This window comes from Amphiura filiformis, chromosome 1 (genome assembly GCF_039555335.1).
Source record: "Amphiura filiformis chromosome 1, Afil_fr2py, whole genome shotgun sequence".
In the NCBI taxonomy this organism is placed as follows: domain Eukaryota; kingdom Metazoa; phylum Echinodermata; class Ophiuroidea; order Amphilepidida; family Amphiuridae; genus Amphiura; species Amphiura filiformis.
This window is the reverse complement of record NC_092628.1, coordinates 49,297,876-49,442,054: the sequence shown is the minus strand read 5'-3', so window position 1 is coordinate 49,442,054 and position 144,179 is coordinate 49,297,876. Positions and strand designations below refer to the sequence as shown.

General features: G+C 36.9%; 6 protein-coding genes and 1 long non-coding RNA gene across 8 annotated transcripts; 3 read left to right on the top strand and 4 right to left on the bottom strand.

The window, feature by feature from the left end:
• Positions 1–3,500: 3,500 nt before the first annotated feature.
• Positions 3,501–6,561, bottom strand: LOC140166441 (uncharacterized). The gene is made up of 3 exons (XR_011860862.1): positions 6,386–6,561; positions 5,904–6,038; positions 3,501–3,756 (listed from the first exon to the last, which is right to left on the bottom strand). It is a non-coding gene; the product is annotated as an uncharacterized lncRNA (long non-coding RNA).
• Positions 6,562–33,206: 26,645 nt separating this feature from the next.
• On the bottom strand, positions 33,207–46,153 carry LOC140148316 (succinyl-CoA:3-ketoacid coenzyme A transferase 1, mitochondrial-like). Its single transcript, XM_072170226.1, has 11 exons — positions 46,069–46,153; positions 44,898–45,033; positions 44,170–44,319; positions 42,432–42,599; positions 39,948–40,055; positions 37,385–37,496; positions 36,752–36,846; positions 35,527–35,648; positions 35,160–35,235; positions 34,223–34,393; positions 33,207–33,617 (listed from the first exon to the last, which is right to left on the bottom strand). Exons 2-11 carry the CDS (start codon positions 44,979–44,981, stop codon positions 33,477–33,479), a joined length of 1,227 nt encoding a protein of 408 aa, XP_072026327.1. The 5' UTR covers positions 44,982–45,033; positions 46,069–46,153; the 3' UTR covers positions 33,207–33,476.
• Positions 46,154–71,046: 24,893 nt separating this feature from the next.
• LOC140148303 (histone acetyltransferase KAT6B-like) lies at positions 71,047–84,582 on the top strand. 2 transcript variants are annotated; one of them, XM_072170206.1, is made up of 8 exons: positions 71,047–71,845; positions 77,273–77,426; positions 78,196–78,308; positions 80,824–80,905; positions 81,366–81,533; positions 81,939–82,014; positions 82,845–83,058; positions 83,247–84,582. In XM_072170206.1, exons 1-8 carry the CDS (start codon positions 71,279–71,281, stop codon positions 83,388–83,390), a joined length of 1,518 nt encoding a protein of 505 aa, XP_072026307.1. In that variant the 5' UTR covers positions 71,047–71,278; the 3' UTR covers positions 83,391–84,582. The 2 variants fall into 2 exon arrangements, with proteins under 2 accessions (XP_072026307.1, XP_072026315.1); XM_072170214.1 differs by having other exon boundaries at positions 71,055–71,845; positions 81,366–81,464.
• An 8,321-nt stretch (positions 84,583–92,903) lies between these two features.
• On the bottom strand, positions 92,904–105,782 carry LOC140161332 (phosphatidylinositol-glycan biosynthesis class W protein-like). The gene is made up of 9 exons (XM_072184817.1): positions 105,656–105,782; positions 104,421–104,652; positions 102,663–102,797; positions 101,633–101,926; positions 100,708–100,876; positions 99,819–100,069; positions 98,323–98,464; positions 96,717–96,822; positions 92,904–93,551 (listed from the first exon to the last, which is right to left on the bottom strand). Exons 2-9 carry the CDS (start codon positions 104,600–104,602, stop codon positions 93,316–93,318), a joined length of 1,515 nt encoding a protein of 504 aa, XP_072040918.1. The 5' UTR covers positions 104,603–104,652; positions 105,656–105,782; the 3' UTR covers positions 92,904–93,315.
• Positions 105,783–105,975: 193 nt separating this feature from the next.
• LOC140148295 (intraflagellar transport protein 25 homolog) lies at positions 105,976–108,836 on the top strand. Its single transcript, XM_072170196.1, has 4 exons — positions 105,976–106,180; positions 107,219–107,325; positions 107,837–107,949; positions 108,585–108,836. The coding sequence occupies exons 1-4, from the start codon at positions 106,089–106,091 to the stop codon at positions 108,690–108,692; spliced, it is 420 nt and encodes a 139-aa protein (XP_072026297.1). The 5' UTR covers positions 105,976–106,088; the 3' UTR covers positions 108,693–108,836.
• Positions 108,837–112,722: 3,886 nt separating this feature from the next.
• LOC140148284 (mitochondrial import inner membrane translocase subunit Tim29-like) lies at positions 112,723–119,630 on the bottom strand. The gene is made up of 2 exons (XM_072170184.1): positions 119,505–119,630; positions 112,723–113,404 (listed from the first exon to the last, which is right to left on the bottom strand). The coding sequence occupies exons 1-2, from the start codon at positions 119,602–119,604 to the stop codon at positions 112,902–112,904; spliced, it is 603 nt and encodes a 200-aa protein (XP_072026285.1). The 5' UTR covers positions 119,605–119,630; the 3' UTR covers positions 112,723–112,901.
• Positions 119,631–119,940: 310 nt separating this feature from the next.
• Positions 119,941–139,716, top strand: LOC140148274 (adenine DNA glycosylase-like). Its single transcript, XM_072170173.1, has 11 exons — positions 119,941–120,103; positions 121,383–121,510; positions 122,498–122,608; positions 122,961–123,002; positions 128,488–128,673; positions 130,481–130,578; positions 133,870–134,014; positions 135,975–136,071; positions 137,028–137,137; positions 137,656–138,069; positions 139,517–139,716. The coding sequence occupies exons 1-11, from the start codon at positions 120,037–120,039 to the stop codon at positions 139,613–139,615; spliced, it is 1,497 nt and encodes a 498-aa protein (XP_072026274.1). The 5' UTR covers positions 119,941–120,036; the 3' UTR covers positions 139,616–139,716.
• The last annotated feature ends 4,463 nt before the right edge of the window (positions 139,717–144,179 follow it).

The following is a 144,179-nucleotide window of genomic DNA, read 5'->3' as shown; positions in this document are numbered from 1 at the left end:
GTTTTGTTTTCTCTACATTAATGTGGCATGTTTGACTTTCCTTGCAAACGTTTTGCAGCAATGTACGGGTCATCTTTTATTTTCAGCAAGGAGCCACGTCGTCTGCATACCTCAGATCAGTAATTTCACTCCGCCAATGCTGATGCTCCCAGCAAACACAAAACGTTTTCGACATCATTCGCAAAAGGTTATAAAAGGTTGTCAGAAAACGTTTAAATGTCGGGTTATATAAAGGGTATATTAAGAGTATTAAACGTTTTCATAACCTTAAAAAACATTTTTTGATTATCTACTGCTCAGCAAAAATGTTTTACAGAAAATGTTTAAATGTCGGGTAAATAAAGGGTATAAAAACGTTTTAATAACATTCCAAACATTCTTGAAAACTTGATACAAAACATTCTGAACAGAATGTTATTTTGGAAGTTGAAAAAATATTTTGCGAAAAATGTTTGCCCAAAATATTTTCAATAACGTTTTAAAAACGTTTTCATGACCTTTATATAACCCGACATTTAAATGTTATTAAAAGGTTTTGAAAAAACATTTTAAGAACATTTCTGTGTTTGCTGGGTTCAAATATTTTAACATAATGTTATTTAAGTATTGACACAATATTTGGCAAAAATGTTTGCAAAAATAGTTTACAATAACATTTTTTGAAAACATTTAAAAATATTGTTATAGTGTGTTTTCATACAAAACGTTTTAAAACGTTATCATGACCTTTATATAACCCGACATTTTAATGTTATTAAAACGTTTTTACCTAAACCAAAACCCAAAATATAACTTATTTAAAATGTTTTTAAAACGTTTTTGTGTTTGCTGGGCTATTGTGTTGTTCAGTGATTACCTTTCTCATGATGATATCGAAGTAGATATTGAACAGGGCAAGTGTGACCGGATAAGTGAGACATCTCATATGCATATAAAACAGTAAACTGGTAGCTGGCAGAGTCGAAGGCCTTTGTAGTCAATTAAGGCAATGTAGACTGGTTTTTTTTACCCTATTGGAAGTTGTGTCACATTCTTGCTGTTTTATATTTACCCTTTGTTAGTGTGACACATTTGTATCCTTTTGGATCCATTAGAAGGAAAGCCGTGTTTCACAACGGTCCATAGAATGGTATATCAATATATATATGATATAGCACAATTGGGGACGAGGCTGTGTAACTAATTTATGAAAATACAAAAACCTGGTACCCTGTTAAGACCAATCGTCGATTATTGTGGTTCCATCATGTACGACACCTCAAAAGGACTGGCTCGTATCTCTTAGGTCCTTTGGTAGGTCAGACCCAACACCACGTAGTCAATTCAAAAGACCTAGCGGAGGTTCTAGCGGAGATTCTAGTTGATGAAGGAGAAGAGTTTATGTCTCACGATGTAGTATCTCTCTTCACCAACACCCGGTCAGCGACTCTTTAAAGATCATTTAGGAAGCGACTGGAAGATGATAACACGTTGAAAGAACGGACTAAGCTTTCTATCATTGAAGTCCTTGAGTTCGTACTCACCACCACTTACTTTTCCTTCCGGGCCAAATATATCAACAACGTTTTGGCACAGCCATGTGTTCGCCGGTCAGCCCGATTGTAGCAAACTTGTACATGAAGTGGGAAGCGCTCGTCACAGCCCCCCTTGAAATAAAACATAGGCTATGGAAACGTTATGTGGACGACGTGTTGTAAATTGTTAACAAAGGATCCGCAGAATCTAAATCAACAAAACCGGCAATAGTAAGTTCACTTATGAAACTGAAGAAAATAAGAAAATTCCTTTCTTGGATACACTAATACTAAGTCAAGAAACCCAACGGATTAATAGCGTTTTTAAATCGAAAAACCGGGTTTCATTTTAGCTCGTAATAATATTGTACACGTATGAGGGCATTCGAGCAGTGATTTTTAATTGTTATTGCCCTTAAATATTAAATAATAAACAACATACAGTACGCTGTCTTTATGCAATATTTTTTTATTCATCGACTTAAACCGACAGATAAAAAAAAACTAGAACAAAATGTTCCCCGATGTAGTTAGCTAAAGATCTAAGTTTAAGATATTATAATTTATAATCATGATGGTCCATTGCTCTTTGCAAATAAATTGTTATTTAAATCTTAAATGTTACCAGCGATGAACAATAGATATTTTCCAATGAATTTGACCGTTTCTTAGTATTTAATATTATCGATCCGATTTAAGCTAGATCGCTACGACCGTATAATATCAGTGTCGACACAGGAATTTAAACGGACATGCAGATATTTGCTCGATTTTGTTTCCATCGATGATATTAAAAATACAATTTGATATAACTTATACAGCTCTTTTCACTCACACTACCAAATTTTAATCCGAAAACAACATTATCGCGTTAAAATTGCAAATACAAGTTTAGAAAAGATTCTATTTTTGTTACTGGTGACAGGATAATAATTAGGCAGTCGAATTCGGAAACAAAAGTAAATTTGTTTGTAATATTTAGAGTTGGATAATTCCTGTTTTATAACTGAAATAGTTGAAATAGTCTCGTACATAATAGAAGAGTTTAACTTCAACACTACACTATTATTCGCTCATCTGGAACGTTTTCAAAAGTTCGACTAACGTCTTCAGTAGATGGTGATGCTGTGATGATATCTTGTCTACATTCGGGATATCCCTCACTGATCCTGTCAATCATATGACGTTATCAGTGATACCCGATTGTAGACAAGATATCATCACAGCATCACCATCTGCTGAAGACGCTAGTCGAACTTGTGATATCATTCCAGGTGAGCGAAAAATAGTGTAGTGTTGAAGTTAAACTCTTCTATTATTTTATTTACCACTACATGTTGTTTGTTTTTTCATGAATCGGTGAGACGTTGTATTTCTTTCATAGAATATTTCTGCTGCATGCCACTTTAAAGCAATCTGTATGCGAACGTTAAACAAAGAGAAGACCTCCAAACATTCAGTCACTCCTCGCTCCTTTTACATTCCAAAACTGGTTATAAAACAGAAACCCTTTCAAAGGAAAACAATATCGAAAAGGTTTCCATACACTTCAACGGCTTATGCGGCATAAATGTAGATATTTACATAAATCTGCAGGTCTTGCTATTAATTTATTCAATTTTAACAGCTCCATTACAGTTCGCGTAGCACAAATTTGCGCTCTCTATTAAGTCAACTATTGATAACTAAAAAAGGACATTTTGTACAAAATATTCTTCTAATTGAAAATAGCAACAATACTGGGAAAAGATGCATCAAGAGACGAAGACATTTAAATGATACAAGACGTATACTAACTGCTTAAACTTTATACACATTTCATAACTATCTACACTGTACAGATGTTATTCATTGTAAAGCGATGGTTTAATTTAATATAAAAGTTGAATTTATATATAACTAAGCGATTGACTTGCTTTACTCTTAAAGTTTGTATATGTATGTGGAGTTCCCCGGGTTTAGTTTTTCATACTCATTAATGTCCGATTGCACAAAATGAAGCTATAAAACCCTCCCCTGTCAGAATAAAGATGGATAACAAAATCTAGTTATCTTCAAATCATGTTTCTGGTTTGGTTGTGGTTTAATCTTAACCACAATATGATACAAAATACTTCCTAAAGCTTGACTGCCACATATCATCCCTAAATCCTGTACATGGATATTTCAAAAACAGACGAGCGTATCAGTCATCCGCTAGTTCTTCATGATAAGTCGCTTGCTGGAGTCACCAAGTACTAGTCTGAAATGTTGCGAGAGAACAAATAGCAATTTAAAAATGCATCGTTTAACAACTTTACACGGCACACTTACACAAATACGTAGTGTGTCTCTGAATGGACTCTACCATCGAAACCAACAAAACGTTTTTAACATCATTCGCAAAAGGTTAGACAATGTTGCCAGAAAATGTTTAAATGTCGGGTTATATAAAGGACAAATATAGGTTATAAAAGGTTTTATAACATTCAAAAACATTTGTTGAAAACCTACTGGAAATATTCTAGCATAATGTTATTTTACAATAACATTTAGAAAACACCGTTTCCATGACCTTTATATAAGCCGACATTTAATGTTATTAGAATGTTTTTATCTAAACCAAAACCCAAAGTTTATGTTTAAAACGTTTTGTGTTTGCTGGGAAACTGTTTTGGCATTTTATGATCGAATCAAACATGATGGAATCAAACATGCATAGGTACAGTAAAAAACTGTTTTTGCCCAAGTGGAAAAAACGCGGTTATTAAAAACTATGTTTTCCACCTGCGACAAAAACCTGCAAACCCTGTCCGAAACAAAGGTTTTCAGTGTGATACGTATAGGCTATGAACAAGTTGCCACTGGTGTAGCGTGAGTTATCCTATGGATGTTTGGGTGTGTGTGGGGGAGGGGGCTGTGCATGATTGGGGGCACCAGGCCTGATGGGTGTGGGGCACTGAGTACCCTGCAGGAATAACTGTATTATTAACAAGTATTACCCAAACTGGACAAATATAACCTGAAAGCACAGACCCGCCTTAACAAAATAAATGTTATTTTACTTCATATCTTTATTATCGTTCCACTACTTACATGCTTACTGTGCTCACCCTTACGAAAATGCAATCACCAAAAAAAGCTTGCGCAAGCCTGCAGCAAGCATGTACACGCTTGCTGTAAGCTTGCGCAAGTAACAGCGAAGCTTGCACAACCTTGCGCAAGCACTATGCACACTGCAAGCATTAAGCTTGCGGATACATGCAAGTGCTTGCGAAAGGTTGCGCAAGCACTTGCAAACTGCATACACTGCAAGCATTAAGCGTGCGAAACTATACTATGAGCAAGTATTCGATTTATTTTGGTATTATGTCCACTTTATCAGAAGACAGAAATGGGTTGATGTAAAATCAAGATAATCCTAAATCCGTTTTATGATGATAAGCATTCGATAACGAGATAGGATGCTGACATTTGAAATGCTCCCAAAATGGTAATGACAAACGACCGGAAAAAACTTTTAAAAAATCGACTTATTTAATACAATATTGAATAAAACAAAAGTAATAAATCAGAGGATTTCATATATGTTAAGACTTTATTACACTTGCATTTTGTGTTTCCTTTTTATGGACGAGGAAGCGAATGAATACATAAACGTCTTGTTAATTGTTGTAATTTTATTAATTTAATAGTGTCTGATTTTGATGTATGTAATTATGTATTTATTTGATATGGAAATAAATGATGAATGAATGAATGAATGAATGAATGAATGAATGAATGAAATACAACACTATCTTATTTGTTAATACATTTCATTATTTTTTTTATTATTTGTAAAGGCCTCATGAACTCATACTCCATTATCTTATTTGTAAAGTTGGAGTTAAGGCATAAAGGATTAATTCCAGAGAGATGAACCTGGAGACAAAATTATAAGATCTTTTTCTCACAATAATAATAGTAACCTGACGGATATTAGAAGGGAACTACGTGGGAGGAGAGATTACATCTCTAGACTTTGAATAAAATGTATATGATTATTACATGAAATCTTATTGTATTATTAGTTCTGTAATGAGAATATTTTTAAATAGAATAGATTAAGTAGATTATCTCTGTCGAGTCTGGGTATTAAAAGTATAGTTGTGTTCTAAGAAGGGCATTGAACGTTGTTGTCTAACCATGTATGCTTTAATAATCCCTGGTAATGTTTAATGTTTTAATTTGGGCGGTTACAAGTTTGTCGTAAGTTGTCGTTTTCGTTGTCTTAGACGAATACGTACCCGGGTTTGATTGGTTCATTTAACTACAGAAAGAGATATGAATATGAAGTACAATTATTGTTCAAAAGTCTGTTTGAAATATCAAACATTCCGCTGTTAAATGGGACCTACCTAGCTCTACCTGTAGAAGACTCCAGCCAGTAGACCGCCAATGAATGGTCCCGCCCAATAGATGTAATGATCCTCCCAAACATATGCAACACAGGCTGGTCCGAAACTACGAGCTGGATTGAATGAGGCGCCAGATGTGTGGTACCTGCAAACACGACAATTATTGTTACAGAGCTTAGATATACAGTCATGTATTATATAGGCTACATGTATTATACTTTGACATGTTATATCACTCACTCAGAACCGGGGCATTATCAAATGATCTTCAGATAACAACACGATGGATCGAGCCAGTCGGATTTAAATCCCTAAAATAACCTTTTCGGGCTGATTTGAACGGTAAGAGGATCCCGTTGTTTTAACAAAAGTTAAAACTTTTCTTTATATAAATTTATAATTTGGACCTTCCTGGGTACAGTATTAGATTTAGATGTGACGTGAACAAGATGATGTAAAATACATTATACATGTACATGGGGAAGTTCTCACGCTGTTAAAATTGCGACAACAACTGCAAAACCGTAAGCCAATGGTCCAGTGACCTGCTTGTTCTTCGGGTCCAGGTTGGATTGAAGGTATACCATGTAGATAAAGATAGACAACATGCATTCGATGATTATTGCTTGCACCTGTGGTTACATCAAGGGTGTGGTCACTGCAAGAGCTAAAGTAATGAATTCGAATAACAATATGTAGTTTTAATCTCGCTGTCAGAAATCTAATCTAACTATCTTTAACAACCTCAGGTGGCGTTACCTAAGGTGATGTCACTTAAGTATGCTGTATGTCAGCTAGGGGATGAGAGTCTATGAGGTATATGAACAAATATAGCAGATATGGTTTTTGATATTAAATTGTTTAAGGCAGAGAATATGTTTATGTATGACTAATAATTATGTTCCTTTGTTTTAAGCTGACAACTTTCCGCATTGCATTCTTAGACAAGCTATGCAAGTGTTTAGATTTTTATCACACTTCTTAAAATGTTTACTTCTACATTGTCACAGTGAATGTATTTTGCACTAAGCTAAACACCTAAACATAAGACTCTTCCTAAACATTAACTTAAACACCTACAAGACATATCATTCATACACATGTTTAATATATACTTGCATCAATATTTGGTGTTTAGTTTTAACAATTACTTTTATGTGTAAACGTTTAAAATATAATTCTCATTTTATTCATAGTATAGTAAATAATTAAGAGGTCATAACTTTACTTAATCGACGTCCTACATGGGTACCCAAACAGATAATTTTGCACCCGCGTACTAACCGGTGTCCTACATGGGTACCCATAGAATTTCGCCCGCGTATCACCAAATGACTCGTACTAATCTTAGGACCATCCCTTGAGCTCTTATTAGCGAGAAAAGAATTGTCCTACCACCTGATAGGTTGGTGAAGCCCACACTTATTCTTTCTCTTTATACATAAATAGTCGACGTGATGTGTTGATTGTTAGTGATTTTGTTTCATATTCATAGCCATATTTAAAATAAGATTTCAGTCAAATTTCCTTGCCAAAACTTTGGAAATAATATTAATAATAACTGACCAGAATGTTTTCTGGTAATTTTTAGCCGAAATAATGAGGCAAACTTATTTTAAAAGAAAAGCCACTTAACTGCGGAGATATATGAGATCTAATTTGTCGAATAAACCCCGCGATCCTATTAATTCTTACTGAAATTAAAGCACTTCCCGCTTAGTTTTTCACATGGTCTTTAAGTACACCATTTGGTATTACACTGGTGCAAAAAGTAGAAATTTAAGAAAAATTTAGGGCGTCGCTGTGGAGCAAATCACACATTATTGCTTAAACCAAAAAAAGCATTTTTATACATATAGCCAGGGTTTCTCAATTAGCAAGGCACAATTACATTATGATGTAATACAGTAGTAACGTCATATGTTGGTGCTTATGTTAGTATCACTGGAAAGAAGATACTCATAGCTATCTATTGGTAGCAGATAGAAAAGCATGGGGTTTAAATACATCCAGAAGGGGGTTGTACCGCCTAGCATGTAACCAAAAATTCCTCAGTAACACAAAGGATAACAGCGTGTGACACAACAAATCGTAACCATGGTAACAACCGAAATAATGCATCAATTTCAGAATGTAAGTGTTAATTTTCCTAAACATTTCAATTTAGACCGTAGAGGTCGTTAACTTACCTGTCATATTTATCGAATGGCACATTTCCTCGGAACATATTAGGCTGTTTACATGTATACATTTGAGAGATTGCGATTTTTACGCCAACGCTTACTTTTTAAAAATCACTCTTATTTACTGTAAATAATTTTCAATTCCAAATTAGATTACGTTTAGCGAATGTGTCTTCATTAAAAATCGGACAGGAGAATATAGCGTAAAAATCACAATCTCTCAATTATCCCACGAAAGTAGGCAAGATCCGCCACGATTACAGAATAAAATGCCGGTATATATACCATGCTATCCATTGATATACGTCTAACCCTGTTCTTTTGTTTCATTATCCATTGTATTTCTTTTGTTAAAGTCTGATCAACTGTCCATTATATCAAGTAATGTGGACAGGTCCAGATAATCTTGGTCAGGTCAAGGTAATCTTGGTCAGGTCAAGATAATCTTGGTCAGGTCCAGATAATCTTGGTCAGGTCCAGATAATCTTGGTCAGGTCAAGATAATCTTGGTCAGGTGAAGATAAAGATAATCTTGGTCAGGTCAAGATAACCTTGGTCAGATCAAGATAATCTTGGTCAGGTCAAGATAATCTTGGTCAGGTCAAGATAGTCTTGGTCAGGTCAAGATAATCTAGGGCAGGTCAAGATAATCTTGGTCAGGTCAAGATAATCTTGGACAGGTCCAGATAATCTTGGTCAGGTCAAGGTACTCTTGGTCAGGTCAAGATAATCTTGGGCAGGTCAAGATAATCTTGGTCAGGTCAAGATAATCTTGGTCAGGTCAAGATAATCTTGGTCAGGTCAAGATAATCTTGGTCAGGTCACAGTAATCTTGGTCAGGTCAAGACCAGTTAGTTATGTTCACCCCTTGTATATCCTAAACAACGGCATTTAAGACCTCGAATTTAAGACCTCATTCGTTGAAATTATTCAAGTAATAAAGACACGACGATCCAAAAACCAAGGAAGATACCAGTTTTTGCAGTTTGCTCCATTGCATGCCCAATTGATTTGTACACAAAGCGTTCGCGAACAATAGAACTACATGTAGCGCCGTGCTTCCATTGATTAGCACGTTAAAACTAGCGTCGTGTTTGCATTGATTTAACACAAAAGTGCAACTTTTGATAAATGAAAATGTGACGTGTCATGTCAAAAGGAGACACTTTTGGGCAGGTTATGAAATTTGAGGTTTTTACATATCTTAAATATAGAAATATTTTGCTCCACAACGCCGTTTTCCCTAATGAAATCGGACATTCCTTATCGAAGATATTGAGTTCGGAAGTTATGGTTTTATAAAATTGGAAATTGAGATATCGGCCTTTAAAAATATTATTGACAATGTTGAGAGTAGGAATTAACTCGAAAAATGTCTCAAAAAATATAAGATGCCAGTTATTTTCCGGTCTGAAACTCTCAGACAACATTTTTAACATTAATAACATCACAAATTCGCAACAAACCCAAATTGTAAAAAAATCACCCACCGGCAGATTTTTGGCTATTTCTCCTTTTACGATCCTGCCCAAAAGTGTCTCCTTTTGACATGACACGTCACAAATGTCTCCAAACGCTTTTGACGACACTTTAAGGTTGTTGTTTTTTATTTATATAACTGTACACAACTGATAATAAATACAAAGTTGGGTCATTTCGGCCTTGTTTTTGGTTTCCAAATTCCAAGGTACAGATAGATAAACGCATTCCCCCCAATATTGTTGGTATTTCTCAAAAATTTTGTTATGTGCATAAAATTATCGTATTTCGTTTTTCTATTTTTTTTCAGGCTCGTACTGGGGGATTCATCGAAACGACTCTTTATGAAAGATTAGTCTGGATTCACGTTAGAAATTGCGACACACTTTTTGTATTAGCCTTTAGTCTCTGTATAAAGTCTTTGTACCTTTTGGGTTATGAACGTGTCTCAAACTCAAAATATAGAATTTGTAATAGATACACTGAACTAACTAACTAGCACTTATTGAGCGCTAATAAGCGTTGGTATATGAATATTAGGTTTCCTTCTTAGTTTTGTAAATAAGTTTTTGAGAGGAACTGAGTACACAAGACATTGTCAGTGATTCATAAAACAGACATTTTTTTGTAAGAGGTATCTCAGCTTATCTCAATGTTGAAGGCTACCATCCGAATTGAATGCATGATTGGGCTATTCCAGAAAATAAGCGCACACCCCCTATAGAGGAGTTCGGATATCCGGACTTTTTCTATCCATCCAAGCTCCGGATATCCGGACTTTTCATATAGAGGAGTTCGGATATCCAGACTTTTTCTATCCATCCAAGCGCCGGAAATCCGGACTTTTCAAACATGTTCCCTACATAGTGCCGCGCTCGACCTATAGAGGAGTTCGGATATCCAGTCTTTTTTAATGCATACAAGCTCCGAAATCCGGACTTTTCAGACATTTTCCCTCATAGCCATACGCTTTCGACCTATAGAGGAGTTCGGATATCCAGACTTTTTCTATGCATACAAGCTCCGGAAGTCCGGACTTTTCAGACATAGCCATACGCTTGACCTATAGAGGAGTTCGGATATCCAGACTTTTTCTATTCATCCAAGCTCCGGAAATCCAGATTTTCATCTTTTGAGTCTGGACTCGGACTTTTTTTGTCGGATTCGGACTCCGACACAAACAGACTTGGCTATACTCACACTCGGACACAAGGGGGCAGTCATTTTCTTCGGAAAGGGGAGGGGGTCAGTTAAGGACCGTCGATGAATCGATAATAATCAAAAAATCGGCTATCCAATAATATCAATATCGCCGATATCACTTTCGGAAGAAAATCGATATATCGGAGTTGCCGATAATGAAAAAAAAAATCCAAAAATCGGGCGTAAGCAGCGTGTTAACCAACGCAATTTTGTCAATACAGACGTGTTTTGAAATGTAAAAACTTCTAGAATCAATAAGTGTTACTTTACCTCACCACTATTAAAAGTTTCTAATACATTTCCATATGTTCTATCATCCTAATTTCCCTCCGAAAATGTTGTAGAATTGATAAATATTGCTAACTTTTCTTACGACTGTCAAATTTTTGAAGCTTAGTGACTTGAATTTTCAGGTCATTAAAATTGGGAGGAAAATCGATTTATCGATTATTATCGATAATGAGTGACCAATATATCGATTTTTTAAAATCCTAACATCGATGGTCCTTAGGGTCAGTGGGTCACTGTTTTTTACTACCATCAAGAAGACAATTTTCAATCAATGTATATGTACAAAATAATACAGATACGGTATCTGGGTATTTGTGTCTGTGAATTGAAAGGGTCGTACAAATGTCTGGTATCTGCAGGGGGTGGGTGTCAAAACAGGGAAGATTATAAAAATAGTGGCCATGATCTTCTAGTGACCAGAAGATCATAAATATAATAATAAAAAAAGGGTTAGTATCCCTTTTTTTATGAAATAGGAGATGACCACCTCCCCTCCCCCACCACCACCCAAAAATATGACTCAAACTTGGAGCCGAGTCATTTGATCATTTGATCCTAAATTGGTTGGCTTCACTTATTTGCCAAGGGGTCTATATTTAGATTTATCTGTCACAATAGTTGAATCGTAATAATATTATCAATTAATAACAGAATATTTATTTATAATCATAATACATATTTTGCCTAGATATATCCCACTTCAACTTCTCACAAAGTTTAGGGACCGTTCATTATTTCTACTGGAGGGGGCTAGCAGACAGAAAGTCACTGCCGAAAACTATATGACCCCCTTCTCCGATAATAAAAACCATATGACCCCCCCCCCTCCGAGCTACATGAAAATCATATGACCCCCCCCACACACACATCAACGCCAACCAAACAAGAAAAGGCATTCCCGCAGAGGAGGGGGGGTGTAATTTTGATTACAGGGATGTGCCACGCATTTCTCTAAACCATTTTTCACTTTCTTCCCCAAATTTGGACCTTTTGACCAAAAAAGCGTTAAAAACCTGATTTTTTGCTCGCAGATTCTGAAATTTTGGGACTTTTTGTATACTTTTTGTATACCCCCCTGTGTACGGGCCTGCTGACACATCAGGCTGAAAAATTGTGCCTACTTCTTGCTGCTTTCGCCACTCGGCTATGAGTATTCCAAGTTTTCACAAAAAGCACCCAAATTTACCCTAATTTGGCACTTCCCCCAAATATTGGTCTCCACTGAATACCAAAATCGTTGAAAAGGACCCCAAAATCATGGCATATCCCCACATACCTTCAACCAGGTAGAACCCCACACGGGTATTTTACTTGTTTTAATACAATATTATTTGTTTCACATGCAGTGTACACAGATTTGGTTCAAACTGCCACCCTGTGCTCCAGCCCAGCAGCTCTGATGCTCCAGCTTTAGTATGTGTACTTCAATACCACAGGTCCCTGAACAAACCACATGTGATATTGATTAAAGTTACAATTTTTTGCATCAAGTTGGCAGGTTTGGAAACTTGGGGTGAAAATTATTAATTCAATTTTTTTAAATATCATTAGGCTAAAACGGCTGTAAATTGATTGACAATTTAGGGTTGGATGAAATGCTACTTTTAATGAATTTAAATCATTGAGTTCAAAATTTCTTTTGTAAAGAGGTTGTAATTTAAACAAATCATACAGAATATAAAAAATCAAATAAGTTTAATTTCTTCATTTATCAAGCTATCAAGCGGCTGATTTATTAATTTTCAGTCTCTTAAATTGTAAATATGCATCAACTTCTCAATATACCTGTTGATACTGGGTGAAGCACAGCCCGGCTACACAGTGAAGTTAGGCAAAAAAAAATTGTTGTGTTGAGTTTTTTTTTAATTCCCTCAAATATTAAATAATTCTTTTTTATTTAGGTGACATTTGTCAATTTTGACTTCTGGATACCTGTTAGACATCACGTAAAGACTAGTCTTTCAATAAAATATTAATTTTAAGTGAAAAACATTGATTTTTTGAACAAATCTGTAAAAATCATCATTCAAAAAAAAAAAAAAAATGCCGACCCTGATTTTTCAGGATTTAGGGTCGGGCGGTTTTGGTTTACACAACAATTTTTTTTTTTTGCCTTATGCCAGTCCTTTCTCAACATAATGTAGCTTGCATGTTGAATAGTGTAAAATGAATGAGTTGCGAAATCTACTTCTAAGTCCGGACTCAAGTCCACTTTTTGTTGGACTCGGCTCGGCTCAAACTTGGACACAAAATGTCCAATTAAATCCATGTAAAATGTGAAATGATTATCTAAAAATGTCAAAACAGATCTCAAATTTGATTCAAAATTGTTGACTTCACTTTTGCCCATTTTCCTAATTAATTGGGGCTGTCAAATCTGTGATCTGTCATAATATCCTACATATCCACCAAATTATTTAGATTTATCTGTCACTTCCCAGAATCAATACTGTTATCTTTAATGAAATAATTGATAATTATACAGAATTTAATAAACATTTTGACTGTATAAAAATATCTAAAACTTCTTTCATGGAGCTAAACTCTTGAAAGAGAGAAAACATGCACACACCCCTGTACACCCCATCCATAGGGCTAGTGTTTGTGTTCACTACAGCAGTCACTGAACATTTGTCTGGGATATTAAGAATTTTAAAAAAGATGTTTAGAATAATTGATGAATATCACACAAAACATATTTCTGAAACGGTGAATTTCTATAAGTATTAATATTATTATGAAGATGATGATGATGATGATGACAATGTATGCTGCACATGCAACCTAGTGACACTTCTCTAGTACCTGGCCACTTACATGTAGTGTGTGTCACACTAGAATACTTTGGTCACACACACAAATACCCCTGCAGCGGACTGTTGACATGTGATACATGTAGTTTTTACCTTCGGAGTTACCTAGGGTATGGAAATGACTGTGACACTTGTGTGGGGTGGGGTTTGACAGTGGGTGTGTATAGGGGAAGTGGTGTGGGGTGGTTTAGTTGTCTCATTGTAAAAGAACAGAGAAGAGTCTGACCACAGCATTACTGTGCAGCAGCTTGATTAATCTTAATTCTCTATTGTTTACAGTGACAGTGTAGGGTAGCTGCAGGTAATATGGGACAGCAGGTAATATGGGACACCTGTTTTCATTTTAACAAAAAGTAGCTTAGAGAAGGTAAACACTTTAAGTTGATTTGTTAAGTGTTTAGAGACATCAATTGTGCTAGAAATGCAGTTTTGGAGTCTGTGTATCAAACTCTTGGAAATCAATGCCAAAAAAGAGTGAAATTGCCCAAAAATTATGTTGTCACATTTTATGATTGTGTATCCAAAAACTCTGGTACTGAGGGGGCATTTGTCATTTTTTATGATCTTTAGGTGATGGGTTAAGCTTATCAGCAGGAAAAATTCCACTGTCAAGTGGCACTTTCCTTTTATAAATGATTATTTTCTCTGATTTTCAACTGAATGGGTGCAGGTAATATGGGACACATAGGAAATTGTGTGCATTGTCAATGCGAAAAGCAAAACTATTTAGAAAATTGAATTTTCTTGTAGAAATTTGCATTTAACATTCAAAATCATGTAACAAAAATGTTTTTAGAACAAAAGAGTGATTTTCTGAACTTTTTGATTTTCACCATAGAGATAACACAGTGTCCCATATTACCTGCACATGCAGGTAATATGGGACACTTGATTTGACGATGACGTCATTTTGACGTCATAGCGTCAAACAAACATAAAAAACAAGGTAACATTGCCTGTTTTATTAATCTTAAAGGACAGGTTGTTCATCATAACAATCTCTTGTGGGCATATCTTCTTTAGTTTTTATGCAAATAAGCTAAACGTCCTTAATGGTCCCATATTCCCTGCAGGTACCCTATTTATTTATGGAATTGGTTCAAAATTCTCTATTGGAATCTTTGCTATAAAATTATAACATTATAACTTAATATTCGACATGGATTTGGCAGGGGGCACTCAACTTTACAAGTGACAGGTAGGGAGACCGGGCGTGTCCGCCCTATTTTCTTCAATCTCGCCTAGAGAGGGCAATTCTCATGTTAGAAGGCTATAGTTTTTACATTTTAAGCTGTATACTATAGCTAAATACTACCACATTTGTAAGAACATTGAGCTTTCAGTAACGGCAGGAGAAGGGTAAATAAAAATCATGATGACAGGGCGGACTTGCCCCGTGCTGAGGCAAGTACGCCCCTATGGTGGGGTAAGTTCGCCTGATAAAAAGAAATAATATTGCAAAACAATTATAAATTTAATGCAAACGTTTAGTAAAGGGTATATTAGGCGCTCACTCTCTTCCAAAGAGTCTACTAAATTTAATGGAGGTGTATAATGTAAGCTAATAAATGTAGGGGACCAAAATGAAAAAACCTTTATTTACAACCCGACATATATGGTTTTAGAGCATAAACAGTGGTATGAGTAATACTGATACCACTTAACTTAAAAAAAATATGCTTGCATGTAGTTTTACCATTCTTAAAGGTATTATTATCAATATTTTGCATAATACGCCGATGAGACGAATCCGCCCCTGTAGTCCGTCTGGGGAAAACACAGGGTGGACTTGCCCCTTCACATACAGGGCAGACTTGCCCCAACGGTACTTTTTTTTCTTTACCTTGTGTTATGCCTACTAACATGACTAAACACAATATGTTGATCTTTTAATTGCATAATATGTTGGCAAAAGCGTTCACCTTCCAACTGAATTTAAGAACCAAAACCGTCTCTGTAAGGTCTTGAGATTATTGCAATATTACTAATTTTTCAAATGTAAACTTCCTCGACTCAAAAATGTTTTTTGACGATAATAATAATATTACTCTGGCGAAATGTGTCGGACTGTCTTGTTTTCTTGGGTACTTAGCTATGACGTGTGCCAGCTTATTACATCATCATTGTACTTTTCCAGCAGTCACGAGATCAGAAACATGGGGTGGGTGGACTTGCCCCGAGGGCAGACTTGCCCCGGTCTCCCCTACTATGAGTCTGTCACTATAGGCTCCATTTGAGCCGGGCATTTGAGGTTGGCTATCTTTCTATAATTTTCAAAATGCCATAAAATATAAAGAGGAAACTTTCAAATTCTCTTATTTCAGCAAAATCTAGAATTTTTCTCCATTGTTTGGAAATGTTTCTCACAAATGACCCATTTTTTCAAGATGTTATACCAAATTACTCCTTTTTCATTTTGTTTACCCTGTGACCCCTTTTTAGAGCATCATTTTATACAAATAGGCCCCTACTAAGCAATGCCAGTAGACAGATACCTGTCACATAAAGTTAAATGACTCCCAACACCAAACCCCGGCATGGACTCTGACTGAGTCCACGGACTCGGTCTTATTTTTGTTGGACTCGGACTTGGCTCGGACTCGGCACCCCGGATCGAGTTGGACTCGAGTCTAGACTCGGACACAAAAGGACTCGGCTCGGACTCGGACAAGCTGGACACAGCTTGGTCAAATTTTGTAATTGAATTTCAATAAGACCTACCGTATTCATTCCAATAAGCGTGGGCGCTTAACAAAGTCATTTTGGGTGGGCGCTTATTTTTTACCTAGTTTACATAATTTTTTCGTAAGGGGTGTTGAATAGAGACAAATTTACGTATGTTTTAAAAGAGTCCTGAGACGTTCTAGTAGCTTTTCTGATGTAGAAAATGTATTGCAAGTTTACACAGGACTTGTAGTCCTCCAGCCATGTCACCGTATCGACGTCTATTTGTCACTTCAACATTGATGGTACCCAATAGCAAATTGGAAATTTCCTGGGTGGGCGCTTATTAGGGCACGGGCGCTTATTGGAACGAATACGGTATATGTATTGGTAAAAATTGACATTATAATAATTAGTTACAATTACAGAATTTAGTCCCTTGGTGGTGCCAAGTGGGTGTAATTGTGAACTTAATAACACAGAAATGCATCCAAATCATGTAGTTTTGGTGCAAATGTATGTGAATTCACACCATGGCAGGTGAAAAACAAGCAGATTCCTCCAAGGCCAGACATAAGTCCTGACTAGGAGTGTCAGTGTTGGGTGGGGAGTAACACATGGATCCAGATAGAAAGCTATAGCAAGTGCCCTTAATAATTTTTATGGCCCTGAAAAAGATAAACCCAGCCCTGGCTCCACAAAATGATCATGAATGCTGCTACACTGTAACAGCCTGTGCACATTGCCACCCATATTCATGTAGGCCTATCATATGCTACATGTCTCATTCACACAATGACTGATCAATTAATACAGAAAAAAACCAGCAAAAAGATTTGTTCTTTTGTGGGGAATTTCAAGTTATCATGTTAAAATATCATTATTATATAGCTTTTATGTTTATTAATCATTTTGATATTCCCCATCCAAATACACTCCACTACTTGTATGCTGCACACATGTGGAACTACATGATAATGTGACTGGTGTGAGATTTTCTGCCAGCCACATCACATGTATTTTTGTGCCCAGGCTTGGACTAGTGCATCTGAGCACAGACCCTAGAAGGAGGGTCTGTGATCTGAGTCAATGAATACAGAGGTCCTTACCATATACAGAAATTTGGGATTAATAGGAGATTTATAGGGGGTTTTAAATACCGGTATTAATAAAACACGGATATAATAAACTGGATGTGCATAATTAATGATAATAATTATATGATTAAGCTAATGGATAATCTGGAGATGTGCATGTCAACTGCATGAATGATTCCACTTACTTGGAAAATTGTGGACAATTAATGTAATTCCAATTGATGTTTTGTGATAAATAATTTTTCCACATTGTACATGGATTGATTGGACTGGAATCGGACTCGGGGTCGACTTGAACCCAAGTACTTTTTGCAGAATCCGACCGAGTCCAGCAAAAGTGAACTTGAGTCCGAGTCCACACTCGAAAGCTACATCACCTGTACCCATGGCCCGTACCCTTACCCATATTGGGAGCCGTACCCATACTCAAGTCCCAATTTCTGTACCCATTACCCGCACTTGCGTACCACGGCTTCGGGCCCGCACCTGTACTCATGCCCTATTTTGACCTTGGACCCGTATCTGTACTCATGAACTGGGACCCATACCCGTACCCATGGCCTGGGACCCGTACCCGTACTCATGGTCCAAAACCCGTACCTGTACTTATGGCGAGTCCCAATACTATAAGTCTGTTTATATTCATTTAAATTTGCATTTTTTGCCCAAGTAATTCTCAGAACGTCTTGTGGCTTTAATTGCCATACACTAGACCTTTTTCGCAGTCCATGTTAAATTTTTGCATCTAAAATCCCAATAATACCGATGCTCACACTACTCCGGCTCCAGAAAAATACAATACTAATTTTTTGTAATAAAATAAATATTATCCTGTTTTGGCAAATAAAATATAGGCTTAGCTAAATCCTGGCCGTGACAATCAAGACCAGCCTTGTACTAAAACCAATTTCAGGTTATGGATTCTAATTTTCAGAAAACACAATTTCTAAATAAAAATTATATCTTTTATTCTCAATTTTCAAAATTAACATAAAATATTAAATTTATGAACAAACTCATAGCCTATACTCAAAATTTTGAATACATCGAATTGAGCTTTGAATATTGTGACTGCAATTGTAAGAAATCATGCAAAATTGCATGTTTTAGCTAATTTTCCCTCAAATTGCAAAACTATTGAAATTTGACTTTTATTGCCAGTTAAAACTAACTAAAGGATTAGGATTTAGCCGGGGGGACTCGAATATGAAAGTGACCTGTGCCTTACAACACTAGGGGTCTATGGCAGTTTTTGTCGAAAAAGAGGGCACCAAGAAAATTGGGTTCATTATGCACATGTGCAAAAATTGGCTGTCAGTGACCCTGAAAAATAACTTTAAGCTAAAAATATGAAAATAGTCCAAAATCTTGGCATAAAGCATGCAAAAATCACCTCAAAAGTGGGAGTGCCCCTCTCCCGAAATACCGGGGTAGACAATGGACCTTTTCTCTGTGGTCGGTTCATATTCAACTAATCAACTTTTAAAATAAAATGTTCATTTTATACCAGTCAGTACCGTATAAGGCCAAGTAAAAAAAAAACATGTTTCTCATCCCCTACCGCTTCCTTTTTTGAGGTAACTTCAATTTCAAAGTTTTTTGAAATTGAGTTATAACATTTTTGAAAGATGTCTAGGAAGTTGATATGCTTTATATAAGAAACACTTTTGGAAGGTTTTGTGATCATTAGAGGGGGCCTACCTACCACAAATGAACAATTTTTACTTGGCCTAAGGTTACAAAACTTAATCATCATCATCATCATTATTATTATTAATATTATTATTTTGGGTCATTTTGGACCTATTTCCATTATTGGTAAATAGTTGGACCCATTTCCATTACGTTCCATTTCGACTCATTACAAAATATTATTTTCAAACCCCCATTTCTGAACACTCCTTTGCATATGTGACCAGCTCCAACAAAACCCGGAACAAGTCGCCAGACATGTTTTTTGAGTTATAGGCCTTTAAAGATTACATTCCCATAAAGAAATTAAATTGTGGAATTCTTAATTTCATGGTATAAACCTGTGGGACTAAGTGGACTTTCAAATCATTGAAAGTACTTATTAAAAAGAGGTTTATTTAATCAATAAATAACAGTTGAAATATGATAATCCCTATTCAATAGGCAGAAAACTAATTAGCCCATTACTCAGAATTGCAATTTGGCAAAAATATCAAGGTATCATTTACAAAATTATCCATATCTTGAAAAGTATTGATGCTATGAAACTAATTGGCCCATTACTCAGAATAGCAATTTGACAAAAATATCAAGGTACCATTTACAAAATTATTCATCTTGAAAAGTATTGATGCTATTTATATAATTTTGGTATCATTTTAAAGCTTATTGAATATTGTCTTGTGTTTACATTTTTATTCAAATTATGAAATGTCAAAAATGCGACTTGTTCCTGGTTAATTTGTCAGTGCGGGTCACATATTGATATCATGATTCATGATAGACTGGTATTTACTGAATATGTACAATTTACTATAGGGTTGATTGTCACAGCATACAAACACACCCTATAAAACATGTTTTTGGTATATAGACCTATAACCAATAAAACATTAAATATGACTTTTCAGTATAATAGTTTGTGTTACTAGCAAGTTGGCAAAACAGGATAATATGATCCCAAATTCTGGAATTGGAAGTAGTCCTATGACTCCTATCCTTCAAGCAATGAACTTTCCTTGGGAACTTCCATAAACCCCTTTTTGCAAAAAAAAAACCTCCTCATGGAAATTGTTACAAACAAATTTGTGTATTTAATTATATGACATATTCAATAGGTGTAAATAAGTATATATATATGCAAAATGCCAAAAGCATAATGCCAATGCCATAGAAAGTACATGTACTAGTATACTTAGTATACATGCAATTTGTATGTCAGTGCAAATACTCCACCTTAAAAATCAAATTTCCCGCTACATACAGTATCAAAGAGCTAGAGGTTAAATAGTGGTTGGCTCAAGGTTAAAGATCAGATATACAACCCTGCTCTGCCTGTGTCTGTGATAAAGCATAGTCTAATACACGCATATCAGATTACTATCAGAAGTGTGATTCAAAAATCATGCAGTTGGTTTATAGGCCTATGTCTTGAAAAGAAAGGAATTTCAAAAGTTTTCAATAGTACTTTAGTAGCCCATTAACTTCAATAATAAACAACGTACACATTTGTACAGCTTATATTAAATTCACAATCATGTTTTTAAAAAAAAGACATTTATTTAATATGTAAAAATATAAAAGAGAATTTATAAGTACTAAACTTTTAAACCAGTAAAAAATTAACCATGTAGGCTGTGGCTAAAAAATACAAATACTGTATTCAAATTGTTCCCCCATACACTCACAGTCAAAAAATTTTAATTTTTTAATTTTTGTTGCTTTTATCATAATTAATGTCTATCACCTCAAAATATTTTTTTTTTCTAATAGACTATTGCTCAAATTGAATGCCACTCTTCTACAACCCTTGGAAATCTGAACATTTCCTACTTGTCGCTAAAAAATCAGGACATTTCATCGTATCTAAGGCCATCCATTATACTCCTTGGAAATCCGGAATTTTTGACATTTGTCATTAAAAATCGGACTTTTTCAACATATTTAATGTCATTCCTCTATACCCCTTGGAAATCCGGACTTTTTACATTTGCACTAAAAAATCCGGATTTTTTCAACATATTTGATGTCACTCCTCTATACCCCTTGGAAATCCGGATTTTTCAACATATTTGATGTCACTCCTCTATACCCCTTGGAAATCCGGACTTTTACCCACTTGTCACTAAAAAATCCGGATTTTTCCTCATATTTAATGCCACTCCTCTATACCCTTCTGTACAATATGAAGTTGAAATTCTGAACCTTCAACATGAAAGTGGTTAAAATTTCCGGGTTATTTTCACTTTTTAATGAAGAATATGGAAATCCGGGTTTTTTCTTTGATTATTTGTGACCGAAATCCAGACTTTTGTAGAGTGATAAGCTTGGAAATCCGAGTTTTTCTCTCATTTCAAATTCACTCCTCTATAGGGGGTGTGCACTTATTTTCTGGAATAGCCCATTGGAACTCGCAATTTTTAGCTATAGACGAATCCAACGAGCCAAGTCATGGTCAGGATTTGGTCGGCCATTATTGGGTCCCCGCAGCACCAAACTGGTGTTGTGACTGGCCAATTGGGTGGATTAAAGCCGCTTAAAATTTGATGTTAGATTCTTTTGTGTTGTAAACTGTCATCATTCTTTTGTCTACGTGTAACACGGGTGATAGAATGCAGTTTAAAATACCCTCCAAGGCCGCATCATTTCACATTTTAGGTGAGATAGAGCCGACGGGGACCCAAATATGGCTGCCATTGAGGTGTAGGAATGCGTGAAATTGGATTCGTCTATACACAATCATACTATTGACGTATCCTGAACTTTAAAGGTATTCCGTCAAATTTTAAATATTTGTACGTTTTCGTGTGGATCGCGGATAGTGCCTTTAACTTTAATTCAATTAATTTTTAACGTTAACTTATAAGTCTTTTTAATTTCTTCCTTTCCATTTTCTAACTTTTCTATCCTCTCTAAAAATCATCTACAGCTCGTTCTAACTGTATTATTTTATATTCAATCTCACACTTTGAACCTGTAAGTTGTAGATATTTGAACTTCTTTTTACAATGTTGTAAATTATTGTACGGTCAAGTTTTCATTTTTATCAGGAAACTTCCTTTGACTGATCAAATGACTTCTGATAAAGTATGGTCTTTTGAACATTAATTCCTGCCCCAGTATATCGTTTGTTCCTCATTAACATGATTAAGCAACTTGTTTTCAAAGTTTAAATATTAGTAAAATACCCTATAAAGTACAAATTTCTTTCCTGCAAGAAACAGGTAAGAATATGCGAACGCAGGGAGAGATTAAAAAACCCGGGAGAATTCGGCAAAAATAAGTTTGTTGAGTTACAGGAGAGAGCAAAGAAATGTCAATATTAAGTGTTTTCTTCTTCAAATAACTTGAGTGCCTCATCAGAGTTTTATTTTGGTATGTAAACAGCTCAGCATCCGGGCTCAGCATACACAAAACGTTTTGTTAACAATTTAAAAGGACGAACAACACGGAGAATAACCTGTCGACTTACATAAAAATTATAAAACAATTTAATAACTTTTCAAAAACATTTCTTAAAAGTTGTCAGCGTTCAAGTGTTGGTAAAAGATTTTAAACGTTTGCAAACAAATATTTGCCAATAACATTTGGACAGCATTTGGAGTTTTGTTAATAATAGAAATAGAGTGTTTTAAATCGTTTTCCAAATATTTTATTGCCTCGACATAAGTTATTTAAGGATTTGTAACGTTTTAAAACGGTTTACAAACGATATTTTGTGTTCAATAGCTGTGAGCTGTGAGGTCACACGATGTTCTTCCTTCAGTCACGTTGTTGCCACGATTGTTTGATGTGATCATTTATTAGTTTTTCAAACAAAACATCATGTACAACCTAATTTTAGGCTTAAACAGCTTAAATCGGTATCATGCTAATGTATACAGATGCTTTTGAGTCATTTTTGAACTTTAATTTCCCCTTTTTTACAACATTCACTTTCACAGCATTTTTAAAGCTATTTCGGATATAAAATGTGTCTATTTATGACAAGATTGGTGGCGCTATTTAGATACTGGAAATTACTCTTTCAGCCATCTAATACAAATAATTCCTTTTATTTTTTGATGAAATATGTTTATAAAATTTCTTTGTTGCTTGTTTCACCTATTGCACCTGTTTTAATGGCAGTATTAATTACCTACCTCTTGCAAATTAAGAAATATGATTTTTGATAAATAGCGCCACCTATAGTTTACATTTACTTAATAATGAAGCCAATTTACATAACCGTGATTGCGCTGGTTCATACCCAGTTGGGGGAATCTTAAAATAGTGTACTATCTGAAATCATGTAAACGTTTAATTAAGTAAACACTGTATTATGAAAAACACATAGAGACGGTGTTCAACATTTACACGAGAATGACGAGATGACAATACTGATTCCGTTTTATGTACTATTAGAATACTGACTGATCATCCGTCTTTTAAACCATCCCACAAGTTAAAAGACTGATTGCTGATCTGTTAAATTTTGAAACAGATACTAAAATAGTCAGCACGTCATTTGAAATGAGGCTAAGTATGTCAAATGAATGTACGAGGTCCTACTTTTCCGGGAAAATATCAATTCATCATTTTCTCCCACTCTAACAGTAACATCCCTATAAAAGCCATTAATGTACGATTTCCGTCAAATTTTAATTTTGTATTAATTTTAAAATTATGAAGGGGTGGGTGTAATAAAGTCCTAACCCACCTAAAACACACTGGTTTCCCGATAAGTTGTTTTTTGACCAAGTACATGAGAATTTCCATAAGTAAAGTATACAAGCATAAAGTATAGGATTTCTTGTTTTCTTCAACAGACTAACTGTTTTGTTGAAATCATTCGTACAATTTTTACACACAAACCGGTCACTTGTAAATTAGTGGGTTAGGACCTTTTTGCACCAAGAATTCCACACTAGTTTCTAGAACCACTTATGAGATGGATATTTCTTTGAAAAAATATTGAATCTAGTCGTTGTTGATGTAAGAAACACATTCTCAATGATTCCAGATCAAATTGTTGTTCATAGAAAATCTAGGAACCCAGGTTTTAAGCTGTAATCATGCCAATAAGTTCATATTGGTGCGACAATTACACGTTATTTTAATAAGTACAATCTATATGTTTTAACTGCAACTGATTTGAAACCAGTAACAAGTGCACCGAAAAAAGGGGGGAGGGTTAGGACTATATTACACCCACCCCTTTTATTCTTAACCCAAAATGCTGTAATAATATTAGTAATAACCGCTGCCGGGAAGGGTTTCTGTCCATTTTAAGATTAAATAACATGGTAAAGTGAAAGAAACCCCACTGGCTATTTTGGTCGTACAACATGGATTTCTATGGCGAACATTAAGTCATAATTATGACTTTATATCAAAATTGCTATGTTGACCTACAAACACAACAAATTGGGACATGTGTAAACATTACAAATATGCCAAAAAAAATCAGGTTTGAAAAAAAAATCACTAATTTCATATTAAAAATTGTACATTATGGTTGCTGCATTTTGAATTGTTGCTGCATATAAAGATGTGCAGTGCCCGCCCAGAATTGCATTAATTAAAAGGTATGTAACTTTATTCATGCTAGATATATAAATGTATACATTTTTGGAGATGACATTAAGGGATCTGGAATGAGCGTTTTGAGCGTTTCGATAGTATTTTTGTGGGACATGAGAGCACATCAGACATATCGAATTGCATTCTGAATCTGAAGAATGTCTTTCTGATATCAAATAATTTTCATTTTTGAAATTCACAATATAATGCAAATTTTATGACAAATTATAAAAATTTGATATTTTTCACATTTTTTATATATAACAGTCCTCGAAGTAAATTATATAAATCTAATGATATATTCTTAAAGTGTATGTAGCTGGGAGGAACAGCCGACGGTCAATTGAAAATTTTGACCTTTCATATTGAAGATATGGATTTTTTTCCCAAAAAGACCTAATTTTATTGGGTGTTTTTGGAAAAAAATCCATATATTCAATACGAAAGGTCAAAATTTTCAATTGATCGTCGGCTTTTCATCCCACCTACATATACTTTAAGTATAAATCATCAGATTTATAAAGTTTACTTCAAGTACTGTTAAATATCAAAAATATCAATTTTTAATGATTTGCCATAAAATGTGTATTAAATTGCTAATTTCAAAAATCAAAATTATTTGATATTAGAAGGACATTCTTCGTATTCAGAATGCAATTCGATATGTCTGATGTGCTCTAATGTCCCAAAATAAATACTGTCCAAACGTTCATACCCCGGCCAGCCCTTAATGAAGGGATCTAAATTATAAACAGATTTGGGGTAAAAATAATATTGCTAATACCTATTTCAATGCATCCAAAGGTCCAGGAAATTAAAAAGGTGTCACTGGAGCTGGAATATATAATAATTACAATTAATTACAAAATGTCATAATTCAACAAAATGCATTAGTATTGTATTAGTCAAATTGTGATTGACCCCAACACTGCTGCTACCCACACTTTTACAATCAATACATTTATAGTACAACCTGCTACCCCTCTTTATAAATCAACAGTCATTGAAAACAAGAATGATAGGAGCCAATTCATTGATGGAACACAATCTACATATAACTATAACTAACAGAGTGATGTGTAGTATCAATTAGACCAACCAGTAGCTCGATGGACCAACCAACTCAACTAGCCCATCTCCTGATCAAGGTGACGTATCACCTTTGTTTCACACCTGACATTTGAAAATTGAAAGGAAGGAGACCAGACTTGTGAACTATTGAATAATTCACATGTGTCTTTGAAAAACATAAATTTTTATGAAGTAATTTATATGTGTTTTTCTTCATTTGTGACACTTTACGTAAGTCTTTGGGGGAACGTGACCATAGATGATGTACAAGCTGCATTCATGAGGGCGCTGTAACATGTTTTCAGTCTGTTGTTTGTCTTATAGCTATTGAATGGTTAAATTATCTTTTTTTAAACAGAGGTAGCTTAGTTCACTAACCTGCTCTTTCCTCCATGCAGTAAATGCTCTGTATCTCCATTCTTAATAGAATGAGAGGGAATAGTTGAGAGATTGTTGAGTTTTTACGCCAACACTAATTTCTATGCGTACACCAATTGAATCAATCTAACTATCAATCTACAGGTGGCCGGTCGAGATACGGAATAAATGCTAACCTCATCGTGACATCATCCAAGCAGCAAAGTTCATTTCCCATTGAAAAAGCATTATCCGACGGATCTGCAGTCGACTATTCTGACAGTGACTGATATCTCTCAAATATCTATGTCATAACCCCAGTCAAAGTTAAGGAATATATTAGTTTATAATATATATTTATATATAGTTCATAAGAAATCATATGATAACCTTGAGATGAGTACACAGATTTGCACCCATGACAATAAAGAGACAAGATGGCGAAAGGCTGACTCTATGAGGAGGGTAAAAATTCAGAAGTATCAGATGTATGTGACTAATTTTTCTCAAAAATAACTACACACTGGTAACAAAAGTTATGTATATTATAGGGCAATGAATCCAATTACTTCACTGAAATTTCAGTGATTCAAGACAAGTGGTTCATCATATATGTTAAGAAATGAGGTATATTCTAGCGGTACCTCTTTTCTTATCATAAATAACGTACCGCTTGTCTTGAGTCACTGAAATTCCAGTGTAGTAACATGATTCCTTGCCCCTATAATATAACTTTTGTTACCAGTGTGTTATTAGTTTTATCACAAATTTATCAAGGGGTGTAGTATCTACTTGAATGGATCTGCATATTGAACACCAAAATAATAATCCTTGTTTCTCCTTAAAACAAAAATGCCACACAGGTTACGTATGTGCTTCAAGGCTTCCCATTCGTTATATAAGGACACAAGCAACCCTTCAGATAAATATAGAATGCTTTGAAAAACAATTTCCAGCCCTAAAATGAACCTTCAATAAGTCTGTAGAGATGTTTTCATAAGTCTGTTCAACATCCTGTTTGATGTGATCAATTCACAACGCGGTATAAATGGCTATTCCTGTTGAAATCTACACACCCTATGGAAGACATAACTTTAATCTCCCACACTGGGTGTGTAGATTGCAATCAGAATAATTATATCTTAATTTGAAAATTGGTAATATTTTAATTCCAATTTGAACAGGTTGATGAAACTTGAATACGACTGCAATTCATTAATTTTAATAGCTAGTATTCATAGGTGTTTAAATGATTAATCATTTGAACTTTTCATATTCCTAGCAACCTCATCATTATGGTGGTTTGTAAATATATATCAAATATTGAATTATTCACCATGCAATATCAAATAACATTGCAGGATATGGTTTTAGTGCTATATTTATTGGCAAGGTTACTGATTAGGGAAAACTCAGATAGCTAGGTTGTTAATTAAGGTTGTATCAATTTCACGAGACAAGAGGTAGTCTACATGACCTAACAAAGACAGAGAAACTTGTGGTATTACCATCAGAGATTGATACTGTGCAGCAATGATCATGATTGAAGAAAGTTTTGGCTGATCCAAACACAAATAATGCCATCGAAACACTAGTTTTGATGCGCAAAATCCTCCAATATCAGAGGTTTTGCGACCGCCGCAGAACCTCCGATTTTGGAGTTTTTGCGTATACTGAAAGGAATTAAGTTTCGCATGTTTAAATAAATATTATAACATTAGTTTTGATGCGCAAATCCTCGGAGGTTTTGCGACCGACGCAAAAACTGGAGTTTTTGCGTATACTAAAAGTAATTAAGTTTAGCATGTTTAAACAATTATTATAACATTCGTTTTGATGCGCAAATCCTCCAATATCGGAGGTTTTGCGACCGACGCAAAAACTCTGGATTTTGGAGTTTTTGCATGACCTTTATATAACCCGACATTTAAATGTTATTAAAATGTTTTGAAAAAAACATTTTAAGAACATTTCTGTGTTTGCTGGGTTCAAATATTTTAACATAATGTTATTTAAGTATTGACAAAATATTTAGTAAAAATGTTTGCAAAAATAGTTTACAATAACATTTTTTGAAAACATTAAAAAAATATTGTTGTGTGTTTTCATACAAAACGTTTAAAACCTTAAAACCTTTATATAACCCGACATTTTAATGTTATTAAAACGTTTTTACCTAAACCAAAAGCCAAAATATAACTTATCTAAAACGTTTTTGTGTTTGCTGGGTTGATGCGCAAATCCTCCAATATCAGAGTTTTTGCGACCGACGCAAAAACTCTGATTTTGGAGTTTTTGCGTATACTAAAAGTAATTAAGTTTAGCATGTTTCAAGAATTATTATAACATTAGTTTTGATGCGCAAAATCTCAGATTTTTGAGTTTTTGCGTATACTAAAAGGAATTAAAATTTATCATGTTTACACATTATTATAACATTCGTTTTGATGCGCAAATCCTCCAATATTCTTTTTATTTCCTAAGAAAGAATAAAGTTTAAAATGTTTTTATTCCAGGACAGAATAAAATGTATTCCACTATGGAATAAAGTTGGTATTAAGAGTGGAGTGTATAGTACCCTATCTATTTGTCCTACATCAGAAAATATTTCAACACGGAATAAATGCATTTTTGCAAATAAACTGTTTGCAAAAACTTACGGGAACTTACTACAAAAAGGGTACGTAAAAAAGGAAACTATTTGCATAAAGGGGAAAGTAAAAAAAGGGAAAACTATTTGGAAAAAGGGGAAAGTAAAAAAGGGGAAACTTTTTGCAAAAGGGGGAACTATTTGAAAAAGAGGAAAAGTAAAAACATGGGAATTATTTGCAAAAAAGGGAAACTATTCGAAAAAGGGGAAAGTAAAAAGGAACTATATTTGCAAAAGGGGAAACTATTTGAAAAGGGGGGAAAGTAAAAAATGGTGAAACTATTTGCAAAAGGGGGAAATAGTTTGAAAAGAGAGAAAGTCAAAAGGGTGGAACTATTTGCAAAAGGGGGAAAGTAGTTTGCAAAAAGGGTGGGGAATTAAACATTTTGGGAATGAATAATAAAAGGGGAATATGGCGGAGATCAGACACCATAGATATGTGAAGGTTGACTAGTACTTGCTCATTACACCTTTACATACAATTTAAATACCCGATGCTCTCACTCTCATGTTGCTGCTTTTATGGTGATTGGTATACAGTAAATACCATGGCTTTGGAATAGAATATCAAAAACTTCAGTAAGAACTCTATGAATCCTATATATCATTCGGAGAAATTTGCAATTAAGATGTCCAATAACCTAACCCTAAAACGTATGCCTTCCATAGTTCCATAACAAAACAGTCATTGTTTTCTTCTTGAACTTCTTTTTGCCTTCCAGGGCATCATCAGCCTTTCAGGAGTGCACAATCTCCACTCTCTGAGCTTTCCACTAATCCTGCAAATATATCTTGCTCCATTTGGAAAAGACATCAAAGCATTGGAAAAACTCTCACCAGCTACACTCATCTCAAATTGCAAATCGGAGAAAGTGCCAAAATTTATGATTGTCAGTGCTGAACACGATTATGATTTTTTCAAGAAAGATGCCACAGATTATGTTGAGAAACTAAAAACATTTGGTCACGTAGCAAAGTATGAAATAATTCCAAACTCCACACATTTATCACTACCATGGGTTTTTGCATCGGACAAAAGGACTAGGCTACCAGTGGCGTGCCGTGGCGCCCCAACCCCGGGGCTGAAGAAAATTCAATTTTGCCGCCCCTTCCTCAACAGCCCGAAAAGGTTGACCCAATTTTTTTTTCTCGGTCGTTTGAAAAAGTGAAGAGCAAAAAAAAAAAAAAAAAAAAGGGGGTTTCAGGCGCAAGCGCCCTAAAAGCAGCACATTATTGGGATGTATAGTACAATTTTTTCAAAATTTTTTCTGTTTTATCAAATTTTCCGCCCTTTTTTATTGACTTATTCTTTTTTGCCTTCTCTTTGTTTTTGCCGCCCTGTTCTTGCCGCCCTTCTTCTTCCGCCGCCTTCATTTTGGGTCCCCCTGCTTTTACCCGGGGCTGGCACCCCCAAAATACGCCCATGACTACAATATTGGAAGAGATTTGTTTCTGCTTTGTGAAAGGACTGTAATCATTGGCATATCCATGTTTTCAGAACAGGGGGGGCTTTACGGGGGTACTACACCCCTGGCCAATTTTGTGCCTATTTTTGCATTTTTCGCAAAAAATTATAGCACATTGGTGACAAGTAAGATATGTATATTATAGGGGCAAGGACTACAACTACTGTAAATGTAATTTTGGTTCAAAATTTGGTCTAAAATTGGGACAAAAAAAGAGAGTAAAATTTGGTCAATTTTGTCCTGACATTTTAAGCCAGAGGAGTACCTTGCCCCCTACTAGTTAAGCCAATGGAATCAAAATGTGAAAATATCAGTATAAGTATGGGCCAGAAAAGCATGAATACTGTACATGCAAATTGGTGTTAATCTTTAAGACATAGAATATAAACATCCCAAATTTGTAACACGTGATGCTGATCATACACATGTGATGGGATCAGGCAAAATCAGTTGGAAGTCGTAAATATTGATTTTGAGATATACAATGTAGCCAAACAAAGGAAGTATTTCCTTTTGTTTCCTATTGTTTTAGAAACTTTTAACTGCTCATATCTTTTGAACTGGTTGTCCATGGGGGTTTCTGCAAAGTGTAGCTTTGCAAATGTTGTACACAATATCCTATAAGAAACTAAAAATTGAATATGTCCAACTTCAGACTGATGTTGCTTGATCACACCACACACACATATATAATATACCTCAATATTCTTTTATATAATCATATTACAAGAAACAACAATATGCTAGCAAGTTGTTTACTCAGGTAAAATATATATAATCTTTATTTGTAAGTTCTTGTTGACATAATATATTTCAAAACATGACTTTGTAACTGCATCAACTGATTCACTGATAATATAGAAATTCACTTCAGTCCTTCATGCTAAAATTAGTGACCACATCAGTCAAGTTCCAATCCCACAAAATACTTATAGCTGTCAGCATGATTGATACTATAGGGTTCACAACTTATAAGTTCCCCCTTAAAGGAGTATTTCGTGATCCCAGCATCCTCTTTTTATGATATTTTTCAGTAGATATTCACAAAAAAAGCTTATTCCCAAAATTTCAGTTGATTCCGATTTTCCGCTTTGCGAGTTATGCATGATTATGTGTATTACACTGCTCCATAGACAATGTGTTGTAATTTCGTTCTGGTGCACCAGAACAAAATTTAAATTTCACAATATCTTTGCTAAACGAATTAATCTGCAAGAAATATTTTGTAAATAAACATTATGTAGCCCGAGGTTTCCAGTGATATAAAAATCTCAACTTTTTTTGAGAAAAGTGGGGGGATGATGCTGTGGATTAAATGCCCTTTTAAATACTTTTTAAAATAAATCAAAAAATATTTAACGAAAGGCAAACATGTAAAAAGGTATGGATAGCCTTATTTGTTTTACACATATGGACCAAATTATAGCGTCACATGTCATTGCATTCAGTCACAATGGTTCATTATGTAAAAAGAGACCGATTTAAACAGTGTTAAAAGTTGCATCTGAGTCCATAGGAGTCAACTCTCAACAATAAAGTCAGCCTGGTCTATTCATACGTTCGTTAAAGAAAACCTGACTGCTATGGACTCAGTGCAACTTTTAAAATGGCCTCTTTTCTTGCACAATTAGCCATTGTGACTGAAAGCAACGATGTGTGACGCTATAAACTGGTCCACATGTGCAAAACAAATAGGGCTATACATACCTTTTTACATTAACATTTCGTAAAATATTTTTCGACTTATTTTAAAAAGTATTAGGGGGAACTTATAAGTTGTGGACCCTATACATGCATAGGGTATGAAAAAATAAAACAGTGATACTGCTGATCCAACTTGATAACATTCAAATTAGACCTGTTTTTGAAAAGGTGAATTAACCACAAATTGAATTTGACCCACAGAATTAAAGACAGAGAATCAGGACTCGACCGCCATCTTGATACAGGCATGGAGCAAAAATTGGCGGTATTCTTTATAACAAAATACTGTGCTAAACAAACTGGAAACAAGTCTAGCACTTATGTTTACCGACCTTTATTTGACCCTGTAATAAATAAACTATATAGACAATTTAGGAATTCTGTAAGGCTGGTATGACAACATGTACACACGAATAAGTTAATAATACAGCCCCTCCCCTCCCGAGTTGGACCAACAGACCCTATGTCAATTCAAATTATGGAAAAACCTGGGTTAACCCACCACTAACTGCAACAAAGCCATTTAACATGCATCCATCTTAGAAAGAAAACAAACAAATGATCAACTATAAACAATAGTCTGAACGAAATTATACAGGGGGAAGTAAAAATGACAATACTTGTATAAAACATTGATGTTATATCTGACCCACTGGTTTTTTTTTTTACAGATGGGGAGGGGTCAGGTTTGTTATCAGACTAGGTGTTTATTGGCCTTTATTGGTTTGTTAACTTATTTACCTTTTGCTTTCCCAACACCCAGTCACATAAAACTATGTTTTAATCTAACTGCTTTGAAATCCTTCACCAGTTTCAAAAACATGTAAAATAAATATTTTAGAAAATGAAAACTGAAACCCAATTGACTTTTCCGCGTATTACAGATTGCGTGCATTTTATGCGCCCAGTTTACGCTGAATCGCTTTTATGCGCGTGCCTCGCCCATTACGCCAGCGTATCAAGCTTGCGTAAATACGCCTCACTGACTAGATATAAAGCATAAAATACGCACTCACTGACTAGATACGAAAATGTATCAGGTTAGCGGTGTTCTTTGATATTTCCCTTAGTGGTATGATAATACTATATATGGATATGGATTCATATCATCGTAATGTTACATGTTGTAACAATAAATAAACAAGCAACATTTTTGTTAGTTCTACATGTAATGATCTAACCATATGCATTTTCAGCCCAGATGCAAATCACTTGCGGTAATTCTCTGTCAGGTTGTCCTTGATGTTTAGTTGACATTCGGATTTAATACTTAGATCAAACCTGTATATATGCCACAAAGCTGTATTGCAGAACTTCCAATTCAATCTTCATTCATCAGCAGGTTGACATCCTAAACTTGACCCAAAGGCTTGATTTCATCTGCCATGTTGAACTCGCATGCTGTTTTCTCAACGATGTCCTCCACAGTCACACCATCCGCTAGCTCCATCAGAGTAAGACCACCGTTTTCTTTGTCAACATTGAATACACACTGACAATAAAAAGGAAATAAAACATGGTTCAATAAAAAACTGTGGGCTTAGCTTTCAAAAATACAGAATTTTTAGACACTAAGTAACAAAATATGCAATAAAAATATTGCATAAACCATACGCTTTTTCAACAACAACAAAATCAGAATTTTCTGTGATTGTCAGGGTCATTTAGCCTCTCCTAGAAAAACTAGAATGTTAAGGTTATAAACTTGCATGGTTCTTGAGCCGGCGGCAATGCCTCCACCCCGGGCCTCCCTCCACCTTGATGCACATCATCTTAACCAGGGCAATTTCCCTTCGAGCTGCAATTGATTATGCAAATGAGCTACCAAATTTATAGCATATTTTGAGACAAAACCTTCTAAAATTTGAAGACAACTTATTGCCACCCCTCCACCACGTTACATCACTATACGTCTTACCAGTTCCAAGAAATTGCACTTGCACGCTCATCCAGATGGATGGAATGACAACAGAATGACAGACAATCAGGAAACAAAATACTTCCAGTGGAAGCATAAAAAGCCCCAACCAACCCAACTTGCAAAGTCCGTTCACCAGTACAACAGTTTTTTATGGATTTTGTTGTCGCCTTACTTACCAATTCAGTAATAATGGTGTCTACACATCTCTTGCCAGTGAGTGGCAGTGAACAGCTGTCCAATATCTTGGGGTTGCCCTTTTTGTCTGTGTGTTCCATAGTGACTACCACTTTGGTCCGTGGACTGGAAACAAGGTCCATTGCACCACCCATACCTTTGACCATTTTACCCTGTATAAAAATGATAATTGAGGATGCTAGTTTTAAAAGGTGGTCAAGTTACATTGAGTGCAATTAAGGGGCTGTTCAATAATTATGTGTACCCCGGGTGATGAATTTGGTCTGCCAAAAATTGCTTGCCCCCCCCCTGGCCGTGCCACAAAACCTTTGCCCCCCCCCCTTTTGACGTGCCAAAAATTCTTTGCCCCCCTCCCCTTACACATGCGAGACTTTAGGGAACCAAAATTTAAAACCTTAAATTGTCTTATCATATAATGCAAGTGCAGTGAGCAGGAAATTTTGCATGTGTTCCTAGCGTTTTCCTACACCTTTTTAGGGCGTAATATAGAAATGGTGCCCAAAATATCTGTGCCCAAAATTGCCCCCCCCCCCTTTTGACCTGCCAAAAAATGCTTGCCCCCCCCCTATAATTCACCAGACTGGGGGTACACATAATTATTGCACCACCCCTAAGTGGCACAGAAGATTGTTATGTCCATGTACTTTCAATGCAAGGTGGTGGTTACATCTTCAGAGTACTTCAGAGTAGACTGACTGTAGAGACGTTGCCAATTAAATTCAGACTTTCTAGGTCACATGCAATGTGTTGTATTGGCAACGTGTGCTTAAAAGCATCTATGTTGTAATGTGTTGTATTGGCATTACACACAGATTGCAGTACAGGATACACTGAAAATCAAAGTTTGCTGAGTGCATGGTGGAATTCCATTCATCAGAGTTTGAGTTCTCCCAGTCTAATTCAATGGTTCTTACTTACCGGAATCATCCAGTTGGCAAGGTCGCCATCTTTCGACACTTCCATAGCACCTAATATGGTCAAATCAATATGGCCCCTGAAAAGAAGTAAATTAAAAACTTTACACTTTACACCATTTCTACACGATTCATGTTTCACACAGTAGAGATATACCATTTGAAACCAAACTGAATTGTTTGTAATAGCTACTCCCCTGTCTCGTAACACCCAAACAATTCTGTTTAATCTGTTTCTTTTGGATTTTACTGGTAATCATCAACAGCCTGCCTGTACCTAAAACAACTTGGATACACCAATTATATACAAATTTCCAATCAAGACAAGAACAAGCCAACCCCAAATATCCGACATTCAAATTACAACATACCCTCTGATCATAGCAAATGAATCATCGCTAGAAAAATAACTGGCTCCCGGTATGACGGTTACTGTCTGTTTGCCTGCATTGATAAGATCTGGATCTTGTTCACCCTTCCTTGGGAATGGACCCTGCAGAAAATAGACACATGTTGTATTCCAATATGTGATGCGATCAAGCAAAATGAGTCTAATGTCAATCAAAATCAAAATTCAATTTTCAATCCCATTATATGAGCCATTTTCAGAGCTTTATTTTGCTGAAAACCACATCATAATTAGACTTCCAGATTCCAGAGATATGGCCATTTTAGCTCAGAATAATCAAATACAAAGGAAGTTGAATACTGGTATTGATTATATCTCAAAATCATATTCCCGACATCCCGACTCATTTTGCTTGATTGCATCTCATATTATGCCTTGCGGTTCTTGAAACAGTTAAAACATTTTACAATTGAAATCCGCACACCACCTGTGGAATACACTACCTTAACCGTCCACACAGGGAGTGCAGATTTCAAATGCAGTCACCTGTTCAGGCAGCCCCATTTGAAATTCTAGTTCTAGTTCTACTGGATTTATGGTAGACAACTTACGTTGTATCGCGCCCATCTTGTCCTCTTGAGACCTAGAGGATTGACTGCAGATATCAGAACCGGGGATGGTCCCCCTTCTCTTTTCGAATAGCTCTGACACTTTAACGTGCACAGGGATGAATCCTCCTGAACACAGGACCAACGGCTTTACGTGATTTCCGAATCACGGACGTCGCACATACACTACCTATATCTGCACGTGCTAAGCAGTGTATGGGGGCGAGAAGAAATTCTACAATTAAATCAATTCTGTGATGAAACTGGACTTAATTGAAGGATTCCCGACCATATAGGAACTTTTTGGGAGGGAAGAGAATTTTCACCTAAGGCAAGCCCAAGGCTCGAACCCTCGCCGATCGTATCTCCCGGCTGACAGCGCAACGCCTTAACCGCTCAGCCATCTCGCCCTCTCCTGTGTGGAAGATTAAGTCTTGTCTTGCAAATGGAACAGCACAATTCATGGTTCATTCACAGTGACAAATTTCCGCATATCCCTCTAACCAGCACATACCTAATCCAACTATGACTAGAGTACAAGATTGTGCTGCACTACAATTTAACAGGTTTTGTGCACATCTGTACAAAATAATATTAGGTTTCCAATGCTGACATGCTTACAAATGTTCAATAACTCACCAATCCTAGAACACCATTTTCACTCTGTAGATGCACCTCCATGCCAGGTTTGATATAATTACTAGCAAGCATGGGCATGCCAATACCAAGATTAGCTGATATTAGAATAGTCAAGAAAAATCACAAGATTCCTATATAAAATATTCATTAATTTCACAGGAGAAATGTGATACGACGGATGCAGCAGTAACTTTATCGATATTGATAATTGCTAGCTTTCGACTATGTCTTCATCAGGCAACTCAACTACAAAGAAAATTGATAAATGAAAGTAAAAAGTAATATATATGTTCTTTAATTTAATTTGTTTTGTTTTATAAATTATATTCAGCTGGTCATATTTTAAAACCTTGCATGAGTTAGACTTCTAATCTACATCCTGGGTTGTGTTCCTTCCTTTTTTCTTTAAAAAAAAATCACTAAACAGTGATGTGATAGCAAAATCAGTTTTTTGCCGCAGGTGGAAAAAAACACGGTTTTTATTCAAAGGTGGATTTTTTAGGAGAATTTTTTGGAGGATTCCCCACCTCATGTGTATGGGCCTGAATATAATATCCAAAATTCACTTTTCTGTTGCATCAGCAGAGATATACACAGATATATTTTGTCAACCAACTTATATGTCAAGGATACCATACATTCCATCATGGAACTCTAATGCCGCCCTCATGATGATTCTTTGCCGCATTAAAGCTGCCTCGTTCATAGGAGCATCTTCTGTCTTGTCCTTTGTTAATGTTAGTCTCTGTATGAAAAACCAGTGGGATAATTCAGCAGTCAGATGGGAGTTAACAAAGTGTATGTAAACAGCACTCTCCACGGTTGTTTGATGTATATAGAGTTGGCTTCATTATTAACTAAATGCAAACTATAGATGGTGCTATTTATCCTAAATCATATTATATTAATTTGCAAGGTTAGGTGATCAATACTGCCTTTAAAACAGATGGAATATAGGTGAAACAAGCAGCAAAGAAAATTTATAAACTTATTTCATCAAAAAATAATAGAAATTGTTTGTATTAAAAGCTTGAAAGGGTAATTTTCAGTAACTAAATAGCGCCACAAATTTGGTCATAAATAGATACATTTTATATCCGGAAAGCTTTAAAAAATGCTGTAAAAGTGAATAATTTTGTAAAAGAGGGGAAATTTAAAGTTGAAAATGACTCAAAAGCATCTGTATACATTAGCATTGTATCGCTTTTAGCTGTCTAAAATTGGGTTGTACATGATCAGTCTCTCCCAGCACTTACAGCAGTAACACACTTTTGTTACTGCTACAAGTAACACACAACAGTCCATATCTAGGTGGCGCCCTTCAAATGAGGTCAATTTGAGGTCACATTTTACAATGTTACTGCATGCAGTAACATCTAAAACCATTAAAAAACATGGCTGCCAAGAGTGTAACCCTACCAAGTAACACTTGTAAAATATTGGCCATAACTTCCTCTTTTCAATTGACCGTCGCACCTACAGAAATCAGAGTCGCAAAGAAATTAACTATGTAAACAAGATCTTTAAGTATCAAGGTAACAGATTATCCAGATACAATTACAATCATTTGATTTCTAAATGATGTTATAGACCCCCAAAGAGGAGCATTATCACACCCAATTATGACTGATTTCAACACTTTACAAACCACAAGTCCATCTGACCTTGGTCAGTGTGCTATGTTTACTTGGGAAAATACCTATTCAGACCTATTCTCTTCATCCAGACACACAACAGTCACTTACTGATATGATACATATTGTTATTTAGCTCCAATAGGTGTGAATTGCAGAGACTGTTCAGATGTCACTGCTGCAGGTAACATCATCTAAACATGTCACTTCCACCAGTAACACATCCATGTGTCACTGCTGTGAGTGCCGGGAGAGACTGATGATGTTTTGTATGAAAAACTAATAAATGATCACATCAAACAGCCGTGTCTCAAGTTCTACACACAAATCATTTCTTGCATCACATACTCTTCTATTTGGCAAAATACTGAAACTGAGAAAATGGAAGATCTGTCGAAATTTATTACATGTTTTTGCTATGGTTCTACTAGTACTTTGGCAAGTAATAATATGTGGCACGATCAAGGGAAATGAGTCGGATGTCGCTAAGATTGATTTTGAGATATTAGCAAAGAAAGTGTTAACATTCTTTTGTTTTATATTGTTTTCAGCGATTGATCAATTGACGTAACTTCGCAAAGAAAAGTCGTATCAACTTGGGGTTTTCAGTTTCTTAAAGCTCTAAATGTCCTCTTTAGAAACATATGTAAAACTCATTTTCGACCAGGGTCGACATGTGACTCATTCCCCTTGATCATGTTACATACTGTTGGTGTGAACTATTGCAAATTAATAAGAAAACTATATCTTATTTTACATACAAGTAACCTCCTATTTCCTAATTCAAAAATTAATAACAAAGTTACACATCTCTATGTCACTTCGGGTGCGCTTTGAATTCACAGACCATCAGTGAATTCAAGTATTCTAACTAGATTCTTACTGCATTTTGTCACCAATGCACTATAATTTTTGAGAAAAAAAGCAAAAATAGGCACAAAATTGGACAGGGGTGTAGTACCCCCTTAAGGTGGTTACTTGCAGTTGTATAATATATTCTTGCGGTTTAAACATTTCCTATGTGCTACAACAACGTAATATCTTTAAAAAACAGTGAACAAGGTTATGCTGCAAGTTTTTCGGATATTTCTGCTTTATTGTGTCATTTTGTTTTGCTTAAAAATAAATTGCACCGATAGAATTTTAATTTGCACAGATGAATTTGAAGCAAAAAAGCTCATTAACTATCTAAAGTACCAATTAGACTGCCTATGTGTTTTACTTGCTGCCAAAATTAAAACAAGTGAATCGTCTGTGAATTTGAAGCGCCATCAAAGTGATGTAAAACAAATCCATTAAAAGTGCTATGTGATCCCCACAATAGATCACTGTTTGACACAATTTAACATGAGCCAAATAACAAAAATTTCAAAACAGCAGATAAGTTGCTTATTATTAATATTTTCATAAAACTCTATTCATTCCATAAAACACCAGCCACCTAGTGACTTTTCAACTTGCATAGCATAGAATGAAGCGTAACTGCCGGCTAAATAAATTCATTTCAAGCGTCATTGGTTGTTTATACATAAACATTATACCTAAATCATTTAAACACTCACCTCAATTCTCTTTTCATACTTTTGTCCTTTAATTATTCTTTGCACATATATGCTGGGTACATGAATACTGTCTGGATCAAATTCATCAATGTCCACTATTTCTTCCACCTAAAACAAATAAGCAAACACAAAATTGGGTATCACAATGTTAAGGCAGAGAAAAAATGGGTTGCCCTCCATGGCCTTCAGTAACATTACAAAGGTCACTTGGCATAAATTCAGGGGTATATAAACTTAAAAATTCTCCACTTTTTGATATGGAAAAATAAGCACTTTTGGAGATAATTGAGGAAAACAGCCCTCTTATATAATTGCAAAATATTTTAAGTCATAAAAATATAAAGTTAAAAAGTGAGCTGTTGTAAACTGCTTATCCACAAAAATAGCCTGTTAAGGTTACGGAGGGTGAAAATTCCACTCAACTTGTCTTTTGTTTTTTAATTTTTATTTATGAAGTATATGTTTATATTAAACATCTCAGAGATGTAGATTGAAAAAATTGTATCAACAAAGTATTTTTTAAATTATTTTTGTGTATCAATATTTGCTCTAGATATCCCACAGCACTAATTCTTTTTAAAGACAGTTCTTGTTTTAAGGGGACACTACACTAAATCCTTCCGCATTTGGTGTAACTCATGGAAGAAAGAGAAGGTGTGAGGGCTATCATTTTCTTTGGAAGGGGAATCCCAAATATACATGGGGGCCCGTGGGTTAGATTTTAAAAGGTATGCCAACATTTCCTGTCATCCTCCCTGGCCCTGCTCTCGCCAGCCTAACTTTGCCAATGTGGAAACTTTAAATGGCCTAGATATTATGATGCAGATTTGAATGTTTCTGTAGTGTTTCCTAAGCCTTATAAAGATGCACTGTAAATGTTTGCCAAAAACTGCTCCCCCCTCCCCCATTCTACCCTCCCCCAGGACTCATAATTATTATGCACCTAGTTACTTTATTGTATTTTCACATGTATTTCAATGGGACATTTATTTAGTGATGTGCCCCCTTATAGTGATTATTATTCCAGTGCATGAACTGGCAACCCTATCATTTTCATTTGATTGCTAAAATCACTGAAGCATATGCACAGTGGAGCATGAGTATTCAACCAGCACTATACTAGACAAAATCAATAAAATAAGTACTATCACCTTGGCCCTGGCAACACTAACTAGCATTGTAAACAAGTTAGCACATGGTTTGAACATGATAATAGATAGTGTGGAAGTTTTGGCAGAAATTTGTCAATTTCTGCAAGTTTTGTGAAAATCAATTGATACTTCCCATGCAGTAAGGATTATCAGTAGTAATACAGGAGCACTGCACCTGGAATATTATGGGATTGTGAATTGATACTGTGAAATAGCAGAAAATGTGAGTACTTGAAACTAAATGTGTGGATATCTCATAACTCCATTTTGGACCATTTGGCCTGATATGCTGAGATGAAATAAATTATTTTTAATGTTTCCCGTAGCTGATTCATAAAATTTTGATATGCATGTGTTAGCTGATACTTCAAAGAAATAATGTAGGGAATAATTGTGTCAATATATTGGCACACTAAATTAATATTGTTGTTGCAAAAAAGACGACATTTACCCCATCATTTTCATTGACATTCTGTGAACATGTAAGCTTACTGTTTTAAATCAGGAGGACCTATCGAAAGAATAAATAGGTACATTATTTCATTGGTTTGTTTGTAACACATATCTTAAATCGCAATAAAATCGGACCCTCTCCCCATATTTTCCTAAAAAAAAAAAAAAAAAACCTCATGCTCATGAAATTGAACACAAATTGAAACACTTACAAAGTACATTTGTGTATGAGCTATGACGTTAAAAGTATTACAATAATAATCATTAGAGTGTCAACTTTAAGATGAAGTATGATTTTTAGGCCTGCCATGTTTATTTTTTGAAAAACAAAATATTTTAGGTGGCTACGTGCAGCCAATTTGCCTACACAAAAGTTCAAAATCCTGTATAACCTTAAGTAAAATTTCAAAAGTTTTAGGGGCCTGAGCTTTTGATCCTAGCAGGATCTTTATCAAAGGTCCTGCTAGGATCAAAAGATCCTACCAAGATCCTGCTCGGTTCGAAAGCTTGCCCCTAAAAACTTTGAAATCATAAAAGTATTAACATCTCTTGAAAATTATGGTATTCACTTTTTGCATCGTCATCGAGGTAGAGCCTCGATCTGATAGCATGCATGAATGGGAATTGAAAGAATCATATAACATTGTGTAAAGTGATGTAATTCTTTCTTTCATGTATATTACCAGTTTGAGGCTCTACCCAATATGGCAAAACCATGCAAGGGGTGAATAATGGAAAAAACAAGCCCTTCTGTAAAAACATAACACTGATAATTTTATCCAATCATGTTACTAATTTCCAACTTTAAAGCAACACCCATGATTGATGATAGCTTGTATTGTAGTTACAGTTAGTAAACCTTTTACTAGTAATGACTTACTTCAGCTATTGTGATCCGTGCTGCCCTTGCCATAGGAGGGTTGAAATTACGTGCTGTTTTTCTGAATAAAAGGTTTCCAGCTTTGTCTGCTTTCCAGGCCTTAATCAAAGCAAAGTCACCAGTAATGGCCCTTTCCATTATGTAATTCTTGCCATTGAATAATCTATGCTGAAAAGTTAATGAAACAAGAGGCACAGAGAGTTTTAACAAACACTATCAAACATTTTGGTAAGATCTGTCTGAAACCATGATATTTCTTTTGATTTCACCCTTTTTCCAAGGCTTCTGACAAAATAGGTATAAAAAGAAACACAATACATTGTTGTGAGACTTTTAAGCTGGTTGAGTCAACACTGACTTCCAAAGTTCCCAACCAAATCTACACAGAAAGAAAGACCCATTGAATTTACATGTCCTATATGCAACTTACAATACTGCAAGAAATGGGATATACCATACTAGATGTAGCACTTAAAGCAGTCACGTTGATTGAGAGACAAATCGCTGATGATTGATCATTGGTAGTGATGGTGCAAATGCAACCACAAACTGTGCTTTATGTTGCTAAACCAACTGCCAGATCGCATCAAACTTGCTGGATCTTTGGATATATTCAAAAAACTTTTGAAACATCATCTTTTCACTATTGCTTACAACCAATGACATTTTTGCTTTTAATAATTAATGTTGTTGTAGTAGTATATTTTTGCTTGTATCACAAGGTATCATTGTATAATCATTGTTTATTCCTTGCTTTTTGTGCCTAGATTATATTGCCTTAGTGCAATTTCTTTTTGGTTTTTGGCGCTTTATAAATGTCAGTGATTGATTGATTGATTGATTGATTGCTACCACACATGGTAGAGGATGTTTCTATCCAATACATCATGTGTATTGCTTAGTCAAGTCTCTCAGTCCTGATAGAGCCACCAAAATATAGATCGAAAAATCATAGCCATAATGGAGATCTTAAATATTAAGGGATCTGGAATGAGCGTTTTGAGCGTTTCGACAGTATTTTTTGTTGGACATGAGAGCACATCAGACATATCAAATTGCGTTCTGAATACAAAGAAGAATGTCTTTCTGACATCAAATAATTTTCATTTTTTGAAATTCACCATATAAAACAAATTTTATGACAAATTATTAAAATTTGATATTTTTCACATTTTTGATATATAACAGTCCTCAAAGTAAATTTTATAAAGTGTATGTAGCTGGGAGGAAAAGCCGATGATCAATTGAAAATTTTGACCTTTCATATCGAAAATATGGATTTTTTTTCGCCAAAAGACCTAATTATTTTGGGTGTTTTGGGGAAAAAATCCATATCTTCAATACGAAAGGTCAAAATTTTCAATTGATCGTCGGCTTTTCATCCCACCTACAATGCACTTTAAGTATAAATCATCAGATTTATAAAGTTTACTTCGAGTACTGTTAAATATCAAAAATATCAATTTTTAATCATTTGCCATTGCCAATTTCAAAAAATCAAAATTATTTGATATCAGGACATTCTTCGTATTCAGAATGCAATTCGATGTCTGATGTGCTCAAATGTCCCACAATAAATGCTGTTCAAACATTTATACCCCATCCCTTCATCCCTTAAAACGATGATATTTATAAACATAAAAATTCAGCAACCTCATTACCCCATATTCATACTTAGGAATAAATAAAAGTCTGTAGGTGAAGTTGCAGCATAATTTCGCTTGATTTTGTTATTCACCTCTCTTGGTTCACTTGTAATTTCCACTGACCCATCTGTGCCATATTTGATTGGTGCGCCTCCTTCATGAACCAATGTACCAAAGGCAGTTGGTGTGAAGAATGCTGGGACACCTGCTCCTCCTGCTCTTATTCTCTCTGCTAATGTGCCCTAGATGGGGGAACAAAGAGAAAGTTATTTAAGAGGTGGAAACAATCATAATACTAATCATGGCGTGTCCGTCCGTCCGCATGCTATCGCGTTCGCGCGGTTCACGTTCGCTCGGTGCACTATCGCGTGCTCACGGTGTGCTCTGTTTCCTTTCAGTTTCATGTGGAGGGTGACGTACAAATCTATGTGTATGTAATGATTTACAATTATGCAAGACATATGGGAGATCAATCGATTCATCACTAATGTAGCTCATGCCATATCGTCCACTGAGTGATGGGCCAAGTGACCTTCCCATAATATACTGTGTCTCATCTCAAGTTGAGAGTAACGCCATGTAGGATTTTGTAGCGGCAGACTCGAATCAGTGCGTTTATGCGGTTGCGTCACTAGCATACGGAAAAATCACCCTTCACGCTTGTGTGTAGCGCCCTGTGGGATTTGAATCTGCCACTACAAAACCCAACATGGTGTTACTCTCAACTTGAGATGAGACACAGCATAGTAGCTACATGTACAAAATATAACCATGAAATTTGCCGATAAATATACTCTACAAATAATACTTCTTTGCATACCTGAGGTGTAAGTTCAACTTCAAGCTCCCCTGACAGGTATTGCCTCTCAAATTCTTTGTTTTCTCCTACATAGGATGAGATCATCCTCTTTATCTGGTTGGTCCTGAGTAAGAGACCCAGACCAAAGTCATCCACTCTGTAATAAAAAATATGTCATTTAAAAAAAGGTACTATTTATTAAGGGATGGGGTATGAACGTTTGGACAGTATTTATTGTGGGACATTAGAGCACATCAGACATATATCGAATTGCATTCTGAATACGTAGAATGTCCTTCTGATATCAAATAATTTAGATTTTTTTGAAATTTGTAATACACATTTTATGGCAAATGATTAAATATTTATATTTTTGATATTTAACAGTACTCGAAGTAAACTTTACAAATCTGATGATTTATATTTAAAGTGTATGTAGGTGGGATGAAAAGCAGACGATCAATTGAAAATTTTGACCTTTCGTATTGAAGATATGGATTTTTTACCCCAAAACACCAAACAAAATTAGGTCTTTTGGGAAAAAATCCATATCTTTAATATGAAAGGTCAAAATTTCAATTGATCGTCGGCTTTTCCTCCCAGCTACATACACTTTAAGAATATATCATTAGATTTATAAAATTTACTTCAAGGACTGTTATATATCAAAAACGTGAATTTCAAAAATGAAAATTATTTGATATCAGAAAGACTGTGGGATGAGCTTTTTGACAAGAATAGATAATTACCTTTCATCTCTCAAGGAATTTTCACTCTGGTCAAAATGAAGAATTTTATTGAGACAAGTTTACGACTTGGGCTATTTTCACTTGGGCTATTTTCACATCTGACGTCGTGGTGGATTTGGGGGGATAAACAGGGAAAAAATGACATTTACTCAATCCAGTGAGAATAATGTGCAAAAAGTGGCCAATTTTACTAATATGCACAGGGGGCTTTGAGACAAACTATTAAATTAAGATGGCCTATGTGATGCAATGTGATTCACAATTTGTGAAATTTATATGGGCAGAAATGGGAGCCAAAAAACAGTAAAATACAATCTTATACTCCAATCAGACCAATGGTGGCAATTGTGATATTTGAGCGATATCGGACAATGCGGAGCAAAAAAACACAATGATATACATCAATCTATTGCTCAGTCTCATTGAGTCGATGATTAACTTACCCAGCATTATTGCTAACAGCAGTAAGGCCTTTCACGCCAGATTTAAGAAGACCACCGATTAAGTTCTCTGGAATACCACACAGACCAAACCCTGCAAAAGATAATTTATAAAAATTGTACAAAATGTTCCAATAACCATGAAGCTAATTCTTTCTGTATAAAATACTGTACATGTATGTGCAGTTGAGCTTTATCATTAAACATGCATTTGTTTGTCTGTTACATTTAAAAAAATAATCCTTTGTTTTTACAAATTGTGAAAATCCGCTCAAATCTGGATAGCAATGTTACTACTACTACAAGTACTACAATTAATCATGTGACATTCGCTGACAATCATGCCGATCTTCAAACACTTTCAATGCTCACACCTGCCACCGAAGAGGAAGTTAGAAAGTTTATTGGCAAATCTCCTAGCAAAACTAGCAGACTTGACCCAATTCCAACGTGGTTTCTAAAAGAACTGTTGAGCAACGGACATCTTCTTACTCTGATCACTAACATTATAAACTCATCACTTTCAACCGGTACTTTTCCAAATGCAGCAAGACATGCTATAATCAAACCACTGTTGAAGAAGCCATCACTCAACAGGAATGTCCTTAAGAACTACCGACCTGTGGCCAATTTGACATTCATTGGCAAAATCATTGAAAAAATTGCATGTTCCCGACTAACCGATCATATGAACTTGTACAACCTTGCTGATCCCTTCCAATCAGCCTACAGATCACATTCTTGCACAGAATCTGCTTTAATTAAGGTAAAAATGACATTATGTTTTGCGTTGGATTCGAACCAAGTTGTGTTATTAGTGCTTCTCGATCTTTCTGCCGCCTTTGACACCATCGATCATGGAATATTACTTTCACGCCTTTCAAATCGCCTTGGTGTCAAAGGTGTTGCTCTCAAATGGTTTGAGTCCTACCTCACTGGATGGTCCATTCGCGTCGATGTAGCAGGAGAACTTTCACAACCAGTCACTGCAACATTTGGACTACCACAAGGTTCCATTGTTGGGCCTATTGGCTACACAATATACACACTACCTGTCGGTGATATTGCCCGTAAACACAAAGTGTCCTACCATGTCACGCTGATGACACCCAACTCTACGTCTCCTGTAACCCTAAGATACCTGGTGAATTAGATAATGCGATTGCAAAACTTCAAAACTGTATATATGAAATCAAAACTTGGATGATTCAAAACAAATTACAACTCAACAATGATAAAACTGAATTTTTCATTGCATCGTCTCCTCATAACACACGCTTTATCAACAATGTTGCACTCAAAATGGGAGATTCAACCATCTTGCCATCAGCGTCAGTTCGTAACCTTGGTTCATTTTTGATACAAATATGTCTATGACGACGCACATCACTAATTTATGCAAAACAACTACATTTCATCTACGTAATTTAACTAGAATACGGAAATATATTGATAAAGATACTTGTAATCATGCTGCTCGCTCACTTGTTTTGTCCCGTTTGGATTACTGTAATGGTCTCTTGTCTTCAATTCCACATAAACATGTCCTTCGTCTTCAACGTCTTCAAAACTGGGCAGCTCGACTTGTTTTTAATGTACTCGCAAGGACTAATCGCAACCATTGTTGTCTGCTCTTCATTGGCTACCTGTCCAACAGCGTATTATCTACAAACTGCTCCTCTACGTCTACAAGACTCTAAACCACTTAGCACCAGATAATCTGAATACTTGTCTTCATATTTATCATCCAACCCGTAATCTCAGATCCGTCAATGATTTCCTTCGTTTGGATTACCCCAAGGCTCACCTTAGAGCAGGAGACAGGACATTTACTTTATGTGCTTCACGGGAATGGAATAAACTTCCTATCACAATAAGAGAATCCTCTTCCATCATGAGTTTTAAAAAGTCAATTAAGACCTATCTTTTTCCATGATGTGTTTTACTTTGTTAATCATTATATTTAAGACTTGTATTATGTAAATTTAAGGTTTGTACTCTATAATGTTATTTATTTAAGGTTTTGCTTGTGTACCTTAAGATGTTTTTATTTTTACTTTGTAAGCGCTACGAGCTTGTCATAAGGAACAGCGCACCAAAAGTTTTCTGTTATAGTCATGTTTTTTATACTGGGTACCAATTGCGTGACATATGCATTTTTCAAGCAAATCGCATGCTTTTACAGGTTTGGTGCTATAACTCCATAAGTTTACACTAGAACCCAATAAAAGTATATATATTCTGAGAGCATATACTCAGATGATTTCAGAAACGATACAATGAGAGTCATTATACAGGGTGACTCATAATAATACAGGGTGTAACAAACAAAATTAGGTCAAAAATATTAATTCAGTTATGGGGGGTCACACCTGAACATACATTGATAATGTAAAGTTTTGACACATGTTTGATATATCTAACTTAATTGCCCACCCAGCCATATGGAACTTTAACCAGTCAAGTACTTTGATTATGTAGATACAGGGTGGTCAAAAGTCTATCAATATTTATATTAATTTCTTCAAAACACCCCTTATCTGGCATTGGAGATGCAAATTTTCATGATTGAGGTGTGTAACTAGATGTAAAATAAGCTCAACAATCCAATTTTTAAAGGTAAAAGAAAATTTGACAAAGCGTTTTCATAAAAAATGACTTTTCGGATCAAATTTTAGCGTGAGGGCGCTCTTTCAGATTTTTGTTGCAAACTTTCTACGTTTTAATAAATATTAGTTTACCAAAGTAACAAGGATCACAACCAAGGTCTGCTTACAAAATTTTAGGCTTTTATCATGTTTCGTTCAACCGTAGCACCCATTTCAATATTCCCTACATGAAATCCCTATTTAAATACACAGAGGTCAATGAACTTTATTCATGTAGCAACAAGTAATTAGTAATTTTCAATTGTCCAATTAACAAATTTTGAGGCAGTGAATGCTAAAAGTGGTATCACTTGGCTGATATCAAGTACAGAAACAAGTAGAACCCCATCAATAATGTTTATTGAGGCAATGTGTACTAAATCACCATTGTACAGCATTGTCCTGCTCCGCCACCTCCTGCTCCGCCACCTCAACCACCCCTGCCTAATTCCACTTAACGAGCTCTACTAATTAGTCTAAGTGAATTGTTTTAGTTTTCTCTTCTGATTCTTTTAGCCTACTAAATTGCTTACAAAATAAGACCAAAACCAGGTCTCTGTGATGTAGCACTAGAAAAATATCACCATCTTAAGTGAGAAATTTTGTCTTGCATGTCACAAAACCACCATATTTGGGGTCCCAACTTAAAAAACATGACCTTATGTTATGTTGTTATGTTACTGCTTATACATTATTATGCATTAAAATTACTTGCATTACACCGTAAAAGGCACAACATGCGAGTTGCTTTATTCTCAGTTGGCTCTTATCCATACAAACGTAACATAATTGGTGCAAAGCCTTCTCTTTTTTCAATCAGAATGGAACACTGAATTAGACCGTGATTAGGTGTGATGCTTACCTCCCACAAGCAGTGTCGAGTTATCTGGTATGTCTTTCACTGCCTCCTCTGCACTGTCGTAAAATTTAGCTGACCTTTGTTTTCTGGAAGAGAAACCACATGCTCCATGCCCATTCTGAAAACAAAGTTTGTGTAAACCATTAAAGCCTTAATGTACGATCTTTTTTAATTTTTAGATTTTTCTTTTTTTCTTCCAAAATGGTAATATGCAATCATTATGAAAGTTCTCAATACATTTTAACGCAAAAAACATTTGGAATTTGCAAAGAAACAACATCATTATTTGGATTAGGACGGCGAGTGCGGCCTCAGAGTTAGTCTTCTACGCAGCCAGTTTGGTTACGCTCCCTCCACATGTGGACCGGCGCAACCAAACTGGCTTCAGAGGAGGCTACGATTTGAGATCGTTCCACATATTATCATAATCTAAAAATTATGATATTATGTCGGACCAACAGAAAATCATCCTGTTTTACTAGTTACTACAAATAGGGCAAATTTGACAGTTTGCTCATACATGTAGATTTAAGTTGGAACATCAGAGACTGTCATTTTAAATTTGCAGAAGAGCATTAAATAGCTCTTCTGATGGGGCCATTAAAGAGAGCTGATAGAATGTAAGGAGAGAATGGTTCACTAACAAGAGCTAAAAATCACTCTCCTAGTCTCCTATATCAGCTTTAAGGAGAGCAGTAGGAGAGTGATAGCTCTAGCTCTCCTCAAAAGGCAGTCCCTGAACATGGTGTTACAAATATGCCAAAAATTCGGTTTTGAAAAAAATAAAGGTATATTCTGTAAAAAGATTGTAAAGGCTTTAATTATGACATAGCACCATGCTAACAGACTTTACTTTGCTTTTTAGTCAATTTAGTCATTGTGTTGACGGCACACTTCAGAAAAGGTCAGGTGAACAAACTTTGATTTGAAGATGCATTGATGGTGTTGTAAATATTGTACAAGAGCTCTGGTCACCAAAAAATGGAGGGGCCGTAACATTAAAATGCTTTCTTCACACTTCAAGTTTGGTTTATTCTAAATGTATAATACCTAACTACTGCTGTCAAAATCCCTCTAAAATTCCATGTGCGATTGTCTCATCACCAAAAAAAAATCATATATTATTTGGGTCTCGGTCAAGTGGCTAGTGAAGTATAAACAGCCCGGAGACAGTTCGTTATAAAAGTAATTAAAGTATGGAAGCCGCCATTACCCTGCCATCGCGTAGGCCTGGAACACTACCGCGATTTTCTACCGGCTATATCGCGTCCGTGCTCTGCGTTCAAGTCATGAAAAATCGCAGCTTGCTGCATCCACGGTTAGACTTTTTCAAGCCTGCTACAGTGCATTTTTTTCAAATGTTGAACAGGTTTTTGAATACTTTTAATTACATTTTTTAGCGCATCCATGAACTTAATTTATCAAATGCATTAAATCAACCAACAATCCCGCTATCCGGGCCAAGATTTATACAAGCAAAATACTGTTTCAATCATTTAAAATTAACCTAAATTTCGCGATACCGTAAGACTTAGCGATAGTCTATTCAGATATCGTTGTCAAGCTCGAGGTGATTGACCTCCAATGATTGACAGTTGGGAACGCGAACTGTGCGCGATGCTGAACGCGTAGTCAAGGTAGCCGGGTTCTAAAGTGGGTGCTAAAACCTCAAATGGCGACCTCCATGCGTGTGCCGGGGGTGCTAAAGTGGAACCAAAACAACAGCAGGAATCGTGTGTTAAATCTACATAGGAAAAAAAAGGAGGATCAGCGAAATTTACTGTCAGCCCTCTGGTATAAACAATATATGTAGGTTTCCTTGACCAATTGATCTGTTCTTTTAAATTTCTATGTAAATAAAATATGCATTGTGTTTGGGTCCCGGTTTAGGACAATTTGGCTGACTAGCAAATGTGGTTTGCCCTTGCCTCACATACCTAGACCTACTCCCTAGACTAGTGACTCAAGCATGTCAAGTGAGTCAATGCACTACAAATACAATCTACATGATGATGATCCTGTTACCTGTACATCTGGATACACTGCCATGACTACAGTGCATTATACGTCGAACAACTGCAATACAAGCACAACGTGTGGACCAATATATTTTTGTAAACATTTTAGGCCTATAACAAAATGTATATTTCGTACAAATTGTACAACTATAGTTTCTACCCTATGACCTATAAAAGTTACCTGTTATCAAAGTGTCCGCAAAAAACTGGTCATCGCAAGTATCTTTGGAGCTGAAAACTAAGGATATTCACGCCTATTCGCGCAGGGACAGGCCAAAAACCTTACCTCGATCGTAAAATCCAGCCGATGCATGTCATAAATAATTCATTATTCCATTGTGTAAAAGTAAATGTCAGTGATTGTGTCCATGTATTGTTATTGCACCTGCGATCTCGCGCGAGAGCAGTTGTCAAGTTGAATTTATACTCGATCGCTGGTTCACCACGTGAATTCGCCTCTCGAAAACCTCTACGAGGTTGTTAAGCATCGAGCACGCTGACTGGCTTAGCAATTATCAAAGTAGTTTTGTAAACCAATCAGGTTAGACGTGCTTTACTGGCGAGTCACATGGGGGTCACATTAATTAACACCGTAAAAGGCCGTCGCGTTCATTAATTGGCTTACGATTTTAAAGAATGACTTTTGCAACCAATCACAATACGGGTTATATGACGCCCGTCAGAAATTTTGCATGTATACGTCCATGATGACGTCATGCCCCAGTGCCACGAGGCTGGCTTTTCTGCGAAAGCGAGTGGTATAAAGTCAGTTTCACACCTGTGATTTAATGGAGCACGTCCACAGCGCATTTGACAGATAAAAATGAAATTGGCAATTCTAAGCAACGGGATTCCATGAAATGGACGATTATTATGCAAGTTATTCTGCAGGATCGGTAATAATTAACAGCTGGTCTGCTTTATTTGAAGTGCATATTGAAGTTTGTAAGTTTGTGACTTCGTATGTTATGTGCAATAGATATTATAGGAAGCATAAATTGGCATGCTGTCATGCAATTTATCCGTCTCTTCCGAACATATACATGTATATGGACGTTCAGGGCAAGTCATACTGAAGCCGAGAAAAATAGGTAGAGAAGCGACACTCTCTGCAAACTGCCTATACCATGCTATACGGCAGTTGAAGACATCTAATACAGCAGAGTGAGCAGACAGTACATGTACAATGTGATTCTCTCATTTATAATTAGGATTACGTCATTGCCAGAGCTTTGTTTTGTGAGCGATACAAAGCGTATAAGTCCCCCCACCGCTGACAATCATTCTAATGAACAAATAAACAAGCTCTGGCAATGACGTAATCCTAATTATAAATGAAAGAATCACATTGTACATGTACTGTCTGCTGTACTAGATGTCTTCCAACAAGTGCCGGAGTGTCGCGGTCCTGACTGAAGTATGACTTGCCCACACACATGCACAGGGTATATATAACCATGCATGCATGATAACAGTGCATCTCCATGATCTCCTTCTTCTTCTTCCTAAGTTCCGCCAGCAGGGTGGCTTTAAAAATATGCCACATTTCAATAACACTAGTGCTTAGGGTACTCGCGCGCAAAAAAAAAAGAAATAAAGAGGGGGGGGGGAAAATAATGGCAAAAGAAAGGCTGGTATCTTTCATCATCATGCATGCATGCATGTTCATCATGACTTCCAAATTTTGCAACTCGCTCGTGTCCCTCACTTTCACTATCAAAGAAATTGCTCAATTATACCTGTCACAAGACCAATTCTTCTTGATCGCAAAAGGAGAAATCAAAGATATAATTTACCTTCAAATAAAGTCCATGTTGACCAAAGAAAGGTGTTTTTAAGGTTTCCTGTCGCAGCAAGATTAAAACGAAAAAGCCCAGCCATGTTGACAACTTGACAAGTGAAGTGATTTGCTGGTTTCCACATTTTACCAATTGCGCGATAACTTTAGAAATAATAATCTGGGAACCAAACTATTCCCGAAACTAATTGAACACAAGGTTGACACCGGGGGTTGACACTCTGTATTTCCCATCCAGAAGAAAAATACGATGGTGTTGATCTAGACTGCTCTGCATTCCCTCTTTTGGGCGAAAAATGCGAAGCATTTTTAGGGCGAATTGCGATGGGTTTTGGCATACTTAATATTTCCTCACAGCGTTGCAGAATAAAAATAAAATAATCGTGCTGTCTATGTAATCAGGAAACTACAGAGGCGATAGTGTACATTTAAATTTGTCATTACTACTTCATGTTGAAATTCAAACAGTGCTATAAAAGTTGTCTTACCAAGGAATGTGTTTGTATTAAAAGAAATAATTGTTTTACAACTTGGATGAACTAGAATTACTTTATTATGCAAATCCGAAAATTGCAACAGATATTTTTCATTTCTTTAAGATTTAGCGGTATTGCCAGATTGTACGTACAGTTGGGCTACATTAATAGCCTCATTATAGTTTTATTGATACTGGCAAAATACTTGCCTGTATGTGCTTGTTGTTTTGTATAGCGAGAATCTGTTATTGATACTTTTAACATGTTTAACCACACAGTCAATTAATTTATGTCAACATGACCTTTTCACAAGGCTGTGTTTATATAACTGAATTAATTTATACAAACACACCCTTGAGTAAATTAGAGAGAGTACTTTTAAAAGGGATCTGGAATGGGCGTTTCGATATAAAACTTAAGTATTTTTTGTGGGACATGAGAGCACATCAGACATATGGAATTGCATTCCTAATACGAAGAATGTCTTTCTGATATCAAATAATTTTCATTTTTTGAAAATCACGATCTAAGGCCAAATAAAAAATAAACATGTTTCACGTCCCCTCCCGCTTCCTTTTTTGAGGTTTCCTCAAATATTTTTTTATTTTCTGAAATTCAGTTATAACTTTTCAAAAAACATGTCTAGGAAGTTGGGATGCTTTCTATAGCCTTGTTAAGATACAAGAAACATTTTAGGAAGGTTTTGTGATCATTAGAGGGGGTGTAACTCTCAGAACAACAAATAAAAAAGGGCCTCCTCCTTTTTCCAGGCATTATTGTACACGCTAAAACAGCTCAAAGTATGGGTATTTACACCAATTTTGCGATAAAAAATTGAAAATAAAAAGCCCCCTCCTCCTCCTTTTTTTCGAAAACCTGGACGTGAAACATGTTTTATTTTTTACTTGGCCTAATAGGCCTACAAATTTTATGACAAATTATTAAAATTTGATATTTTTCATATTTTTGATATATAGGCCTAACAGTCCTCGAAGTAAATTTTATAAATCTAATGACATATATTCTTAAAGTGTATGTAGCTGGGAGGAAAAGCCGTTCAATTGAAAAATTTTGACCTTTCATATTAAAAATATGGACTTTTTTCCCAAAATGACCTAATTTTTTTGTGTTTTGGGAAAAAGATCCATATCTTCAATACGAAAGGTCAAAATTTTCAATTGATCGTCGGCTTTTTCATCCCACCTACATACACTTGAAGTAAAAATCATCATTTGCGAATTTCAAAAAATCAAAATTATTTTATATCAAAAGGACATTCTTCGTATTCAGAATGCAATTCAACATGTCTGATGTGCGCTAATGTCCCACAATCAGGCCTTATATTAAGTATGCCTGGACCAGGAGCTAAAATGAGCTTCTGGTCCCAAAGATGGCTCCTGGTCCTATAGTTTGTAGTGTAAAATATTGGACACACCAGGAGCCAAAACTTGGCAACCATGGGGTAAAAAAAGCCTGGGTGCCTGGTTAATATAAGCCTTGCCCACAATAATACTGTCCAAACGTTCATACCCCATCCCTTAAATAAAGAGAAAATATATTTACTTTAGCACTTATGGACCCTGTCAATTGAGACTTAATGTCTGTTAAGTGAAGGCTGTTATTTGAACAGTTAGGCCTATGGGATTAGTTAATAATATTATTTTGATAAGTCTCAGGTGGTGGTCGCAGTGCATTCTCTAAATTCAGTAAATTTCCACCGTCAACCGTGTAATTGAATGGGATTATTTTGACATTTTAAAACGTTTGAAATATCACTAACAAATAGGCCTATGTTAATAAATAATTATAAATACAAGCTAAAACCGTTGGGGTTCGATACCCGGTTCGATAATGATCGAAGCGAATTATAGAAACAGTTCAAACAATAAAATAACTAGGGCCTATACCTTTATCTTGACACTTCCTCATTTGTTCGCCCTGTTCCTTTTTAAAGGAATTTTTATTTGATAAACAATTCATACCTTTGCATGCATAAAACATAATACATCTCCTGTGAGAGCCCACTTTTCTCATGGATGGCTGAGCTGTTGGATCAGAACAGGATTGATTTTCCATGGTCGGGAGGGGATGATAAATTAAAGTGGTCTACTACAGTAGACTAGCGTTGATCCCGTAGCTAGGCCTACATTGATCACCTTGTGGGTTCAGTTTGTATTTTAACGCCCCATTCAGTGATCCCAGCGCAAGTGTAAAAAAAAAACATTAAAAGAGTAGGCCTATTTCGTGATCCTAGCATCCTCTTGATTTGTCAGTAGCCCGGGGGGGGCATGACAGATATGCATCATGTGCCTCGGGATAGACCCCATTTTTCAAATCGGCTTGTACCCAATGACCCCCTTTTTTTGTGTTATGGTCCTACCTATTACCCAATGACCCCCTTTAAAAAAATTAATGTAGGCCTACTCAATGACCCCCTTTTTCTATTTCCTGCTATACCCAATGACCCCCCTTTAAATTCCCAAATTTAGGTATTTGTGTCAGTCTCCACCGGAAATTATGAAATCTTTCACATTTCCAAGGTGGCCAAGTTGTTTTTACGCAGTTTGGCACTTATTTATGTGTACTTAATGATACTCTTTTGGCAATCCTGTACTCAATGACTCCCATTTACTTTTTGTTACCCCAATACGCCGGCGAAGTTACGTAATAATCGGATTAACTACCATAGCAATAGGTGAAAACAATTTTTGAATATACCGCGCTGCACTGATACTTTCACGCGGTACCTCTGCATTGAACCATATCATGCTGATCACTTGCACCTGTAAAATTAGTATCTTTGAAAAGACCAGTATTGTGTTCAATCTATGAATGCAGACAGTGCAGCGCGATATGTTCAAAATTGTTTTCACCTATTGCTATGGTAGTTAATCGGATTTATTACGTAACTTCGCCAGCGTATGACCATCCTTTTTTCAAAGTTTCATACCGAATGACCCCATTTTTATTCAGGTTGTGTACTGAATGACCCTATATTTTTGTAATTGTACATTTGACCTGAATGCCCCCTACTTTTAACATGGCCGAGGCACATCCCTGCCATTTCAGATAGGGAGTGCCTCCCCCGGGGTCAGTAGATATCCACGAAAAAAGTTTAGGGACCGTTCACAAACACTCAAGGGGGGCTGATGCAAACAAGGGGGCCTGAAAATTGTTGACCCTCCTAAGGGGGGACCCTGAAAAAATGACCACAAATTTTCCTGGAAAAATTGAGTTTATATGCTTTTCTATGGGGTTGACCCATAATAGCTCATAATTTTCCATGTCAAAAGGGGGGGGGGCCTGAAATTGTTGAGGTCTGTAAAGGGGGGGGGGCGAAAAAATTTCGCGATGAATTTTTTTGCATCAGCCCCCCTAAAAGTGTTTGTGAACGGTCCCTTATTCCCAAACTTTCAGTTGATTCCGATGTTGCGTTTGTGAGCTAGGCCTATAAGCTCCTATATGTGTACGGTAGGCCTACTATTATACTGCTCCATAGACAATATGTTGTAATTTCGTTCTGGTATACCAGAACGAAATTCAAATTTCACGATATCTTTGCTAAACGAATTAATCTGCAAGAAATATTTTGTACATAAAGGTTTTCACTTAAACTTGATATAATAATCTCAACATTTTTTGAGAAAAGTGGGGATGATGCTGTGGATCACGAAATGCCCTTTTAAAATAGCTCAAGTTAAAATTGTTTATAAATTGCTTAAAAGTGAAGGATAAGTCATTCAAATTGTCATTTGGTATTTTTGAAATGAAAAAGATTTGGCAAAAAACAAAACAGCAGTATTGACGAAGATGAAGCCCCATTTAAATACATGTAGCCTAATGTACGGTAGCTAAATAGGCCTACTCATGAGAATTTGCATATTGAAACGTTTCCGTACTGTTTTCCTAAGCCTTTTTAGAGCGTTTTATTTAAAAAGCGCTCATGAATGTGTGCCAAAATCGCTCCCCCCACCCCCCCCAACCCCTCTCGGCTGGCCAAAATTTCTTGCCCCTCCCCTTTTCGGCTCACCAAAATTTAAAACCCCCCCCCTCCCATATTGCAATATTATTGTAGGCACCTGTGTGCATTTTCATTCTTGCAGAGTAGGCCTCATTGAACATAATACCATGAACTTAATGATATTAGTAATAGTGTAGGCCTACATGTATACTTTCATGGAGCTGCAGGTAATTAAAAATAATGACAAGTCAATTTAATAAACGAATTTACATTCCAAATATCTCAAACCAAATTGTATTAAAAAAATGGTACCGTTAACCGTACATTAATGAACCAGACATGTAGGCATACGTGTACTTTCAAGAAGTGGATCGACATTTTATATGAAACCTACCAAGAAACAGCAATTAAAGCCATATTATAACATTTGCTGAGGAGAACGCCCTTAAAATATTTTAAATTCAGGTTTTTACACGATTGTAATGTACTAGTAAACAAAGATTCTCTGCAAAAATCAAGACTTTAGGTGCTGTAGTTTTGTCAAAATCCGAGATTTTGAATAAACCGCCTGAATCAGCGTTTTATTATTACGATAGAAATATTAGTCGAACGCGTATGCGATGTCAACACACCCCTACGTACACGGCGTGCGGGACACACACACACACGCCAGAGGGTCAGTACCATATTACAACCGCCGCACAGTGGGCCAGGTCAAAGTCAAAGTGTGCCAAAACCCTAGATTGGTGACTATCAATGTTCTAATTTTTTCTGCCTCCGCCAGGAGGTAGTATGATTTGAAATTTACACCTAAAATGCCGCACATTGCGCGGCATATAGGCCGATTGTACAAATTTATATTCTGACGAGTACTCTAATTTCCGCCCAATATCGAAAGCCAAATATATACCCCCCACCACTTTGCGCCATACATAAATTCGCCTATCGCCATTTCCGAATGTTCAAAAAGGTAATCACGCTTCCTCAGCATGTGCAATAAATTAGCATTAAAATTAATCTTATTCTATAGGGATTCTAGAAACACCTAGCACGTGGCGCCAATGGTGCGAGTCTATCAAGCTCATGAATTATGCATTAGAATTTTTTCAAACTCATATGTTGTATAATTGAAGACCGAATTAAAAAGACTAGCTTGCGTATGCCGTCCTGTCAACCAGACCAAAAATGCCATACTGCGCAGGTCAGCAACCAATCACGGCGCGCCTTTGTCATGACGTCAGACGCAAACTAGTATTTTTAATTCGGTATTTAATTATGGGTTGTAACCTCATCATGGAATAAAGATAGAGCACATCAGCAATATCGTAGAAATAAAGTCGGACAACCGTTATGCTGTGTGTGGCAATGGGAAAACACATTAAACAAGGTTTAATTTCATGATTACATGAAACCTGATTATCAATGCAAAAACTTTGGCTGGAGAAGTTGAAGCTGACGTTCATGGCGACACTTTGGATGTGATAATTTGACATCATGGATTGTTTTGTGCAAAATTTGAGGTATTTTTGTGTCATTTAATACGCGGTGAGTCAGCAGGCCGACTGGCATGCATGCTAGGCTCGACTAGGCCGCAATCATCGTGCATGCGTGTCTACATCATAATAATAGGTTGAAATGATGGGATTGAAAAGACCGGCTAGCTATTTGATTTCTCTGCATACGAGATGTATGTGCTGTGCCGTGTTCAACTATGATGCGCCTAGCCGCGCCTATAGCCGCGCCTATGGCCGGCTTCATTGCTGTTCAAATCATGTACTAAAGTATTGCAATTTTATTGCGTTGATATAATTCGGAATAATTCGTTTTAAAGTATTTGCTTCCCATGCGTGGTTGGTCATGTTGGTGGTATGTATGTCAGTTTTTACATTCTACTGAGTACTGTTGCAATATTTTTGTATGCATACCCATGACCGTTTCAAGACTATGACTGAGAAATTTGCTTTTTGTTTTTTTTTATAAAAATAAAATGCAAGAATCATCTTTCCCCACACAATACTTCTTACAAACAAGGTGTTGATATTGGCCCTTTCGATGCAAAACAAAGCACAAATGAAGGAAAGAAAACAAAACAATAATGTTTTTGATTTTTTATTCAATTACACATACAAAAAAGTAATGGCCTATGAAAAGACCCCCTAAATATAATAATATTAATATTATTTTAGTCCTGAATACAAAATGTAATAAACAAGCATAAAAGAATCTGATACGAAAATCTGTTACTCTGAAACGTTACAATTGTAATTTTCAGTCAAAAAATCCACAAGAAATGACTCTTGATACAACTTATCAAGAGTTGATATCTCTTATTTTAAAAAACAGAAACGGCTGCCTGCATCTATATTTTAAAAAACAGAAACGGCTGCCTGCATCTGGAACTCTTCATATCTGAAAGTTTGAAGGTCTTATTTCATACATCAGAATTATCTGCAAGATGGCTTTAGGTGACCGTGGCCCTATTGGCTAATGCACAAATTTAGATTTTCTTTCTATTTAAATAATACTATAGTATGTTAAAGCTTATGCCCTGTAGATTACATTCGGTTCTTGAGATATGGCCTGTCAAAATGGCGCGTGAAACCAAAACAAAAATTGGCAACAACTTTCTTTTTATTTTCTATATTTTTGCAGTTTCCAGTTGCCAGATGATTTTCTAATTACATGCATGAATTATGCAAAGTAAAGATTTCAGATAATCAGATACAATTAAAAGAGCTATGGCACTGAGGCATGGTAGGCCTACATGGGTAGAACACACACTATACTACAAAATTACGGTTGCGTTTTGGCAAATTTCAATTTGCATAATTAATCAGGGCCACTTATTAGAAAAGTTGATTAGGGCCCAAATTAATTATGCAAATGGAAATTTGCCAAAGGCATCCATGGGTTTTAGGCCTATATCTTATTTTGTAGCCGATCTGAACATTTTACTTTGTATAACTCTTGCATATATAATTAGAAAATAAGGCCTACCTGACAACATTGCATAACAAAAATAAAAGAAAGCCATTTTGACAGGCCATATTTTGGTAACCGAATATCCGATTAAAATAAAATTTTCAGTCTTGTAATCAGGAGAGAATGGGCTCACATATTTCAATCAGACAAAAATCTATATCCAATAGCGTTACCTTAAAGCTAGCATTATAAGTGTCTCCTTAACTAATAACAAAAGTTGCCCATTTGTATCTTGGAGGCATTGTCTTTTTTAAAGACATTTCTTGTTTCATGCGATTTGGAAAGAGGATGAACATTAGAATATTTTCTGAAAATATTTCACCCTTAGTTTATTCTTAAAGGTGATATTTTTTTTAATAAACATGTAAAATCGCCACAATCTGCTTCTCATTAGAAAAATCATGATTTGGGGGGTAAAACTTCATAACTTTTTTTAGACAATTTTGATGCATCTGTGCTTTCACAGATACCTGAGAAACTATTTTTAGAACATAACACTGGGATATGAAAAATATGAAAACCGTCAGTCAATAAATATTTTTGCTTAAACGTCCCCAAAACTAAGGAAAAATTACGTTTTATTAAATTTGATCCCGAAAGTTTTGATTCCCGTTGATTTCCGCCTTAAAACTTATACAGTCACCTGCAGAAAAGATTAATCTTTGTGATGGTACCAAATTTAGCTGCAATATTCTGCAATCTTCTGCTGTGGAGTCAGTTTTATGAGACCCTTTGCCAGTAAAATAGGCGACAAAATCGTATAAAAGTTCACGTGAAAAGAAATGTATCCTACCGCGTACCGTGCTGCAGTGTACAAACAGCCACACCTTGTTCTATAAATAGACTGATCGTTTACCTGTGTGAAGGATCATTTTAAGCTTTTGTCATGGCTTATCATGTTTTATCCAGGAAATAACGATTTCATTCATTCAATTAATTTATTCACACGTGATTTCACTTTCAATTGCAATATTTTCAAAATCATATAGACAAAATTTAAGCATTAACAACAAAACAAATTATTTAATTAAGTAGGTACACAATAAAATGTACAAAATTATATGGAATATATTATATTTGCATTAGGTCGCATGTCATGAATTGGTCATCTTTTGTGTAACATAATGTTTTATGATAAAAATATCACCAATTTTGATTCACTTCAACACAACTTTTAATGAATACATTTTAGACCATTACAAGTATACATTTCTGGAAAGCTTATTTTACAAGGATGCCAAATCAACAAAGTATAATATCATAATACAGGGTGGGTAAGAAATATACAGGGTGGAACACGAACAAAATTAGCATCTTTCGTGTCATGGTAAACCCCATATTTTCTTTTCCTGAAAGCTATGTAGCTCAACATAAATATGGAGTCAGAAAGGCATTGCATGGACCCTTCCAACAAATTAGGAAGAACGAGTTTGGTATCCCTTGCGTTAAACATACAGGATGGTCAAATATTGCAAAATAATTTTACAATTTGTCGGGCAATTTGTATGACATTATCAATCACAACTTTTTCCCTGCATGTCTGGCACTAAAACTAATAGCATAATTGAATTCCTCCACAAATTTCCTTAAAAATATGAGTACTTTTGAATAAGCAGGGTGACTCAGGCAAGAGATAGGCCATTTAGAAATATCGGAGCATTACGTGCACACTTTCTACAGTAACATATAGGGTAAACTGTCTTAATTAGCATTTAATTAGGCAATTAATTAATCTTTTGTTACAGTTGATCTACTATGAGGTAGATCTACAATTCAGGATGATATATGTGCAATTTGTGGTCCATGCTAGTTGTACTTTTTAAGATACAAAGGTTTGAAGTTTGCCATATTTTCACAATTTTGTGTACAACCCTATTTGTATATCATTTTAGTGTCGTTTGTGATGATGATGAGGGTTAATAAGTTGTAACATCCAGGGTGGGAGTCTCTCATTGACATGGTATATAGATTTGCTTGCTTTTTGGGGTGCTTTTTCGCCAATATTGGTATACAGATGGGTGGGTTTTCACCACAGACAAAAGCGCCCAGTATCATTGTGTATTTTGAGAAACATGTTGGTAAAATCACTTTATTTGGGCAAAATTGGTTGCTTTTTCAAGGAAATTGGTACATTAATGGGTTGCAAAATGCAAATTAGAGCCAAAATTAAGTTAAGAGAGTTTTGGAGTCACGACAGGAACAATAACGTATACATCTAGTCTAGCTGGTTGTTTGTTTGTTAAATTTATTAAACAATTAAAATGTCATCATTTTATTGATGTCATACATACTTTATATTAGAAAATGCTGTCAGTGAATTTTGCAGTTCGTATAACCTTAATAAAATAATACGCTATTTGATAATACTTTTCCAATCGGACATTTGAATTACTGTTGTACGAGTAATTAGCCAATCACGGCTCGGTATTTTAATGACTTCATATGTCTTGGAAATGGCTCTATTGTATTCCGCATTCCTTAAAGCCCCCGATTTGCTAGTTTTGATAATAATTCTTACACAGCCATTTGAATAACTGTGGGAGGAGTAATTGACCAATCACAGATCAGCATATTAATGACGTCATACGCTTTCCAAAATGTCATCATTGAATTTTGCACCCCTTGGAACCCCTATTTTGCTTTTTAAATTACAATTATAATATATGTCATTTGAAATACGGTTGTAAAAGTAATCGACCAATCACCGTTCAGCATTTTGATGACGTCATACATTTTAAAAAATGCTTCCATTGAATTCTGCATCCTCAAAAACCCCTAATATAGTTATTTTACCGTGTTTGTATGCGTTTGATTGTCCGTTTATAATTTTGGCACACTTTGAGGCGATTCTGGCCCACTGTGCGCCGGCGTGACATGCATTGGCGCTAGTTGTAAAAGCTTGTAAATTCCCATTTTCTTTGCTTTACCTCACTTGTTCGGCACAAAATTAAAAGGAGCCATATCTGACAGTAATTGCTTATATTTTATTGAAAATTAATACTAATCTATTTTTAAAGAAATGTTATAATATGGTTTTAATTGTCCTTAGGATGACATTACGTCAGCATTTGGAAAACTTGTATATGAATTGTGTTATTAAATTTTAGGTTTTAAAACATATAAGCTCAGGTGTACCACAAGGGTATATTCTTGGACCCCTATTATTTATATTGTATATGAACGATATACATCAAAGAAGTTCCCATTTATTCCTGCTGATTACGCAACAAATTATATTATATTCAATTTGGAGAAAGGTGTTTTTAACAGAAGTCTCCACATTGGGCCTACATAATGGCAGCCGGTGAGAAAATTTCATTGACCATAGGGACTTCGGCTCTACCAACTGAGCTAATGAGTCAGATGAAGAAGAAGACGTTATTATCTATTCTACGAAGGATGTTATGGATGGCAATCATGGTATGGTTGTATGAAATCAACAAAGACTCCGTTAAATGCTATATGCAAAATTTTCAACACACAACGCACCATCGGCATTATCGTAAGTGACCTACTAAATAATCATAGGCCTACTATGGGAAGAGGGAAGATCAGTGCGGCCCTAGCTGTTCCAAATACCTAGACAAAATTTGCAAACATTTTCAATGTTTCACCTGCCCAAGAAAGCAGTTCTTTCAGGATGGCAGTGATGCTGGTATCTTGCCCATTAGTGTTGGAGACAAATCTGTCAACCCTCTTCTGAACTCTTTCAATGGTGTCAGAGTTCTTCTTGGTATAGGGATCCCAAGAAGCTGTGGCATAGTCTAAGTGGGGTCTAACTAGCGTCAAGTACAATAAATTTTTCCTTGACAGATGGAGCACAGTGATAAAAATTTCTTCTGATGAAGTTAAGCACCCTGGTTGCTTTTGAGGTAGCATACTCTCTGTCTGTTTGTTCCAGCGAAGATCACGTTGAAAGTGGGCACCTAAATACTGGGTATTATTTGTCTCCTCCAGCTAGGTCGACTCCCATCATGGAGTATAGTTGCAAGGTTCAGGATTCCTCTTGCGGGTGATCCTCATGGTTTTACACTTTGATGGATTAAATCTCATGCCCCATGTTTGGGCCCACTCAACCATTTTGTCTAAATCTGCTTGTAGCTGACTTGATGTTGTTGTATACCCGGGTTGTATACAAGGCAATCATCAGCAAATAAACGAGTGGTACTACTAGAGATGTTTTCATGGATGTCATTTATGGACATGAGGAAGAGATGAGGACCCGAAACTGTCCCCTGGGGAGCTCCGCTGAGAACTGGTTTCCAGACGCATGAGTTCCCATTCACCACTACACGCTGGAAACGTTTGGTTAAAAAGGATGAATCCAATCTTTGGTTTTGTGTCTGATGCCATAATGATAATATCCTATCTTGAGGAGCCGGTTATATGGCATGACATCAAAAGCTTTTGAGAAATCAAGCACTCCCAAGTCATATGTTTACTGTCCAGATTCTGCAGCAAATCATGTGAAGTGAGGATGACTTAAGTTTCGCAGGATCTCGCTTTACGAAAAGTATATTGGTTATCTGCGATGATGTTAAACTTGCTCAAGTGTCTCATCACCTGACTGTCCACGATGTGCTCCAATAATTTGCAACATGTACTGGTCAAGGACACCGGCCTGTAATTGGCAGGATCAGTGGTGGCACCTTTCTTGAAAATTGATTGGGCTTATATTTGCTCTCCTCCAGTCGAGTGGCAAATAACCAGAGTCCAAAGACTGTTGAAATATAAAAGTCAATATAGGCGCAAGTTCATGAGCCGCCAATTTCAGAGCCTGGTTCTGGATCTCATCTGGTCCAATTGCTTTAAACTTGGATGTCATTAACAATGATTAAGAAGTTTCTCGACTCCTTCAGTCTGGATTTTAATCTCAGGCATGTCTGGGTATGGACTATCAGGCAAAATGGGCATTGAATCCGGATCTGTGTCTTCTCTTGTAAAAACACTCTGGAACTGGTTAGTAAGAACCTGGGCTTTATCAGAGTCACTTGTAAACAGCTCGCCGTCAACCTTCAGTGGCTGCACACCAGTGTTATCTTGGCGTCTGGATCTAATATAACGCCAAAATATTTTGGGGTCTTCTGACTCAGCTACTGTGTCTGCACATGTTCTCTGTGTGCCTTCCGGAGAGCTCGGTCCACTTCCTTGCGGATTATCGGATACTGCAGACTTATCCCAATCAGATCTTAAACCACTCTTCTTTGCTCTCATGTAAGCTTTTTCCTCCTTGCTGCAGAGGCACTTCATCTTGGAGTTAGACCACGGTGCCGGCGGTCTACCTTTAACACGCTTATGTGGAACTAGTTCAACCATAGCGAGTTCCAGAGAATCTCAGTAAACCAGGTCCACTTTCCCTCAACGGTACTTGTCTCCGGCAAACGGACAAAGAATTCTTCGCTCAAAATAGACGATCTTGATTTGAACTCACTCTCGTCGACCTTACGCCACAGAGGGATGTTTCTAGGGGGTTTAACTTGAAGCTTGGCTTTGGTGGAAATGGTGCTCTGGATGATGCAATGATCAATTATGCCTGCATGAGGCCTTACGGGATTTTGTAAAATATATATTACATATTACAATATAGGCCTAATATAAGATATCTTCTTACCTCCATAGTGTCACAGTGTTTACTTCAACTTGCAGATATAAAGTGTAATCGCAGACTTAGGATGTGGTCCTGTTCAACTCGGTGTTAATTGAGTCAAACCGAGAGAAGAAAATATCAGAAATATCTTCAACAGCCTATTATGAGGCATTGATTTCCGAGTATTCCCTTGTATCACGTATAAGCTCGTATAGGCCTAGTTCAAGTTTGGTTCCACGGTCAGTTTAACAATATACTGAAATCAAGAGGCATTTGTGCAACCTAAGTATTGGTGCAACGAACCGTTACGGTTGGCAGCACGTAGGGGAGAGCGGGGAGTGTTCGCCCTAGGGGTAGGTTCGCCCACCCCTTGTTTCTCAGCACTACGGCTATCAGGGAATTTGGTGATGGCAAAATTAGGTGACATAGGTCATTATAAACTTCTCATATTAGCTACGCGACATATAGGGACGTGTTCATCGAAATGCAGCCAAAACAAAAAAATTACACCAAAACGTAATTTTTTCTTGCATTCATAATGTTGTATTATCATTGATACATAAATACAGATGGTGTTAATGGAAATCTGTATTGGGAACATATGGGATTTGTCAAAGATTTAATGCAGTTATAATCTCCTTATTCGATTTGTGTTTTGCATACCCTGAAGAAAATACAAAAATGTGCACAAGGGGCTCGTTCGCCCTTTTGAGGATGGGGCATGTTCGCCCTATATCTTCCCCGGGCGGACTTACCCCAAACTGGAGGGCGAACCTGCCCCATCAGCGTATTATGCAAAATATTGATAATTAAACCATTAAACAAGGTAAAACTACTGAAAAACATGTTTTTTTAAAGTTATGTGATATCGGTATTACTCATACCACAGTTTATGTCCTAATCCATATTTTCTCCCCGAAGTTGTAAACATGATACGTTTAAGCTCACTTTGGACCCCTACATTTTACCCTGACCCGACCCCTGCAACAAATTTAGTGACTCCCCAGAAGAGAATGAATGCCCTGTATACTCTTGCTAAATGTTTGCATTGTATATGTTATTGTTATGCAATGTTTAAACCTTTTTTGTGATTAGGATGAACTTACCCCACCATATGGGCGAACCTGCCCCAATATGGGGCAAGTTCGCCACTTGCAAAACTTTTTTGTTTGCTCTATTCTGTTTCTATTGTAAGGCCTATAGGTCTGGGATTGTGGCCGTATATAGCTAAGACATAGGGCTTTCACATGGGCTAATCAGGTCATCCATAACCTTAAAATTTACATCGCTAGGCTGGTCAGAAAAAAATAGGGCGAACACTCCCCGCTCTCCCCTATTCTATACATGTCATTGTTACAGCCTATAGAGTTCATGAGTCTGTTTTTTGACGATCTATGGCCGTGCTATCATGCAACTCCAAAAGCTAAGCACAAAAAACCTTCCCTTTTTTTTCTTTTTTACTTCCTCATCACTCACACTGTGCTCATCATCCGCACCATGGTTTCACGCGCATGATTGTCGCGTCCTGGTATCGACGCATACCGCGCGACTCGGTATGATTACGCTAAGCTAAGCGGCAATTCATGCAATTTCACCCTCAGAGTTTTTATTGCGAACAATTTTACCAACTCCTAATTTATTAACGACTAGCGGGACACCCGACCCGCGCCTCGCGCGGGTCCTCGCCCGGGGTCCTATAGATGAGTAAATGGGAGCGTTCACTATATATACACTCATAGAAATTGTTCGTTGGCATTACTCAGTAAGTTGATGTAAGTCGTTGCGTCAACTTTCCGAGTAATGCCAACGCGTACAATTTTGAGTAACGCTGACTCGATATCATTATGTTGGTCGCACTCATTTGCACTTACTTTATTGAGTTGTTACAACTCAGAAAATGAAACTAGGTTAGCATAATTTTCTAGAGGTGGGCTATAGTATACACAATTTTGCACTGATTACAAAAATAAATATTTGAATACTGCTAATTGTGCAGAAAATTATCCAATTACGTAAATCATAGACCATTTAAAACATGTCTATGCGTAAATTAAGTAACAAAGTACCAAATTGGAATAACTCAAAACAATAAGTATACCAGTAACTTAATATGAACGAGTTACATCAACTTAAATGTTGATGAGTTACAATAACTCAACTAATTGGTTCTTTGAACCTTGTTTATTTTTCTAATTTCTTTTAACTTGAATTCAGAAGTTGGCATTAGGCCTACTTAAAAGTTGACGCAACGACTTACATCAACTTTTTAAGTAATGCCAACAAAGTTGATTAGTTGACAGAACTTTTTGAGCTTTTTCAGCATTTTTTAAGTTCGGATAACCTTTGACCCCAAATCTGTGTACACCCCATAGACACTGGGTAATGACAATGCATGTGTGCAAGTGGCGTCACTGTCTTGCGTAATTTGTGGGAGAAGATGCATTTTAAAGGTATTTCGTTTTATACCGGAAGTAACCCCTTAATGACATTTGACCCGAAATAAAAAAATACCGCATATACACTGGGTAACCACAATTTATGTGTGAACATACCGTTACTGTCCTATGTTTTGTATAGCTAATAAAAAATTTTGAAGTATTTCTTTTTATACCGGAAGTGACCCCTTAATGACCTTTGACCCCAAATGTGTGCAAGTGGCTTTGCTGTTCACGTAAGTTGTGGGAGAAGATGCATTTTTAGTTGAACTTAACCGGATGATCACGTTTTTGACCCCTATGAACGTCACGGCTGTGTAAAAAGTTCAAACAGCGTATAAATCAAAGCATCATGAGTGGCTCTGAAAAGAGCCGTTGAAAAATTTCTCAAAAGATAAGTTTACATGTTCATTCGGTTGCATGCCATCCCCAGGATTGCTAGGGACGTCTTGATGACGAAACGAAGTTTAGGAAAAACAGTTCTGCCACTCGTTGAGAAGTATCGGTGATACTTTCTTTCAAGTTTTGAAGTTTGGTTTAACACCGTATAGCTCTTCTTCCATCCGGGGAGGGGGGGGTGACGGTAGGCCTATGTGCCTGTCAATATGCCCCTTTTTTTTTTGAAGTCGCGTGGTGATATAGGGTAGCTGCAGGTAATATGGGACAGCAGGTAATATGGGACACCTGTTTTCATTTTAACAAAAAGTAGCTTAGAGAAGGTAAACACTTTAAGTTGATTTATTAAGTGTTTAGAGACATCAATTGTGCTTCTAGAAATGCAGTTTTGGAGTCTGTGTATCAAACTCTTGGAAATCAATGCCAAAAGGAGTGAAATGCCCAAAAAATTATGTCGTTTTTTTGGCCTGATATAAAATCAATGACGTCACATTTTATGATTGTGTATCCAAAAACTCTGGTACTGAGGGGCATTTGTCATTTTTATGATCTTTAGGTGATGGGTTAAGCTTATCAGCAGGTAAAATTCCACTGACAAGTGGCACTTTCCTTTATAAATGATTATTTTCTCTGATTTTCAACTGAATGGGTGCAGGTAATATGGGACACATAGGAAATTGTGTGCATTGTCAATGCGAAAAGCAAAACTATTTAGAAAATTGAATTTTCTTGTAGAAATTTGCATTTTAACATTCAAAATCATGTAACAAAAATGTTTATTGAACAAAAGAGTGATTTTCTGAACTTTTTGATTTTCACCATAGAGATAACACAGTGTCCCATATTACCTGCACATGCAGGTAATATGGGACACTTGACGATAACGTCATTTTGACGTCATAGCGTCCAAACAAACATAAAAACAAGGTAACATTGCCTGTTTTATTAATCTTAAAGGACAGGTTGTTCATCATAACAATCTCTTGTGGGCATATCTTCTTTTTATGCAAATAAGCTAAACGTCCTTAATGGTCCCATATTCCCTGCAGGTACCCTAGGCCTAATTTTAATTAGGCCTACAAAAAAGGCTTACCCGATGAGTCTTTTTTTTTTTTTTTAAACTCATACCCGCTGACCCCCTTTTTTAGGTGCGGCTACTAATGACTCCCCATTTTGAGTGGCGGCTACCCATTTTTTTTAATGATTTTGCTTCACATGCGCCATGCTCACACTATTGGTTTCCTGCAAAACCCCAAAACCCGTCTCCTCGTTTACTATTTGTTTGTTTGTTTGTTTACCCAGGTTGGTCCGTGAGGGACACATGCTAATCAGCTCTAATCCATGGAAAAACCATGGACCGTTCCAAGCTCATATCATCAGTAGGCCTAGGCCCCTATAGGCCTACGGCCTATATCTCACGCGCCGCGGATCTCCGGGCGCGGCGCCACTCAGCCGGAAACTCTGTGTCGGGACGGACGGATGGACGCGGACGGTCTGACCCCGGGGTCTGACATTTAATTGTAGGGCCCACACCAAACTTCAGGGGCTTCCTTTATTTATTGGGGGGTCAAGCGTCCTCAAATGCGTCAGGGACTCAAGCCAAGGTGACCATTAAAGACGAATAAAAATAAATTTACTTATATTCGTCTCAGGTGACCATCATGATCAATGAGGATTATGAGCGCACTTTGCATCCGCGTGCATTGTAAAGCGCTCTTTTGCATTGCCAAATCTGTTTGCGTGACATGAAACATGTGAAACAACAGTGCATGCACTGCAGTATCGTAAAACAGCCACAACAACACGCCGGTGTGTTGAAACAATCTCTACCGCATGAAAATTTCAAGTATGATCTCTTTAACAACCAGCTCCGCGAATATTACAGACTGTGTGTAGTCTATCACCCTCCTTGTCAATCAAATCGATCTGCACATGCGTAGATTGATTGCGGGCTTCCTCAGGTTAGTTGTTTCATAGCATAGCAAAGGTCGCGCTCAATTTTAGCACATTTTCTCCATAAAAATCACAAATCAACGTGAAAATTTGTGCACAAATGGCTGAAAAAACAATTGAGGAAAAGATTTTGGAATGTATCGACTCGCTTCGGAGGCGTAAAGCCCGACCAGACCTGGAGCGAATTTCCCACATGGTGGAGCGCAAATATGGCGTAAGTTCGGCGCAAGTAGAGAGAGAATTAGAGCGACTCGTGGAGATAGAAAACTCAAGTGTTATAAAAGTCGAATATAAAGGGAGCACGAGTTATAGAAATGCGGCAAAATGGAGGAAATCGCACCTAAGTGGTAATATTCTAAATTCATCAGAAATAAGCAATGCGCTTATAAATGCCGTTGAGGCATTGTGGACTGACGTGCCAAATACAAGCAGTGACAATGCGACGGGTGAACCTCCAACACGCGGTGTTAGTATTGGTGACATTGAAAAGTTAGTATTAGATCAGAATCCAGACACAAAACTAACGGAAGAAGGGCGATTAGTTCAAGCGCTCAATAGAGAAGTAGAGGCCGGGAGGATTAGCAGGACACAAGCAGGAAATTATGCACCGGTGAAAACAGGACCGACTTTGGAGATACCGAAAAAATCAACAAAACCGAAAAGAAAGGTAAGGCGCCTTTAGTTTATAAGCGCATAATTATTATTAATTTACTACGTCACATGACAAGGTCGGGACCGCATTGAAGTACACGTAGTATTGAACCTGTATGTGAATGTCGAATTTTAACAATTTATAAGATTAACATGTAATTAACGCGATAACGCTAGCTAGCAAGCTAATATAATACGACACAGGCGTTCTGCGTGACTGGTTTTAATGAAATTAGAAGAACATTTCTTTGCCTGAACATGCTGAATCATAATTTAGGCCTATAGTTGAAAATATGCATCTGACGTCTCTCAGCCATTTCGGGGGGCAATTGTAACAAGTAATTATAAATTGGATGTAATAAAAGAATGTAGAACAATAAGTAGGCCTGGCGTGTTTTTTGGAAATGGGAGTCAACATACATTTATGATTTATTGATCAATGTTAATTAATGTTTACTTTTTGTTAAAAAGTTACACCCTTTAGCCATATTTAAAAACCTTTTCTGGGGTAGGGGTCTACATAAAATTTCCTGACACACCTACTACATACTGGAATTTGCTACTTCAAAATATAATTTTTTTCAACAAATTTGGATGACCAAATTGTATAAACACTTCAACAGTTGATAGCAGGCAAATGTTCAGATGCTTAGAATATTTACACAGAGTGGTCTTTGTAATAACCCCCCCCAGCAAGGCTGACAAGTTTTCATTTTGAAATGAACCACCATGAGAGTAATCCTTTGGAGGGGACATTTTTGTCCCCAGTGCAGTGAGCCATGTACAACTGTTCAGCCTTGAGTTTTGTTAATAACCCCCATATCAGTGGACTGTATCCAGCAGGGGGAAGCCCCCTGATAAGAACCCCTCTTCCTCCTCCTCCCCCCCCCTCCATGAGTTGACCAATTTGTACATGCTTCAAATTAGATCCCTGGAATTAGATTAACATCAGTACTTAAACCCCATTGCATTCCCACCCGATGGCAGATATCCCCCACGCCGGTGGCAGATCCCCCCCCCAGCACATCAAAAAATGTTGGTGGGTATGTTCCCTGCCCCCCCCCCCCCCAACTGGCTACGCCACTGGTCTTTGGGAGCTGACGGCGTACCAGTAAAAGGGGGTCTTTTGGAACAAGTACACTGGGGACTTTTGGAGCTGCTAACAGTGAAAATCAAGGGTCTTTCTTGGCTTTTTGGTTGAAAATCGCCTGAAAAAACCATAAATATGAGGAATGAGCAATTTTGGGGAGTTTTAGAGCTGAAATGATCAAAATCAAGGGTCTTTCAGATCAAATATATGGGGTCTTTCAGACCTGGTAAATTCAGGGGTCTTTCCAGGGGAGCATACCTGTATGGTCATTTGTGTTAAGTGCCCCCCACCATGGCATTTTCCCTGGTTTCCCTCTAGATTGTGAAAATCTTACACAATTCCTAGTCCCCAGCACTCTATATGTGACCATCCACCACAACTGAGCCCGGATGTCTCCAGTGCCACATTTGAGATATGCTCCATTGAACTTAACAATAAACAATAGGAAACAAAGGGGGAAACAATTTTTGGGAGCATGTGTGGCCGAGTGGATAAGGCGCCTGACTCATAATACATAGGTTGTGAGTTAGAGCCCGCCCGTGCCAAAGTGTTGTGTCCTTGGGCAAGGCACTTTATCCTCATTGCCTACTGGGGGATGTGGTTGGGTTGGATAGGATGTTTGTGTAGTTGTTTGTTTCAATGTTGCAATATTGGCGCTGAATAAGCTGCTGCCTGCAAATTGCATTGTGTCTGTTTAGGTGTATTTAATGTACGATTCTAGCAATTTGACCTGCGGGTCACCATTAGAGTTTGAAATAAAACCTTCCTTTTTTTTAAAGCTACTTTCAAGCAGAATATATTGGTTTGAATATCTCAAAAATGATGATTGCGACTTCAGGGCTCAGTTGTGCTGGATGGTCACATATCTGCAGATAGGCATGCTTGTTTAAACTTTGAAAATGTAACTCTTTTTTAAAAGTTTTCAGATCTGAAAAACACTTGTTCTTTACTGATTTCATGATTTTTTTGGCCATAAAACCCAAACAGTATTCCAAAGAATACTTTACATGCCTACAAGCATGCATGCCTGCAAATAAAATGAATGCAGCCAGCCCTGCTCCAGTCAAAAACCAGTGTGCATGTTGGTTCAGGGCAGGGTTTACAAAAATGTACTTTAACGCACAAAACAAACATATTTAAGCATTCAGGCACTTTGCGGACTCCTTCAAATCCAAAATCCCAAAGTCCAACACGTACAAAATGTTGAAAACGTACACATTCAAATATTCAAGATTTGAATAGAGAAATAGGCCTACTATTCTCAGCTTTTTGCATTTAGGGTCTACCCCTTTATTTAAGCAGGGCCCGTCACATTTTGTCAGTATCGATCCATGCATGTTTTAGTAATTGCAAGTCTCGAGACTTTAGTGTCAGTGGACCTGTGTAACATTTGAAATTTTGAAATTGAGTTCGGGTCCTTTTTTCTGTGCAATGATTATAGTGTAAAAATGATGCACCAAATGGCTTCAACTGGACCATCATTTTCATAAATTTTCCCTCTCAGGGGGAACATCCCCTCAGATACCCCCCATGCGTAGGAGATAAACATGTGGCTATTTTCGCTTCTGCTTTCGACATTTGCCAATTTAGGTCTATGTTTAACACAATTTATAGGTCTACAATAATAGGGAAAACATGCTCACGAAAGGCTTCATGGATCGTCATTTCACAATTTTTCGGCCTTTTCGACTGTTCAAACTTAAATTTACACAGTAATACTAATAGTGCCAAAAATGGTCCACCTAATCGCTTTAATTAGGTCTTCATTTTGCAACATTTTCCAAGTTCTGAAGGGGGAACATCCACCTTCGTAGTGGATAAACAAATGACCACTTTCACTTCTGCTTTGTTTTTAAACACAATATATAGGCCCACCATAATAGGGAAAACTTATCGTTTACGAAAGGCTTCAAAGTTCAAGGACTGCTCATTTCACAAATTTTCGGTTTTTTTATTAAACTAAAATTTCTCAGGGGACATTTTTTACATTTTATTATTTTCTTCTAACGTTACCCCTCCTGATGACTGCTCTAAATCTGCCACTGCACCAAAAACACACACATTGTTAAAAATGTCACATCTTCAAGAATAATATTATAAAAATACCCCTTGGGCAATGTATTGTACCCCTTCAGAGGAAAAATTCACAATTGAAAGGGTCCAAAAAATATGAAAATACCCCTTCAACAAAATGCTTAAAGAAAACCCTGGTTCAGGGAGGGGGGAGGGTACTCAAGTGTGATTTAGGTAGGGGTGTGCTGCTGAGAATTTGAAAATGGATCAATATACCAATTTTCAAGAAATTTGGACCCATCAATATACCAAAAGTCACAATATTTAGCCAAATTTAACCCAAATTGCTTTAGTTTTTGCAAATTTCCCCCAAAGTTTGGCAAAATTTCAAAAAAATTTGGCTACATTGAGTCAAAGTTGGGCTATTTTCTGAAAAAATGCAAATATTTTTGGGGAAAAAGGACCCATCCATATACTAAAATTTGCCTTGAAAAAGGGTCATTGATAATAATAATTGATGGCTGAAAATGACACCGTACCCATGTTTGCGGCACATCCCATGGTCATTGTGTAAGTACTGAGTAGCCCCCCCCCCTGGAGGTTGCAGGGATACTCAGTCAAGCCCACAGGATTTATTATGATTATGGGGGAATGCACAAAGCCACAGGTCCATATAGCCAGAGGGTACTTGCACCCTTGTCAATCAGAGTATAAAAGCCTGTTTTGGTAAAAATGTCTTTTTTTGAAGAAACATTTCACAAAAGGTCCACTTTTGAAGTTTTGAGCCCACCGCACCCCTTACGGGCCTGTTCGAATGAAAAGTGGACTTGCTCAGATATTCTACAAAGTTAAAATTGCAGTATCAGGGTACATTAGGGTCATTTTAAATGTAACTGGAGGGAGTGGGTGCTGATATGCTAAAATTGTGTGGGGAAACTTCCCCCTCCCCTGGATCGATCCTCCACTCCCCTGGATCCACCACTTTTTTAAAAGCTTACATAATCTACTTGAAATATACTACAATTATAAAACTTTAAAAAGTGTTATCCTGTGATCTGTATGTTAATTTTTCTTCAAACAATGGCCAATTTCAATGTTTTTACGGAAAAAAGTGAACATTTCATTTGGATTTGGCATTTTTATGGGTTATGAATAGATTCTTATTTGTTTACAACAAAATGTTAGTTTTCACTGATCACAATCAGGTGGTGGCCGCATTGCATTCTCTAAATTCAGTAAATTTTCATCGTCAACCGTGTAATTGAATGGGATTATTTTGAAATTTTAAAACGCTTGAAATATCACAAACAAATAGGCCTATGTTGATAAATAATATAAATATAAGCTAAAACCGTTGGGGTTCGATAATGAACCCCACAAAACTAACCGACTATATTGGAAAATGCCATACGGCCGGGCGGTTTCAAAAGTTGCCGGCGCGATCATGTCATCCGCCGCCTGATCACAATGTCCCCTTTTAATTTTGAGCCAACAAATGAGGTAAATAAAAACAAAGAAAATTGCTATTTCATTCCATTATCGTCAACTTAATATAGCGATACACCCAGCTTATACGTCACCGACTCAATAAAACACATGCACGAGAGGCTGTGGAGCAAATCACATAATGGCTGTAACATAGCCCAATTTAGCACCTAAATCACATAATTGGCATTACTGACATGTCTTCTGCAGATTTTGATGAATCACTATTCAACTATTGCACGGGTCCGCCATATGCGGGGAAAGCCTCGAACTGGCAATAGACATGAAAGGAAGTATTACGTAACTTTACGCAATGTTATATGACTGGTTCAATTCCTATTCATGCATGCTGCCAGATCGAGGCTCTCCTCGCATATATGGCAGAACCGTGCAATTGGTGAATGGCTGGCAAAGGTGTCCAGCAGCTGTCTGACCATTAGAAGATATGGTTCGTTAAACATAAACCAAAATTTATGGAAAACAAAGGAAATAAATGACATTGTGTTAATTCTGAAGATCAACTGAAGCAATTATGACATGTGATCATTTTACAGGGATGTCAGTTTTCAGGCAATTGCCTGATTTCAGGTCTTTTGCTACTCCAAATTTCCGCACTTTTATTTATTTTCAGCCCATTTTGAGGCTTTATAGCCCAAATTTACGCGCTTTTTCAGGCTTTTCCTGCCAAGTCACTTCAGGCCACTTTCATCCCTGATTTTAAAATGTACTATAAAGATATTGCAATTTTATACTCATTGTGTGGGAGTGTTAAAAAAAACTAATGTATTTATTTTGAACTGTTTAACTTTCTACAGCTGTTACAAATCAAAATCTGCCTCTATTTTACTCTTTCAGCGCATCAAGAAAACTCATGGACCCGATTTTGAAGAGCCACTGGCCAAGATGCCCAACTTATCTCAGAAGTGTGACTACTGTTCACTACCTGCAAGTAACAACACATTTGGAGATGTGGAGGACTTACTTATTTGCAAAGATTGCAATCTCAAAGGTACATCGATCCGGGGGCAGCTTCCACCGCCTGAGAAGTCTTCCCTTTCCCCACCCCCTTTTTTGAAATCTGTTTCCTTTGTGCCACAGAGATATCCACAAAGCAGGGATGAGGTCTTTTGGTGATGCAAGTATTTAAGGGGGTACAACACCCCTGGCCAATTTTTTGCCTATTTTGCATTTTTCTCTAGCACATTGGTGACAAGTAAGATATGTATATTATAGGGGCAAAGACTAATACAACTACTGTACTGAAAATTCAGTAACTCAAAGTAAGTAATTATTAATTTATTGATCAAATATTGGTTTTCCCTCATTTTTGACTGTAACTCCACAACTGTTGTCTGTGCTGAAATAAAATTCCCAGTGCAGTAGTTGCAGTCCTTGCCCCTATAATATACATATCTTAGTTGTCCCCAATGCGCTATAATTTTTGAGAAAAATGCAAAAATAGGCACAAAATTGGGCAGGGGTGTAGTACCCCCTTAAACAAAATCAGGGTCATTCTGGAAAAGTGGGTCATTGATTTGAAAGGAACGAAAAACAACCGCTGATTAGAGTCATTTAGTACAACTTAAAAGTCCAATCAAATGATGATTTATAGAACGTCTAGAGTGATTGAAGTCTCAAATTGAGTCTTGAGTCAAAGTCGGAGTCATTTGGTAATCCGAGTTGAGTCTCAAAATAGGAAGTGAGTCCAAATTAGGTCATTTGAGTCAGCTTCCAACTTTTTCAAGCACTTGTTTTTATTTATACATTTGTAATTGCAGTTCACCCATCTTGTATGAAGTATTCCCCTGAGTTGGCAGAAAGAACACGTCTATCACCATGGCAGTGCATGCATTGTAAGACCTGCCGGATCTGTGATGATTCTGGAGATGCAGTAAGTTATCATCTGTTTAGGGGTGTGTTTGCATGTGCATGTACCTTTACACCCCTCTCACTCCCCCTCCCTGTCCCCCTTTCACCGTTTGTATATGCAGTATTGCAGTGTTGTAGTCAAGACCTCTATGTCCGAGACCGAGGCCAAGACCTGCCCGTCCGAGATCGAGACCGAGACCAAACCTTCCGAGACCAAGACCACCGCTTCCGAGACCGAGACCTCTAAGTTCCGAGACCGAGACCTTGGTTTAATCCCGGGGGATATTTAAGTTTGGTTTGGGTAGGGGTACTGGTGTACTGCTGAGAATTTGAAAGAGAACCCATCATTGTACCAACTTTTCAAGAAATTTGGACCCTCAGTTTAACACTATTTGTCTTAATTTTTACAATATTGTTCCTCCAAATTTTGAGAAAATTTCATAAATGTTGGCTGCAGTGAAGGCAAAATTAGGCTAGTGTGTAAAGGGCAAGTGCGTGAAGCAATTGAGCAATTTACCATATTTGGACCCAAAACACAGTGTTTTTCGTGCTGAAAAGAAGATGCATACTGCACAGGGCAACTATTTATTCATCTATTATGCTTTTGTGGAGAATATTCTCCTTGCAAAAGTTTAGTGGGATCCTCGATTCCGCCACACAGTGAAATCGCCCCGATATCTTCATAGTAGAAATCGCCATGGTAGGTTGAATCCACAGCCACCCATGGCCATTTTATTCGGACCTTATGAGATGCATATTATTAGCGAAGTGACCTGACTAAGGCTACTGACAATAGACGGGTAATTGATTTCTCGCTGTGTGAGCAAGCATGTATACGACATTGCGGTCAATGGTTATACTGTCTCCACTTGAGTGAGTGCCGCTATAACCTGCTGCGCGCTGTAGTCCATACAGGACCAACGCAATATAAAATTGAGAGTTTTGGTCAAATTTTGAGTTCAAAGCGCACGGCCAATTTTCAAAGCGCACGCTAACGACTATAATATCTGTTCAACACGTATTTTCAAGTGTATGAGACCACATCTGGTTTCTTGAGAAAAACTCATTTACGGGAGATATTCATCATTTTCTAACCCAGTATCCGAAGATTTTCGTCTGATATCAAAATCGTGCATAGCAATTCACGTGTATCGATCCCGTGTATTCATTTTAATGTCTCTGCTGCACCAAATAATTATTAGCCAGGCGATGTCGGTGTGCGCCATCTGCCCACCTATGTTTAATCATGAACTGAAATTGGAAGCTCACATACGAACATGCTCACTTATGATTCATTTATAACTTTTTATAACTTTATAAAATGATTTCTCTATCTTTATTCTTAACAATTTCTTCAACATTCATTGAAATTTAGGGTAAGGAATAAAACGCAGACTTGTAGTGACGACTCGAGTTTTGGTGACTCGATGACTCGACTCGAGGTAAGGTGACTCGACGACTCGACTCGAGGGTTGATGAATCGACTCGAAATTTAATGACATGACTCGAGGCTTGTGACTCGAGTCACTGTGGCTGAATCGACTTTTATTATAAAAGTAATGAACAACAATAGAAAATCATATCTTTTTCTTCAGGTCTCGACCAAAAAAACGTTCGAGACCGAGACTTTTGAGGTCAGAGACCGAGACTTTTGAGTTCGAGACCAAGACCTTGACATCGAGACCGAGACACTGCAAAACCAGGTCTCGAGATGGTCTCGAGACCGAGACCTGGTCTCGAGACCTACAACACTGCAGTATTGTACACATATCTTGGCTCTCTCTTTCTTTCTCTCTGCCCCTGTCCCCCTTTGCATACTGTGCACATATTTGCCTTCTCTGTCCCCCTTTTCATGTGCACATATCTTTGTCCCCTTTCTTTCTCTCTCCCTCTTTTCCCCCTTTGCATATGAACATGTATCTTTGCACTCACTTTCTTTCTCTCTCCCCTTCCCTGCCCCCTGTCCCCCTTTAATTACAGTTTGTTATTCTTAATTTTGCAAACCATAAACCAATATTTACCTCTTCATGTAGCCCATTATAAATGCATGAAAAACCAATGCATCTATAATATGTGATACATGAAGAGGTAAACATTAGTTAATGGTTTGCATATTTAATAAGAAGAACAAACTGTAATTTTTTTTCAAATTAACTGTGAATGATCCTAGCACTTCAGAATAGGTCCAGTGGTTTGAAAACTTAGATTTTTTTTTACCGATATCTTCGATCGTATCGGATATCGGCCGATATTACAACATCGATATCAGGCCGGTTGACAAATGCCATATCGGTTGAGCCCTAGTTTTACTATGTGAATGACTGAATGGGTCATTTTTTGGAGGTTAAAAAATGTACTACTATATGAATGGGTCATATTTGTACAATTTGCTACCGGTACTGTAGATTTTTCCCACTGGTGGCATACTGTACCCTTTGTATGTGAGTGTTGTTTTTTGTTTTGTTTTTTTAACTTTGTTTTCACTGACCAGTGCAATCCAGACACAATATGTCAAAATTTGTTTTCTTTACTTTCAGGATACTCTGTTATTTTGTGATGCTTGTGACAAAGGCTATCATATGGCATGTCATAACCCATCTGTAAGATCAAAGCCACTTGGTAAGTTACTATGGGATCTAGTACTTAATGCAAATAAAAGGAGCATTTCGTGATCCTAGCACCCTCTATTTATGACATTTTTCAGTATATCCACAAAAAACTCATTCCTAAAATTTAAGTTTATTTCGATTTTGCGTAACTTGCGAGTTATGAATGATTATGTGCATTACACTGCTCCATAGACAATATGTTGTAATTTTCATGGTATACCAGAACGTATTTCAAATTTGACAATATTTGTGCTTTTTTTGTTTTTCAAGGATTGGTGATGAACTTTCATGAACCATGTAAATTTATAACAGCAGAAAATAGCAAAGTTGAACTTAGTAGGTTTGGAGTTTTCTTGACACACTCGGTAATAATGGAAGTTTCAGCTTATTTCGTATAGTGTAGTTTATTTTGTATCGTGCATAGTTTAATACCTGTTAAAAATAATGTTGTTTTGTTGTTTTCTTTCAAGGTAAATGGGTGTGCCATGCTTGTGAGGTAGATGCAGAGTTGGATGCTATTTATGGTTCCAGTGATTTGAGTACCAATGGAGATGAATTGCCAGTATCAGGTAGGGGACTGGCAGACACGATGCATACCCTCCTCCTCCCCAAATCGACAAAAAAGTTCATTTTTCAGGGTAATGTTTATTAATTGTATCCAAGAAGGAGCAAATTAGAAAGAAATTAACTTTAAGGGGTCACTTTTTCATGTTACTTTGTTCAAAATAGATGGTTTAGTCCACTTTCTTGCATAAAAGCAACATACATTTATGTGTCTAATCAGTTCTAAGTGCTCTTTGATACACCAACTTCCTGAATTTATGGATCAAGTAGTAATTTAGTTTAATACTCACTTTTCAGTCTGTTGTGTGTGCCAAGAACTGGGTTTTTTTTTTCAGAAACAAAAAGCATTTCAGTTTACTTTGTGATAAGATAGTACAGTAAAAGTAATTGAAATTGGCAAAGGAACATATTGGGTATCTGAACTGTGTTTGATTAATTTTTAATTAGTTTAATTAATTAAACGGTGTTGCTCCTTGCAGACTTGGATAGCTTTCCATCTCATGAAGGATCACCATCACCTATGCTACAACAGGGAAAATCTGCCAAAGGTTCCAGGTATGTAAACTAAAAGGTGTATCAAAATAAGTAGAAGCTTGTTTTGATTTTTGTTTGGTAAAGAATAACAAAATTAAAATTTGAAGGAAAATCACACATTATGGCTCAGATTTATACCAGCGGTTAATTCCGAACCTTGTTATGGAAAACCACTCCCATTTCTTAAATTTCTTAAAAATTCATCAGTGTCATGATGTTGCATGTGAATTCATGTGTATGATGCAACTGAGAATGGTTACTTGTTGAAATGGAAGAGGATATGTGGGGGAAAAAGTAAACCATGTTTATTATTTATTTGGAAAACGCTTTTATAACAGCGGCACCCACCGTCTTGGTGGTGCATCCATAAACAAAAGTTAACAAGAATTAAAAGATCATACTGAACGTATTTACAAAAGTTAACAATACAAACAGAAATACTAAAAAGAATACTTAAAATACTAAAGTAAAATATACAAAAAAGAATACTAAGTTGGCTTGCATTCATCGTCCGCCCGTGGGTCAAATGAAGTGAGGAAAAAAAGAATGAAGCAAATAAAGCCAGCATCAAAAGCCAATTGGCCCCTGGGTGGAAGCTGAGTGCCAGCCACTTAAAAATACATCAACTGGTAGTCAGTGTGGTGAAGAAGAAATCATTATATGTGCCTTCCATGTTCTTTTCAGTAAAGATTTACATGTGACATCAAAACAAACATTAGCAGTGTGAACTAAGTCACTAGGAAAAGTTGGTAAAATTGGGTGCAGCTGGGCAATTCATGAATATGTACAACCGTTTTTAAACCGTTTTATATTGATCCAAACTAAAAACTTCTCCGCACTTCATTTCTCAGAACCACATCACCCGGTTCACAAGGCAAGATAACTCCAGAGGTTGCCACACCAAACCAGTCCCGATCGGCCAACCTTCCAGAACAGTCAGCAGCAAACGCCACCAATGGAAAGCTGCACGGAATCACCGACCCTGGCAGCTGGACAATACAGGATGTGGTTGGTTACTTCACACGATGTGGCTTTGCTGAGCACGCAACAGTGTTTGAGGAACAGGTAAATTGCATTAACAGCCTTGAAGAGAAACTATTATTTCTAAAATCTGAAGTGCTTCTTATATGAAATGAAGGGCCTTTACCATAAATCATACAATGAGTGTGCCAGTAAACATTACAAGTAATCACACACTACTAGTACTTTATTTATAAGATCCATTATTTGATGCCTTTGTTTCTTATTTACAGGAAATCGATGGCAAATCACTCCTACTGTTGAAGAGACTGGATGTACTTACAGGATTGTCACTCAAACTAGGCCCTGCCCTCAAGATGTATAATCATGTTATGGAATTACAGCTACACAGTGAACCAACATCACCCCCACAATGAACAACATCACCCCACAATGAACACCAGCATCACCCACAATGAACACTAACATCACCCACAATGAACACCAACATCACCCCAATGAACGCCAACACCTTACAATGAACACCAACATCACCCCACAATGAACACCAACATCACACCTACAATGAACACCAACATCGCCACAATGAACACCCCACAATGAACATCACCCCACAATGAGCACCAACATCACACCCACAGTGAACACCAAAATCAACACCCCTACAATGAACACCAACAACACCGCCACAATGAACATTGTGTTTAACAGTGACAGAGGAGAATGTAGTCTAGAGACTACATGTAGATTGAAATAAAACTAACAGGGATAGAGCCATTACTTTTCCATTTTGTCATGTTCATATTCTGTTTTGTTATTGAAACTGCACATAAAACCAACAGGTATTATCATTAACCAAAAACAATAGTTGTTGGTCTAAATTTGGATTTATATAATTTGTCAGGAAATGGAATAAAGAAATCCATTTCCCGGCGAATAAAAAAGCATGAGTATAACTTTTACTTAAAGGCTCTTTGCATATAATATCAGGCATGTGATTTTTAACACAATTTGCCAACATAAAATATATGTGTTCCTTTCATAAATTGGACAATTATGAAGACTGAGAATTTCTAGTGAAATTATGAAAAATTTGATTTGTTTGCATAAAAAATAATTTAAATTTGAATGAATGGAGACTCTTCATTAGATATAGACAATTATGTAATGGTAACAATTTACATTTTAAAAAGTGTGTGAAATCATTTTACTCATATTGAGAATAGTGAAAACTATGTTGCTTTTTGCAGCACATACATTACATGTGTTGACCATATTTGCTTGGATAAACAAATTTATGTATTGTTCAGGAAATGCTGCGGTTACACAATTTTTTTTCCTGCCGAATTTGTTGTTCCAAATACTATTATTATTTTTGTGTGCTACAGTGTAATGCCCATATCCTACTATTCACAGCCTGCGATTAAAACATTGCTTGTGATCAAATGTTGGTATAGCGTTTGCACAACCGCAGTCGTTGCCTAGCAATGTAGCATCAAAGTTGCCTTCAAGTCAACTGCTTGTGATTTGATGTTAGGGCATGCTAGCAACTTGCCGATCAGATATCGACAATTGCTTTTCTGATAACCAACGGAAGTTTTTGTCTCACCCTTACCCAAAGTTGGGATATGTGTGTGTGGGTACCATCGCAGGTATGACCTTTTCTATAATCATGTAGATGTACTACTCTAGTGAATAAGATATGAAATAGAGAACAATTCCAATGTTGCTTCCATTTTGCATGCCTTGTTTGCTGAACTTTGATACTTTCTGATGCAGTTTGTACCTACATGTAGATGATGAAACTTGATAAATTATATTTAAATTTGCTGCATTACCTCATGTTCAGATGCAAGTATCAAAGCTTTTGATATGCAAATATAATTGTGTGTACACTATGCTGCTGTGTATAACCTGTTCTTAAATGTGCGTTGCTGCCTAAAATGGTTGTGTGTGTGGCGTCATCTTTTACCTCATGGCATGCAAGTAAAATACTGTGAATGTGACCTGTACAATGTGCTTTATATGCCTAGCAGCAAGAACATTGAGTACTCTAAAAATGTAGCAAAAATCAACAAACTGCGCCTCGATATAACCCACTACAACAGGTTAAATTTTAGTTTGCTGCAAGGCAATATAATGTAGATACATGTTTATATAAAATAAAATGAATGTGCACGATACCATAATCCTTGTGAGAGCTTTGGAGGATTTTGAAGGAGTATCACCAATGAAGCCAGAGGAGGCTTTAATTTTATTCATAAGTCTCAATGTTTTGAATGTTAAATAAAAGGATGAAAACAACAGATAGTTGCACACAATCCCAATGCAAGGTATGGTCAACTGTACCACATGTGTACAAAAGCCAGACATACCAAGGTCAGAAACCCCATTGGGTTATGGGAATGTCTTTAAACATCCTCTGCAATGAAGCCAACTGGCATGATAAACTGCATGATCACAATATTTGGGTGACTATCTTGCAACCTCTGAGTAGCCAAACTTTTTGGTTTTATATTTTGTGTCGCCTCAAGTTTCATAATGATGTGATTGCATGTCGACAAACCGCACTTGTGTACAATAACATATGCTCTGCAGGATTATGTTGTAGTGTGTGCAATTCAATATTGCGACTTGTAGAATCTGAAATTACATATGCACCTAACTTGAGGTGAAACTAAGTATATACATGTAGTAGTATGTTAGTTACAGATTACCTTGAGTAAGGTCTACTCATGTATAAAAGCAGGTGCACGAATCCTTGATATTCTATATTTAGCACAACTTGTGGATTTAAATCAATTTGGGACTTATTGTTTGTAATTGATAGCATACAGGACTGAATTCCTGGTCTGCATCTATGAATCAACTCTCACAAATACTTGGGGAATCAAAGTTGACTTATTAGTTGATAGCAGCTCATTTGCCGTAAAGCAACTTTGGTAACTTTATTATGTTACGTTTGATACATCTATGTGTGTCCAAACTGCCTTATAGGTCTGCATGGAAAATAGTAATTACTGATTGCGTAACCAAACCAAATATTTCAGTTAATTATTTGGGGCTCTCAAATGCCTAGGATTCGCAAAGGATTTGGTACCTGGTACATTTATAGGGGTTATATTGCACACTGCCAGTAAATGCCCATACACTTGGTGCAGTGGCTTATGTAAAACTAACCAGCTAAACTGTATTGCTGCAAGAAATCTGAATGTATATACCAAAGATCAACTATTGAAGTAAATAAAATAATAATGATAATAAAAACAGTGTTCCTTACCTACTTGATTCCATATCGCTATCTTTTCAGTGAGTGCAAAGTTATTCCATGGCACTCTTACAAAGACCTGCAAAACCATTATTTGATGGATTTACAGAATGTAATTGTATGCAGTACTTACTTTGTACTTTGCTGGTTTCCTCCTGAATCTTCCTCTTGCAGCCCTCGAATTAAGGATCTGAAGGGGCACGGCAACTTTTTTAGGGAAGATGATAATTGCCTTGGCTTTTCAATGAAAAGGCAAGGTACTGAGCTCAGTCATGATAAACGGTGAAGCATATTGGCAACATTATGCGCTCATATTAAATAGCAAGTTTCTTTGTTTTTGTCCAATCTGTTCGGGTCAAAATTAAAAATGGACATATCTGATAGTAAAAACTAACAGTTTGTGGAAAAGAAATACAAATCTTTTTATGGAAATGTTACAACATGGCTTCAAATGCGGCAATTTTTGACCTAAATAGTGGAATTTTCAATTTACTATTTTCCGCAGTGACTCAAGGTTTGGGGTAGTAGGGGAATAGAATATTCCATTGCTTGAATAATGAGCAGTCAATATTTTGTTATATATAATGGATAAAAATATTCCCTACTAACAATGCCAACACACTACAAGCATGTGATATATGAGTGCAAGCAGTGTTACTGACATTGCCAAGATGTTGATGCAGGAAAAAAAGGTTGCTAGAAAAAAAGTGACTATTGTAATTGCCCTGTGGCGATGTTATCATGTCGCAGGGGTAGGATTTTGTTTGACCTTCGAGAATCCACTTGGATTCTGGCATACATGAATCTAATTAAATTCTCCCCCATTTACTAAGTTCGTAGGCTAAAAAAATCAGGGAGAAAATTCATGCAAATCAGTCAAGGAGAATCTGTGCCAGAATGGATTTTTGGATTCTCGCCGAGTTTCTTGTAGCACATAGAAATAGTCACTTTTATAGCAACTTTTTCCCTGTCTTGAAATATCAGGAAACAATTAACAGGAATACACATCATCAATCAGGGTGGGAATATTTTTATGCATTATATAATGTTGACTATTAGGCTACGATCACATAGAAGTATACGGTATTTGCTATACGAAATACGCTCATTCGATCAGGCTGAGTTCACATAGGAGTATACTATGTGAACTCAACCTGATCGAATGAGCGTATACATCCGACTACGCCATTACTGCGGTGTCCCCGACTCGAAACTGCGGTGTCCCAAGGCCGGGGGTTCCATCAATTACTTGTTAGTGTGCTATACAGAATTGTGCACAACAGTGATTTTCAATACCCGATCATGAATTGATTGAACAAATTAAATCTCCCGCACTACTACATCTGTGGTTCCGTCAATAGAGGGCCAAATGCAGTAAACGCTTCTCGGATTGGTGTATAGCGAATACTGTATACTTCTATGTGATCGCAGCCTAAATGAACTTTGAAACATGAATGCTTTATAATGAAAATAATGTGTGAACATGTTATTGTCAATGTGAATATGAACAAGATTGTTAATAATAATAGCAAATAAATGCAACCAAAATCAGGACTTGTGATGAAGAAAGAAATACTATAAATGTTAATTATATAATTCTTTGCTTGGAATTGTTTTTATTTGTACAGTCTCACATGTTAGAGAACAAATAAATAGAAAACAGTTTAACAATTATTTACAAACCAAAATCTTGGTTAGTATGAGGCAAACATGCCAATGAATGATTCGTAAGGTGAATAAGTAACACTTTTTCTTCTCTCGTACATGAAGTCATAAGAATTCTTATGTGCCAAGGAAAATACAGATACAATATTACATACTAGTGTGACTTGAGGGGAAAGCGTTGGTTATTCATGTCAACTGCCTTTGTCCCAAAATTATGGAAAGGCCCAACTGAATATCTTCAAGCTTCATATGGAAAATTGGCACAGTCATTCATATACACTATATCCATTCATATACACTGAGTTTCTAGAGTATACATTTTTTCATCCAGTAACTTATGCCTAATGGAATCTGGTGACATCAGAGAGCCAGTTCTGCTAGTACTGGTATATATAATACTGTGGTTAATAAAAGCTTTCAACAGTTCATCCATAGCACTGTCAATAAATAATTGGATAATAACACCTAAATATTATACTTTGTTCAACTTATAAATGGCAAAAATTATTCGTTTTACTTGATGCATAAGTCCCAACTTGTGCTCACATAAGTGTGCACCAGCCATGCATTACATTACTAGTGCTGCACCCAAATGTGTGCGTTATGTCCAGGATGTTATGAGTCTTGCCATTTATCAGTCAAAATCAAAGTATATAGTCTGTTCTGGTCAAAACAAGTTGTATTGTGATTGATTTATGTTATTCTTAGCAGATTGGTGATCCAAATTAGTCTTATATTCTCATTCATTTAGGCGGGGGCGCCCTATTTAACATTATCTTTGGACATTTAATTATTTCATTGATTTTTTTCACCCAGGTAAGTTGGGGGAAAAAATAAATAAAATAATAAATATCCAAAGCTAACACTAAATAGGGTGCCTCCGCCTAATGCATGTGAACTTGTCCACTTCACATCAAGCCCAAACTAGCACTGATAAGGAATTTATTGGGGTATATATCACTTAGGGAACAAACCAAAAGATCGATGACGTCCTATAAACGAAACTAGTTTCGTTTAGGGGGGAGGGGGTAAAAATACTCGATTACGTTTGTACAAAAACATCGGTCTGAAGAACGTGTCATTATAATTATTATGTCAAAATTTTCAACAATTCATTATTACGTTTCTGGTAGGGAGGGAGGGGGTCGGCTGAGAAACGAAACTAGTTATGTTTATAGGACGTCATCGATCTTTTGGTTTGTTCCCTTAGTAGTGCCCTAAATGACATGATTTCAGTTATTTTCTTTCCCTGTTTTCATTTAAACCTTGGAATTTATGCTAAGGTTGCCATCGAATCTCCAATCGGCCACTATAAAGAATCAAACACAATGCAAATTGTTTTGACCAGATCTGACAACTAGGCATTAGGCAACTATAACACATCAAACAAAACATAAATACAAAACTATTTTCCAGAGTTGTGTTATATAAATAGTTCAAAATGTAACTAGGATATTATTCCACACTTCATACATTATATCAAAACTTTATCGGATTTCTAACAATTAAAAAATGTGTTTACAAACATTGGTACAATTACCGAATAGGGTACAACTTGCTAGACTTGAGTCCAGTCCTCATTTACGCAGTTTAGGGTTGGGGTAGGGCAGTCTTTTAATAAGACTAGTAACATTGCACCCTATTCGGCAATCGCTCCCAAACATCAACATATCTGTTGGGTTAATAAAAACACTAAATGTAAGCAACAAACCTCTACCCTACAATCTATTGCATAAATTATTGAGACTTGGTGATTTAATGCCAACGGAATAAAATCAGAGCGATAAACGTTAAGTTACGCGCAGGCTACTTTAACTGTCAGTTTTTCACCTTTCCTCCGATTCCCATTCCCAACTAAGCATTTTGAGTCTTTTTACAAACACCACTTAGAGGAAAAGGGAGGGCATTTGCACTGTTTTTGTGTCTCAACATTTTTGCACTTCTCAATTCACGGTACAAAACAAAACAGTTGAGATCAACAATAAAAAGTTAATAGGTAATATAGAAACAAAATGGGAATGTCCATGTATATTGCACGTGGTTTATATGTATGGGCAAGGGAAGAACTGAGCTGTACCTCCATACACTGGAACAATGTCTCAGTACTGATAAATAAGAAACCATACACATTACACTATAGATATCAAATTAAGAAATATCGATATATTCCACCAGATAACCTTATAAGATTTCAAGAACTTCTAAAATGTTTTTTACTTTAAAAGTGAACCAACTATGGCAGGATAATGGACGCTATACTTGGGATTTGCCAAAATGATTCCTCTTTCACTATGGGTCTATGCTAGAGTCCGAAGTTTTCCGTAAACGGAAGAAAATCACGGAATCGGAGGTACAACACGGAAAATGACATTTTTGTATGTGACAAAAATTGTTAAAAGATAAGAGAAATAAACGTTAAAAACAATCATGAGTTGTGTATGTCAATTTTTATGATAAAAATACTGTTTAATAATACCGAAATAAAGATATATTACCAAGGCATGAACCCCATATATATCCCTCCAAACATCGTAATAGTCGGCCTAGATTATCGTGAGAATATTCCAATCAGAGCATATTGAACACTTTATTGTGACATTAATATCATTGTTTATACATTTTAAGCTTTTTTCATGACACAGATTTACAAATATTGCAACACGGATTACAACACGGAAAATGGATTTTAGAAAACGGTAAACTTCGGACTCTAGTCTATGCTAACTGGATTATGGCAAAAGTATTCACAATTTCTTAACCCTAAATTTCAGCACAAAGAACTCTCATCAACATGATACACATGTACCAAAAAGTATGAATTTTCATTTCATCAATGAAAACTACACACAAGTCATCAAAATTTGATCCTCAACTCGAATTTATACAACATTACATCTATTCACTATCAGTTACTCAGCATATTCACATAGTTCATTCGGACTTTGCTTTGCAATTGCAACCTCGCCAATAAAATATCAAAAATTTAATTCTAATTTATATCAGAATTATACAAAATTGTAGTAATAGTTTGTAGAAAATGGGTTTCAACACATATATGGAAATTTGCAGTACAAATATACTTCACACATCTTCCATGCAAGTCTACTGAATCTGCATTTTCAGGGAGTGTGAGCATACATTATACAGACAAAAACAATTCTATATGTTAATTATCAAGATTTTGGCACATATATTCAGTTTTTCTTTATAACCTTAAATTGGAGCAGAAACCTCTTCAACGTAATGCACATGCCCATGTGCTAATATAATTAACTATCTATTCCACCTTTTATGACACCTGTGATTTTTAAAGAGGTATTAGAATGATTTGATGAGACAGGTACCCTGTTCAATTCTAAGCAAATCACGGCTGTATTGATTGCAGATTTATTAACTCCATTGCATTTGCACCCATGAACCTCCTCCTCATGCTTATTGGAATTTGTTCAGCATGAATTCACTTGGTGCCCACAGAACTGGTACATATAATACCAAAGGCAGGCCTACTAGATTGCATTTCATCAGTGAACCTGTATTCAATGATCACTACACACAATTCATCAAAATTTGATCCTAAACTCATAAATTTACCCAAAATTGTACCTGTTCATTTAAAACTAATTTCAAATAGCTATAATATTTGTAGCACAAGTTCAATCAGACTTTGCTTTGCAAACTCACCAATAAAATTTTTATTCTGATTGACACCAGAATTGTATGAAATTCTCGAAAACAAAGAGATTCCCATATCACAAGTGTCGCCTGCTTTCGCATTTTGTATTTGGTAATAATAGATCTAACCGAGATGACCTTTGACCCTAAAGTCCTTTGTATCTCAGGAACCGTCACCCTAGAATCAATCCACTGAAGTTACATCAAATCCACTGAATTCTGTGGACAATGGGTCATTTTGAACAATTTTGGAAAATCACTTCAAATGACCTTTGACCTATGACTGTTTACCTAAACATGGCTTATTTCAATATATTTCTACTCATGTACACTAACACCAAGTGTCCAAGTTACAAGGACAGAGCCCTCAGAGGCCTTTAGAAATGGGAACAATTTTAGAAACCTTAAAATCCAAATTTGACCCAAAATGACCCCTAGATGATCTGCGACCCCAAATTCCTTTGTACCACTGAGGAACCCTCACCCAAGAATTACTCCACTTTAGTTACATCAGAATGCATTGGATTTTATGGACAAAGAGGCATTTTGGAAGTAACCTTTTACCTAAAACATCTTATATACTCTACTCATGAACACTTATGTCCATGTTACATGGACAGAGCCTCAAACTTTTGAAATAGGAACAATTTTAGAAACATTAACCAAAATTTTAACAATGACCCCTAGATGACCTATAACCCCAAAGTCCTTCATACCTCTGAGGAACCCGCACTGAAGTTGCATCAAAATCCATTGGATTCTGTGGACAAAGCAACATTTTGCGCAAATTTGGTAAATGACCTCTGACCTGTGACCTTTAACCTCAAACAGTTTATCTAATCTCTACTCTAGACTGCTGCCCTCAGTCGTCAATCGTCTGGATTGACGACTGAGAAAACTACGTGGAAAAAAAGTGACGGATTTTGCAACAGGATTCCTGTGGCATAGAGCGTGCGCAGTTGTGTCCAAATTGACCTTTTGACCGAGTTTGTTGTTTTTAGAAGTTCAGGGCGCGATCTTGTCACAGCGGCGCGGTACAGCGACGCGGTACACAGGCGCCGCTAGTCAGTCGTGCTACGGCGCATAACCAAAGTCGCATTGAATAGTTTTCAGAAGTCCGTCATGATATTGGCTGTAAGATAATCAGTCGTCACTACGAAGCATGACAGTACATGCAAAGTGTAGACGGCTGATTGGAATTAGTCTAATCTCTACTCATGGATACTTGTGTCCAAGTTGCATGGACAGGGTCCTCATACTTTGGAATTTGGATCAGTTTTAACACCTTAACCACACCACATACATCCCACACACATAGAAATTTGGACTGATTAATGTCTCCATGAAAATGTGTTCAAGCAACACAAAAATGGGTTGCAGCACATACATGGAAATTTGTTTGCAGAATAAATTTCATTAGTTTAGGCCTACCTCGGTTTAATAACACATAGATTGGAATGCCCCATTCCTGTTACCTCTAAGCATGCATGAATTTGGTAGAGGCCGGTACAGTGCTAAAACCTTGCGACCGCGCTCATCTGGGCATACTACTTGTCGTCAGTGTGTATGTGCTTGCCTACTTTCCTGTACTCTCACACTATTTTCAGTTTGCAAGTTACCTCAATCTTGCACTTACCTGCACATATCGTCGCCCCTCATGGGCTAAGGTCTACCTAGTACCTTCCACAGTACAATATACCTTTTGATCTCTATGATACTTTGAATTTACTCACAATTCACCAAAATTTTATTCTCTTTTCATATTTATGCAACATTTGAGCAACGACACATATAATAAACATGTAACCTGTGACTGTCACAAACCCTGTAAATGGCGGATAATCGATGGTATTGATTGACATGTTGACCACACCTGTAAGTAGATTACCCAACAGGAACATGAGTAGCAGATTGTAGTCAAATGCTGAGATCAGGGATGGGTCTGGGATTGGTTGCGTATCTTTCGGTGAATCTATTTGAAAAATGTAAGGAATCAATGTAAAGATACAGGTTAGTAACGATGAGACCCTATGAATGTAATAAGTTTCAATATAAAGCTGACCTTTTGTCACCCCATCTGTTATGACACCAGAACTGGTGTGACGAACCGCACCCGAAAGGGACTCCCCGTGATTTTACATTCCTGTTTACACTCTAGCTAGCTCATCAATGCTCTTATGCAAGTGTTGAAAGGACATCAAGACCCAAAAATATGAAAAAGACATGTAGGAAGTGTTTTTACAAAGTGCCAAGTTCACCTGCATTGTACTAGCGGGTCCTCAATGTTTAACTCAGGAATTTAGCGCATGCGGAGTCCAAGATTTCCGAAAATCCAATTGTACCAATGTGAAAAGCATAATCAACTGAACAGGTGCGTCTTTTCAAAAAAATCATCCTCCAGAATCCATTTATATGAACTCGGGTACACTAACTTGGCATATCAATGTACATAAGATGTATTTGCTCTGATAAAATTTGGGGAGCAGTTCAGTCAGAAGACTTTGTGGTATGGTATGCCACATTCGTTGCATGAGGCACAGTAAATTATTTTGAACTACAATCTAGGCAACTGGACTTACGTTTTTGAGTGGGAAATTTTCACGTTCTATCCTGAACGCATCATCAGCCCGACTGATCTTCTGGCGGTAAAAGTTCATTGACCTGTGATAGGCATGTTCACAAAATTTTCAAGTAGGATATTTCACATCGAAATTATTTTGTTTAAAAAGGTGGTTATTTAACTTAAAAAATGAGGGGTCAACCATGTCTGTAGGTCAAAAATTAGCGAAGTTATGGGCAAATGTTTTTAAAAAACTGCACTTTTCTGCGACCATCATTGACAATGCCTTACAATGACTTCCTGTACAAAAAAAGCATGTAATGCATCATTTTTCACCACGGCGATCCATTTTACACAAAGGCGATTTTATTTTATGAAATCTAACTTTCACTGCATGCTAGTGATGTGGTCGGCACCGTTTTTATTGTCGACATGTCGATATAATTCGTATACCGACGTCGACAGTGTGTCGACATAAAAAAAAATTCTAAAAAAAAAAAAAAAAAAAAAAAAAAATTTTTAATTTTCAAAAAATATTTTTGGCCAGAAAATCAAGTTATAGGCCCAAACTGACTTGTTATTCAAGGTTGGAAACCAGAGAAATACTGCTACTCAAAAAAAAAAAAATGCCAATTTTTTTTTACAAAGTTGTAAAAAGTTGTACATTTTAATTACTTTTGTTTCTATTGAACAGCTAGCAATGCATACTAATTCAATGTGTCCCTGACTGTTCAATAGAAGCAAAGGTAATCAAAATGTACAAGTTCATCCAACTTTGTAAAAAAAAATTGGCTTTTTTTTTTTTTTTAGTAGCAGTATTTCTCTGGTTTCCAACCTTGAATAACAAGTCAGTTTGGGCTTATAACTTGCTTTTCTGGCCAAAAATAAAAAAAAAAAAAAAAAAAAAAAATTTTTTTGTCGACATGATTTTTGATGTCGACATGTCGGCATACGTGCCGACGTCGACATTATGTCGACATAAGGCATGTCGACCACATCACTACTGCATGCTGACTTCTATATCAAGGATAAAGTACCGGCACTTTTTAGACTACGTCGTCAAGTTTCTGGTGTCCAAATTTCAAATTTTTGTATTTCCCTATGGGGATTACACAGTTAAGCCATTGACTGTGAGCTACTGTGGTCCAAACTTTTTGGATTGAATGTCGCCCTCTATAATAAGGAATGTGGACATGTCTACCTGTGAAACGGATGTTGTAGTATCACAGGTCACCTTCGAGTTCAACCTGAGAGGGATCTTCCTAATCGCTGAATAGAATAATGTTCAGGATAGAACGTGAAAATTTCCCACTCAAAAACGTAAGTCCAGTTGCCTAGATTGTAGTTCAAAATAATTTATTATTTACTACCTGGATGAATGATAATCTTCACAAACGCATGAGGCACAGTGTTCGAAATAAGCACTTATCCTCTTGTCCAAAAATCACTGGGGACAAACATATTGAGCTATGTACTTATCCCCTGGACAACCACAAATTTGGATTCTTTGCACTCAAAAACATAACATATATATTTTGGGGACAACCAAAATGTTTTGAGGACAAGCAGAATTCATGCTTTAGTTGCCCACTGGACAACCTCCATATTTTCCTTATTTCGGACACTGATGAGGCATGATATGTCCAGCCATTGAATTATTTGGGTCCACTAACACACTACTGTGAAACACATGTATTCTGCGTATTAAAATACTAATACCCATTCACAAATAAATGGTGTAGCGTACATGTATGCACTTTTCATTCCCTAACATGAAAATGTGTTTTGTTTGAAAACATTCACTTGAAAGACAACAAAAAACATACTCAAGATACACATCATAAAATTATAAATTCATCAAGAATCTCATTTTAAGAGAGCGCACCACCATTGATTGCGCCATTGAAATACACAGGAAAATATGCACGTTTGGATGGCGTTTTGTCACTGCAGAAACATACTTTAGATAAAAAGTTAGGTATCAAATTAAAGCTTATCATGTGTAGAATATTATTCTTTTAACAGAATATATTGGTGACCATCTACTTTTTTTGCTATTTTGACGCAAAGAAAAAAGGTGCAAATTTAACCCCAAAAAATCACTCAATTTCTGAAACCGGACGTTGTTCAAATTCGCACCAAAACTTCATCTCGGAATTAAAATATTGGGATTTTTTCTCAGATTCCTTCATGTAGACACTTGTCTGAAGCAAATGAGCTGAAAAAGTGCGAATTTTGACAATATCTTTAGAAAATAAAGCCGCAACAAGCTCAAATAAGCGGTGGATTATTTTAACCGAATTTCACTGGTACATAAATCGTGGAGTGATTTGGTGGTGCGCCCTCTTAAAACATCCAAATTTTTGACAGTTTGGCACATACTCCTCCCATACCCACTCTCAGGGTATTGCACATCTGCTTGCAGTCAACTGTCCACCCAGATCCACTGGCTACTTGTTTCTGCTGACAACTTCTTAAAAGGTTTCTAGACTTGATATCTGAAGGATGATTAAGTTCAAAATCCCTTGTCAATTACCACTTCCTATGACATGAATTGGTCAATAAAATCATACATACCATTTTGTTCTGTTTTCTTTGGCGTTTCCCTCAAGCCATGATTTGCTACGGTGGAAAGAATTTCTACCAGCAGGAAGCAGGCCAGCAGATGAATACTATATGCAATCTATATTCAAAGATACAAAATATAAATTGAATTAGAATTGTTGGTCTTCTTCAAAACAAAAAATGTCATTGTTACCTTCAGCTAATTTCTGTTAACTGAACTAGGGGCAGAACGTATGGGACACTTTATTTTGTAAATTAAATCTAATACTGGAACTAAAATTTGCAACTCACTAGTCACTTTGCTATGTTGCGTCCGAAAACATCGGCCTTCAGATGTGATGACGTCAGATGGCGAGGAATGTCTCATAATGCCAGGTCCCATGTGTGTGACAACTGGAAGCGGAGTCCCCCTTTCTTGTTGATGGCGGGCTCCTCCACTCTCTCCCATATGGATTCTCTGACTCCTCTGACGTCATCACATCTGACGTCACAACATCATCAATCAGATGCCTGGCGAAGTCTGATGTTTTCGGATGCTAATTTTAGTTCCAGTATTAGATTTAATTTACAAAATGTTTTGAACTACTGGATCAATAATCTACACCAAGGTATGGGACACTTGATAACACACATCAGTGGCATAGCCAGGAGGGGCTAGGGGAACTGTAGCCCCCAGTCAGGGTCCGATGGCATGTCACAAATCGTTGATACACAACATCCCAGGGCGGACGGTGTACCGACAGTCTATATCAAGAAAATTGACCAATATCTGCAGTCCCCTTGGCCAGTTTCAGTTCAACATTAACCTTATTTTAACACTTCACACACATTTCTCCCTGAAAATCTTTCTGACACTTCAGCTGGTACACCACTGAAAGCTATATTGAAGAGAAGGAAAAGGGTGTCACTGACAGCGATATCATGTTGTCAATAATTGATCATACATTTACAAGCTTGAACCGCCTGTTGCAAAACCCTGGCTACACCATTGACATGGGTGTTTCCTCTTAACAAGTGACCCAGTCAATCAATGATCATGATCACTATAAAATTTTACATAATCTCTCACCAAATGAGATCTATTTTTTAAGTACCCAATTTCAACCAATCTAGATTCTGTTATTTTAATTTGAAAACTGCCATTTATTTCACTCTAAAATTCCAAGTCTCCATGTTTGATCTATACTATTAAGAGGCTTTTGCTTGACCCACTGTCCAGTGCCCAATGTGTAAACAAAACACCAGTACCCAATGTGTCACCAAAAGACCCACTGTTTTAATTGCTGGGTGTACATGCCAATGTGACACAGGTTACCCCAGCTCTTCATGCTTTCAGTCTATATCATAATAATATCCCATGATGTTAAATATGGCTATACTGCTTCTCAGTTAGTATTCTTGGAATCAGAGCATAACATGCTCACATATAAAGGCGGCACAATCATGGCGCTCTCTCACATACAAAGATGAATTTTGAAGTCATCAATCTCGAAATGAGTAGCACTAGTAGCATTATAGTTACCTACACATTTGAGGAAAATGGGTTTCAGGAAATAAAAAATCATGAAACAACTAAAATCATATGATTATATGTCCATAGAGGTATTATAATACTTACAATCCATATTATATAAGAAAGATTAGCTGATCTTCTGCACACTGGTTCAACGCTCATCACCGAGACATAGAGCATGGCCCATAAGAGCACATCAGCAATACACAGCTGGAGAAACATCACAAAGTACTCTCTTAAGAGAGTCCTGGGAAATATAAACATGTGAAATAAATACATGAATAGTGCTAAATAAAAGCAGGGTTGTAGCTGTGGAGCCCACCACTCACTTCTGGAGCCCACCAATTTTTTACTAAATCAATCAAATACTTGATAGTAAATTGGAGACCGGCACTCAATTTTTGCTAGCTACAACCCTGGCTGAAAGGTCTAACCACATAAACAGCGCTATAAAGTCTTACCTGTCAACATCTATTATGTCACGAGCAAACTGGTCTGGACGCAATATGTAGCATAGTGAGTTGCACATTTATTTTCAGATTTTTAAAAATTTATTTACAAACTTATGAAATGTTTGGCAAGAGACATATTGAGGTACAACAAAGCAAATTAAATAGTGGTTCTCCAAAACTCGCTCAGACCACTTTTGGTCAAAATATGGCAACAGAAAACCTTTGGTTAAAGTGCGGAGTGAATGTATCACCACAGACTGCACAGAGTGCAGTTGTTTTACTGGATGAATAGAACAACTATGCTATACACATCACACACATATAGTGCATCCTTTCCACACCACACCTTAACTCTATTTTGAATCACTACCAAGTTGATAGCACAAATAAGTAGGCAGAAGTGTGTGCAAAGAGGGCCACAGTCCCCACTTTTGACAGTGGGAAATCATGGAGTCACCAATTATGGTGAGCAGAACATGTCAAAATTTTGTGAGAAGTCAGGGGTGAGACCCCTGGCCCCCACTTTTGAAAACCTGTGCATGCTTACTACAATATAGACTGATACCAATGATCATTGCATGGTGATATAAGCGATGGATACATGGCCTCTATGCAGCGTTTGAAATAAGGCATGTCCTTGCGTCAAATACCCATGAAAGTAGGTGTGGACCCGCAAATTTCCTACAGTATGGGTCCGCATGACCCGTAAAAATTGAACCAAGCAAAGAGCAGAAAATCATAGTTTTATTGTTCCACTGGAAAATTTGATTCACATACGTGACATAATACGTCCAGCTCCCTGTTCACACTTTCATTTTAGTTTCCAATCAAGTTTTCAACACCGGTTTTCAAATGTCAAAGGCAAGGGTCCGGGGTCGGACCCTTGAAATTTCAAATGCAAGGGTCCAGAGGACCCTTGGATATTTTTTCTTATTTCAAGGCCTGCCTCTTTGTCTTTTTGCTTCAATCTATACACTCAAACTTAAACAAAATAACAAATAGGACAATGAAATAATAAAAGCCATATAATTATACCACCTACTTGATACTTATTAAACTATAAAGTTAAAAAAGGGTCAAGTCACCATACTTGAGCCTGGAGAGAGAACTTATGCAACAGAGCCAGAAAGCAGTGTTAACCTAACCCACCTAGGTAAGAAGAGAAACCTTCCCAGTTGTACCCCAGCAAGGTATATGACTAAATATCCTATGCATGATACCAAGCCTTCTCTATTTGCATTCAGCAATCCCTCTCTTGAGTCAATCCCTCCATCACCATGTAGTACAAACTCTGCTAGTCCCTGATTGGTCAATTGGTTCTGGTAGGAGGCTGCAAGGACCATTGAGAGGATGCCACTCATGTGGGGTGAAACGAGTGTGAGACAGATTGAGGAGAATATCTGGGAGTGAAATGGAAGAAAGAAAATACACATCAGAATCTTAAAACTCAATGTTTTCACCAACAATAGTTTTATGCAAGGTCTTTAAGCGGTGTCCAACTGCTCTTCCTGATTATCACGTAAAAAGAACTAGGTTACGCATTTATATGCAGTTTGATCGGCTAATGGAATCACAACCTCAGTTCTGTCTAATTACTCTTTATGCTATATACAGCACCAAAACAGTACACCGCTGAAGAACCTTTCTGAAAAACTATGAGTGTATGATTGTTTTATGGGCATTAAAATAGATTAGGTCCTGTACACTTGATTCCGAGATTCCCATCGACCCACCTGTATTTGACATTTATGCCCATATTTGAAAATCTAAATCAAAAAGTATGTTTTATACTTTTTTCATTATACTTTTTTCACAAACTACACCCTTAAAGCATGCCTAAGTAAATCCTATATTCCAATACATATTCCGCATTTTAATTTTATTCACATAAAATGAAGCTTGGGAAATTAGTGAGCAATGAAAAAGTTACTGAAAGTATAAATATGTGACGGGAAACTCTGAATCTTTCCTGTAATCTCTCGAGTCTTTGTGTTAACAATTTCTTGGATTCTTGCAAAAGTTTGAGTCTACAACTTACTGATACTGCAGCCAGAGTGAAGAAGAAATTCCAGTGAACACCATACTCAGACACATGTTCCTGGTAGTCTGTTGCCTTTACTGATGCTAACCTGATGAACCCAAGGACCAAGATAGGCACAGCAGAGATGGCTGCTTTACCGATTGCCTGTAGACCACTGTTAAAACCCCTAAAATTTGGTAAAGAAGTGATGAGAAGTTAGTTTACAAGATTGGATCTCAGAGCTTGATACAAAAAGCCACCTTAAGATTATAGCAAAGGTCCTGGTTTTTGGTAGTCTGCTACCTTGATGTAGCTAATTTACAGGTCTTGCATGTATTTTCTGTTGGTCATTGTTGACAATGTTTTGGACAGAAAATAGAATAGCTTCAATGAAAGCACCCAGTCTTTCCAAAACTTTGACAAATATTCTCCAAAAGACCTCTTGTTAAGTTATTTTGTTACATCTATTTCACAAAAGGCCCCTTATTTTATTTTTATCAGAGTGCTGGAAAGCATTTGACTTGTTTCTTTGCAAGTCATTTGATCTGTTGTGTCTTCACTTATTACTTATATTGGGTTCTTAATGAGAACTTGGGAGCAGGGGTAGCTCTAGGTTGCATTTTGGGGTCCCGGACCCACCAACATTCGGACCCCCTGTTTTTAAATTTTCTGCAAGTTCAGGGGTCCTTGCAGATCCCCAGTTTTTCAATCTAGCGCTATTGCAGACATGCTATTTATGCTGCATTTGTGCAACTCGGACTCACCAAACTCTACTCCGGACCCCCTACTTTTTAATTTTCTGCAAGTTCAGGGGTCCCTGCGGACACTGGAGTGTTTAGTTCTGGCCCTACCCCTGCTTGGGAGTTCTTGGACAAAATGTTTAGGAGAACTATAGTATACATGTAGGCTATGTAGCCACATATTTTCACATTAGTATGCTTACTTGACTTGTCTAAATGTTCCTCTTGCTTCAGGTGATACTAATGCATTAGCCAAAGTAAAACACCCAACACCAAGATCCATCAATCCAGTCCCATAGGTTTCAGTTTTTGCCAGTCGTCGTGGAAACGCTACAAAGTCTACAGCCAGTATGCAGATAACGGTTGTTATCATAGCGTAAACTCGGTAGGCAGTGACAAATTGAAGTTTTTGAGGACTGTGCGTGACGTCGCCTAATGCTGACAATGTGAGTTGTTTCTGATCTGCACTTGTTTGAGTTGTGTTTGAAGTTATGTGTCTGTGTGGAAATTTAATAAAACATTAACATTAACATTGTGTGCGACAGTGTTCAAATTACATTGGAGTGCATCCCATTTTGAAAGTTGTGGTGCAATTTCATCTGATGCAGAGCAATTTGTAGTGTAGTCTCAGAAGTCAGAACAATCAAAATAAATTCACAATTTACAGTCAACATAGGCCTAATGCCTAAATATACACATACTGACAATGAATTTCAGTGTTTTGTTTCTTTTTGAACAGTCTCTTTACTCTCTTTTATATTTGCTATGATGTACATAAATAACTTGTTATGGTACACAAAACATTTTAGCAAACATTTTAAAAATAATCAAGAATACTGGCAATGTAAATATGTTTTGTTCATCAGTTTTTGTAAATTAAGAAAGATAAATGGGCCAGACACCATATGATACTGGAATGTGTGCACTCTAAGTGAATAATAACTGAATTGATAACATGATTATATGCAAATTATTGACTCTTTTCTCATTCTTTCCAATTTATTTTTAGATTTTCAGTCAGGACAGTTGAAGTGTCAGTCAAACACAAAGTCAGTGAAATGCGGTATCGCAATTTGCACCACACTTTGAAGTTGAATCACAACAGGTGAACTTTGGGATGTAAATTGCACTGTTGCACTCAATAAATGCCAGTATTGTAAACATGTAACATACAGCTATGTTTGACACACACAATCAAGTGAAATCTTTAAGGAAGACTTGTTTTTAACTTACTTGAATAACACCCAAAGTAATGTTAACGATGTGACAATACCAATCACAAGAAATGGTAATGCAAAATCACTCAGCAGTGTAACTCCTATTACACACGGTAACACCAGGGTACAGAATTCAAGCAAGAATCTTTGCCTGGAAAAGGAAAGAAACAATGTAGTTAAAAAAGTATAGGGTTTGATCACAAATACTTTTGGCAGATTCTATAAGATACATAAGGCCAAGTAAAAAATAAAACCTGTTTCACGTCCGGGTTTTCGAAAAAAAGGAGGAGGAGGGGGCTTTTTATTTTCTATTTTTTATCGCAAAATTGGTGTAAATACCCATACTTAGAGCTGTTTTCGCGTATACAATATAATGTCTGGAAAAAGGAGGAGGCCCTTCTTAATCTTTATTTGTTGTTCTGAGAGTTACACCCCCTCTAATGATCACAAAACCCTTCTTAAAATGTTTCTTGTATCTTAACAAAGCTATAGAAAGCATCCCAATTTCCTAGACATATTTTTTGAAAAGAGTTATAACTGAATTTCGAAAAATCAAAATAAATTTGAGGAAAGTTGATACATTCCTAAGTATAAATGCATTGGCCCTAACCATGCCAAATCCAACATAACCCAACACCCAGGGTACCAATACCTCCCCTTTTGCTATTTTGGTGTTTCCATAAGAAAACAGCACAAATGAGTTTCTAAAACATTTTCATTCATAGGGTTTACATTACACTTCAAAGTTCGATTTTTTTTATTCAGGGTTTTGCAATCAATAAACTGGTAGATCCAAAACTCAAATTTGTTCAGTAAGTGAGCTCATTACAATTCGTCGGCCGTATCACATACTGACGTATTCGACATTTTTAACATTTTTGAGAAAATTGGTATATTAGTTTGTTATGTTCTACTCTATATTTCCACCAAAACACCATGCCTCAAAGTAGCTAAATTAGTAAGATATTAATTAATTTAATTATGTCGTATTTACAAAACCTTGAAATGTCTGCATCACATAACGACGTCTTTGCCGATCACCTATACTGCACAAGCCCAGTACAGTATATCGTATCTGCAATTTGAAGAATTTGCCGTTTCACATACTGACGTATTTGCGCTACGTATTTGCGCGACTCTCGTCATTGCACAGCAAAATTGCTGTTTTGTCCTTTTCACATACTGACGTATTTTGCGCAACTGTTTCACATACTGACGTATTTGCGTGACATATTTGTCATTTGAACGGTGAAATTGACATTAGTCCTTTTCACATAGTGACATATTAATTTAATATTCGTTTTTTTGCAGAATAAATTATGCTCTGATAGTGATAAGTGAATTATATTGAAAATATGGTATATTTGCATTACTGTTAACCTGGTTTTAATCGACAATAATATTTTAATCAAGATTATGAGGCAAATGAAAATCGCTAGATTTTCAAGTTCGATTTTCTCGAAATGTGTATTTTGCAAATACGTCAGTATGTGATACGGCGACGAATTATGCCAAGATATCATGTTATATTTGATAACATACAATGTACTTATACTTTACCATGTTGACTTTTACTGTCACTAGTTATATTTTTATGACCATTTATTCAATACTTTACTTGTGATAAACAATACATCTGTACAGGGTGGGGGGACACCCTGTATAATAATTTTCAACTGAATGCATTCATCATGATCAATAACACATTTGTAATTTATCAAAAATCGACTATATGCCATAGTCTAAGGGTATATTGAGATGAAGTTCCACTTACCATGGCTTGAGCACTATCCCCACAGTACAGACCAAAACTGCGACAATACTGAATCTCAACACCATGCAGGCTGGGGCACCAGATGCCATAAGTGAAATCTCTAATGTTGATGTTCCATTCAGATTGCTGTAAAATGTCTCTCTCGTTGGGACTGAGCTGGTTTCTTGACCTGATGCCATCATGGATTCAAAACTTTCTCTATTCTGAGCTGAAGTTAGTTATTATTTTCAAACTAAAAAGAATGATAAACAAAACGAAATCAAACCAGCTTCTGACAATACCAGAGATTCATGAAAGAGACCATACTGCCACTCCCATATTTAATTGAACACTCTTTCACAATTCACTTTGCAATGCTCCGCTCCGCAACTTCCTTTCCTAAACTGTTCTTAAGATTAATTTATTTACATCATACATAGGAATGACATGAAAACAAATTACAACTTTGCTATAAATAAAAACACTATATAGAAAAATGATTTAATTTATGTACATTGTGGAACATTCAACTTAGCTTGTTTTATGGCATGCTTTGTGATTTCCCCCATTGAGTGCAACAGGAAGTGTCCCCTTCCTTCGCGTCCGAGGGGACGAGATGAAACAGCCAAATCTTGGCAAAAGCAACCAATGGGATTGGGAAGAAGCGAAAGCAATTGAAGTGACATCATGCCGACTGACAGAATTAGAGAGAATAGAAAAGCTGCTCTATCATGAGACTATCATTATGCAGGGCTATCTAGGCTATGCTGTTTTGTTTTGCAATTGTGATGCATTATATAAATAATTATTAAAAAAAACCTAAAGTAAAGGAATGCCAAAAAGTCAATCTTTGACTGAGTTTGACAAGATCATGATTTATGAAGATAGATCATAGTTGCAGCTGTTAGCTACGGAAACGGAAAGTGCTGTGACAAAACGGTTTTCAATTTTGGCTTTCTTTACTCAATGGCTTTAATTTGATGTATAAAATGATGTGGTTTTATGACAAATTTGAAATCGCCTTTTATAACTAAAAGTTAAATATTTAAGCTTTCCTATCCTTCATCTTCACTTCAAACACGATGTCAAAGAAATGATCATAAACATCATTCATGATCATGATAAATAACATTAAATAATGATAATAATAAATTGGAATTGGATGTTGATTTGTATGTTTGGTTGGCTTTAAATTCTTCCTATGTGTACTTGGATTATATAGGAATATTACCATGCAAGTTTGAAATAATACTTACGTAATTAACGAGATAAAAAACGCAGATTTTGAGATATGTTTTTGACCCAGATTTCTTTCTCCATGGGCGCCGCCATTACCAGTGCAAATTTAGGTGCATTGCGCAGATTACTGCGTCGATATATTGATCAACATGTTGTTCAACTTGTGTTTTTATTTTACAAATTGTTTTTATTTTGTGCCAAAAATCTGTACCTTTTTAGATTTTAGTACAGCAACTCAAAACTGTAATTATAAAGACAATAGTTTTTTTTATCGGTTACTTAAAAACCAAATATCATCACATTTGAGAAATTATACATGTCTAGGGAAATCAAGTACTTCTAGAATATTTATCAACATATTTCGTCTCCCAATGGTCACTGCAGACGCCAGCAAGTTCCGTGCTTCAGTAAATTCAAGGTTTTGCACCAAAAGTCAAGAAATAGTACACAATGTTTGATGTAGCTCTTTCAGAAGCCGGTGCCCAGGTGGTGCTAACGACGTCAAGTGATCAAAATTATCCTCCAGAAAATATGCTTGATGGGTAAGTAATTGAAGTAAGCTTACCATTCATGCCATTTAAGGTTCGTTCATACTACCACCGGCACCGCATTTGCGATGCGTTGCTTTGCGATGCCGATATATCGATTACTTTTGCCGCAACTCAACGCAACTCGTCGCATTTCCAGGTTAAAATGTATTTAACATTATTGCGATATCGCAATGCAGTAGATGCGGTGTGACAACGCACCGCATCGCAAAAGGCAACGCATCGGCCATCGCAAATGCGGTGGTAGTATGAACGAACCTTTAGAGTTCAATTTAATAATTCATGCAAATTGCAATGCATGTATTGTATAATTTACTACATAGAGTTAATTTTATTACTTCCGTGGTCTGGGTACATTGTACGCCCTGGTGAATTGCGATCGCGTAGAAGTGACAAGGTCTGGTCGCCTACTACGCGCCGCGCCAAATTCGCGCGCGATTTTATTTTAAAACGCGCGGCAGCTTTAAAGACACATATTATAACATTTGCTGAGGAGCCGCCCTCACTGATTTTGTTAATTTAATTTTTTTCACGATTATATTGTACTATATTAAACGAATATACCCTGAAAAAATCTAGACTCTAGGTGCTGTAGTTTTGTCAAAATCCGAGATTTTGAATAAAACGCCGGAATCAGCGTTTTATTATTACGATGGAATTATTAGTCGAACGCATACACAATGTTCATAACACACAGTACGTACACGGCGTGCGCGACGGTGATCTACACAACAAAGGGCCGTACCATAACATGACCGAAGGAGTAGTACGTATTGGCGACATATGCGCTGGTAGTAAATTCCAATTTTCTTTGCTCTGCCGTAGTTGTTCGGCTCAAAAATAAAAGAGGATATATCTGACAGTAAAAACTAACATTTTATGGCAAAGAAATGCTAATTTGTTGAACCAATCTTTGTTTTACTTATTGAAAATATTATTGTGAAACAATACCGTACTCATTTTTAATACAGTATTGTATGTTTTAGTCATTAAAATTATACTTTTCATGTTTTTGTGTTGATTTTTTCCCAGCAACACAGAGACTTTCTGGACATCAACAGGGATGTTTCCTCAAGAGTTCATCATTAGTTTCAAAGCTCTCATGAATATGAATAGCATCAAAATGCACTGTTATCAAGGTAAATTAAGAGGCTTTCTTAGCTTCCTCATAATATTTAATGACATGGCCAAGTAAAATAAATAACATAACGTCCCCACCACCCTCACCACTTTTTTGAGATTTTCAAATATTTTTATTATTTTTCCTATTACATTGTAGCTCCTTTAAGGCCTCTGATATGAATGTTTGCACAGTAATTTTTGAAGGACATGAGAACACATCAGACATATTAAATTACATTCTGAATGTGAAGAATGTCCTTCTGATATCAAATAATTTAAATTTTTTGAAATTGGCAATATAATACTAAGTACTCGCACTCCAGCTCCGTTCTGAATCTCACAGAAAATATTCTAAACAGCGGTTCACGTTCCCAGAAAAATAATTATTTTCTGCTACCCTGTATCTCAATTTACTCTTTTCTAAATAAGGCTTCTCAATCTGAAGATAATCACACCAAGACATTCTTTAAATGTTGTGAAGCTTAAAATGATGTTTTGATACATGTTCCTCCCTTTGATTCTTTCCAGTTAAAGGCTTGTGTATAGAGCGTAGTGTGCAACAGGACCCTGTGGACTTTGAGTTATTAGATGAAAAGCAACTAACACCATCAGATGCTTCATTACAACTAGAGGAATTTTCGGTAAGTTCTTCCCTGTTAAGTGTTATCGAGTAATGCTGGTTTCATACTTTCTTGCCGCTTTGCCACTCTGACAACGATTTTGCTTCTCGTATCAGAAATGACCAGTGGCAAGCCGATATTATCGATCATTCCGCCGCTTTGGAGATCGATAGGAGTTGAATTCAAGTCAACTTGTGAGTGGCACCGCTCTGATGTAACTACATGGTATTCATCAAATAGAATTTGATAACTGATTATTAACCTAACTATATTCAAGTGTTGCAATTCCGACTGGCACACAACCCAACTTGAAACAAAAAAGCAAGGGAATGTGCAGGCGCAGTATGCAAACTCACAAAATGATTGTTTGCTGCAAGAGGTAACCTGTAGCGAGCAATCGTTCCCCGTTGTGTTTTTTATGTTCATGTACAGGATGCGCAGCCCCATTTATCTACTTATTTATGATTGCTATTACCTTCAGCTTTGTAATTTTGGTGGATGCAGTTTAAAGTATTCAGTTTCTCTACACTTCCTTCACAGCTATATGTTTGTGGAAATTTAACAATGTGTTATTTGATTGACTTCGACTTACAAATTTGAAAAGTTCAGTATACTAGGTAACGCTTTTTATTAATTTGTTTTGTTTTTCCTTTCAGTTTGATTCCACAACAGCTCATCATCTGCGATTCACCATCAAGTCTGGATTTGACCACTTTGTGTCTGTACACAGAATACATGTTGATGGAAGGGCTGTCAATGAATGACAAGGACTCACTGTATTTTTTAGAGACTGATGCAATAGATTTGTACTACTTGTATATAAATTTTATTTTATGTATTGTAATGACAAGGGCGTGTACCATTTCAGGTATATTGCTGATTGATAGTGATCGATCATTGATGGTGAATAGTGATGCATGCTGGGAAGGAAAAGGGCTCAAATTTGTGACCTCAGGTGATAAATTCTATAGCTTTTGAGCCCTTTTCATTCTCAGCATGCATCATGTTTGCCCATCAATCACTATACCATTTAGCAAATTACTTCAGCGGTGTTTGTCTGCTCTGTCTGATTATCGCGTAAAAAGAACTTGGGTCATGCGTTGCTAATTCAATTAGCCAACCTGAAGCACACTTGCGTATGCGCCATAAACTGCGCCAAATTGGCAGACCGCTAAAGTTCTCTGCTGAATACTATAGCAGTGATCATCAATGTACATTATGCCTTGTTCAATGTCAGCAGTGGTGGATGTATTACATGTGATGTAGGTAGTACAAGCTCCCAGGAAGACAGCTGAATGTACAGAATTGGAGAATATACAGTACATTGGTATTATATATTCATGTACAGTCAGATGATTTCTATAATACGTATGTCAGACATTGGTCAGGTGAGATCCAGGTGCACCACAAGGATGTTGACCAATTCGATGGATAATAATAACTAATCAATTTAAACTTGAGTTTCATCATAGACCATCGAATACATGTCGGCCTGTGGTTTAATGTTCAACTAATTCAATATACATGTATTGTCTTTTCCAAGCTGTACTGCATCTAACAGAAAGTCCAACACAATTTGAGCTAATCTTTGTTTTAAACGCTTTCTGTTCATACGATCTGAAACCCACCAGCCTCAGTCACATAGGGGTCTTTCTGTTATTATTCCTTAGTTTTTAGTGAAACTTGCATTTCTGCATCTGGGACTCCCAAGATTATGTGACAACCTTAGTTGGACCCCGTAAGTTTTTTTAACTTAGTCTTAGTGTTAACGCTAGCTGTCAGTAAAGTGGAATCTTAAACACAAAATTGTTGGGGCCTCAGATTTTAACTTGTGTTAACAGGAATGTGTGCTATTACTGTTGGGTCATCAAAAATTCAAAATACAGTGGAAACTCTTTAAATACGAAATTTGTGGGGCCACAAAAGTTAGCTTGTCTTATCAGGATTTTGTCTTATCCATCACATATTACATATGGATTCAGTGCCAGGGACCTGAAAATCAAGCTTGTCTTATCAGGTTTTTTGTATTATCAGAGCTTGTATTAACGAGTTTCCACTGTATATCTTGTTTTTGGTGTATCCAAAAACATTTTGCATTCGCGTTAAAACAGGTTCTGTGTTTAACCATGGAAGTACTACATGCAGTACATGGTTTAACCAGTTTCCTAGTACTTCAATGGTATAAATGATGAAAATAATTGTGCAGCACATATTTTCAACCTTTTTATGGGGCAGACATGCCACACAATTATTGAAATTGATTCAAAATTGAGGGCTAAGTAGCAGATTGTCATTTTGAAATGCTTTTCAGTTTGGGAAATGAGATTGAGAAATGGAATACCTTTGCTTCAGTAAAGGTCAAGATGTAACTTTATGAGCTTTTGTATTTTGTCAAAGTACATTGTAATAAATGTCTGCACTGTTTTAGAAACCCAATGCAAGTTGACTAACACGTAAAATTTGCACCAAATAAGTAGAATGTTTTAGGTACTTACTCGTCAACACCTCAAGGCCCCCCAGAATAGTATGCTTCAGAGGTGCACACACATTAGTATTTATAATAGCACATTTTGCCTCAGAGAAATTGGCCAAATTAACTCAAACGATAACTATAATGCAAGCTTCAGTTTGGCTTCATAAATGTGTAAATCATGAAAACCACATATCTTCATACATATTTTACATATAAGTACAGTGTGACAACTACTCCTGATTCCAGAAAATTACAGCACTGAATATTTTGGTTTAAGACTGCCAAATGAAACATAGCTGAATCAAATCCTTTATTTAGTTCTAACTGGCAATGAAATCAATTATTAAAACTAATGCTAATTTTTAACAATTACTCAAAGATTTTGAGTTGTGCCAAGTCTTAGGCTTTTGAGCTTTGTGGCCACATAAGAAAACATGCAAAATTGCATTTTTTGGGTCCATTTCCCCTCCAATTGCAAGAATAATACAAGTTGACTTTTAATGCTACTTTAGAAGCAATTAAAGGATTAGGATTTAGCTATGTTTGATAAGACAAAACAAACAAGATAATATTTTTTAAATTCCAAAATATTATTAGCACTGTATTTTTCTAGAATCAGTAGTAAAGTGCTGCAATTACAGGTTTACAAAGTGCAAACCACAATGTATAAGACTTAATTTAATGATTTGTTTTGTATCCATGTCAAGTTGTTATGTGGATATAGTTAGGAGTATGCTTGTCTTCACATCCATTCATTCAGAGAAATGAAACAATAAATCAGATGATTGTGTTACGGTACTTGTTTTATTCAAGGAGTAATCATTTTGGGGGCAATTTTGGACATGTATGCGCCATTAACAACTACTTAAAGGGCATTTGTGACCCGTACAGCGCGAATAGACGTAAATGTCCTCAATTGTATTCTGAGTTACAGTGTAAAATGGGCATGAAGGTCATATTCATAGGTATTTCAATTTGGTGCTACGTGTATCTCATTAAATGAGGTACACGTAGCACCAAATTGAAATACCTATGAATAATAACCTTCATGCCCATTTTACACTGTAACTCAGAATACAATTGAGGACATTTACGCTCATTCGCGGCTGTACGGTCACATTTCGTGATCCGCACAGCATCATCCCCAAAAAAAGTTGATGATATTTATACCACTGGAAACCTCTGGCTACAAAATGTTTATGTACAAAAGAATTCTTGCAGATTAATTTAGCAAAAATATCGTGAAATTTTACGTTCTGGTACACCAGAACGTAATTATAACACACTGTCTATGAGATGGAGAAGAGTAATTACACATAATCATGCATAACTCACAAAATCGGAATCAACTGAAATTTTGGGGATAAGATTTTCTGTGGATATCTGCTGGAAAATGTCATAAAAAGAGGATGCTAGGATCACAAAATACTCCTTTAATGTAATATAAACTGCTATTATCTAAGTGATCGGATATGGCTCTCTGGGCCCCATCAGATTTCAATAGCACTAAAATCATTTTGATTGAAACAGTTTACAAACAAAGTGCTAAATGATTGATATTCTGAAGAAATCATCAGATTGCATTACTACAGCATCAGTTTGTAACATGCTTAATTAAAGCCATATTGTAACATTTGCTAAAGTTTATTAGGCTTATGTATGGCGGAAAATATTTTGTTAACTGCATGTGTCAATAAAGTCCCTACTCTCGCCACGTAAATTCACAATATCGATAATGCGCCAGTCACGCTTTTACATAACGCACAACTAAGCGTAAGCATTTGCGGCTTGCGCCCAACTGCGTGCATGCCATTCTATATCAATACATGCTGAGTCTTATTTTCTCCGCCTGCTCTTACATGTATAAGCCTAACAAACTAGAATGCCCTTAATGGGTTTTTTCTTCAGATTTTTACATATAAACATGTATTACTTTAGTAAGCTACATGTAACATACTCTGCAAAAATCAAGGCTTTTAGTGCTGTGGTTGTGACAAAATCCCAGATTTTGAATGAAACGACAGAGTACATTGTTTAATTATTGATCAAAATAGTTGAACACATACACAATGTTCACAACAATTTCTGTACATGGTGTGCGGGAAGTTCATATAACACTTGAGTCATGATTGACCGAGTGACATGCAACGGTGATATATAAGCACTGGTATTAAATAGCGATTCACTTTGTTTTGCCTCATCTGTTTGGGTCAAAACTTGGGGCATATCTGACAGTGAAAATTAACATTTTATGGAAAAGAAATACAATTCCATTTCTTATGGAAATGTTACAATATGGCTTCAATGTTTGATTTATTAAAACACATAAAACCCTACTGAATGATTAATTGCAAGTCTATGTGAAACCTGTGATATGTGCCATAAACCACTCTATACCATAGTGCCAAGAGTGGAAAATTTAACAGAAGACATTCATACTTCAAGCCATCATTGTCATTAGATAAAACACCAAGTTTAGATTCTGCAATTATTGAAAAAGTCACTTCATTGGTTCAGCTTCTCTTCCTTCCCATTCTTTGTAATTGATATCATAGTCCTCCATTGCTTTGTTCAAATACCACCATCTACCATGAAATCCAACGTCCAGTATTCTCTCTTGAAAATTCCTCCATTTCACTTTCAGATGATCACACTGTGCATCATACATGGCAACATCCTTGTCATAATTGTCCCACCACATAACTGAGCCGACTAGAAGGTTCATACGCCGTAACACTCCCTCATTTCTTAATACTGTAACCCTTCGTATAAAAGCCTCAGAGTCTGGATTTCTTACTGCATCACTTAGTAAAACCAAATCATTTGATGCATCCAGGAGTGATTTGTCAAAGTTGTTCTCATCAGGGTTTTTACTCCATGCATATGTTGCACATGTAAGTGTGGTGATATAGACTGTTGCACGTAATGGATAGTTCTTGGCATCAATGAAAATATCTTTTACAGCATTTTTGTAGTCTACACCGAGTCCATGCACGTAATTGCCTGCAAAGTGCAAACATGAAAAAAAAGGAAAACGTATGTAGTGCATATTAAAGGTATAGAGATGCATTATATATGTTGCCCAAGTTCATTTAAAACTCTCGTCAAGAGTATTTTGTAGGAAAAACAACAAAGGGTCATATATACCCCGGGGTATAGCATTTTGTAAAATGCATGGCCACAGTGCAGAGTCTTAGCCAGAAATCAGAAACCACCCGTCCAAACAGACACCAAAATTTGACCCTCAAATATAAAACAACTTGTCTATACCCATGGAAGGGTCATTGGGGTCAATTATGTCCTGATTTGGCCATTACATGTCACTCTGAATTAGTCTCAAGTTCATATAACCTTAAAATCATCTGTTTTAGAGCTATCACATCTGTAAAATCCATTAAATCCACCCGTCTAAAATTAGATTAGCCCGTCTTAAAGACGGGTAGACGCATGGCTGGCTAAGACCTTGCCACAGTGGTTCCCAGCCCAGGGGCAGTGGCATGGCTTAGCTTGGGGCTATGGTGCAGGACTGGCAGCCAGGGCAAGGAATCCAAGGATACAAAATGGTGCTCCAAACTTGTAAAAAAATATTTTTTGCCAAATTTCGGCAACATATTTTAAAATATCAGTACACACAAATAATATCTTGAATTGTTGCCCTTAAATTTTTAACCAGATGTGATTAGGCGCCCCTAAGGCGGCAATTTGGGCGCCCCAGACATTGCCCAGGTCATGGGTCCCGATTTAAGATAAATAAGCGATTCACAATTACTACTGTGCATGCACTAAAATCCTTGCTTGGCACATTGAGGACTTGCTACAGTATTTCAATACGGGTGAACTTTGCATGTTTTAAAAACATTTTCTACCCCCGAGGTGTTTTTCATATTTTTGGGTCTTGATGTCTTCTGTACACTTGCATTAGACAAGGAAAGTATTGATGAGCTAGCTAGACACTGCTAGAGTGAAACAGGAATGTAAAATCATGGGGAATCCCTTTCAGGCACGGTTCATCACACGCATCGTCAATGGAGGAGGTTCAGTTGTCATCTCTCAAACAGACCCGGATGTTAATGCGCAGTTCATGCAGTCTGACTTAGTACAGGAAACCTATACCGTACATGTAGTAATAGTTGCTCTGCACAAAGGTACAGGAGGATCTGTATACAAAAATCTGGTGCAATGCAATTTCGTGATTTCAATTCCAGTTTGCTAGTGTGTTTACCTCGGAAAATTCTGATGAACTACCTGATCTTGGACTGAGAAAGTCCTTATGAAGAGATCTTGCCTCTGGTCATCGACAACAATGGGGTGGTAAAGCGACTCAAAAATCTGAATGCATCTAAGACCCAAGGGCAAGGCCCCGATGAAATACCGCCATGGTTTTTGAAAATGACTGCTGACAGCATCTCACCGTTTCTCACAGACATTTATCAGACTTCTATTAACACCGGGCAATTCCCAACTATGTGGAAAGAAGCAAATGTCACGCCAGTTTTTAAAAAAGGGAAGAAAACTGATGTTTTCAACTACAGAACAGCGTCTTTGACGGTTGTGATCTGCACAGTTTTGGAGCACATAGTTGCCAGTCATGTGATGAAGCATGCTGAGATCAACTCCATCTTGAATAATAATCAGCATGGTTTCAGACAGAGACGATCCACTGAGATGCAGCTTGTCTTTTAACCGTGAATGGTATCGCAAAGGAGCTGGACCAGGGTAACGTCGTCGATGCAGCAGTGCTTGACTTCACCAAAGCGTTTGACAGGGTACCACACCGAAGACTTGTCCATAAACTCCGCTTCTATGGGATGTCAGGACAGATAGCTGACTGGGTGAAAGACTTCTTGACAGGAAGAACACAGCGGGTCATCATTGATGGAGTGGCATCTGATCCAGCCAAAGTGATGTCTGGAGTACCCCAGGGACAGGGTATATCCAGGCTGGACACATCACACTACCGTGTGATGTGTCCAGTTCGTCGCCGAACTTGCATATAACATGGAGAGCTTAGCATAACGGCCTGCCTATTTACGCTTCCTGAAAACACTCTTGCACATAACATACAAAACCACAAATTCACTAACTTCAACTTGCACTACCGACACCATGAAAAATATTTTAATTATTACCGATCCTTCAGAATACTTGCAAATATTGGCAGTTTCATAAAATCCTGCTGCTGAAAATCGTAAATTCCACAATCTTCTGTCAGATCCAGGTCAGTAATCACAGGTGGGCGAATCTACCAGCGTGACAAGACCAGAGATAGAAAAAGGATGAGAGGCCACGCCGTACAAATAGCTAGCCTGATTGGCAAGCGTCGCCGCTGGCCAGATCTTCTACGGTGCGTGTATGATGAGTAGAGACCATAGAGCCCTATATAGGGCTCTGTGGAAGAAACAGTTCCTAATTTTGAAGCCATGGATAATATATTCATTTATACGAGAACCATATTTTTGTACCAATCACAGAACAGAATTTCACTTACTCACAGCTGTCAATCATTCTTGTGAAACGTAAGCTCCGCCTAGTATCAAGGTCTTCTTCTGCGCATTGGTTGTGCGCATTAACTAGCCTCCAGCACAAATCCTGTGCAACACGATCAGGTTGGATGGGCGGTTTACGCCTGGTTTACACAACAGGAACTGCGATGCATCCTAAACTGGATCGTTTCCGTGTATTCGCATTGCATGGTGGGTAATCGCCTGCCAATTTGCGTAGCTCTACGTTCACAACAGTTTAAAATCAACACAGGTAAATCCATATAAAAATTAACATGGACACAAAATTGACATAGCTTATGTAATTCAAATAATAAAATAATAAAATGTAATATTATCATGATAGATGCACGTTTTATTAAAACTTGAAAAGATTATTAAGTCCAATAATTTGTTTGTGTTAGTTTGCACGAGTCACAAAATGGCGACCCATCACGCATTTTCTGCATGTGCCGACATTAGTAACTCATAGTGACTGTCCTCAAACTAAGCGCCAGTGTGTCTCAGGCCTGATAACGACCCCAGGTAATTTTATGCAGAAAGTTTTCTTGCGAACAGCTGCAGGTGACAATTAAACAATGAACACGGCTTGTTTATGTACATGCGTGGGGAGGCTTGTACGTCAGTTGGCGTGTTTTGGACATGTTCCGCGTAAAAAGTGTCGTTTTCTTCATGAATGATACCAGCGATGACCAGTTTTTGTGGGCTATTTGATTTACAGGTATGTCGGTTCGTCATAGGGTAGAAATGATAGCTGTACAATTTGTATAACATACAGTTTAACATAGGCCTAAACATTTATGGGCACAAATCGACCTTCCGTATTATGCACAAGTATGTGGAAGTGGCAGGCATAGGGACAGGGTACAGTGTTTGGGCCAATAGGTTTCTTATTCTACATTAACGATCTGCCAGCGAAGCTGTCTGCGGAAGTTTGATTGTTTGCAGATGATTGTCTGCTGTATGCTCCGGTTAATAATGGTAAATAAATCCTCCATCCTTCCAGAAGATCTTCATACACTGGAAGAGTAGCAGAACGCCTGGTTAATGTCTTTCAATCCAAAGAAATGTGTTACCATGACCATTGGGATGAGAAACCCCCCACAACACAGCTACAACTTCTGTGGATAGACACTTGAGAGTGACAACTACACATCCATACCCCCGGGTCCATACCTCGGTGTTGCCTTCAACAACACTTTGACCTGGGGAGATCACATCTTGGAAACCTGTAAGAAAGTGCAACGTGTCTTGAGTGGCCCTTGTTAGAATACACCACCTCTGCATGGGACACAAAGATTCAAACAAACTCCAACAGACTAGAAAGAGTGCAAAAGCAAGCTGCCATATTTTGCAAGAGGGAGTACAGCAGGAAAGAGGGTGCAATGACCAGGATTCTCACAGAACTGGAATGGAAGTCTTTGCAGACTAGGCGTCAAATCCAACGTTAACGTAACATCATGTTCTACTTGATCAACCATGGCCTGGTATATAGATTCATCATACCACATCAAGCACCAGACTAGGGCAACGAGAGGGCACAAACAAAAATTCACTCAGCTCAGATTAGGTACAAAACCAGACGATACGGGGACACCTTCTTTCCAGCAACCATACCTAAATGGAATAGTTTACCAGAAAAAGTTGTTGAGGCACCAACACTTGCCAGTTTTAAGAAAGCGATTCAGCTCCAGATAAATTAATTTTGTAGCCGTGTCCATCCACTTAGCAGCAAGAAGTTACAGATCCCCAGTTTTTCAATCTAGCGCTATTGCAGACATACATGTACTTTGTACTTACTACAGTATTTATCATATGCTGCATTTGTACAACTCAGACTCACCAAACTACTACTCCGGACCCCCTACTGTTTAATTTTCTGCAAGTTCGGGGGTCCACTGGAGTGTTAAGTTCTAGCGCTGGCCCTGTCCGTACGATTTTTTTTTGTACATCATAAATAAATAAATTTTTAACTAAGTATACCGGTGGCGCTGGCGCATTACCGGTACCCGCGTATAATACCGTATATAGTTATAATTTTGAAATTTGATTTGTAAAAAAAAATTCCATATTTCATATTAAAATCTAATGCTCATAATAAAGCAAAACTCACTGACTCACTGAAAAAATAGAAAGATTTTCTGAGAAATCCACTGGTTATATCATATGATGTACAAAAAAAATCGCCCGACCTAGCTAATATTATGAAAAAGGTGCAGAATTTTGATGGAAACAATATCGGACTAGTACTAGCCCTAGAACTCTGGCCATAGTATCCGTTTTTACTTCCACTAGGGCCAGAGGCACTTACATTGAAAAAATTGTTGGAGATGGTTGAATGCAACAGAACAAATAAATGATGAAAATTGACCTTTTCATTGTGTTCGTGGGTCACCGCAAGAGCTGTAAAATTCCATTTGAAAAAACATATTTTTCATATTTATGCACACTTTTCCTACCTATTTAAATGAACCTCAATATTGACCATCATATTGTACCCATTTGTGTTACCTTCAATTCGACGATCCCTGTTGATTTGCCGTGAAAACGCTTGCATTTACTTGGAGGGAATTGTTCGGTTCTTGCGTTATTTACATCATTGGCATCATTTGACCTCTTGACCTGATGCGAAATCTTCCCTATAATTGAAGACCGAATTGAAAAGACTAGTTTGCGTGTATGACGTCCTGTCAACCAGACCAAAAATGCCGTACTCGCGCAGGTCAGTAACCAATCACGTCGGCGCCTTTGCCCTGACGTCAGACGCAAACTAGTCTTTTTAATTCGGTTTTCAATTATACCGCATCTGACCTCGCCACATCTCGGGTCGTCATGTCCATTTTACTTGTGGGGTGGATAAATGACGGAGTAGTGGACTAGGAATAGTAAATTAACATGAAACGTAAAACACCTGTACAAAACGAGAATAACTCACGCATGTCCGACCGGCCGGCCGCCCGTTGGAATAAAAAATACATGCTGGATTGTCTTGGAACTCCAAATGCTTTAGTTACAAACAGAGATTGCGCTAGTAAAAAATGCATTTCAGCCCCTGCCAAAGTTCATTTTCGGACTCCCCCGTAAAGTAAAATAGTCCAGATTATCGTAACCTTTGACATTGCCAATATCACACAAATGTCGTCTATTTCATACCGTAAAGAAGTATGAGCAAGTTTCTGAAGAATATTGGTAAGTTTAAAGGCCAGATATCAGGCTAACGAATATGATCTGCATATATAGAAAGATCCGATCGTTGTCCGAACGTCAAAATTTGATAAATGTCAATGGTACAATTCCAAGCACGTGAAAGTCGTGAGGTCATTTCTCAACACAATACCTGTCAGAGGATAATTTACATAGGCACAAAAGACCGTGTTCAACGTAGCGTTACTCAGCCAAACATGGCAGAGTAGGTCCCGGATGGTCGTACATGTTCCTATCTCCACAACGTTATACCTTTCCAACAAGGAAAGAGATACAAAAGGCGAACGTCTAACTAGTACCAGTCTGAATTAATTAAAATTCCATAAAACAATATAAATGGGCTATCAATGAAACAACTGAAAAACAGGAAAACTTGACTTTTTTGTTTTTCTACTTACCGGCTTTTGCGAATGCTCCAGTTTTCAACCGATCTGGGAGCTTTTGAGTGATTTTTGCTAGACTTACTGCCTCGCGAATTCTTCTAATGGAGGCTGCCATCTTGAAGTACGCCCTCAGTCAATTTAGGCTCTTCAACAGTCTCGATATCCACACGTGAAATTAGTATTGTGTAGAGATGGACGCTTTGACATGGTGGGTAGAGTTGGTTAAAGAGCTGTCAAAATACCGCGGGAAATCTTTCACACGGTAAACACATGTAAACATTGTATATTCTCAGATTACATATGACACGTTTTCTACGACACATTCTTCCCATTCGTGATTGCAGGAGAAACTAAAACTCATCAGACCTCAGACTGTCAGTCCACTGAATCCCGAACCTGGATCTGCGGATCTGCATGCATGTTGCAACTAAAAACTGTGTGAAGCTTGAATGATCTAAGATTCTAGACTAATTCTCAGTGAAAACTGTTTTTAAATAAGCTTACCCCGGGAAAGCTTATTAATTTTCCTGGCTTTTGGAATCGAAATATGAAAAGGAAAAGATCATTATCAAGTAGTAATAACAAAAAGACTGCCAAGTCAACTGAGGAAAAAGGTAAGTTATTAAAGCCATAAAGGTCCGTTCATACTACATTGTACCACCGCATTTATAAATCCTAAATCCTAAATTTATTTGCGATGTGTTGCTTTGGCTTGCGGTGCGGTGCCGCACTGCATCGTACTGCAAACTACTGCATTGCGATATTGCAATGAAGTTAAATACATTTTAACTTGGAAATGCGACGAGTTGCGTTGAGTTGCAGCAAAAAGTAATCGATATATCGGCATCGCAAAGAAACGCATCGCAAATGCGGTGCAGTGGTAGTATGAACGGACCTTAAGCCTAGGGTCTGTGCAATAATTATGAGGGGGGTAAAATTTCCTAACGGCCCGCCAAAAATTGCTTGCCCCCCCCCTCTCGGCCAGCCAAAATCGCTTGCCCCCCCGCCCCCCCCCCCTTTACACATGCCACATTTTGGGATCCCTATTTTCAAACCTTAAAATCATGGTCTATATATGTTGCGATCGCAGCGAGCAGGAAAATTTGCATATTACAGTGTTTCCGTACTGTTTTCCAAAGCCTTTTTAGAGCGTTTTATAAGGTGCCCATGAAGTGTGCCCCCCCCTCTCATTGCAGCGCCTACAATTTCCACCCCCCCCCCACACTGAAGTAAATATCGAACACTCCCTAACGTGATCAGGAAAGACAGAACTGAAGGTAGAGGCCGGGGAGGGGGGCACTCAGCACAAATGACCATACGGGTATGCTCCTCCAGAAAGACACTCTTTTTGGATTTCGCACCCCCGAAAGACAAAAATCCAAAATAGAGCTCCGAAAGACCCTTGATTTTGATAATTTCAGCTCTGAAAGGTTTTTCAACCAGAAAGCCAAGAAAGACCCTTGATTTGGACTGTTCGCAGCTCCAAAAGTCCCCATTTTACTTGTTCGCAGCTCTAAAAGACCCCTTTCATCGGTACGCCGTCAGCTCCCAAAGACCCACCACCTCAAAATTCCGGGGGAGCATACCCACCAAAATTTTTTGATGTGCCCCCCCCCTCCCCGGGGTAGAGGTGGAGCTTTTATTGCATGCAAAAATAACCCGATTTGTTATTGACAAACCAGACCTTGACACTCCCTGCGAAACGGTAATCTTCAGGAGTTTTTATCATACTCCAAATGCAGGAATTGAACCATTGCACTTTGCAGCATCCAGGATGTGATAACGTTTGGATGATATACATTTCATTTATTTTACTTGTCCTTAATATTTATATTAAACATGAATAGTATCTTTGGAAATAAAAGTATATATTTTTTGTTTATCTACTTGCAGCTACTTCCAATAGTCATAATGGGACCAACAGTTATCATGCCTTCACAATGTCTGAAATACCTGAGCTAAGAAAGCTGCTACTGAGTTGGTATGATGACAACAAAAGGGATCTACCATGGAGACAGATGGTGAGACTTGAGTGGTGATTGATAATAAAATAAATGATGATGATGATGATAATGATGATGATGATAATGATGATGGTGATAATAATGATGATGGTGATAATAATGATGATGATAATGATGATGATAATGGAGATGGAAGATGAAAAGTGAGTATCAAGGTAACACCCTGGATTGTCACTGAGCGCATACTCTTAATTTATAAACTGGCCATAAGGGACCGTTCACAAAACTTGTAAGGGGGGGGGGGGGCCTGATGCAAAAAAGATTTGAACGGTCCCTAGGTGCTAAACACACTCAAAATTTTGTTTGCACCAAAACTGATAAAATAAATATCATTCCTCTATTAAACAACAACAACTGTGATGGCCACAACACTGAAAAGGGAAACTGTAAATTGATTAGAATCTAAAAAATATAAACATTTTTAATACTTTCATGGACATGCAATGGTGACGATGATTGAAGAAGCAAAGTATCCACCCTTCTATGTGCTGATGACCAATAGGTCAACCGTCCTGTCAAGACTCAAGACTGTTGATCAGCCAACCAGTGTGATTGTTGAAGCACTTCTGTGTTTACGCCCCGGGGGGGTCACTCCCATTGTGGCCTGTACATGTATACCATCCGCGATAATCAACTTTTGAAAAGCACCCTAAACGAGGATTTAACCCTTGGCTAAAACGACACCCTAAACAGGGATTTCATTCCTAACATCAAATTTCATACCCTAAATTTCATTTCCACATATTTAGAAATTGCAATTTTGCTACCCTTTTTCCAATATTTCATGTTTTTGACACCCTAAACGTTACTGCGCGTGATCGATGCCTACCCACGAAAAACGACCCTTTTTACGCGTTTTCATTATCGCGGATGGTGTACAGGCCACAATGGGAGTTTACGCTGTGTACCCTAACTACCCTTGTAGCACAAACAGATGAAGGAAATACTAAAAACATTACTTTATACATTGTGTTATATACAAAGGCAAAAGAAGAGGATGCCAGCAAGAGAGGTTATGCCATCTGGGTGTCTGAAATAATGCTACAACAGACTCAAGTTGCTACTGTTATAGATTACTACAACAAATGGATGAAGGTAATATGCTTGTTTTTGATAAGAATCAATTTTAAAACCACATTGAACTATATTAATATGAACATTGGCGGCACCAGGAATTTTTTCGGGGGCATGGCACCCCAAAGTGAATTGGAGGGGCAAAATTTTGCACAAAAGTGGAAATTTACGTAATTTGGGGGTTTGGGGCTCAAAAGTAGGAGGCAAACTGGAGGGGGGGAAAGAAAAATATTGGGGGGGGGGGCAAATGCCAGAGAGGTGTTGCCACAAATATAAAATGGGTATTGGACATTGCCCTCTGATATTAACCATGTCGACCCTGGGTCCCCAATTGATTTGCTACCCTTAACCAAACCTCTTTTGTTTTTTTCAGAAATGGCCTACTCTTGAAGCCCTTGCATCTGCCACTTTAGAGGTAAAATACTGCATAATTGTTTCAGGAAACAATTTCAATTTATTGAAAATGGAAAAACACAATTTATTTCAATGCTTGCATTAGCTTGCATTCAATATTTTAGTAAAACCAGAGAAAAAACTGAGAGGCTTTGCTAATGCTTAGGTCCAAAAATATTTCCAGGGAAATAAAATGAACATTTAAGAATAAAGGGTATTTCATCCAATACGAAGAGTAGTATACAAATATTGACTGCTATGAGGGGCATGGTTAAAATTATAGGCCCAAGGTGATCTCAAAACTATGACTATGCCCCGAAGCGTAGCCAAGGGGCATAGTCATGGTTTTGTGATTACCGTGGGCCTATAATTTTGACCATGCCCCTAATGAAAAGCAGTCAATATTTGTTGTTATCTGTTTGGTTAACAGCATCGATTTTGGGAAGAGAAATTAATAGTTTCAATGCGAACGGCACAGATTACAATCGGCAATTTCCGCGTAATTATAGCGTGCGAAAACATTAACGCTTGCGTAATATCATTTTACGCTGGGAACAAAGCACACGCAGAACTGTGCCCAGGAATAGTTACTTTTGCGGGAATAGTCAAAACTATGCCCACGCTTTTAACCAATCAGATGGCAGGAATCTATAGATGAGGTATATAATAGCTGTTATGACTTGTAAATTCTTTACTCTAAACATAGGGCCTGCACTTTGGCTCGACATTTGAAAGGGGCGTGAATTCATTTTTGGATACGCCCCTATTATAATTAGGTAATACTCGACTCACACACATTCCCTATATTAATATGTATATACATGTACCACATGTAGTCAATCTGTCTGCTTTATCTGTATTGTGCCGTTCTTAAGCAAATACGGTAGTTAAACACGATTTCATCAAACATTATAACAATAGCTCTTTTACAGTGTGCAATCATCCCGGGCAATAATAAAGGATGTGCGTGAAATTATTGATTGGCTCCATACAAAGGAATTGAACCGGTGTCCTTCACCGTAATCATGGCACAATGCAGTGCATTCAATCAAACGTTGTCGTCAACCTATTTGATCGTATTTGTGCATTTGTTATGTGTGTGAGACGAGCTGTCGCGGTAGATTGCAATAGCTTGTAATCATGCTTTTGTTGAATGAATTTGAGTACTCCGCCATATTTGCGGTATGATACGTCATAATCTAGGTGATTATTTGCATTGGATGTCTTGAATACGCTGGCGAGGTTGTGTAATAATCGGATTAATGCTATAACAGTAGGTGAATACAAGTTTTGAATATATCGCATTGCAAAGCCCCATTCAGTGATCCCAAAAAAAAAAAAAAAAAATCAAATTGTTACTTTTATAAAAAAATTTAATGGAAAAAATTGGCACAAAACCCAAGAAACGGCCGTATTGACGAAGTTGAAGCCCCATTCAAATACATGTAGCTAATTTATATATACTGTCAAATTACAGATTCACGTAAATGCATTATTTTTTGTCTTAAATAGGCCTACACGGCTTAGGGCTGAACCACTAGCAGAAGACCCCAAGTTGATGTTCTATGACCTTTGACATTCTTTTGTGGCGAGTGACATGGTCAGTTCAATTCACGCCGAGTGTCCTTGACAGGTTTAACTCTGCTTCGGTGGTCATGAAAGAATTCAAAAGATAACCTCTGCCCCAACAATCCCAAGCAATTGTCTGAAACTGCTCTTCGGATGATGCATCATAAGAACCCAGTCGTCAAATGATGATAGTCATATAATGACCAAAAGATTATTACTGACTATATCATTGAAGACTGAGTTCCGCAGTCTTGTACAAAATCTGAATTTTGATGATTTTTACGATCGTCCGGATGAAAAAAATCACTGAATGGGCCGTTAGTTCCCTCCTCTCCTTAGACTGGCAATATGGATCAAAGAAAAATAAAGAAAAAAATAAAGAAAACAAGAAAAAAAAGACAAAGAAAAGAAACAATAAAAGAAAAACAAATATGAAAAGTTCGAACAATATTTGGTTGATAAAATTAATGTGACCGTGATGAGGCTCGAACTCACCACCTTCCGATTTAAAGTTCAAGCGCTAGTGTACCAAATTCTGATGCCTTACCAAGTGAGCTGTGCTCCTGAGATCTGAAATAAAAATAAAATAATACACTGTATACCTGCTTGTGTCGGTAATTGATTTGCTCAAATTCCATAATGGTACAGTGCAACAGAGCAAAAATGCCCAAAATTTAAAAGCTATATAATTTATGACCACTATACACTACACATAAAAATACTAATACAAGGGAATTTCAACGTAAGAATCCAAACAATTAAGTACCAACATGCACAGCTTTGTCCTTATATCACATTTGGGTTTTTAACAAAATGTTATCAAACCTCTACTGTGATTGGCAGCTGCACAAGGCATCTCTTTGATAGCTGATCATGGCCATCCATTCAGCAAGTGGCTACTAACTGACCTTGACAGGCTTGAATGAGCACTGTCATCTGCTACAAAACCATCACACTCTAGGACCTGGTCACTCCATAATGCTACAGCTACCGTGAGGGAGCACAGTACTTTGACAATGGAGTGAAAGACTATTATTATTGATTAGGCGCGGATTTTAAACGTACAGCTCCTATGCGTGTATAGCAAAAAATTGGAATAGAATGTTTGGAATCATGTAACTAAAGTACTAAATGCATTCTGCAAAATGCGCTCTGACCAATTTATAAAGCATTTAATTAGCTTTTATTTGACATATTGTTTGACATATTTGGAATTATGGTAAATCATTAAATAAAATATTTATTAATTAATCAATTATGTCAATTAATTAAAAATTTAATGCAAATATGCATATTTTCTCTGACAGAATTGTAGGATTTGACAAGAGCCATCTTTCTTGTAAGTTTGATTCTTATAACATACCGGTATCGTATTGCGTCCCGTTATAGTTGCAGAAAAAAAATACGCGTGCAGGACACACACACACGCACACACACACCCAGAGCATCGCACCGTTTTACAATCGTATAACATTCATTGGCGCTAGTAGTAGTAAATTTCAATTTTCTTTGCTTTACCTCACTTGTTCTGCTCAAAATTAAAAGGGGACATATCTAGCTGACAGTAAAAGCTTACATTTTATGGAAATTATGTTTATAACTATTTGCTTAAACAGCACAAAACAGATAAAGCAGACAAATTTACTATACATAGGCCTATATACATGTATGGTATCATGCCAGGGACTGTTTAAGAATATAACATTAGATTTATGATATTTACTTGAGGACTGTTATTTATCAAAAATGTGAAAAATATCAAATTTTAATAATTTGTCATAAAATTTGTATTATATCGTGAATTTCAAACAATGAAATTTATTTGATATCAGAAAGACATTCTTCGTATTCAGAATGCAATTCGATATGTCTGATGTGCTCTCATGTCCCACAAAAAAATACTATCGAAATGCTCAAAACGCTCATTCCAGATCCCTTAATTTGGTTAATTTTCTTTTCTTGTTTTCTTTCTTTATTTTTCTTTGATTTATATTGCCAGGGTAAGGAGAGGGAACTAAAGGCCCATTCAGTGATTTTTTGATTTTTTTTCATCCCGACGATCGTAAAAATCATCAAAATTTTGGACATTATTATGACTATCATTTGAGGACTGAGTTCTTATGATCCGAGGAGCAGTTTCAGCTTGGGATTATTGGGGCAGAGGTTATCTTTTGAATTCTTTCATGACCACTGAAGCATAGTCAAACCTGTCAAGGACACTCGGCGTGAACTGAAAGACCATGTCACTCGCCACAAAAGAATGTCAAAGGTCATAAAACACCACTGCTATCTAAAGGCCTATGGCTGATTTTGTACCTTTCGTCATTGTCATAGATGTGCTAACATAGCTTGCTAGTGCAGTGGTTCAGCCGAAAACCGTGTGTCTAAGACAAAAAATAATGCATTTACGTGAGTCTGTAATTTATATACCGGTACTGACAGTATATAAATTAGCTACATGTATTTGAATGGGGCTTCAACCTCGTCAATACTGTCGTTTTCCTGTTTTGTTTTTTTGCCATTTGTTTTTCATCAAAAAAATTTATAAACGTAACAATTTGATTTTTTTTTCACTTTCGCTGGGATCACTGAATGGGACTTTATAGCGGATTATTCAAAACTTGTTTTTACCTACTGCTATATAGTATTAATCCGATTATTACATAACTTTGCCAGCGTATTCAAGACATAGGTTATGTAGGGATAAACTGTACATGGGTATAGAAGCCCTGCATGCTTTTATCGATTGGCTCCAAACAAAGGATTTGAACCGGTGTCCTTCACCGTAATCACAGCGCAGTAGCCTACAGTCCATTCAATCAAATGTTGTCAGTGTGCGAGACGAACGATGTATAAATCTGGAGGTCACATCATCACTTATCATGCTTATTGTAAAAAGTTTGTCCAATGCATATACTGTGTGTATTGTTCCCGGTATTGTCAATACAGTCAAGCAAACAGGTATTATATTTTGAAAAGGCCGCTATAGTATATTCACAGGGGTGTCTTGAATGGCCAATCATATGGGACATAATCAAATTGCAGTGACTGCTTCCTTTGTTACCACATGTCAGTCATCTTGTGATTATTGGACCATGTAAACCTGCAAAAAACGAGCCAAAGTGCAGGCCCTATGCAACTGAACATGAATTAGGAGGAAGAATTGGTCACAGCACTCGGCAGCTCAGGTTCGATTCCCAGCAGTGCCATATAAGTGGGCATGTTTGCCGATCCATGACTGTCCTCGCTACTATTTTCCCAGGTACTCTTTCGCATTCTAAAATTGGTCCTCTTCAGATATTCCTGTTCCATCATATCTGGTTCACCTTGCAGTGTTATTTGCATTTCATACACTCCTACATCATGTAGATAGTGCGGACCAATCAGAGCAAAGGTTAGTAAATTACTATCCATGCATAAACATTGTATAATTGCACGGGCGCGCACTCCGCGTAGTACGCACAGTGTTTTGGACGCGTTCATTTTTTTTGCGGGTAGATGCATTTATATTTGCTTGCATTTTCCAAAATTTTTAGTGACAATTTTGTTATACAAAAAGCAAACATCCCGTGATTTTGTGTGTGTATGAAATAGGTTAATAAATGCGTATCAGTTGTTGCTCGAGAAATTGTTTTTGGGGCTCGTGCATTAGACGCATCAACCTCTTAGTACGCGTGCATTATTTTGTACATTATTTCACTATCAACAAGTGATACGCATTTATTAACCTATCATTGATTTGACTGCTAACAGCTCTGAAAGACCCCTTTTGCCTGTATGCCATCAGCTCCCATAGACCCACCATCTTCGAATTCCAGGGGAGCATAATAGATGATGTTCTTCCCCACCCCCTCCCAGGTCTTGAGATCCACTTGGTGGATAAAAGTCACCCATTCTAAATCGCTATATTAATTTATTTACTACTATTTAATTTTCAGGAAGTCAATGAGATGTGGGCTGGGCTAGGCTACTACTCTAGGGGTCGTCGTCTTCATGAAGGGGCACAAAAGGTTGTCAAGGATTTACAAGGTCAAATGCCAGTGACCTCAGTTGACCTTAGCAAAGAGCTACCTGGAGTTGGAAGGTACACTGCAGCTGCCATAGCATCTATTGCTTTTGGAGAGGTAAGGTCATCATTTGACTTAAAGCCATATTATAAACATTTGCTGAGGAAGACGCCCTCAATATTTTTCAAAATTCTGTTTTTTAAATAATTATAATGTACTTTATTAAACTAACATACCCTGCAAAAATCAAGACTAGTTTAGTCACAATCCGAGATTTTGAATAAAACGCAGGAAATGTTGTTTTATTATTACGATGGAAATATTAGTCGAACACATACTCGATGTTCATAACACAGTACATACATGTACATGGCGACACACAAGGATCGTGTTGTAGCACAACCGAATGGAGTGACACGCATTGACGACATCGGCGCTGATAGTAAATTCCAGTTTTCTTTGCTTTACCTCAGTTGTTCAGCTTAAAATTAAAAGGGGACATATCCGATAGTAAGAGCTAACATTTTATGGAAAAGAAATTCTAATCTATTTTTTAAGGAAATGTTATAATATGGCTTTAAACTCAATTTTAAATGTGTTTTATTTTTATTATTGTTGTTTTTTCCATGGAGGACATTGGCATTTTTGCGTGAAGTGTTTCAATGATGTTTTTGTTCTGACATTGGCAAAGCCCAAGTTTGGGGTAACATATCAGGGGCTTAGCTAGGATTTGACAAGTAACCATCATTTTCAACAAAACACCCTGTCCAAAATGTGACCCTGAAAACATAAACCAGGCCGCTGCCCCTTTTGGAGTTCAGTCAGTTCGAATAGCTATTGCTATTGCCTTGATTTATTAGGCTGGTGTTGTTTTGAGTTCACAGAACTTATTCAAGCATCTTATTTGTAGAATTTGGCATATGTCACAGGCAATCATTTTGCAAACTGCCCATCCAAAATAACAGGCGGACAGGTGGTTAGGTAACACCCTAAAACAGATGCCCCCTGTGGCACTACCACTATGAATTGGTCTGCAATGGATAAGGCACATAATGACAATATTATAAATGATTTCATTTGAACAAAACCAAAATGTAACTCACTATTGACGGTTTCGCCTATCATGGTCGGTAGGCATCATCAGAATGATGGTAGTTGATCCTTACTTCCGGTTGGACAATATTCCAAAGTTATGTCGCACCTATTTAATGGAAAGCGCTTTCTCTTGGAGAAAAAGAAGGGGAAAACCTTTCGAGAACACAAGTCAAAATCAGCCCCACAGAAGCCTAGATTATTTAATTGTTAGATCTAAATTGCTGTAAATGACTTATGAGGGCACGGTGGCTCACATGCTCAGTGGTTACAGCCTTGGACTCATAATCTGAGAGCTTGCTCGACGTGCATGGATTCGATTCCCCGTCCCTCCACCGTGTTGCGCCCTTGGGCAAGGCGCTTTGCCTCGCTTGCCTCACCCCACACAGGTGCAATGGGAAGCTGTTAGGGGTAGTCACAGTCGTTGTACTGATGGACCCTGCACCACTTGTAGGCTGCAAATGTGGTTCCGACATATTCTAATGACAGCGGAATAAATGTAAAGCACTTTGAGGCTGTTTGCGGCATAAAGCGCTATATAAATATCTACATTTATTTTTTATTTTATGTGCTAACACACACACAAGTAATAATGCAGTACTGAATAGAACTTGTCATTCAAGTGGAAAAAATTGGGAGTGCCCATGCCACCCACCCCCACCCCCGAGTGCCCATGCCACCCCACCCCTCTGTGGGTTATGGCAGACTAATCACAAACCAAGTTTACTTTGCATTGTACAAATATAAGTTTTAAGAATAAACCTTGTCTAGTGCCACCACTGTTTTGTGATAGGATTAATATTCAAACCTTTTTAATTTTGCATTGTTTCAGGCATCTGGAGTTGTTGATGGTAACGTCATCAGAGTTTTCACTCGCATGCGATGTATAGGAGCTAATAGTACAACCCCATCTGTGTTAGAATCTATATGGTAAGTGTTTTATTTTGTTCATTTCATTGTTGTTTTGTTTGTTTCTCTGACCCTTTGTTGTTTGTTTTAATAGATTCCAAACATTTGTATATTAACCTTAGGCAAAAAAATATTTGACATCCTAAAAAGTTTTTAAACAATTTCTTCCCACTTCTAAACTGTTTTAAAAACATGAATGAAGTGGTATACAGTAGAGAAATATCCCAATTTACACCTATTTGGACTATTTGTTAAACTAATTAAGGCTAACATGTTGTGGCTGGCTATGACCTTAAAAAAAATTTATAAAAATTTCCTGGCCCAAATGTTGAACATTTCAAGATCTCTTTCTATCGACACAATTGAACTACTGGAAAATGTGGGTGATGAGTCCTTGTATTCAGTGGCGGCACCAGAAAAAAATTTTCGGGGGCATTAGGGGGCAAAGTTAATTTCAGGGGGGCAAAATCAACAAATTTTATGCGCACAATTACTGCAAAAAGTAGAATTTTTCGTAATTTTGGGTTTTTTTCTGGGGGGCAAGAGTTCTGCCGGGGGGGGGGGCATTTGCCACATTCGCCGCCACTGCCTGTATTAGAAATATCACCTGTAGATTGTAAAATATATTTCTGTTTTCCAGAAACAGAATACAGTACGACAGCAACTTCGTGACCTCTTTTGTCCGACAGAAAATTTATACGGGTTGGTGAACACGGGTTACGTAACACAATGTTGAAATTTTAGCCGGCAAACGCTTTTTATCAAAATAGCTCCAGAAATGGAAGACACGGGTCGTATATTGCTCCATTCATGTACCCTGACCACAGATAAGACATCAAACATTTGTGTAAAGCAACAAATAACGTGTAAAAGTTGAATTAAATGGGAAAAAAGAAGCTTGAACATGTCCAAAGTAGCTCGGAAAATGAGAAAAATTGCATGTCACGAACACAAAAATGTTCATATCATCAAGCAAGAAAAAGCGCCGGAATCAAAAATGGGTGTCATGTTATAGAATAACTTAAGTTAGCTTGCCTGAAAATTTCGTGAATTTTGGTTGGGGTATATTGTCAGTCGTATATTGAACATGTTGAAATGTTTATCTTTGTGCGTGACTACTGTCACGCCATATATTGTACTGCCGATGTTTTTCCTGCAAAGAAACTTTCATTGTCAATTGTCCATTGTTGGTTATTTAACTTGAAAATAATACTCCCAACGTTCAAACAATTTTAAAAGTCAGCATAAAGGTTTGTGTTACATTATTTGGACGGTGTTAATTCATTCCAGAAATAGAATGCACGAGTGAGCCACTGATTGGGAATAACATTGCTATTATTGTCACCGAATTAATCATATCTCTGGTATGGCTTAGTGGTAAATACATGTATTTGGAAGTTCGATCTTGGTTCGAACCCCATAAGCACCTCTCTTTGATTTTTGATTTGATTTTAACTCATATTTTTAAATCCTAGTTTTCATATTTTTATTAAAGCCATAATATACGATTTCGGGCAAATTTGAAGTTTTGTTATTCCAAAAATTATAACAATATTTATAATATTAGTAAATAACTGTCAGGAAGGTTTTCACGTTACATTTAAAGCAGAAGTAGCGAGATAAAAATGAAAGAAAACACTTAATATCTTGACCGCTTAACTGTGGTGTTCTATGGGGGATTAGTCTTAATAAGACATCAAAGTTATAGTTATATCTAGACAACGAACTTGGCTGATTCCAGTTAGGTGTAATCCGAGGTGTAAGTTGGACATTGTGTAAAAATTACAAATATGCCAAAATATTAGGTTTGAAATTCGTGCATCTCATGATTTGATATTTATGCGTAAAAGCTCATAAAATATGTTGCCGATAGGGGAGGGGTCTAGTCCAATTAAAACATCGTGAAAATCTGTGTTGACGTTCCTTTATTTGATAGGCCTATGTATATTCTTGAACTTTTAAAAATTACTTAAGTTTGATATGCTTTATTTGATTATTTCATATTGAAAGCTACTGAACTTAAATGCATATTTTTAAAAAGATATGAACTCGAATGTAGGATTAGGCTTAAACATGAACAAGAAATAAATCATGAAAAAAGTGGGCCTTCAAGCTGACATTCATTAAGCCTATATTATTAAAGACAAAAGGGAGAGGAAAAAAGAAAAGAAAAACGAACTGAAAAATTCCACATAATCGATAAGATAACATGGGAATCAAACTCTCAACCTTCCGCACTGCACACCTTCGCTCTGTCCACTAAGCCATCGAAACTTGTTCGGGCGAAGGGTATTCTTTTGCTATGTTATTTCTTGTTCAACATGTTCAAGCATCGCACTCAACAACAATCTTTTCAAAACTGCTTGTACTTCAGTTAAATGAGATGATACTACCTTCTTTGACGACTACAATATTTTGTTACACAATAGAGTATTTTGCATTTATAAATATATAACAATAGACGTTTTTAATTGCTATATTAATCAACATAACATGTATAATAGACAGCGCCGGCTGGCATCCATTTAAATGAAGCATCGTGACACTTGCAACGTGCGCTCACGACACGAGGAATCAAAGAACGCAACTTTTCAACCTACGACTAGGTTGTTCCACCGCTCATTTTCGCTGAAAGTTTAATACAAGCTGTGATTAATTAATGTTTATCACAACAGAAAAGCATTAGACCGGCGTTTCCTCAAAGCTGTAGATATAACCATTTTAGTGATCGTGACATGCATTTTCTCTCATTTTTTTTTTTTTTCGCGCACCAAAAGCATTCATTTTTTCCACAATAATTCAACTTTTACACGTTATTCTTTGCCTTATATTCATGTTTCAGATCTTATCTATGGGCTCAATATGGAAATGAAGGAGAAAGCGACTCGTGTATTCCATTTTTTTGATGTTTTCTGAAAAACCGTATTTGCCACCTGATTTTCAATATTGCGTTACGTAACAGCAGAGGTCACGCCGGTAAAAATTACCGGAAGTGAGCTAAGTTGCTGTCGTACTGAATAGTGGTACATACTACATACTGAGTGAACCCATTATGCTATTCCAGTTGACATCCATAAACCCCTATGGAAGACATGATCTTCCAAACAGGCAGTGTGGATTTCAAGTGGGGTTATCTGAATGGGTGACTCCATTTGAAATCTACACTCCCTGTGTGGGAGAATATTCCTGTTGACTGACCTGTGATACTGCCTATTTGTTCTTGCATTGTTTCATGTGTTTCACGCAGGCCTGGTGGAGTTATTTTATTCAATGTTTAAACCACGTTTTCTTTCTCATGTTTCTTTCAATCAGGTCATTAGCCAATCAATCAGTTGACCCCTCTCGGCCAGGAGATTTCAACCAATCTATGATGGAGTTAGGTGCTACAGTGTGCACTCCTAAGACGCCAGCATGTAGCACATGTCCTGTACAAACACTATGCAAAGCTAAGATGCAGGTAAGAGTTAGCATGACCAATGTGGCCCAAGACACATTGCAGACTGTCAAGGCACACCATATAAACCATCCCAGGGTGCCACTGGTCATTGACCAGGGGGTATCATGTGTGGCCAAAGATTCAAGTAAAAAGGGTCTTTTTTCATGATCAGGCACTGTACTTATGGATCGTGAATAGGGTATCTAAAACAAGGAAATTTAAGAAAAAGGGTGTAACTTACACAATAAATCACAGTGTTTTGGGTCCTTTGAGACAAATGTAGTATGGAATAAAGGTTAAAAGACTAATAAAAGTTATGAACTTTTGAATTTGTGTTTTCCCAGTTATCATGAAGGGTTTTAGAGTCAAAATATGACTAATTTACTTACTTCTAATGGGGACAAAAATAATGTCAATACTTATTTAGGGTATAAAATTGCTCTTGTCATACTTGTTTAGGGTGCATTTTCAGACCTCGTAAATAAACTGCTCAAATAAAGAAAGTCCGCAGTCATGTAACCCGTCCTACACCAAAATCTGATCGTGTTATGAACATTTAATTGATAAAGTCGTGTGCAGAATCTTGCTAGCTCCAACTTGATACCAAATTTGCCACCAAAAACTCTAAATTCAGAGAGATTGAGACCAGTATATGAAATTTGGTGCATTTTCAAAAGTTGCAAATTAAAAATGGACCACGCTGGAGCTGTAGAAGTGAATGGCACAGCGCGACCATTGACATAGCCCGAAACAACCGCTAGGTCATATCGATCGCATCGTGCCCTAGTATTCATCAGTAAAGCACTGTAGCAATCCATGCGTTTTAAATTAACAATTGAATAAAGCGGCGTACTTGGGATAGTCGACATGGGTTCGTCGTGGGCAAGCAAGCTTGACCACATTGCCACGCTTAAGCAATTTCGACGGCGTTATCGTTTTGATTTGCAACTTTTGAAAATGCACCAAATGCCATAAACTGGTATCAGTCTTTGTCACCTTTAAGTGTTTGGTATCAAATTTGGTATCAAATTAGAGCTAACAAGATTCTGCAGACAACCGTATCAAACAAATTTTCATAACAAGATCAGGATTTGGTGTAGGACGGGTTAATTGACTGCGGACTTTCTTTATTTGAGCAGTTTACTTGTGTAGGGTGCTATTTGAGACTTTGTGGCCACGGCCACGCATGATACCCCCTTGTCAATGACCAGTGGCCCCCGGTAAACCATACAGCAACAATCAGGGATTTTGCAGCTAATAAGAAGCCCACACCCTACAGGTATCACATCCAGGATCAGATATGAGTTCTCGGACCTATAACCAAGTAGTTCAAGTTAGCTCAAAGAAGTATGCACAAGAACAAACTGAGACTGTTCCGGGGCTCGAACCTGCATCATCAAACACCATTTACACCCAATGCATCAAAGTCTAATGCCTTACCAATTGAGCTAACTTGACTGCTATATTTCACACCAGTGTCTATGCTAAACACCCATTAGCCCTTCATTTTGCTCCTAGGATGGGAAAGTTAATGCTTTTGACAGTTAACGAAATCTGTTGACTTTTTAAGTAGAAGTATGCTGTAGAAGTCTGGTAAATATTTAACAGTCAAATACCCACTATAGACAACATGACCTTAATCTCCCACACAGGGCATGTGAATTTCAAATGGAGTTACATAAATGGGCGATTCCATTTGGGATCTACACCACTTGTGTGGAGATTAATGTCATGTCTTCCATAGGGGTGTATGGATTTCAACTGGAATAGCCCATTATCTACAAGATGGGTAAACCGACCTCTGCCCCGACCTCAATTTGCCAAAAGGATGTACACTGTGCAAGACATGGCTTTTAATAATTGAAAATCAGTTGAAAGAAATAAGGTTTACTCTGCTCCTGAAAATAAAGACGACTAGTTTCGGTGAAGTTTTTTCTTGCTAATCAGTTCAAAATTCAAATTGCTTTTTTTTTTATTGCAGGTGGACAATGTCAAAATGCTGTCTGCAAAGAAACTCATGGGTAACAGTTGCAAAGAAGAAGACAGGTCACCCTCATCTATACCAGATATAGAGTGTAGTAAGTAATACCAAAGACATAGTTAAACAGGCTGTATCAAAATGATTGGTAACCATCAGTTTTTGGTGTTTATTGACAAGCCTACTTCTTCCATATGCAACATTTGACCCTCTCGAAATGCCCAGGATATAGGTTTATGACCTTTAAAGTTAGGTCCTATGTTGTATGTTGATGATGCAGTCTTGTCCATAATCACTGGAAGCTGATGGGTACCAATCATTTTGATATTTTGTAAGTGACAATTTGATTGCAAAATCACAACTTAGGCTAGAGCTCAAGGTGTTGCAGTTCATCACTGATTGGCCGTAAAATCTTTCCAAATGCGCAGCAGTTTCTGACTCAGTTCTCTGGTAGTGGCTCAGCACACCACCTGTCCATCAGTGAATGATGTTGTCGCATTCTTATCGGAATTAGGCATGAGAACTGCATATTTATAATAAATACACAAAAGTCACATAGGTATGAAAGTTGTTATACTTAGTTCTCTGGGTTGATAGGATGAACAAATTTTAATCTTTCCCCAGAGCAGCCAGTGCACACAAACATTGAAAAAAAAAACCCAGTGCATCTGGCCAGATTCAAACCGGCGACCTTTGTAATACCAGATGACGCTCTAACCAACTGAGCCATAGAGGCTCACTGGAGAGCGGAAGATATAAATCTATAGGTATTGGGTTCCATTGAGATGTTTAGTTAAATGTGGAGGCACTGGACAGATCACATCATCTTGGTATTGAACCCTCACATTTTAACTTCCGTTTAGTACATAAATTAAAACAAACACAAGGTGATTTGTTTAGGAACAGCAATTCACCATACACCTGAGAAAGCTACAGAAACTTTTAAAGACTGCATATCTAGTGAAGCTTTACAAGGAATATAGTAGGCCTGGGTGGCAGTGTTACACTGAACCTACATTGCACAACACTTTCATTGTGTAATCCTTGCTTTTATAGTTGCTGAGAATTGTCATTTATGTTTGCCTGCATCGGAGTCATGGGACAGCAGTATAGGGGTTATGAACTACCCTAGAAAACCAAAGAAAAAACCTCAAAGAGAAGAAAAGGTGAGTGGAACATACTGATGGCCGGCCTACCCACACCATACCATATTGGTTGACATTATATAAACCTCTGTTTTCCTTCATTGAGGCCTACATACACCCTAACACTCAAAAATGAAGCTACTGTGCATACATACATCCCACGTGATGGGATGAAACAATCGCCCTAAATCATGTACATGTATGTGCACGGTTTCATTGGCCAGGCCAGAAAAACGCCTGCGGCTACCAATGTTCCATAGTGATTGGCACCCGAGGTGTCTGGGGTTCGAATCCTCAGGGAAACAAACAACTTGTTTGTTCAACAACTGAAAATGTGTTTTACCATTTCTGAGTTTAAACCATGATAAAGAGAGATGTCTGTAATTGTAATTTATTTGTTTATTTATTCAGATTACTTTAAAATTCTTAACATTAAATTTCCCTGAAATCATTATACATAAGGATCAGTCAGCGAATATTACTACTATTACTATTAATATCAAGCCTGGTATTATTTATCAATGTACCTTCTTTTACAGACTGCTGTTTGTATTATTCAAAGAAACAAAACCCCAGTGGAGTATCTTATCACACAGAGACCTCAAAATGGACTCTTAGCAGGCCTATGGGAGTTTCCTAGCGTCACTGCAACAGATGACACGTCAGAGAAGCGACGCCATTCTGCAATGGACCAGTATCTGCTTGAAGATTTACAGATGGAATTCAATGATAAAACCAAAAGGCGGTATGTCGGGGAAGTTGTGCATATTTTCTCACATATACATCAGACTTACTTAGTGGAGACGTTTCAGATTGGTGATGATAATAACAACTCTGAATGTCCAGCGGAGTCCGAGAGACAATGGCGTTGGGTCACCAAGGAACAGTTCCTGGATTCAGCTGTTTCAACGGCAATGAAGAAAGTGTTCAAGGCTTATGAAACGGACAAGAAGGTTAGTTACAATTGTGGTTTCATTATAAATTGTTTTTCCCTCGTACTCACAACTTGCAGTTCTATAGTCTTCCTTTGAAGTCATTCTTTGTACAGCCTGCTGAAACCAGTTGAAATCCATACACCTCCTATGGAATACATGACCTTAACCCCCCACACATAGATTGTGTATTTCAAAAGGTGTTACCTAAATGGGTGACTCTATCTAAATTCTACACCCCCTATGTATGAGATTAAGGTCATGTCTTCAATAGGGGGTGTATGGATTTCAATTCGAAATGCCCAATGTTTTAATGACCAACATGATCCCCTTTCACACTTGCACATAATACCACTTGCATTAATGGGTTAAGTCCTATGATTGCAGCTTCCAGTTCAGGTTAATACACCTACTAATCCACATTATTTAAAGGCAGAAGGCTGGGAGACGACCACCTTTTACCTGATGTTCAGTTACAAAGCAGCACCTAGGGGCATAGCTCGAGTTATTCGAGGAGGGGACAGTAAGCCTGATCGAGATATTGTTAAGATTTGTAGGTTATTTTCAAAAATATTTGGCAACATTTTCTATTCTAACTCAGGCTTCCCCAGAAGTCCAATAGAGTTATACATTTGCCCTCATATTTTGTGTGCTGCATTTATCATAAACTTGGAAGTACCTCCCCCCCCCCTCCCATGACCCTATTACATTGACTATGCCACTGACAGGACTCATTCTAAGGAAGATATAATACCTCATTGTGCATATCACACTTCAGCACAGTTAATAACATTCAAGTCGTAAGTATTTAGGCCCATTTACAGTGACTTAAAAAGGTCTTGAGTTAACCACAAATAGAAGACAAGTTTGATATGCAAGCAAGTTAATGAATTCTCTACCCACCCATCCAAAATACACCTTAACATGTCAGGGTTGTTCATTGTGTTACCCAGTGGCGGCACTAGGGGCCAAATGCCCCCCCCCATCAGAACTCCCAGAACGCGCCCCCCCTGTTGGCCCACAGTAAACCCAATATTTAGTTCAAAATTTACAATTTTGTGCAAAATTTGTTGATTTTCCCGCCTGAAATTCACTTCCCCCCATGAAAAAAATGAATGACACCGCCACTCAGCGTTCGAAATAGGGCCGGCCATTGGCCTGTAACTTTTTGGCCTGGCCAGTAACATTTTAAGGTCAAGCCTGGCTGGCCTGTACATGTAACTTTTTGAGGCATATTTCGAACACTGCAGCCACTGGTGTTATTCCAATTAATTTTGTGAATCATTGTGTCAGTCATTTGGATGGTATATCTCTCTCCCTATTTCATACATCTGAATGATATATACACATTCACCCTGTTTATTATGATTGAAGTTGACAAAATGATGCAAGCTTATTTTCATTACTAACGTTTTAAATAACATTCTAAAACCATTTTGCATGTTTGATTGTTTGTCTTTCTTTTTAGAAACCTTCATCAAAACACAAATCAACCAAGCAGGTCTCCAGCAAGAAACAACTGGGATTGACAGCTTTTTTCAAACCTGTTACTAAAGAAGGAAAGTAAATCGGTTTTACTATTAAAAATTAAAAAAGGTAATCAGATATTATACTTTGTTTCACTTGATAGTGGAATATTCTTTACCAGAGGTGATACTCAAAATAAATGACCATGGGTCTCATTTTGGGGCTTCTGATACATCAATGGCTCCCTTTTCTAGGTCAATTTTGGTATAAGAATGGGTCATTTTTTCAAATTTTTCAGAAACTTTCACCTGACAAGTAACAAAAACTTCTGTAAAAATTTTTTAATTGTGTTAAATTTGGTCTTGGTTTCAGGTATATAAATGAGTCAATGGGTATAGTATGTGAGTGGACACTACGAATGAGCCGTAAACTCAGCAAATTGTATTCTGAGATACAGTGCAAAATGTGCGTGAAGGTCGTATTCATAGGTGTCTCAATTAGGTGCGACATGTTTCTCATTTGATAGCGTTTAAACCAATCAATAATCCTATTGCTGAAGAGGATAATAATCTTCTACATATAGAATCATTAAATAGCTCTAGTCTTTATTTGCTTTGGCTAAATCCTGTTCAAGTGGTGGGTTACAATTGCATTGTATTTTGACTAGGTATGTATATAACCAACGATGAGAGGAAAATCCTGAACCTCGTTGACTTGGGGAGGATTCGAAATGACCGCCAATTATGACTTTATTACCAGCAATGTGGACAAAGAGACACATGTAGAACCGAAAAAATGTACCATTTTGTTGAAGGAGCAGAGTTCAACAAACCATAACCCCGCTTCTGGATATCGTTTGAAGTCAAATGATATACTATTTTAAAGCTTATGATATATATTTTCTAAACATGAAATAAAACAAAATTGACCGGGCTGACTTTACGGCTGATTCGTAGTGTCCAGTCACATGTGGTTCCACTTATATTCTCTGAAGCATCTACTAATCTTGCTAATTTAAAGTTAACCATGTCCAAGTTACATTTTTATCCCACTTACATAGTACATAGAAAGAAATTCATATCTATTAATGATCAGGGTCAAGTAGTAGACTAAAGGGGTATGAGATGATTGAGAACACAGTACAGATCCTGTGTCATATACTGGGGTACCCAAAAGGTGGTTTTGTTACATTTTGATGTGCAGTTTGGACTTCAAAACAGTGTCGCTTCACTTAGAAGATTCAATTAGGTCTTAAATTGAGGCTAATTTATTCTATATTACTCATGATTTTATCCTGTTTTAAAATAATTTTTGATTATTTTCTTATGACGTTTGGCATGAAAAGTGCCAAGGGTGGTTGAGGATTAGGAGGAGGAGGATTAGGAGGAGGGATTCGTATCGTAAATTTGATCTAAAACCCACATTAAAAATTCGAATCTAGTAAAAAAATGTCTAAATGAACTCCCAGACATCTAAACCAAGTAAATAAATACAGAAGATCATTTAAAAGGTCATTGTAAATGTGGAAAAAAGAGGTGGGGTTATATCCCACCTACTTTGTGACCGCACTCTCTCATTTTTTAACCGATTTCCATAAAAAAAGGTGTCAAAATGCTCAGGAGGATGTACCACTTCAAATGAGACGTGTAGGTAAGATGTTTGAAACATTTCATTTTTTTACTATGTAACACAAAGGTACCCCAGGTTGTGACACAGGACCAACAATGAGGTGATTGAGATCACAATAAAATGATGTACTATTATAAGAGTTTAAAAGTGGTTAATATTTCCATATTTAAAAGAAAATATTTTGTTATGATAGCTAAGGTATTTTCGAAACAGGGTGATGGTGCTCATATGATACATTCTTGCTTTAAAAAGCATTTTGTAGACTAGAATACAAAGATGAATCAATAAATTGACTATATATTTCATCTCAATTTTACTTGATACTTTACCATTAGCTTTACCATTCATATTCCACATATATATCAGTATTATTGTATTAACATTATATGTTTTATAATTGATTTGATAGCTTAATTTTACTAATAAAGCATTGAAAACAAGTGATTTTGCAGTTTGTTATTGCTTTGTTTTTAAGAAACTCGTTGTTGATCAGTGGAGACCAGGGTGCTGCTAACCAATATAGGTGTAGCAGGCTTGGAAATAAGTATGCAGCATGGGCTATTTTAATAGTTCCAGGAGAGTATGAAAACGCCCCTGGTTCCCATGTAAATCTATAGCCACCAAGGGCTAAGTAATTTACAGGAAACAGCCCCTAGCTACATAATTCAAATGTCTTTTAAGAATTAAAATTCTCAACATTGATTAATTTATGCAGCACATTTTATACATTTGGATTGTTGATTGCAATACTTTGTGAACTTATCATGAGAATGGTGCAGATTTGTGTTAATTTCTTTTGACGTTATGGATTTTAAAAATAGCCACAGCCCAGCAAACACAAAACGTTTCACAGAAAACGTTTACATGCTGGTTATATAAAGGGTATGAAACATTTTAATAACATTCAGAAAACATTTTTGAAAACTTGTGCATTTTGGGAGGCTCAGTGAAAACAGCCCCTGGTTGCAAGGTTTTATAAAGCTAACAAACCAGGGGCTTTCTTTGTAAATAAATAGCCCCTGATCCTAAAATCCTACAGGGTAGAAATATATTTACTTAAGGGGTGGGGTATGAACGTTTCGACAGTATTTATTGTGGGACATTAGAGCACATCAGACATATCGAATTGCATTCTGAATACGAAGAATGTCCTTCTGATATCAAATAATTTTTATTTTTTGAAATTCGCAATGTATTACACATTTTATGGCAAATAATTAAAAATTGATATTTTTAATATTTAACAGTACTCGAAGTAAACTTTATAAATCTGATGATTTATACTTAAAGTGTATGTAGGTGGGATGAAAAGCCGACGATTAATTGAAAATTTTGACCTTTCGTATTGAAGATATGGATTTTTTTCCCAAAACACCAAACAAAAATTAGGTCTTTTTGGGGGAAAAATCCATATCTTCAATATGAAAGGTCAAAATTTTCAATTGATGTCGGCTTTTTCTCCCAGCTATAAAATTTAGAATAAAATAAGATTTATAAAATTTACCTCAAGGACTGTTATATCAAAAATGTGAAAAATATCAAATTTTAATAATTTGTCATAAAATTTGTATTACATCGTGAATTTCAAAAATGAAAAATTATTTGATATCAGAAAGACATTCTTCGTATTCAGAATGCAATTCGATATGTCTGATGTGCTCTCATGTCCCACAAAAAATACTGTTGAAACGCTCAAAACGCTCATTCCAGATCCCTTAAGCACGTAGAAAATCTATTGAATTCACTAAGCGGAATTTATGAAACTTTCTTATGGGTACTATGTCTACTATTGTCTAGACAAATACATTAAGGTTCGCAATTATTTTGAACTGTTGCGATTTGTTCACAGCAAAAAAGAAAAAAAAAGTGCCCCTCAGACAAAAAATAAAAAAGAGAAAATCAGGAAGGAAAAGAAAAGTGGCAAGGAGCCCCATTTCTATAAAATTCAGCCCGATCATGGGCCAAAATAGTGTAAAATACAATTTTTTTGTGCGCTATGCGCGCACATAGTAAAGAAAAACCCTTTACATCCTGATAATGAGCTATAATGGGTGAAAATAGTGTAAAATAACAATTTTTGCGCGCGCGCACATAAACCCATTTTTGGAAGCTCAAAGACATAGTCTATGTATTGTTCCTTTGGCAAAATTGAATCAAATTGAGAAAAGTTGCATTGTTTTGGATGTTTTGTTGCAAGTGGAGTAATCTGAGACTATTTTTATCAAAATCAGATAATTCAATTTACCTGTGGAATCCAATTTTTGACATTTGACCGTTTCCTCAAGAACTCACATCGGAGATAGGTCAAACTATACTTTTTTTCTGAATCCTTATGACGAGAGGAATACATTGGTTTGGTTTTTTATTGAGATTCGACCAACTTTGAAAAAAAAGCGGCCATTTTCGATTTATGCAAATTAGGTACTGTTTCACTACGGGGATTTTCTGGGAATTTTGATGTGTGCTTTTTTGATGTATGCTTTTCTGAAATGAATGTTGTTTAAATGGATTCTGATGCAATTAGTGGGTGATTCCATACTTTGACTGGCCTATAGATCGGTACTGGGTGCGGGTCAATTCACTTTGCTCTTTTTGTCAAGGCCAAAAAATACGCATCAACGCTTAAAACTAAATCGGTACTGACGCAGAAACTTGCTTGGGTTCATTGATTACATAAGTGAAACGAAATAATTTCTGAATGTTAAAGCCGAAGAAAACAATTGTATTGAAGGCCGTGTCGGCATAAGATGACATCAATTATTGATCCTCTTCCGAGTTTTGTCAAGGCCCAAAACAATGATAACAAATCGGTAAAATGTTTGAGAAACTTGTTTATTTAATTCGGAAGTAAAATAACAAACTAATGAGTTGTTTACCAAAAATCATAAATGTATTAAAGGTCTTCCTGGTATAAAGTTGACATCACTGATGTTGAATGATTATTGATCCTTGACTAAACTGGTACAGCCAACGCCCATCGATTATCGGCAAATAATTTGAAATAAACAAAACATTGGTATACCTCGTCTACAAGG

Bases quoted from the DNA above. Each gene is read 5' to 3' on its own strand.
- LOC140148316 (XM_072170226.1), bottom strand. From the start codon at position 44,981: ATGATCTCATCCTATGTAGGAGAAAACAAAGAATTTGAGAGGCAATAC. The intron at 34,394-35,159 runs GTAAGTAAGAAC...ATTTTTATACAG, and splicing joins TTGCCAACTGGATGATTCCG to GGTAAAATGGTCAAAGGTAT. The intron at 33,618-34,222 runs GTAAGTAAGGCG...TTTTATTGTCAG, and splicing joins ACACCATTATTACTGAATTG to TGTGTATTCAATGTTGACAA.
- LOC140148303 (XM_072170206.1), top strand. From the start codon at position 71,279: ATGGCTGAAAAAACAATTGAGGAAAAGATTTTGGAATGTATCGACTCG. The intron at 77,427-78,195 runs GTACATCGATCC...TTGTAATTGCAG, and splicing joins CAAAGATTGCAATCTCAAAG to TTCACCCATCTTGTATGAAG. The intron at 83,059-83,246 runs GTAAATTGCATT...TCTTATTTACAG, and splicing joins CAACAGTGTTTGAGGAACAG to GAAATCGATGGCAAATCACT.
- LOC140161332 (XM_072184817.1), bottom strand. From the start codon at position 104,602: ATGATGGCATCAGGTCAAGAAACCAGCTCAGTCCCAACGAGAGAGACA. The intron at 102,798-104,420 runs GTAAGTGGAACT...TTCCTTTTCCAG, and splicing joins GGGATAGTGCTCAAGCCATG to GCAAAGATTCTTGCTTGAAT. The intron at 100,070-100,707 runs GTAAGTTGTAGA...TTTCACTCCCAG, and splicing joins TCACTCTGGCTGCAGTATCA to ATATTCTCCTCAATCTGTCT.
- LOC140148295 (XM_072170196.1), top strand. From the start codon at position 106,089: ATGTTTGATGTAGCTCTTTCAGAAGCCGGTGCCCAGGTGGTGCTAACG. The intron at 107,326-107,836 runs GTAAATTAAGAG...GATTCTTTCCAG, and splicing joins CAAAATGCACTGTTATCAAG to TTAAAGGCTTGTGTATAGAG. The intron at 107,950-108,584 runs GTAAGTTCTTCC...TTTTCCTTTCAG, and splicing joins TACAACTAGAGGAATTTTCG to TTTGATTCCACAACAGCTCA.
- LOC140148284 (XM_072170184.1), bottom strand. From the start codon at position 119,604: ATGGCAGCCTCCATTAGAAGAATTCGCGAGGCAGTAAGTCTAGCAAAA. The intron at 113,405-119,504 runs GTAAGTAGAAAA...TGCACTTTGCAG, and splicing joins TGGAGCATTCGCAAAAGCCG to GCAATTACGTGCATGGACTC.
- LOC140148274 (XM_072170173.1), top strand. From the start codon at position 120,037: ATGAAAAGGAAAAGATCATTATCAAGTAGTAATAACAAAAAGACTGCC. The intron at 134,015-135,974 runs GTAAGAGTTAGC...TTTTTATTGCAG, and splicing joins TATGCAAAGCTAAGATGCAG to GTGGACAATGTCAAAATGCT. The intron at 136,072-137,027 runs GTAAGTAATACC...TTGCTTTTATAG, and splicing joins TATACCAGATATAGAGTGTA to TTGCTGAGAATTGTCATTTA.